We start from the raw sequence: 144179 nt of genomic DNA, 5'->3' as shown, positions 1-144179 counted from the left end.
GTGTGGGCCCCAAAATTGGACACAGTATTCTAAATGGGGTCTAACTAGAACTTTATAAAGCCTCAGAAGCACATCGCTGCTTTTATATTCCAACCCTCTTGAGATAAGAGACAACATTACATTCGCTTTCTTAATCACAGACTCAACATGCAAGTTGACCTTTCGACAATCCTGGACTAGCACTCCCAGATCCCTTTGTAGTTCTGCTTTATGAATTTTCTCACCGTTTAGAAAATAGTCCATGCCTGTATTCTTTTTTCCAAAGTGCAAGACCTCGCATTTGCTCACATTGAATTTCATCAGCCATTTCCTGAAACACTCTCCTAAACTGTCTAAATCTTTCTGCAGCTTCCCCACCTCCTCAGTACTACCTGCCTGTTCACCTAACTTCATATCATTGGCAAACTTTGCCAGACTGCCCCCAGTCCCTTCATCCAGATCACTAATATATAAAGTGAACAGCTGCAGCCCCAACACTGTACCCACTTGTCACCGGTTGCCATTTCAAAGAAGAGGCTTTTATCCCAACTCTCTGCCTTCTGTCAGACAGCCAATCCTCAATCCATGCCAGTAGCTCACCTCGAACACCATGGGCCCTCACCTTACTCAGCAGCCTCCTTTGAGGCACCTTACCTGTATGAATCTCCGCTGGACATGCTCCAGTGCCAGTATATCCTTCCTGAGGTGTGGGGCCCAAAATTGGACACAGCTTTCTAAATGTGGCCTAACTAGAGCTTTATAAAGTCTCAGAAGCACATTGCTGCTTTTATATTCCAACCCTCTTGAGATAAGTGGAATTCTAGATAGATAACATCCACTGGGTTTCCCTGGTCTAACCTACTTGTTGCCTCTTCAAAGAATTCTAACAGGTTTGTCAGGCACAACCTCCCCTTACTAAATCCATGCTAACTTGTTCTACTCCAACCCTGCACTTCCAAGAATTTAGAAATCTCATCCTTAACGATGGATTCTGGAATTTTTACCAACAACCGAGGTTAGGCTAATCGGCCTATAATTTTCCATCTTTTGTCTTGGTCTTTTCTTAAGCAAGGGGGTTACAACAGTACCTTTTCAATCATCTGGGACTTTCCTGACTCCAGTGACTTTTGAAAGACTTTCTTCCCCCTCCCCATTTCTGAAGAAGGGTCCCGACCTGAAACGTCAACTTTCGTGCTCCTCTGAAGCTGCCTGGCCTGCTGTGTTCCTCCAGCTCTGCACTGTGTTATCTCTGATTCCAGCACTGGTAGTTCTTGCTATCTCATCTTTCTGTGATGACGTCACGGATCATTGAATTGTTACAGTGCAGAAGGAGCCCATTCAGCCCACGGTGTCTGCACATGCTCTTAGAGCATTTAGTAATAATCTCTTACTTTTTTCCCGTGGCCCTGCACATTGTCTCTGTTTAAGTAATCATCTAATAATGTCTTCAGTGCCTCAATTGACCCTGCCTCCACCAGATATCTAAGAAGTGCATTCTGGACATTTACCTTTGCTGCGTACATGCATTTTCTCTCCACACATTTGCTTACCAAGCATCATCCAGACAAAATAAACTACCACCCCCACCCCTCAATCTGCACCTCTCCATCCATTTTCTGAAGAAGGGTCTTGACAGGAAACATCAACTTTCCTGCTCCTCTGATGCTGCCTGGCCTGCTGTGTTCCTCCAGCTCCACACTGTGTTAACTCTGACTCCAGCATCTGCAGTGCTTGCTATCGCGCAGTTTTCTTTAGCCCAGTTTGCCTATCTCCATCGTTCATTCTCACTTCTCCTGGCTGCCAAGGCTTGACCGTGACGCCCAAGTTCTGCCTCTGCTGTTCTTTTCTGGCTCAACAACAATCTTGCTACTGTCTCTCTATTTGGGACATGCTGTCTGGTGTTGGCTCAGTCCCAGCTTCAAAACATTCTCTTTTCTGCCTGCCAATTCACAGGAATAAACAAAGAACTGTTAACTCTTATGCCATTTTATCATGATCATCCACCCATCTCCACCCAGTAATTAAAGAAATCTAGAAAACAAAGGGACACAGAAACATAGAAAACTTACAGCACAAAAAAAAGAGTTTGTTTGACACAATTTGAGGGTGCAAGGTAAAAAAGAGCCAGCTATCCTAATCCCATTTTTGAACTCTCGGCCTGTAGCCTTTGGAACGTGCACCCAAACATGTTTTACTCGTTATGAGAGCTTCTGCCTCTCACACTTTTTCAGACAGTGGGTTTCAGAACCCCTAAACACAAAGAAGAGGAACATTCTCTTCAGAGATAGTAAGAACTGCAGATGCTAGAGAATCTGAGATAACACGGTGCAGAGCTGGATGAACACAGCAGGCCAAGCAACATCACAGGAGCAGGAAGGCTGAAGTTTCGGGTCTGGACCCTTCTTCAGAAAACAACGGTATGTAGCAACATAGAAAACTTCAGTACAAAAGGAGATTGTTTGATGCATTGTGCGTGTGCAAAGGGTCCAAACCTGAAACGTCAGCTTCCCTACTCCTCTGATGTTGCTTTGCCTGCTGTGTTCATCCAGCTCTACACCTTGTTATCTCAACATTCTCTTCAACTTTGCTTTGTTTCTCCTGCCAATTACTTTAAATCTTTGCCCCTCGTTCTTATGCTAAGAGAGATAGGTCTTCTGTATCCACTCTCTGTAAGACCCTATTAATTTTATACACTTCCATTAAATCTCCCCTCAATCTCCTCTGCTCCAAAAAAATCTACTCATTAAATGAACTATCCACATCGACAGTCTTTGGCTTCTCCTCTAAAAGCTTCAATCTCGTCATATAAATAGCGAGAAAGCCCAGAAGACACAAATGAAGAAGGGTCCAGACCTAAAATGTCTGCTTTTCTGCTCCTCTGATGCTGCCTGGCCTGCTGTGTTCCTCCAGCTCCACACTGCATTATCGTTATTGACAAAAGAAGTGAAGAAATAGAAAGACAACAACCAATGAACAGAGAAGATTGAATCACAAGTTAAATAAGATAGACACAGAGAAAACTGATAATAAATGAAATAGCGAAAGCAAAAAATCTGTTGGCATTGGCATATCATGAGCAAAACTATGATTTGCTGGTATGTTATTCGCCTTCAAACGTCTGAAGACAATTTGTGTATTTATATCCATCCTTACGATATCATGCAAATTCAGGTTTCACAATTTACCAGGTAGCAATGAAACAAACAGAATTTTCAAACGATATAAGAAAGTGTGGAGCTGGATGAACACAGCAGGCCAAGCAGCATCTTAGGACCACAAAAGCTGATGAAGCTTGACCCTTGATCAGAAAAAGGTCTAGGCCTGAAAAGCTTTTCTGATGAAGGGTCTAGGCCTGAAACGTCAGCTTTTGTGCTCCTAAGATGCTGCTTGGCCTGCTGTGTTCATCCAGCTCCACAGTTTGTTATCTTGGATTCTCCAGCATCTGCAGTTCCCATTATCTCTTTTCAAACGATATGCCTTCTGCTAATGTCATTTTATACACAGAGATAATTCTATTGAAGACAAAACATAACATTTATCTCAGTTACTAAACTGATGCTGAAACAAACACTAATTAAAAAAGATAGTCTTGGATTAAAACAGCTATTTTCCTAGTGTACTTTTACACAAATGTGATAGCTCTCTCACAATATTATTCAATTGAAAGGATGAAGTATTTTTGGGATTACTTCACAGGATGTGGGCGTCACTGGCTAGAATCAACTGTAGTCACAAGTAGGCCCAGACCAGGTAAAAATGACAGTTTTCTTCCCTCAAGGACATTGGTGAACCCAATAGGTTTTTACCAACAATTGACAATGGCCATCATTAGACTCCTGATTCCAGATCTTTATTGAATTCAAATTCCATCATCCACCATAGCAGGATTTGAACCTGGGTACCCAGATGTTTTGGATTTCAGGACTGAAGAAGAGTAACACCCGAAATGTCGACTGTTCCTTTCCTCCAGATGCTGCCTGGCTTGCTGTGTTCTTCCAGCCTCCTGTTTTCTACCTTGGATTCCAGCTTCTGCAGTCTTCTTGTCTCTCCCCAGAACATTACCTGGGTTTCTGGATTAAAGCCACTTGGTCATCACCTCCCTCTATTAAGATCGCTCCACTATGCTGTAGAAATGCTTCAGTTTAATTTTATCATGAATTACAGTGACTGGTAAAGAATGTTACAGTTGTATTCATAATGTTCATAATTGTCTTCATCATTTATTTGTAATATTCAACCATTTGTTGTCATTACGAAATTACTTTTAATTTCAAGCTATGCAGGAGAAACAAAAACAATGAAAGAATTAGAATTTACCAAATGTATCTTCAGTATAGTATTTGCTAATTGACATTGTCTTATACAAGAGAAGCAACCCTTTCGAAGTTATACAATGGAACAATAGTCCTGAAGCTTAACAGAGGCTTGAAAGTCTTTGGCGGTTTATTTAATAAGCACATTTTTTTGTGCTTGCTTTAACTTCAGACTTTCCAATAAGTTGCACATTCTGTTTGTTTACGTATCACATGGGCACTAAGAAACACAATGAATCATTGCTAACTATATATCTTCAACAGTAAAACACCACTTTGTATTGTATTCAAGCAGAAGTGTTGGCTTGCCATTACTAAAATGTGGAACAATGACAAACCCCAGACAGATTTAATCAAAGTCTTATTTTTGGCTTTATTGGTTTTCTTGTGTGAACGGATATGTCTACATTTACAGGGTTCCAAAATGAGGTACGTTCACTTCTGAACGTTATGTACGAATAGGCAAGTACCAACTGGTAGCTAGAGAAGACTTTACATGCAGCCTGGCCTGCCTCATAGCTCTCTGATGTCATTCATTCTTATACATAACAGTGTTTGGAGCAACAGAAAAGTTAGAACAAAGACTCAGTTGAACTTAATTGCAAGCAGAAAAGATCCTAGGAAAACTAGACATACATGGTGTGAAATATGTGAAATCCATTTTGTATTTTTTTTAAAAACTTACTTATATTTGTGTTTTCCCTTCTTAGAACCCAGTTTATACTGTCATGATTTACTTGTGGTATAAACTTGACATTAAGACTGAGGAAAATCTATGAGGATTGCTAATACATCATTCCCACTATTTAAATGAACACAAGCCTGATTCAGACCAAATTGTCCCTAATGTCACAGGGAAATTTTGCGCAGGCCTGGCTTCAAGGATGTCCATTCCCTTTTCTCTGCCACAAAAACAGTGAAATGTTTAACATAGGAGTCTAGACTTTAGAGTGTACAACATTAATTTCCAAGATAAAGCTGGGCACTGACAGCCCAAATGCCACTTGGCAAGTGCACTCATTCTGCATTCAGTACATGTTCTATACATGTTTGGTTTGCCAGGCCATTACTTGTACGAGATACTCATCTGAAACTACCAAAAGGCCCTTTCTGAATCCAAATCAGCAATCTACCGCATATTCTTATTCTTTATTCTTACTTAAGAAAGGATGTACTGGCACTGGACAGGGTGCAGAGAGGGTTCACTAGGTTGCTTCTGGAATTGTGAGGATTGGTTTACGAGGAGAGACTATGTAGTTTGGGACTATCCTTGCTGGAAATTAGAAGAATAGAGGGGGTGGGGGTGTGAATTTTACAGAAAGATATAAAATTATGAAAGGAGTAGATAAGATAGAAGCAGAGAGGTTGTTTCTACTAGCAGGTGAAACTAGAGCTGGGGGGTATAGCCTCAAAATCAGGGGGAGCAGATTTAGGGATAATAGGAACTGCAGATGCCGGAGAATCTGAGATAACAAGCTGTAGAGTTGGATGAACATCACAGGCCAAGCAGCATCTTAGGAGCAGGAAAGCTGACATTTTGGGCCTAGACCTTTCATCAGAAATGGGGGAGGGGAAGAGGGTTCTGAAATAAATAGGGAGAGAGGGGGAGGCGGATCTCCCCTCCTACTACCAAATCCCAAAACCAGCCCAGCTTGTCCCCACCTCCTTAACCTGTTCTTCCTCTCACCTATTCCCTCCTCCCACTTCAAGCCACACCCCCATTTCCTACCCACTAACCTCCTCCCACCCCTTTGCCCTGTCTGTCCTCCCTGGACTGACCTATCTCATCCCTAGATCCCCACCTACACTCACCTTTACTGGCTCCATCCCCGCCTCTTTAACTTGTCTGTCTCCTCTCCACCTATCTTCTCCTCTTTTCATCTTCGATCCACCTCCCCCTTTCTTCCTATTTATTTCAGAACCCTCTTCCCCTCCCCTATTCCTGATGAAGGGTCTAGACCCGAAACGTCAGCTTTCCTGCGGAGCAGATTTAGGACTGAGATGCAAAGGAACTTCTTCACCCAAAATGTGTGGATCTGGTGAGGCAACCTCATTTAAGACAAAGATAGGTAGATTTTTGAACAGTAAAGAAGGGTTACAGTGAGTCAGCCATGATCTTATTCAATGGCAGAACAGGCACAATAGCTCAGATGTCCTACTCCTGCTCCTATTTCTAACATTCTTACATTCTTGTATTCTGTCCCTTAATTAAGTGCTAATAGCTGGCTGCTAGCAAAATGATGCATAAGTAATTTTTTGATTTGAACGCAGAGCCAAGAGGGGCATGGGTGTTCCGCCTAGCTCCAAATTAACTCTGTAGGCCACGATCAGCCACCATTCAGCACACCCTCACCCCAAATCTAAATCTTGTCTAGCCCGCAACTCGTCGCCAGCAATGAAGAAGTGTGGTAACTGCCACCATCTCCAACAGCCTTTCTCTTTTACAACTGCTTCAGTTCCTCATGGGTCATCCCTAACACAAAAAGGCCAATGTGGCGTAGCCCCGTTTTGTATGAATTTTTGACACCTAATTCATGATGGCCTTCAGTTTGTGCTGAAAGTCAGATACAAATAAATTTGAAGTCAAGTGATTTATTGGGAAAAGGAACGTCAAATCAGTCTTCAAAACCCTTTAGAGTGAATTCAATAATTTCTTAACACATTTAAAACTCCTTTTGCTAACCATTCAGAATCTACGTCAGGAAGGAATGATTATGCAAGAGCACAAGTTCAAGGAGAGTTTTTCTCCTTCACTTCTTGTCCACAGTGTTGAGACAGACATACCCGTAATGTGAATTCTCAATACTTGAACTTGTTTTCACATCAGTGAGCTGATAATTCACTCAGCAGGGATCAGCTGCAATATACCACTAGGTGGCAATTAGGAACCTTCATTGTGAAATTCAAGAAGTATTTATCAACAGAAAGATTTAATGCACTAAATAATAGACTACTGCAATAAAGGGAGTGTTCTAAGATCCTACCAGATGGTTCGAGGATATTGCAATTTACTTCCAAATAGGCATGATGTAAAAGATTGAAGCACTATTTATTTTGGCCAATGTCACAAACTGTAAATTCAACTTACACTCTTTCTCAGGCTGTGCTTTAATTTTGACTTTGAAGGTCTGATAATTTTTGCAAAAAAGAAAATCTAAACATGTTTGACGCAAACAAGTTAACTCCCTACAAACAGCACTTTTTTCCACACTGCACTGCCAATTTCCCAGTTGTATCTAATAAAGTTGTGTACCAACTAAATGACTTTATTCTATTAATAAATCATAAATTAAAGCTGACTTATCCAAAGTGTGCCTAACATTCATTTCTAATTAACATGGAGGCGCAGTCCCTCATTGTGTAAGATTTCTTTGTTGCCTCAAGGTCTGCAGATTGTTGAACTGAACTAATGGCAGATGATAATTGTATGAAAACAATGCTGGAGCCCCTTAAAAGACAAATATGAGCTGTAGGTGTTTGAATGGAAGGAGAAGAAAGGATTGGCTGGACCTGCCAGGTTTTAAATGGAGCTCCATGCCAAGATCTGGCATATGTTAGCACTTGAATAAACAAATTAGCATTTCTGAGAACACAATTGCCTCTTGCCTGGATGCAAGTTTATTTTTAGGGAATTCAGAATGCAAGCAGAAAATGGATATATTAAAAATAACACTAAAGATTGATACTTAACCATTTTATTGTGAGGGTAAATTACATGTGATGCAATTGATAAATAGTAAAAGAAAATTTATTTCCAACAGGGACTTGCTCAGCCATTGTCCTAAATATCCAAAGTGTGTGATCCTGGAGGTTACCCTGGATCATCAGATCTTGTCCACTTTTACCTTTCAACATCAAGCTTGTTGAAATTTGCAGGTCAATGGGAGGCCACCTGATTTTGTTGGGTAGGTGGGTGAAAGCAATACTGTGGATACATCTTCAGTAGCCATCTCATCTCAGGTTCAATCAGTACTTACCATTTTGGTGAAAGAACCTTGGTCCTGGGGCACATCCACATATCTCTGATGTTTCCTGTGAAGACCTCCGGCTGAAGGGAAGGCGAATAAAAATTGAATTAGAGAAAGGTCATAGCAGTTCCATTGCCACAACTGGCATAAGTCTTTGCATTGCAATAAGAAAATCTGCAATACAACTATGTAGACAACATTGTCAAAAATGTTGATAGAATCCCAAACTAACGTGTATTAGCAGTGTATAGTTAAACCATTCTGTCAAAGTAAGGACTGTTTATCAGCAAGCTGAAAGAAGAACATAAACATGGAAAAGTCCAGAGGACAGACATCACAGCCAATTGATTCTATTATTTTGAACTAATGCTTTCGAGGCTGTACAAGGCAAGTGAGGTACTGGCGTGGATTAGGATTAGGATCAGACTGAAAAAACTAACAATAACGAGCCCATAATTTGTGACAGATGCATCCCAGGTGAGGTTTCCCATTTGTTAATGGGTCAGACAGTGAGGCTTCATTTCCTTATTCATCCAACCCCTCAGTTAGTTGTAACAAGGTTAACCTAAAAACTATCCCTTCCCTCGTGGGTACTGTGGTGATTGGACAAAATCAGCCAGGTGGACCTCATAGAATGTTGGTTCGCGGATTGGGCCTTTTAAGTTGGTCCAATCAGGAATCTGGCTGACAGATATAAACAGGAGTGTCTGGGGTTCTGTTCACTGTACGAACTAGCTCTGAGCTAACTGGACCAGTGTCATGCATTATACATGTCTAAATAAAGGGTGATGAGGTGATATGATACTGGCCTGCACCGAGTTATTTCAGTAGCGATGAAAGGAAAACATGCCCCTGAAGAGATTCACTTGCAACAGTCGTCCTTTGAGTCGGGGTAAACATTTCTGGCATAGTGCTGTGATTTGGGAAGCTCGACTTGTTCAATGCTACCTTCGAAGACTGGGCCTGGTGTATGGAAAGAATGTGTTATTTTTTCCAGACAAATGACATTGGGGTAGATGAAAAGCAATGAGTAATTCTCCTGACAGCTCGTGGACCGACAGCTTTTTTTGGTTATTAGGAGACTAATGTTCCCTCAGGCACCAGATACTAAAGCCTTTTAAGCGTCAACAGATTTAGCTAAGGAATATTATAATCCTAAGCCTCTATTAATTCTTGGACACTACTGGTTTCACTCGTCAATTCAAGAACTTGGGCAACATCCCAACACCAGTTTAATCAGCTCTGAGGAAGGGTCACCGGACCCGAAATGTTAACTCTGTTTTGTCCTTCACAGATGCTGTCAGAGCTGCTGAGCTTTTCCAGCAACTTTGTTTTTGTTCCTGATTTAGAGCATCCACAGTTCTTTCATTTTTTTTTTAACCAGGTTAAACATGATCATCCTGGACCTGAGGTACCAGGAATGCTAACCCTGGATGCGAAACTTCCTCTCTCACTTAAAGGAATCTTTTGTTCAGCATTGGTGTTCCTGATGCAGTTTTACCCTCCTTCCCCCACTAAGCCTGGGAAGATAAGTTTTAACTTGTGCAGATTCTTCTCATCTTTACCTGCTGGATCTGTCCCTGTGGTTGGGTGAGGAATGGTGCTATAGTCAAATAGAAACCAGTACAGTTTGCAGAATGGGCAGTGCAAGTCATTCCAATTGTGAAGCTCAATGGGTCAGTTCGTCTTTGTGGGGATTTCAAACGGTAAACCAGTTTTTGCAAGTGGATATTTAGCCAATCCTTTACATAGAGGAATTATTTGCAAAACTGGCAGGGCCACTGCCCTTCATGAAGCTGGACAGGAGGTATGTGCACCTATAATTGCCATTAGATGAGGATTCCCAGAAGTATTCTACAATTAATATAGAAAAGGGTTTGAACCAATATACACAGCTGCCTTTTGGGGTATCATCAGCCTGGGCTCTTTTCTAGCGGATGATGGAGAACATTTTACAAGGTCTACACCATGTTGCCATTTATCTGGATGATGTGCAAATGACCAGAAAGGGCCTTTAGAGAACTTGGACATAATGCTTAAACATTTCACCAAGGCAAGTGTGTGACTTAGAAGGGAAAAATAGATGTCCCAGGCACCCCATGACTTTCATGGGCCACAGCTTCAACAAGACCAATTTACACCCATTGGAAGATAAAATGAGGGCGATCAAAGGTGCCCCAGCTCCCACATCTGTGCTGGAGCTTAGGTCTTTCCTTGGGTTGGTGAATTATTACAGAAAATTCATATGTAACACGGTCTCCATCCTGGCACTCTTACACCTGCTATTGAGAAAGGGTTGGCCTTGGAAATGGTCTCAAAGCCAAGAAGAAGCCTTTAGGGAAGTGAAGAAGCAGTTATTGTCATCTGCGTTGTTGGCACACTACAATCCCAAGCAAGAAGTGGTACTGACATACAATGCCTCCCCGATTGATATCAGGGTAGTGTTGGTCACCAGTGTCCCAATGGAGAGGAACGCTTACTAGCATATGCCGCCCGGGCTTTGGCTGATGCCAAACAAAAATATGCCCAAATGGAGAAGGAAGGTTTCGTGGGCATCTTTTGTGTGAGAAAGCTCCACCTGTAACTTTATGGACGTATATTTGTAATAGTAATGGACCACAAACCCCTGCTAGAGTTACTTAAAAAGAACAGGGCCGTGCTGCCCATAGTTTTAGGTTGAATTTAGTGCTGGGCTCTTATTCTGAGTGCTTACAATTGCAAGTTGGAACACCATCCAGGAGGTCAATTGGTAAACACGGATGCCATGAGCTGCCTCCGCCTGGCAGATACATCACTATAAGAATCTGTTCTGGTTTTAAACTTCCTGGACAGTCTTCCAGTCACCGATATCTGACTGTGGACGCAAAAAGTTCCCATCCTTGCAAAACTGAAAGACCTGATGGTGATGTGGAAAGTGAAAAAGGCCATCAGAACTAGAATTGAAACCTTTCCAGGCCCGACGAGACCAGATCACCATAGAGGACAGTGTTTTATTATGGAGAGTAAGAGTGATCACCTTGAGCAAAGATCAGCGCCAGGTACTTGCTGCACTCCATCAGAGTCATCCAGAGGTTTCCAAAATGAAGGTGTTGGTGAACGGTTTTGTTTGGTGGCCAGGATTGGATGCAAACACAGCCATGTTGGTGGGGCAGTGCCCAGAGACTGAACAAGAACAATCATTACTGCCAGCAGCTCCCCCCGCCCATATTTGTGGGAATGGCCAAGTAAACCTTGGACTAGATTGGCTATGTAGGTCCTTTTGTGGGTTCAATGTCTTTAGTCATTGTGGATGCCAATTCAAAGTGGTTGGACATGCATTTAATTCATTCGTCAAACACAGTGGCAATGATTGAAAAGCTGCAAGCATTTTTGCAATACTTAGACTCCCAAAGATGTTGGTCAGAGACAATGGGCTATCATTTACCAGCAGAGAATTCAAGTATTTCCTAAAGTCAAATAGCATTTTGCATGTAAGCTCTGTATCATCCATCATCCAATGGTCTGGCAGAAAGAGCAGTCCAAACTTTGGACGCAGACTTAAAGAAACACCCTCCAGCTTCACTCGATACCAAAATGCCCCAGGAGAAGCTATGGGAAAAATATTGGGCCTATTTTCCGAGGACTTTGAGGGAAAGGAATGCAGTGATTGTAACGAGGTCAGCCAGGTGGGCCTCATAGAATATGACTTTACTGAAAGGACTTTACTGAGTGGGCCTCATAGAATATGACTTTACAATCAGGGACCCCTGGCTGACAGACATCAAAAGCAGTGTCAGAGGTTCTGTTCACTCTGACAGTGGGTTCCAAGCTACCTGGTCAGTGTTAGTACTATACATGTGTAAATAAAGGGTGAGGACATGAAATGATACCAGCTTTCGTGGAGTTACTTTAGATACCTTTCTCACAGACCCATACAAACTTATGCTTTATAATGAAGCCAATTTAACCAGGCTTCAGTGAGCTGGCAAAGAGTGAGCTTATTAATTACTATACTTGACTAGAACTAGAAACGCAATATATACACACAAATTAAAAGTACGAGGTGCACCCAAAAAGTTAGGAGTTAAAACAAGGTATTAGGGATCAGACTTGAATTGTTTGCGACAATTCGATAGTTAAACATTGTAGCTGTTGCTGTAGAAATGATGCTGGGCATTGAACAATCAATTTCAAATGTCTTAGGTTTGCAGGTTGATTGAAATTCCGTTCTTCTGATTCCTTTCAACGGTGGCTGAATTCCAATATTCAGGATGAGACAATCCTTTTGTTGTCCTGTTTCCTTTCTCCTGTCTTATTAGCAAGCTGGCTGCTCATACTCAGAGTGTGAAAGTCCCTTTTATCTGCAACATAGAGATAAATGGGGAATAAAACTTTTGATTGTGTCCTTCACATCATGCTAATATTCAAACTCAAACCAGTACACAAGAGTATCTTCATTCACTGGCTCACATGAGAATTTCAGTACTATTAGCTCTCTCCAATCAATCTGAATCTGACCTTTAACTTCTATCCTCGTTTATTCTTCAAATGGAAGAACATAAAACGTGTTGACAGTTTGGAAAATAATCCACATGAACTAGTTTGCCGTTCACCAGAGGATTGTGAGCCATTATTATTTTTGTAGTCATAAGAGATTAGTGAGTCTGTTATGGCTTGCTCTTCCCCACTCTCCAACCCACTCTGAAGGGTTGTTGTTTAACATTCTCTCTTCATCTTTCCTTGTGCCATTCCGTGGGTCCCTCCCTCTCTCCAGACAGCTACTTAATCTATAACTGCAGCCATTTTTGGCTGGATCAGCCTTCTTTTTTTAAAAAAAAAGTATATTTCAAATTACAGTTTAAAATTATCCACAACACTTCATGATTCTGAACCATGGTCATTAAATCATTTTTGGTCTCTCCCACCAAGAGAAATATCCTCTCAGTCTCCAACCCATCAGGTCACCTCAGAATCTTTAAATACGGTGTCATCTCATTCTCCTGTACGCTGACAGACGCAGGTCCAAATTGTTCAACTGTGCTTCACAAGTGAACACCTGCAGAGCATCCCATCCCAGGAATCAGACAAGTAAAACTTCCGGGAAACAAAATTAATACAGACACTTTAGATGCGGACTCACTAACCCGCAGTGCAATTGTTGCCAATCATAGAATCCCTAGTGGGGAAGCCGAGCGTTCGGCCGGTCAGGTCCAGACTGACTCTCTGAAGAGCATCCCACACAGACCATACCCCCACCCTATCCTGGTAATCCTGCATTTCCCATGGCTTATCCACTCTGCCGGAACATAGCTGGACACAATGGGCAATTTAACATAGCCAATCCACCTAACCTGCACATCTTTGGACTAATCTATTTTAATGAGTAGCAATATTGCCACTTGTCTTCCTAAAAATTTGATGCACTTGCATACTAACTTTCATGGCTGAAATATCCATTTGGTAGATCAGAACTTGAGTTTTACTAAAAAAAATGGGGGCAAGATAAAAGGTTTCAACAGCATGTCTCTATTTCTGGCACTATCCTTTGTGATTCACGTCCCAGGAATCCAGAAATCCAGATCCCTCTGTACTCAAAGTTCTGCAATCTCTCCCTTGGATAATGCGCTGTTAATCAAACTTCACTATTCCAGAAGTCATTACAAATGCAAAAATTTGACTATTTAAGTTGATTTGATTTGATTTATTGTAGTCACGAGTAGCTAACTACAGTGAAAAGCTTTGTTTGTGAGCAGTATAGGCAGATCATGGTAAGCAAGAATATACAAATCATAGGGCGCTTAGTCAGAGCAAGGGATACAGGTTACACTGTACAGAAGGTGCGCCAAGCGAGATCCACCTAAACAAGATGAACATTATTTGAAGTTAGACAGTCCATTCATCAGTTGAATAATGACAAGGAAGGAGTTGTTCTTGAACATTTTGGTGCATGTGTTCAAGCTTCTGTATCTTCTGGCTGATGGAAAAAGTTGTAGGAGAGCATGACTGGGATAAAAGGGGCCTTTGATGATTTTAGCAGCCTTTCCACAGCAACAAGAAGCATAAATGCAGTCCATGAATGGGAATTTGGCTTCTATAATGGCCTGGACTAGGCACACAACCTTCTGTAGTTTCTTGCAATCCTGTGCAGAGCAATTGCTGTACAAGGCTATCATGCACCCAGGCAGAATGCTGTCTTTTTTTTCCCCCCCCTTTATTCATTCACAGGATGAGGGCATGGCTGACCAGGCAGCATTTATTGCCCAGAGTCAACCACATTGCTGTGGGCCCGGAAGTCACATATAGGTCAGACCAGGTAAGGATGGCAGATTTCCTTCCCTAAAGGACATTAGTGAACCAGATGGGTTTTTCCTGACAATTGATAATGGATTCACGATCATCATTAGGCTCTTAATTCCAGATATTTATTGAATTCAAATTCCACCATCTGCCACGGTGGGATTCAAACCTGGGTCCCCAGAACACTACCTGAGTCTCAGGATTGTCAGCCCAGCCTAACCACTAGGCCATTGCCTCCCCATGGTTCATCTGTAAAAGTTGGTGTGGGACCTTATGGACATGGCAAATTTGCCTAAGCCACTTGATGAAGAAGAGGCATTGCTGTGCTTTCTTGACCATCGCATCTACCTGGTAAGTCCAGAACAGGTCGTCAGTTATCGTCACTCCAAGGAACTTGACGCTCTAAACCTCCACTTTGTTGATGTAGATGGGGGCGTGTTCTCTTCCTTTCTTTCCAAAGTCAATGATTGGTTCTTTTGTTTCGCTGAGATTCAGTGAGAAGTTGTTATCATTGCACCACAATACCAAGCCCTCTATCTCCTTTCTGTATTCTGACTCATCACTGTGTGATATCCATTCTTCCACGATGATGTCATCAGCAACCTGTTAATGGCATTCATTCAGAATTTGGTTATATGGATCCAAGATGGCACCGACACTGGGTGACTCATTGTGAGCTCCCTACAGCAGATCTTATTTGATCATTTCAAATAACGTTTAACACTTTTAAACCTAAATTCTAAGACTGTAAAATTTACAATTAATGCTCTTTTAAATCTACTTACAGGTCTGAGAATCCTATGGACTTTCAGACCTAAGTACTATTGATGCTGGATTCACAGGCCCAATGGGCTTCCTGCAGAACTGATAAGGACACCTGGAACCAAGATCCAACCCCTGACACTGCAGCATCCCAACCCTGACCCGGAACGGACCTAGTCCTGACAGTCACTCAACCCTGAGAAGGCCCGACCAGCCCAGGCATTGTCCCTGATCCTGTGACTTTCCAACCCCAGGGAGGCCCAGACCAACCAGACCTGATTCAGTTACTTTCTGGAGCAGAACTCGCACACCACCAGGGGCCACTGAGGATTGAAAATACTACCACAGTGACCTGTCCCCAAGGAAACCAGAGCAGTCCAGGCCCAAACTATAATCTCACAGCGATCCACCCACAGAAGAAGCCCAGCCCGACCGGTCCTGTCTCACATATCTCATGAAGCAGCAGGCTCTTACCACAGACTCCTGGGACCGTCCAGATGCAAGAAACCCACATGAAAATGGGGGAGATGTTGGCCTGCTGGCCTGCAGATGAGGCTAAACCAACATTGTATGCTGCCAGCATTCTAGCAAATGTCCAGGCTATTGAAAACAAAATGGATGAATTCAGATTTAGACTTACCTTCACCATCCGTAAATCTTTGATGAACCAGGAACTCCATTGCCTTCTGAAGACCAGGAGTGCAGCATTCAAATTGGACAAAAATACAGAAAATGCAGATACGACCTCCACAAAACAGAGATACCAGCAGATAGTACCGGACAAAGCTAGAGGCCCAAACCAACCATACAGACACCTGCTATTCACTGACATCTTCAGCCTCTCCCTCCTACAAGCAAAAGTCCCTACTAGCTTCAGGAAGACCACCGTCATCCCAGTACCAAAGAAAGCACATGCAATGTGCCTTTTGAATTCCATCCAGTGGCTCTGACCTCAATAATCATGAAGTGCTTCGAGCGGCTGGTCATGGCCCACATCAACTCTTGTCTCCCAGCCTGTCTTAAACCCCTACAACTGACATAACAGGTCCACAGAGGACATCATTTCCCAGCCCTACACTCATCCCTGGTACATCTGGACAAGAAGGTCACCTATGTCAGACTCCTACTCATCAACTACAGCTCCACCTTCACCACCATTACCCCCTCCAGACTGATCTCAAAGCTCCGAGACAATGGTCTTGATTCCAGCCTCTATAACTGGATTCTCAGCTTTCTGACCCATAGACTGCAATCAGTGAGGATAGGTAACTGCACCTACTCCATAATAACCCTCAAAGCTAGAGCCCCCCAAGGATATGTTCTCAGCAAAATACAATGCATCCGGTGCTCTGGTTTCCTCTCACAGTCCAATGATGTGCAGGATAGGTGAATTGGCCATGCTAAATTGCCCATAGTGTTTCAGGGATGTGTTGATTGGGTTGGTTATAGGGAGATGGGTCTGGATGGGATGCTGTGAGAGTCAGTGTGGACTTATTGGGCAGAAGGGCCTGTTTCTACACTGTACGGATTGTAAGATTATTTCTACGATTTACCCTAGAAAGCATAAGAAATGGCTCTATCTTGGCGTTCAGCAATAAATGACATTTCTTTCCCAGTCGAGTTCTCCGAGTTATGGCAACATACAAAACAACATGCAAAGAAATAATGTGGGGAAGGAGCCAAAACATCGGTGAAGGGCGATTCTGGTCCCAGTCTGGATTTCAGGATTATATATGTCTGATTCTTTGCAAATTCTTGATGAGGACACAAGGTTGTGAACACACTCAGTCTTAACCTTTCACTCAATGAAATGAAAATTTGCCTCATCAATTTGTCTGAAGGTGGTTTTCCCACTTTTACTTTCAAGTTGGGAATTTGAAGAGTCAGAGGGAGACAGAGAGAGAAAGAGAGAGTTAGCAAGCTGCTCGGAATTTTCTTCCAGCTTGTCACTCACACAAGACAGAAACACATTGAGATGGTTTCTTTTTCACAAGTTGGATGTTTCTATTGCATTGTCCAAACACAAAGCTGTAACCACTTGCCCAGGAATCAATCAAGAAATTGTTATAATCCTGATCACTTCCAGAGACATGAAAGAGACCTTGTTTGATAAATCAATCAAAAATCCGTCATGGGCCAAAATTGCCCTGAACACACATCCATGGAGCTGAAATGCTTAGTATTCTTCCACACTGCTTGAATAAGACAACATTGCAGAGACAAATTACAATGAGATTCAGAAACTTCAGAAATTGCAACCACTTCCTATCTCTGGGTTTAAATCAATATCTTTCCCTGTATTTCAGTCCACAGTCCAAAAATTAAAGCTGCTCTTTACACTAATCACTTTAAATATGTTTTTCTAGTCTTCCTGCCAAAGAGATCAAGTTTACATTTCCTCACTTCATACTTAGTTTGTCAATGTTTTGTTCACTCACCTGTCTATAGCCTTTGCAGACTTCCAATGGCCACTTTAAAACTTAGTTTTCTATCTATCTTTGCGTCATCAGCAAATTTAGCAACTTGATATTCCATTCTGTCATCCAGTCATTGGATTGTAAATACTTGAGGTCCCAGCACTGATCTCAGTGGCATTCTACTTGTTACATACTGCCAACCTGAAAGTGATCTGCTTACACTTACTCCCCGTTGACTGGTAGTTAACCAATCTTCTATACATGTTAATTCAACTCATTCACTCAACAATGACAGGATGCACTGTTAACCCCTCCAACCCCATTCTATAGACTACAAGCAGTACATCATATTGGAGTCCATCATATTTCTCTTTGGGTAAGTTCTACACAATCATTTGGCGATCTCTACAAAGCTCTACTCAAACCTCGACAGCTCCACTGTACATCCATAGCATGTGTTCTAAAATTGCACCTTCCCTTTTATTCTGGTAGCATGGATTAATTGTGTTTCTCCTAAACCCAGCTGAGGCTTGGGCCTGGCCCTGTCAGGCATTCTTCTCAGTTCGCATCTCTACAAGATTGAGGCTCCCATCTCCTTCTCTCACTTTCGGTCTCTTCTCCTCAGCATTAGAGACAATGCCCAACAACTAGTCTCCTGTATGGCGACAGCAGGACTGGCCAGAATAGCTACCCCAATCGTGGGTTCTGTCTCTCCCAGCTTTGCAGTTTCTCCAGTCACCATTCAGAAGATCAGCCAGCAAGGGTGATACAGAAACTGAAAGAGGAGTGGGGTAGTTGGTAGAATTGTTTCTGATTGTTCACCCTAATGATTAAAGTCTCCAATTAGTTTTGTTGATTTCAGCAGCAAATTCATCTGGCATCCCTGCATATTTTGAGTAGGGGTACATTCTTTGTGAATATATGGAAAGAAAATGATTCAATCCACAGAAAAGAACCTCTCAGTGAAAATTAAATCTCTTCTAATTGACTTCAGGACTTGTGTTATCTTTTAAAGAGATTTAACTGAGACTTTAAGATGTTATAACTCAAAGGGACATTTCAAACTTATACATAACTACACCTTAGCAATAGAATAATATACCTGTTTTATGTGCAAAATTGTGGAAAAGTGATATGAGAAAATATATGTGGTCGATTAGGTTGAAATGACAGCATGCAATAATGGGTGAATTTAACAAAACAAAGAAAAAGAGTTACTATATGATGTCCAAGATTCTTTCTGTGTAAGGATTACAGGGACAAGCTAGAAGATTTAGAAATAGAGATTTAGCTGAGGCAGTGGCACGAGGGAATTTTGGAGTGGTGATCTGTTATACCTAATACCTGGTAATTAGTGCTATTGACTGAACTGAATGTCAAGGCCAACTTAAAGCTGGCAGCCTTTACAATAATCCCCATTTTACACCACTCTCCCAGGCACTTTCCTATCATTGATGTACCCAGATACTTGCTGGAATGAGGAGTGTCCTGCAAGAAACAATGGTGAAAGAAAATTCATATCAACATTGTAAATAGAGAAATCCCTGAAAAACAAGTAAAATATGAAGATATGAGTGGAAGAATGGGACATTACGTTTAGCTGTCTTAAGAGCATCTTTGCAGGGACTATAAATTTTGTTTCGGACAGACAGATTAAGTAGTCCCTTTAAGATTCCTTGACTTGTAATAGACAATCTTCAGGGAAAAGCTGCAGAAGTCATACTGAGAATGAAGAGTCTAGAGCTGCATCAAAAAAGTTCACCCAGAATCAATTTCAGCAGGGTGTTTGACTTTGAATTTTTCTAAAATATTACAGACGCTGGGCGAGACTGAATAATGACAGACAACACATCTCCTCTAAAAAGAGAAGCAGAAACAATATTGTAAGCACTTATAAAAGCCAAAAGATCTGTGGATGCTGTAAATCAGGAACCAAAACAGAAGTTGCTGGAAAAGCTCAGCAGGTCTGGCAGCATCTGTGAAGAAAAATCAGAGTTAATGTTTCAGGTCTGGTTACCCTTCCTCAGAACAGTTCCAGCAACTTCTGTTTTTGTAAACACTTATCTTGAATAAGTTAATTCTTTGCTAGAACTAAGCAAAAGGCATGTAAGGGCAATTAATAACTTGTTCAACTTTATGCATTTTTGATGCTTTACATGTGAACATATATGTTTTCTTCTATTCCAAAAATTGTTCCAGAATGGCGAGAAATGGTAAACTAGAAAAGTATATTCATACAAATGCATTGGTCTTCCCCGTTTTCCTGTTTTGTGTTCTGCCATCACATACAATGGCTGCTCAACAGGATTACAAATCCAGACAACAGCACGACATTGTTAGAAATAAGTTAGCAATAATATCTGTTCAATGAGATTGAATTTACTTTTTGTAAAAATTCTATCTGGCTTTCTGCTTATGTGAAGCTTGTGAGAATTTGACTGAATGGCTAGAATCCCTCTTTTGCTATAACATAAACTCCACATGATGGATGTTTGTGTTTATCTTATAATCCTACGTGCAATGTTTACTTCAATAATTCTTCAAATAACTTTTAGTTGATTTGTATTTATTGGGAGAACTTGCTTTTATCACTGTTGTGTTTTTTTAAATGATGGCTGTCGTGAATAGAGTAGTGCACAGGATTCGTTAGGCTTCAGTCACTGTGCTGACTGAGATTACAGAGAGAGCCAAGGGGCTCTCATCCTAAGAGAGGACCATGGCTTATTCCTTTAACAACCTCAATAGATTCAATTAGTGCAAATGGCAATTATATTTTAATAAAGCACACGAACTGAACTGAGGTCTAAAACCTCACAAACATTAAAAAAGTTGACTTTTGAAATGCTTGATGTTTGAAAGTAATGTAACATTTTTCAACGGATACATGAGTTAACTCAGGCAATTTTGCCAATTAGCAAATAGGGAATTTCAGACTTGATGTATGCATAAAGAAATATCAATAAACTCTTACTCATTCTGTAGTGGGAAGACTTCATCATAACTTAAGGGAAGAATTTTCTGCCCCTGAACGTAGTGAGAAGGAGAAACCATTGAACGAGTTATCTCTAGAGCAATATTCTCCCACTTCTTTCGACTTTATCAATTAAGTTCTAGGCAAGAAGGACCACCAATTAAGGCCCTTAAGTGGTTAATTAATAGGGCCTCAATTCACCACCTTCCTGATTGCATACCTTTGTGGCAGATGAAAAAGGTGGCTAGATTTCTGACTGGATTACCAGAGACACTTGGCTACCGGGTTAGGGAGAACCCCTCAATTGCTCCAATCTGGTGCAAAACGAAGTATGGATGGCAGACATAGGCAAGCCACACCCAACCCCAACTGCTACACCAGCATCTAACTTCTCTGACCATTGTTTGCTCTTATTGTCACTCTCACTTGACAAAAGAACACTTACCTGCACACTGTTGCATCCCGTGAGAGATAGGCTTCAAAATATAACCTTTAGGACCCAGGAGAAGACACATTATCTCAGAGGTGAGCATCATATGTTAGTCATTACGTGACACACTCACCTCTATACTTTGACTAAAAATGGGAAAACTGCAACCTTCAATGTTTAAGAGGTTTCGCAAAGGAGATCTGAAACCCACCAAAATAATGAGGCGTCACTTTGTCTGCTTACACACAAGAACTTTTTTGAAGATTAGCATGTGAATGATTTGCATGAATGAAGTTCCTTTGCTCAATATATTCATGATGCATTTTCTTGTTCAGAAATGCCAGGAATTTCCAAGAGTTTTCCATCAGAACTGAGGGAGTGCTTTTGGCTGCCGGATAGCTAGAAAGAGAAAGGAAGGAAAGGGGTTCCTAAATTAGTGGGGAACTGCTATTTGCAATTTGTGAATGACAAGACTGTATCGTTGTCTCATCTGAATAAGATCTCATCAATACTGGATACTGCTTTTCACATCCAGCCCCGAACTAATGCATGTGTAATCTTGATACAAGCAAGTTCCTGTCAACCTCTTCAATTGCCATTATCAAATTTTCATCCAGATTCTGTAGTTAGACTATTCCATGGCAATTAAACCATATGGAATCTTTTCTTCCTTCGCCCTGGTCTGTTGTGTAACTACGATATTTATCCCACTAAAACTTTCAATTCTTTGTAAGTTTTAGACTTCAATCAATGTGTTACAATAATGACTTGTAAAGGAAAATAATAGGTCAGTGCTAATTTGATAAATATAAGAACTGTTGTCTCATCTCATTTTGTCTTGAAATGGTGAAATTCCACTGATCCCTATTAAACAAGGGCAACATATCCATTTTCAGCTACGTGCCTTCAGAGTTGTCTGCAAAAGCCCATTTGAAAAAGCAGATCATTTACAAAAAACCCTCTTGGAAAAGCTGGACCATCTGGAATTCATTATATAAATACTTCACAGTGACTGTCAGTACTTCCTAAACTGCAGGGAAAGAAAACAATCCATGGAACGTAACTGGTAAAAGTAGTATCTGTCACAGGACAAGATTCCAAAACAACTGATTGCCACAGAACTAAGTCTAGAAACATTAAATATTCAATCAGATCAGGTCCAATAGCGTTGGGCAAGTTAAATGAATTAGTCCAGATTTCCTGATGGCTGATGTGATACTGACAATCCAGACCAAAAAGGCTCCAGCTTGAAGTCTATGCTGGATGATTGGAATGATTTGATATGCAGAGTGTACATACAATTGTCATTAGTGCCCATAAAGAAAGGGAAAAGGATAGCCAAAATTCCTCTTCATTATACTTTTGTTAAATCAGCTGAGCAGAGGTAGAATGATTCCTATTTTTTCCCACTGCTTGTTTGACTGTGCAGCTTTGGTTTTAAGGATATGCTTACCAATTCAATGAGTGTTTAACTGTTTATATGCTATGGCTGTAAATGATATAAAACAGAAAGATTTTCTCATTTTTCTTTGTAAAGCAGAGGACTATTATACTACAACTGATCTAAGTGCAATAATAAAAACACTTCAAATTTCACGCATACACACACTCAGTTTACGAAGCAGGAGGATAGATTAAAGGTAATTTTAAAGCCGACTCAAAATTAAATGATGTGCTCCTCATGAGTTGATAATGTGGGTGGTTCTAGATTGGATTCAGCGGTCCCTCTGGTTTTGACATCAAGGAGGTTTAAAGATCTAAGGGGATGATTTACATGTTCTTCAAGAGGCAGTAGTTGCTAGGTTGAGTTCTGTCAAAATATCTCTGCCTGCAGCACATGGATATGTGAGACAATCAATCAAATCAGGCTGATGTAAAGTTAAATGACAGTGAGGTGCAAAAAGATGCAACACAAACACTCTAAAGGAGACAAGCCTCAGATTGGCACTCAGCAACCTCTTGAAATCAAATATGAAAAAATGCCTGAATCCAGTACATGGATTATAGAACTGAGCAATGAAGGGTTAATACTTGAGAATGTGACATAGCCCAACAAACAAGTCAGATTCCTAGTACAAAACCAAGTTAGCACAAAGCAAGTGAAGATGGAATGTGTGTACGTTGTCACTTTTGCTTACATTGTTCTTACATATTGACCTTATAATGGAATCATTATCATAAATGAAATGGCAAAATAGTGGTCATATTCATTCTTCATGGTAAACAGATGCCATGATTATGGAGAATGTGATCACTACTCAACTATTGTCATTGGGATTTTAATACCTGGCACTTCAATTGCCTAAAAATAGATTTCAAAAGGATAAATACTGGCTGCTATAATCTCCTAACTATGTTGAGCCAAGATCTTGAAGCCATCAACAAACAAGCAAAATCTGAGTCAAAATTCGCAATGTTATAAAAGAGCATTGAAATGTAGATCTGTATCTCCTGGTTGATTCAGACATTTCTGAAAGTCACAAATGAGATGAAAGACTGTTTGCACATATTCAGCTTGGAAATGCAATGACAGATGGAGGAATACACAAATGAACCTTTAAGAATAAGAACTTCTAAACAGAAGAGAAAACAGCAAGGAGGAGTGACTTTCTGAACACCAACTGGAAGACACTGTCTCTGCCTATCTCTCTCAATCTCCTAGAAACTCAAATACTAGCCAATGGATTGTTACTTGCAAAAACAGTTCCAATTCACTAGGAACTCTAGGACCAAATGCTGCTTCACATTACAGAGAGAACAAGACAGCAGGCAAACAGTTAGAATCAATTGTTTTCATTCTTGAAACTCCAAGTCAATAATCAATCATTGTATTTTTCTTTGTCTGCACCACATACCCATCACCTCTACTTCCTTTATTGGCTGCCCTTCACTGTTGATCTGTTTCACCAAGTTTAAATGAAGTGTGGTAGCTACGTGCTAAAGAAAAACTAAAAGTAATTGTTGTCAATGACTGAAACAGTGTTATTAAAAAAGGGAGCAGTGACCCCAAATCACCTGGTTGTAACAATATTTGCTGCCTAGTCTCACACATAGTAAAAGGTAAGTTGGGCAACGATCCAAATACATACTAACAACTGCAGAAAAAGTCAAAATTTCAAAACAGCTGGGAGAGAAGAAAGGAGAGAAGAATATTTGTGCAAATATGTTCAAAATGTGTAATTTTATGTTTAACCTTGATGACATATTTCCACAAATGCACTATGTTGGTGATCTGTTTGTTGCAGCATTCATTTATGCTATTTACTTTTATTGCTCATAGCAGCATCATGAAGCACCACAATGTCACTATCTATTATTGAGGTGCTACAGCACGTCCAGGTTTTCCATTGTTCGGAATACCCAACAGCTGAAGGAAAGTAGGAATGCTTGAATCCAGCCTGTAAATGAATTTCTTGAGGTCTAGGAGGAAGAACTGTGCTTTGTCAACCAATTCCTTAGGTTCCAAATTTAACCTGCTGGAATCCCCATAAGGACAACTTTTGTTGATATCAGCAATGCAATTCATGGCCTGATGTTGGGCTCCGATTCTCATCTTTATGTTGAAAGTCAGAAACTTTGCACATTATACCCCTATGAAGTGCAGCTAGGATATTCTGTTCCTGAATGCTTGGATTCCGTATCCTTTGGCCTCCTGCAGTGGAATGTTTTTACTGCATTCCTTGCTGCTGCTTTTCCTCCTGAATTGGGAGCAGCAAACCCTACATGATTCCCAACCCCGTTCATTAACTTGGAACATAAATTTTACAAAGTAGCTTGTGATCTCCGCTAACTTTGTCAACAGACGTATTTGAATAAATATTTTACACTATTTTACTTTCTTCTCTCCAGCCTTTTTTGAAATTTTGTCTTTTTTGGGGTTGTTTCTACACATTTGCTTTGTCACCCAAGTCAACTTTTGTTACATGAGAAACTGGACAGCAAATGTTGTTACAACCAGGTGAGAATGGGGTCATTGCTGCCGTCTTTTAAACTCAATCTTCTAAATTAAAGTTTTAAGAAACAGAGGGCCTGAAACGGAGGAGCTGAAACCCAGAGATAGAATTGGGTCTCTGATCAATCATTATCATTTCAACAGAGCAATAGAAACAGCAACATAATATGACACGTTTGTAATCCTATCTATTTCACTTAAACATAGTATTTAAACTGCATAGTCTTATTCATTGCATCAAATCACACTACTGGATGCACTACATGTTAGATTATTCTAAAAGTAAACCTTGCACTGTTCTTCACTGTAAGTTAGTAATTATATTATCAACAAATACTTCATAATTCTTTGCACTGTAATGATTCAATAGTCCTTTGATTCTGTAAAATCTTGTCATTATACAATCAGGACCTCTTAGTCTTGTCAAATAATGCTTAGCACAACAAATGCTTTAACTAATTCTTTCAAGGTTGATCAAATAATGTGTGTTTGTTGGCTGAACAAGGGAATACATTTCATATTGAGTTGTGAAAGGGAAGAATACCCCAGTTCAACACAAATTGGGAGGATGTATAGATTGTAATTCATGCAGTAAAAACATCTTCAAGTTTTATTCTCTTATTTGGCTTGATATCATGTGCTCATGCATTCCTTTTTAGTTTATATTTTGCTTCTTTTTTCCAACTTTATAAAGCAACTAAGTCCCTAGGGATTCAAAGTATGTGAACTCAGAATATTGAAACAGTAAAAGAGACTGAGAAGAAAATTTGCAGGCACTGACATATTATGAGGTTCACTGGCTAGGTACCAGCAGATTGGAAACAGGTGACTGTGTTGCCAATGCTAGAAAAATGGTGGCAATGTAATACAAGCAAGATCAAGCCCATTAATCTCACTTCCATTTCACGTTATAATGACAATACTTCTTCAAATTTATGAAAGGGCAACATGCTTGGGAACACTACGGCTTGCAAGTTCCCCTCCACATTACACATTATCCTGATTTGGAATTGTATCACTGTTTCTTGATTGTCTGTGGGTCAAAATCTTGTATTTCCCTCTCCAACAGCATTGTAGTTGAAAGCACACCACGTGGATGGCAACAGTTCAAGAAGGTGGCTCACCACTATTTTCTCAAGGGTAACTAGGGATGAGCAATAAATGTTTGCAATAAATGTCCACATCCTGCAAAAGATCATTTAAAAAATTTATTTATACAACTATAACCAAGACCACATTAATTCAAAAGTGGAGCATCCTACCTGAAAATATCCATAGGTTCTCTGAAAATGTTCCAGTTGATTTAGTAATATCTGTGCCTTTGTGGAAGGAGATTGCAGTATATGGCATGGTCGGGTGTAAATTGGGGAATGCCTGTCCATTCTGTGAGTGTAGGGTTGAGCCATTCCCACGTTGGGAGCAAGCATGCCTCACAGTGTACTGCTGCAGTTCATTCATTCCAGGCTGATACCGTGTTAGGTAAGCCTGTCACTATTTTCTGGTACAGAAAACATTCAATACAAATCCCACTGGCGATAAAATGTGAGACAATATCCATAAAAAGACCCTGTGCAATGGCTCTCATGTAAGACCCATATGTCCCATGTACCAGTGAAATGTGTCTTGGAAACAATAAGCCTTTGACACATTATTCCAGAAAATTTGCTGCTTATTGTCCGGTTAACCTTACATGAATTATCATTGTTTATAATCAGATGAAAATGTTTGATTCTTAAAGTTGTGCATAAGGGGTAAAAGAAACAGTTCACCTCATGATGCCACTAAAATTTCTGCATGTCACATAATAGTTTAAGGGCTGATTCAACCTGAGTTTGTGGCCTGGGAAAGGGGTAGAGTTGGTGACTACGACTGGTTGGATTATAATGGAACCAGGTGAGTACAATTCTATACAGTTAGATATCAATGAAGGAATGAAAGATATTTGAACTGGACTGTAATTTATGTAGAAGGATAAGAATGAGCTCAATCTGGCATCCATACTATATACAAGAAAAATGTAAATTTTGATACTTCAGAGTAGACATTTTGATTGGCAAAGTTCACATATTCCTGTTTAAAACATTTGTACACATTCCTGTGTTTGCTATTTTTATAAAGAGTCCATTCGCTTTTGAAATTATGTCCAAGAGGAAACAGCACATAGTGGAATGTAATGTGAGCATGTGAATGAAGTTTGTAAATAAACTTCAACCAGTAGGAATTTCTACCCTGTACTTTCCAACAGAATCATGTATTTGAGTATTCCTTAACTCTGTGTATTCAGATAAAAAGTAGCAAAAAATTGCCATGAGTAGTTTAACAATCCTGAGGACTTCTTCTTTCATTACAAACTGAAAAGGCTATTCACAGTCTTCAGATCACGTGTGGCCCAAAAATAAGTTTCTAAATGCATATTCAGGCCCTTGAAAAGAGTATGTATTTACAATTCCGTAGCATTGTCCAACTCCATCCTCTCTCAGCTCACCTAATGCTGAAACTCTCATCCACATCTTTGTTACCCTTTGGTTTGACAATTCCATTAAACTCCGGCTTGACCTCCTGAATTTACTCTCCATAAATCTGAGATCACCAAACCTGTACTGCCCCTGTCTTAACTTGCAGCAAATCCATCAACCCATGATCACTTCTGCTTTCTCAAACCAAAAACAAAAGAAATTTCCAGAAAAACTCAGTAGGTCTGGCAGCATCTGTGGAAAGAAATCAGAGTTAGCATTTTGGGTCCAATGACCGTTCCTCAGAACTTCGATTTCTCATCCTTGTTTTCAAAACTCTTTATGTGTTTGTTGCTCCATATCTCTGTAATTTCCTTCACCCCCACTTCAAGAAAACTGTACTCCTCTAATTCTGACCTCTTCAGAAATCCTGATGATAAGCACTTCCATTGACACCCATTGCTGCAGCAAGCAAAGCTCTGGGCTTCCTTCTCTCACACGTCTTGATTCTCTTTCATGGTTTGAGAAGCTCCTTAAAATCTAACTCTTTAACTATTTGTTCTAATGTCTCTTTGTGTGACATAGCATCAAATGTTCTTGGGGCACTTTGCTATGTTTAAGGCATCAGTATAATGTGAGTCTGGCCAGTTTGATGTTCCCTGTTCATCATTTTCTTATATTTATACAGCAGTTCCCAGCCTGTTCTGAGGAAGTGTCACTGGGCCCAAAACATTAACTCTGTTTTTCCCTTCACAGATGCTGCCTGATCTGCTGAGCTTCTCCAGCAACTTTGTTTTTGTTTTTGTTCCTGATTTACAGCATCCGCAGATCTTTCAGTTTTTATTTACAATTATGCCATGATTGGTAGACCACAGTCAAGAAATAAGTTCTATGTACGAAGGGAGCTTTTAAATCTGTCTTGATCCTGAAACCGGAAAGTATCTTTCCCATTCTGCCAATAATTTGGGAGCTGTGTAACTGTACTAGCTCAGCAGGTGACTTTGATTCATGCAGCCCATCCTCCTTTGTCTACCTCCTTAAGCAGAGCTTCCAATTCTCTGCATCCAAGCACGCAATGTTGCCTACAGAGCTCTAAATGTTTGGTCCACTATTCTGGCACGAGCACAGCCTTCCTATTTATGTCAGGCTTCAATGTTTTAAGGGCTTTCTAACTTTCTAACAGGATTTATTGCCAATCAATTTGCAAATGAATGGGCATTTAAATTGAGTCAGACTCTGGTGTGAATATTGTAATGTACCTCATAATCTAGGACCTCTATTAAGCAAATAGTTAACTGGAAGAAACTTAGCAACATAGGTATATAGGAGCAGGGAAAGGCCATTCAGCCCCTCAAGTTTGCCCCTCCTTTCTGGGCTATTGCTGATCATCCACCCCAGCACCATTGTCCTGCATTATCACCCATTCCTTGATGACATTAGTACCTAGACACTCAATAACTGAACTTGCACAGCTTTTTGGGGTAGAGAAGTCCAGAGCTCACTATGCTTTAAGTGGAGAAATTACTTTATATGTCAATTCTAAATGGCTCGCCCTTTATTCTGAGGATGTGTTTGTTGGCTGCAGTCCCTTACCCCTTCGCCCTTCCCCCTACCCCAGCCAGTAGAGATATCATTTCTACATCCATCCAGTCCAGCCCTTAATGAACTTTGTAAGTTTAAGGAGATCACTTCTCATTCTTCCAAGCTCTAGAGAATATGGCCCCAGTACCTTCCATTATTCCTCATAGATTTTGGCATCCCAGGAATCAGTCTACAGTCTGCTGTAGTACCTTAGGGCAAGTATACCCTTCCTTCTGTAAGGGGACCAAAACTGCACGTACTCTTGCAGATATGATTTCATCGAGGTTGATACAATTGAAGCAAGAAATCTATACTCCTGTATTCAAATCTTCTGGCGATAGATGCCAACATTCTTTCTAACTGCTCGCTGCACTTGTATGTTGGTTTTCAGTGACATAAGAATGCAGATAAGCAGATTCCATTTGGGCATTAACATTTTCCAATCTTTTACAACTTAAAAAATACTCTAAACCTCTGATCCTCCTAACAAACTGAATAACCTCATACTTATGCATATTATAAAAACATTTGTAGAACACTGAAAACTTATGAATACTTTCCACATGACCAATTGCCCGAACTGCAAAATTTGACACAGTTGTATATTGCCAAAACTGATTTACAAACTTAGATGAACAAAAAAAATTGAAACCTGTTCAGTGAAATGAGCTCCATGCCATCAATATGTGATTTTTATGTTTATTCCTGAAATTAACAGCTTTTTGTTTTAAACTGTGCAAATTACTAAAAGCAGATTTTGGTTTTGTACTGAATCTCTATTTTTCATAAATAAATTATTTTATAAGAAATATATTCCAGTTAACTTGTATCAGTGCACTATCATAATTTAAGGACTTTAAATTATCAATTTATGAACAAGGAGCACAGGCCCCACATTTATAAGATCATTCCTGATCTGAACATGACCTCAAATCCCCTTATTACTTGTCACTCCTTGGCTTATCAACAATCTGCCCATTTTGACCTTAAAAATATTTAAAAATTCTGCTTTCACTCCCACTTTAGGAGTGGGCTTCAAAGACTTAGAACTCTGTGAGGAAAAATAATTCACCTCATCTCTGTTTTAAATGAGTGACCCTTAATTTTAAACAGTGACACCCAGAAATGGATGCTCTCAGAAGAGGGTACATACTCGCCATAACAACCCTGTTAAGAACGTAGAACATAGAACAGTACAGGCCCTTCGGCCCACGGTGTTGTGCCGAACTTTTACCCTAAACCTAAGGTCTATCTAACCTCCGCCCCTACCTTATACTATCATTCATATGCCTATCTAATAGCCGCTTAAATGCCCCAAATAAAGCCGACTCCATTACCCTCTCTGGCAACACATTCCACGTCCCTCCCACTCTCTGCCTAAAGAACCTATCCCTGGCGTCTCTCCTATATCTACCTCCACTCATTTTAAAACTATGCCCCCCTCGTAATAACTACCTCCACCTTAGGAAAAACTCTCTAGAAAAAAAAAGAGAAAAGCCCTAGCTCTCTTAACCTTTCCTTGTAAGATCATCCCTCCATTCCAGGCAACATTCTGGTAAATCTCCTTTTCCAACACTTCCACATATTTGCTATAATGAGCTGACCAAAACTGGACACAATACTCCAGATGTGGCTGAACTAGACCTTTGTATAGCTGGAGCCTACCTTTATGGCTCTTGAACTCAAGCCCTCTATTAATGAAAGCTAACAAACCATATGCCTTCTTAACAACTCTATCTACCCAGGTGGCAGCTTTCAGGGAACTGTGGACATGAACCCCAAGATCCCTCTGCTCCTCCACACTATCAAGAATCTTTCCATTAACCCCATATTCTGCTTTCAAGTTTTTTCCTTCCAAAATGAATCACCTTACACTTTTCAGGGTTAGACTCCATCTGCCACTTCTCAGCCCAGCTCTGCGTTCTATCAATGTCCCTTTGTAACCTAGGCCATCCCCCACGCTATCCATGACTCGACACGTCTTCGTATCATCTGTGAATTTACTCATCCACCCTGCCATTCCTACATCCAAATCATTTACAAAAATCACAAATAGAAGAGGACCCAGAACAGATCCTTGTGGTACATCACTCGTAACTGAGCATCGTGTTGAATACTTTCCATCTACTACCACCCTTTGACCTCTAAGGGTCAGCCAATTCTGAACTCAATCCGTCACATTTCCCCCTTTCCCATATCTCCTTACTTCCTGCATAAGCCTACTATGGAGAATCTAATCAAACATCTTACTTAAATCCATGTATACCACATCTACTACTCCACCTTCATCCACGTGTTTGGTGACCTCTTCAAAGAATTCCACAAGGTTTGTGAGGCATGATCTACCCCTCACAAATCTATGCTGACTATCACAAATCAAACTATGATTATCTAAGTGATCATAAATCCTATCTCTCAGAACCCTTCCAATTATTTGCCCACCACTGGAGTAAGACTGTAATTTCCAGGGTTATCCCCATTCCTGTTTCTGAACAAGTGAATGACTTTTGCCACTCTCCAATCTTCCGGCACTATACTTGTGCACAGTTAGGATGAAAAGATTACCACCAAAGGCTTTGCGATCTCTTCCCTCGCTTCCCATAAGTCCTTGGATAAATCCCATCAGGCCCACGGGCATTTATCTATCTTCAAGTTCTTCAAAATTCGTAGTACATCTTCCTTACTAACATCCACCTCCTCTAACCTACCATTCTGTTTCACACTGTTCTCCGTTATAATTAGTTCCCTCTCAGTTGTGGATACCGAATAAAAGTACTCATTAAAAACTTCTATCTCTTTAGGCACTGTGCACAAATTCCCTTTACAATCCTTGATTGGCCCTACCCTTTCTCTGGTCATTCTCTTATTCCTCATGTACATGTAAAAAAAGCCTTTTTCTTGATCCTATATGCCAAGGTTTTCTCATGCCCCCTTATATCTCTCCTAAGCCCTTTCTTCAGCTCTTTCCTGGCTAACTTGTATCCCTCTAGAGCCTTTTCTGATCCTTGTTTCCTTAACCTTATTTCAGCATCCTTCTTCTTCTGAACGAGTCGTTCGACCTCTTTCAACAACCAAGGATCCCTCACTCAGCTGCATCTTCACTGCCTGCTGGGGGCAAACATATCAAGGACATGCAGTATGCATTCCTGAAACAGCCTCCACATTTCTATAGTGCTCTTCTCTGACAGCATCTGCTCCCATATTATTTTACCCAATTCTTGCCTAACAGAATTATAATTCCCCTTCCCCCAATTATAAACCTTACCCTGCTGTATGTACCTATCCTTTTCCATGGCTATTGTAAAAGTAACAGAGTAATGATCGCTACAGCCAAAATGCTCTCCTACCAACAGGTCTAACACTTGGCCTGTTTCAATGCCAAGCAGCAAATCCAAACTGGCCTCTCCTTGTGTTGGTCTATCTATATACTGTGTCAGGAATTCTTCCTGAATACACTGGGCAAAATCCGCTCCATCTAAACTATTAAAACTGAAAAATTTCCAATCAATATTTGGAAAGTTGAAGTCACCCATGACTACAATCCTGTGACTTCTGCACCTTTCCAGTATCTGCCTCCTAATCTGCTCCTCCACTTCTCTGCAACTGTTAGGGAGTCTGTAAAAAAACACCAACAAAGTGACCGCTCCTTTCTTGTTCCTGATCTCAACCCAAACTGACTCTGTAGGCATGTCATTCTTGAACTGCCTTTCAGTAGCTGCTGTACTAGCCCTGACTAACAATGCCACTCCCCTGCCTCTTTTACCACCCTTTCTATTTCTTTTAAAGCATCTAAATCCTGGAAATTCCAACAACCATTCCTGTCCCTGAGTTATCCCAGTTTATGTAATGGCCATAACATCATAGTTCCAAGTACTGACCCATGCTCTAAGTTCATCTGCCTCATTTCTGACACTTCTAGCATTGAAGTATACACACTTCAAACCATCCCTGTGTCCACAGTTACGCTCCATTGACCGCATTTCTTTATTAACAACTCACTCCCTGTAAGGCTGAATACCTCATCCTCTGAATTACAAATCCGGTTCCCCACCCCCTGCCAATCTAGCTTAAACCATCCCATATAGCTCGAGCAAACCTCCCCCCCAGGGTATTTGTGCCCTTCCAGTTAAGGTGCAACCTGTCCTTCCTGTACAGGTCCCACCCTCCCCAGAGTGTGCTCCAATTATCCACATAATGGAAGCCCTTCCTCCTACACCAGCCCTGTAGCCATGTGTTTAGCTGCACTCTCTCCCTATTTCTTACCTCGTTATCACATGGCACTGGTAGTAATCCAGAGATAACTGCCCTGTTTGCCCTGGACTTCAGCTTCCAGCCTAACTCCCTGTACTTGTTTTTCGCATTCTCAGTCCTTTTTCTACCGATGTCATAGGTACCGACATGTACCATGGCAGCTGGTTGCTCAGCCTCCCCCTTAAGGACCTTGAAGATGGGACCCGAGGCATTACGGACCCTGGCACCCAGGAGGCAACGTACCATCCGCTCGTCTCATTCGTGTCCACAGAACTGCCTGTCTGTGCCTCTTACTATTGAATCGTCCACTAAAATTGCTTTCCTATTCTCCCCCTTCCCTTCTTTGCCACAGGGCCAGGCTCAGTGCCAGAGACCTGTTCACTATGGCCTTCCCCTGGTAGGTCCCCCCCACCAACAGTATCCAGAACAGTATACTTATTATTGAGGGGAACGGCCACAGGGGATCCCTGCGCTGTCTGCCAGTTCCCTTTCCCCTTTCTGACAGTCACCCAGCTATCTTTTTCCTGTACCTTGGGTGTGACCACCTCCTTATAACTCCTCTCTATCACCCCCTGAGCAACCTGGAGTTTATCCAGCTCCAGTTCCCTAACATGATTTGCGAGGAGTTGGAGTTGGGTGCACTTCTCGCAGGTGAAGTCAGAGGGGACACCAGCAGTGACCCTTACCTCAAACATCCGGCAAGGGGAGCATGCCACTGCCCTAGCTTCCATTCCCGCTGCTCTAGATTTCCAGAAGAATTTAAAAAATCCTTACCTTACCAACCCTCCATGCAGTGTTTTTCTTTGGTTGGAGGAGGACGATGGGTGGGAGACACAACACGTGTAGTGTTTTGGGTTTGGCCAATGCCCAAATATATTAATTCGCTCCCTGGCTTGCGCTCTCTCCACTCTTGCCACTGAAAGCAACAAGGCTGCTGCTGCACTGGCTAAGTTTTTATAATGTCCTTCAGAATCATATATGTTTCAATTAAATTGTCTCTTAGACTTCTGAACCCTGGTGGATGCAAGCCAAGCCTGCCTAACCTTTCTCCACAAGACAATCAACCCATTCTAGCTATTGGCCTGATAAATTTTATTTTAACTATTTGCAATGCATTTAAATTCTTTCTTAAATAAGATGACCAATGCTGTACACAGTAATCAATCAGTCAATCAAATCACCTTGGTCTTACCTTACACCTTGTGCTGCTCACTCATCAGAAAGAGATGATTGGTGGTGATTTAACCTGAGGGCCACCATACCGCAGGCCAGGGGAAGAGAATGAGAAGGAGAGTCCTTCACAGTAATGTTAGGTGACACAGGGATTGAATCCACAGCATTCGCATCATACTGCTTCACAAACCAACACTCTAGCCAACTGAGCTAAACTGATCCTCAGTACACAGTAATACAGATGTGGTTTTACTAGTGCCCTGTATAGTTGAAGCATAATTTCCCCACTTCTGTATAAAATTTCCCTCGCAATAAATAACAACAACTTATGAGCTTTCTTGATCACTTGCTGTAGCTGTATAGCAACCTTTTGCAATTCATGCTGTAGGACAACCAGATCCCTTGTGTCTCAGAGTTCTGCAATCTTTCACCAAGAGGATATTGATTTCCTTAATATTGAGTAGTGAATAGTTTTTCAGACATCTACTTCTCAGTGGATATCTATTCTGAGTTAATAGGCTGGAATATCAAGTAACAGTTAAGAATACAAAATATAAATTTCAGAACTGTCACATTTGCAAACCATTCACTTCAAGAAAAAGAGGGGTAGTGGGTTTTCTTTATGATTCTGAAAATAAGTTTAATTGACATTGGGCTACAAAACTTCAATTTTAAGAAAATCAAGAGTTGGATTTGGTATGTAAGTAAATTGATGACAATGAAAGGAATGGCTCACTTTGCCAAGTTTTGTGCACTTTTCCATTTAACTGGGGTCTCTGGAGTCTGGCTAACAACATTTTTTGGCAATTGTGAGTTGGCAGGAGGCCAGTGAGGCAATTTTATTTACTTCTTAAGCAATCTCCCGGGATTGCAGAAGACTTCATTCCAATTTAATTCAGTGAGCTCTGAGATGGCTGATAAGTCACATGCATGATCTACAGACTCTGCCATACATCCAGCAGCTGGTGCTTGAAAAGTTGAATGAGTTGCTGAGAGATCTGTGCGCTACCTTGAATACCCCAACTTCACCTGCACATGTCTGTGTGTTTGGTGCCTTCTCAGATGACTTTCTTCATTTTGATCAGTCACAGACTGGGGACTCCCATGAGTCAGTGGGTATGTTTGGCCTCTTCAGGGATGCTTTGAGGACATCACTGAAGTGTTTCCCTGCCCTCTAGGGAAACTCCCAGCACATCCAAATTTCAAGTAGAGCTGTTGCTTCAGAAGTCTGGTATCAGGCTCACAAACTGCATGATTTTAGTGATCATTGCTGGGAGCACTGACTTGAGAAGTGGATTTCCAGAAAAAAACAATAAAAGATGGTAGCCCCCTTTGGAGGACAAGTTCACCTTCTTGCTGTTACTGAGTTCAGAGCTGTTTAATTGGAAATAGAAGACGAGGATGATAGTTTCAGGCTGCTGGCACCAAAGAACAAACAAGAAATTGGTTTTATAGTAAAGGTGTCAACATGTGACTTAGCCTTAGAATCCCTACAGTGTGGAAACATTTCCTTCAGCCCAACAGGGCCAAACCAACTCTCAGAACATCCCACCCAGACCCTTTCCCCTATAACCCACACATGCTTGAACACTATGGGCAATTTAGTATAGCAAATCCATCTAACCTACACACCTATGGACAGAGCACCCAAAGGAAACCCACACAGACACAGGGAGAATGTGCAAACTCCACACAGGCAGTCGCCAGAGAGTGGAATTGAATCTGGTTCCCTGCTCCTGTGAGGCAACAGTGCTAATCACTGAGCCACTGTGCTCACGTTTTCATACATTGCTTGACATTACTTTATGAATTGCATGAGTCAAAACAGAATCAAGGACTCCGAGACCTCCAAGTGAGGTAATTTGAAAGTGTGAAAAAAGCATTTTTAAAACAAATGTTTATTGCACAGAAATTTGAGGCTGTAATTTTATTGGACACATAAACACTTTTCACTGAGACTGATAATCAACAATACTCTGGAACTGAAATGTACGATGCATTACTCATGCAATGAAAGAATTGACTGCTGGGATGATTGAGTGTGCCATGGTAAATTTGTTATTCTGGCTGTTTTGTGCATGTCTTTTCAGGGGGCAGTTACACATGATCACAGAGTGGATGTGCCTTGACAGAAATTTCCCTGATATGGGAAACACTTCCATCTTTGCTGCAGTCAGCCTAAGTATCCAATTGATAGAAATCTGTCACTACAAGAATTGACTGCCTCGGACATCAGTTTCAGGCAATCATGAAAGCAAACGTTATACTCATTATTGGTGATTGCGGCCTGCTTTCATACAGATAGCTGGCTATTTTACAGAAATGTGGGCCATAGGATGAGGTCACTTCTTTTCCAGATATATGGTAACCATATGATTAACAAGCAGCCAAGACATAATCCACGGCATCCAAGGATTTCATATTAGTTCCACAACTAGAGTGAGAGAAACAGCTTTCATCCAGTTGGTAACTCTGTCATATAATAAATATTCCTGCTAATATCACTTCTCTACTGGGAAAATGATGGAGTTGTTATTCTTGTGGGTATAAAGGGGAGAATTTTCATCTGGCCTCAAAGCACAAGAGAGTACAGACTTAAGAATTGCCCAGGTTTAATATTTAATTCTAATTTTAATTCTTGTTGAATTGACTGATTTTAAAATTGGGCCATTTTTATAATTGGCAGCTAATCCAGCATAACAGTTTTATGCCTGAGTGATAAGTAACATGAAAGCTTCATGCTAAGGCAATCCGTACAAGGGGATTAATAACCTACAGAGCAGCCTTAAGCAGCTAGACAGAGTTTTGCTGACATCCTCCCTGGTGACACCCTCAGTGGTGAATTTACAGCAATGAAGACAATTGATCCCTACCACGAAAGGGAAGGGTATTTCAAGTCAAAATCCAAGGATCCTGGGCTATCAATGAGTATGGAAAGAAAATCTCATGTCTCAATGCAGCTGAACCTAATTTATACATCCAAATTATAGTCTAAATTATGGAATTTAGATGCATTTCCACACTTGCTACTTTGTTTACTTCAGTTTCAATTAAGCAATATTTCTAGGAAACACAAATCTTAAAAATGGCATACAATAAAGTATGCTGCAGATAAGCAGACATTATTGGCTGACCAGTATATCTAAACAATTTGAAAATACAATGCAAGCCCATTATCAAGTTATGCTGAAGAAACTTAGATTAGAGAGACAAATTTAATTGGAGAATCAGGCTAGCAATTTGATCATGTAGCAATCTAGTATGGGCTAATTGATACTAGAGAGAGGAAATTTTAAAAGAATGTGAAATTTAGTATGGAGGTTTGGAAGATCAAATTTTAAAGGACTTGTTTTGGTAGAATTTGATGGCAAAATTCCAGGATAGCCTTCTTAGGAAATGAACTTTGGCACATCATGGTACTTTTGTAATGCACTTTAATTTTGTTCTGATCTTTTTTATAATTCATACTCTTTCTGGTTTAATAGTTGTTACTAGATTTTAAACATTTCCAACTTTGAGTGGGAAGGGGCAGAAGGAATAAGGTCAGATAGAATGTGCTGGTAGAAATCCTTAGAATGTCCAGACAGTGTAACACAGCACTGTGTTTGCCTGTGACCTAGAATAATCAGACTGAAGAAGCATTTGGGTGGCACAGTAGCTCAATTGTTAGCACTGCTGCCTCATAGCGCCAGGGACCTGGGTTCAATCCTCAGTCTTGGGTGGGTGTCTGTGTGAACTCTGCACATTCTTCTTGTGGCTTTCTGTTTGGTGCTCTGGTGTCCTCTCAATCTTCAAAGATACACAGGGTAGGTGGAATAGCCATGGTAAATGTGAAGTTAAGGGGATAGGGTCTGTGTAGGATATCTTTCGGAGGGATGGCACAGACCTGATGAGACAAATGGCCGTCTTTTTGCACTGTAGGGATTCTATGATTTGTTTGATTTCACCTATTTCAAAAGGCCATATAGGGAGCGTAGCTTGCTGAATCAGGTCTGATTAAGATATCCTCACAGAGAGTATACTAAATTAGCAACATGGTACGCGACTGAACTCTCTCGAATAACGTTTTTCCTGTGTTGCTATTATGGTATAATTTTGAAGTTTTATCTGGCTACGGCTTGAACTTGGTAAGAGGAGACATCTAGCATTTTGCTTACTCTGGAGTGATGTACAACGTAAAAGCAGAACTAGTTACGTTGTGATTAAAAATTAGATAATTGTTCAATTGATTTTTGTGAAGTAGCATAAAACAGTAGCACCTGTTTGCATTTAGACTTAAGAGCAATGACTTCACTTCAGAAGTGTTTCATTCATTGTCAAATTCTGTGGGGTGTTCTAAGAAGGTAATTAAGCTATATAAATAAAGACATAGTCTATTAATAATCTAACTAGGTTTGGAAAGATGAGTAATGAGTCAAGAATGATGAACTAGAATACTGAAAATAGCAGAGATCTCTGGGATGAGTGTCCTGGCATCTCCAGCTTCTGATGAATGGTTCCATTTAAAATATTAATGTCGTGTTTCCTCCCATACAATGCTTTTGTACTGACATACCCGTGTCACTTTACCTCCTCATTTCAACTTGTATTCCCATTTACTTAACAAGAGACTTTATGAATTTCCCAACCATATAAGGTCGAAAGCAATTTATAAACCAATTATAATCATAGTCATAGCGTCATACAGCACAGAAACAGACCCTTCAATCCAATTCATCCACACTGCCAAATTAAAGACATTGCCCAATGAGTATCTGCGTGCCTCATTGAGTGAAATGGTTTACATATTTTCCATGGCATGTTTGAATGACAGTGTGACTTACAACAGGAAAGAAGTGTCTGGTCTTTAAATAATTTGTTCTACCATATTTTCTTCATGGTTTTAAACAGGATAGGAAGACAGATATAAATATATAATTATTGAACACAATAAATTAGATGATGCTTTGAATATTCATGTTAGAAAATCCTAACTGCAAAGTGTCAGCAAAAGTGTTATTTTTGGACAGATATACTCAAACATTGGCCAAGGAAGCAGATAAAAACTCAAGAAGGGATAGTGAGAAAATCTACCCAAACAATATCTTGTCTTTGTCTAAAAGTAAGAGTTTAAATTATATCAGTAGCCTCATAAGCTCTGGAAAATCAATGGCTTAGTTCATTCATTTACATGTATGTTTCTTGCAAGCTGTTTATTTCTTCTGGTGTGAGCCTGGACATTTGCAATAAGTTATCCTTAGTACAGCCTAATTTGAAAATAAAACCTAGGAGATTGAGAGGTGACATGATAGAAGTTTATAAAATAATGAGGGTATAGATAGAGTTAATGGTAGTTGTCTTTTCCCTAAGGTGGGGAATTTCAAAACTAAGGGGCACATTTTGAAGGTGAGATGAATGAGATTTAAAAAAGACATGGTGGCAAATTTTTTGTACAGAGGGTGGTTTGCGTGTGGAATGAACTTCCTGAGGAAATGGTGGATGCGGGTACAATTACAACATTTAAAAGACATTTGGGTAAGTACGTGAATAGGAAAGGTTTGGATGGACATGGGCTAGGAGTAAGCAGGTGGGATTATCTTGGTTTGGATTATATTCGGCATGGGCTGGTTAGACCGAAGAATCTTTTTCCATGATGTATGACTCTATGATTCTGTGACCAAGCCATGTCTCTGTAAAATTGAGCACACAGCAGTCTCTCAATTCTTTTTGCTAGCCGAATCTAGCTTTAAGTTCATCCAGCTTGTTTTCAACGGCTTGTACATTGCCAGGTGTATGATGGGGAGGGGGGACTTGAAACCACAGGTAAGTGGCTGCTTCTGGTTGGGCCTGACAGTCTATGTAGTGGTCTGCCATTCCAGAAAGTACATATGTGCATCTGGTGAGGATCTGGACACTAGTCGTGGGTTCGGAAACACCAGAGGGTCTTGTTCTCGATCTGGTCCGGCCTCATGCTGGGTCTTCATGCGGTCAGGTTGGGCCGTGGAATCAAGTCACTGATTGACATCTGGGTCGGTCCTTTGAGAAGCCGGTCAGTGGCTGGTCATTCTGTTGTCATGGTCACAGTTCTCACGTTGGCAGTCCAGTATGAAAATAGATTTAAGAGAACGTTGTTAGTAATCCTGACAGACTTAAAATTGAGATTTGAAAGAGTAGAACAATTATAATAGACATAAGGAGAGGGTCTGCTAGGGACAGCATGCAAAGAGTTGCTATACTCTAGCACCATCATAACAGGGGTGACAAATTTTGTCCGAGTTGCCCATCATACACAACTCAATTCTGTTTCCTGGCAGATTGCCCAAGGGGAGGCATTGTTGACATCAGTGGAGCAATGTCTATGAATTGAAATCTCTATCTTCAAATGATGAGTATTTTTGTTTTGGGAGATTAATTGGGATTGCGTGAAAACTGTATATAAAAAATCAAATAAAATATAATGAAACTGCTTAATTGAGGACTTGTGATGTTAATGAAAAATTCTCAAAATCCTTTTCATTCTCATTACCCTAAGATGAGGTTTGCTCATGGTCTTTGAAAAATGGATTTAGCTTTAATTAATTTAATCAAACTTCATCAACTTCCCAATTGTAGGTATATAAAAGAAAACTTCCTTCAAAACCCGAAATATTCATTTCATTTTAAGATTAATTTCACTTAGATAGACCAAATTAAAGGCAATTACGATATTTATTTTATCAAAACATTTCAGTTGTCTAACTGAACGGAAATCATTCCTCTATTTCAAGGGTTTGTGTAGCTAAGCTTGATTGTATAAAAATGTTACAGGCTGGTTTTGCAGTTACAAAAATATTGTTTCCCAAAAATGCTATTAATATTTTGTCCTGTGATGGGATATGAGTAAGGAAGGAATCTTGACTGGGAGCTTTATTCAATTTTTGTTCCAAACATCGATCTTAATAATGAAAGAAAGGCTATGTAGAACTATTTCTGTACAAAGTATCCAAAGCCAGTCTGAAGACATGGTTTATGGTGTCATTTTATGAACCTTGGAGTAGATTCATTATTCAGTTGGGAGTCAATATTTCAGAGCAGCAAGGAGGCCAACAGGGAGGGACAGAAGAAAGAATAACTAGTTAATAGCTCGTTACACACTACTAAAAAAAAATGCACACATATTTCATTTCACAAACTGCAGAAATGGTTTTAACATGGCAACTAAATTTTACTTCATTTAAAACGAGTTCCGCTGCGGAAGAAATCTTACAGAAATCTGAGACATACCGGTGATGATGGCTTCGAGTTGTAGACCTGCCAAGTCCACCTGTCTCCATGAGTTTTGTCAGTCCTTGGCAAAGGAACTAAATGGTTCGGTGCTGGGAGCCAAGCTGTTCCTTACTGGTATGGGGATTAACTTTGTCAAACCCAATATAAATGAATTTTATTTTCAGGTCACTAATCCTTAAGAGCTACCGATAATAATCTGAATTTCTTTGTTCAACAACACAATAAGATTGAGTCTTATTACAATATCTTATAGAAAGGCATTTCTCAGGAAAAAATGGAAATGTTTCACATTTTGACATGCCAGGTTACAATTTCCAATCAGCTGCATGAAGGTCTATTCAAGCAATATCATTCTTATACTCCATGGGAGGAACACTGTCATTCCGGAGATGAAATTGACTAAAACCTGGGGTTTGTATATAATTTCATGACAGCAAACTCCAACAAATTCACCCTCTATCATCTTGGAGTTGTTAATTAATCATCGCAATAATTTTCTATGAATCAGCTCACAAAAAAAATTAGCATGAATTGATTAAATATTCTAACTGGTGGTGAGTTTTGTCCAACAAATCCAAGTCAGCATTTCCCTCCTACACATTCTTACGATGTCTTGTTCTCAAATCACTCTTACGTTATATCTTAATCTTTTGGCACATGCTCCTGAACTAACTATCTTGAGTTGGGTATAGAAATAGAATAAAACACAGTTGGAGGTTTTTTGATGGTGTGGTAGTATCCTTACCTTCTGTCTTAGAAGCTATCATTTCAAGTTTCACACCAGGACTTGTTGGCCATGAAAGGAACATTCATAACATGGCCAGACAGATTACGCATCAGCCTATAAATTTGTCCAATACAACTGATGGCAGATGGTTAGAGCTCGAAAATCTCCATGTCAAACACCCAGCAGAAGGAAACGGTAGCCACTGAAGTACACTGCCCATAAAAAGAACAGACAAAACACAACAACTTTGAGTTTATAGTCAATAACAAGAACTTGTTTTCTACTGTATTGCAGTAGTATTTCAGCTGAATGCAGTCTTTTACACTGGCAATCACAAGTGGGATAAATAAAAGAGATAATGGGAACTGCAGATGCTGGAGAATTCCAAGATAATAAAATGTGAGGCTGGATGAACACAGCAGGCCAAGCAGCATCTCAGGAGCACAAAAGCTGACGTTTCGGGCCTAGACCCTTCATCAGAGGGTCTCTGATGAAGGGTCTAGGCCCGAAACGTCAGCTTTTGTGCTCCTGAGATGCTGCTTGGCCTGCTGTGTTCATCCAGCCTCACATTTTATTATCTTGGGATAAATAAAAAGTTGCCATGGCCCCATTCTCTCTTTAGAGAATGATGATTTTAACTAAAGGGCCATTTTGCCTCAGACAACGGTGAGATTGAGAAGGTAGTACCTTCACAGTGAGCTCAATTGCTATGGGAATGGAAACAACACTTTTGGCATCATTCTGCATTGCAAATGAGCCATCTAACTCCAACCCCGAGATTGCACTGATGTTCTGTCCGAACGCCCATCACATGAAAGGATTTCACATGCATCCAACCAGGAAAGGAAAAACAGTAAAGTAAAGCCAATTCTGAAAAAAAAATTCAGAGAGCAAGTTAGAGATTGGGCCATACATGTGGGGAAATATTAGAAGCTAAACTATTCTGAGTAAATTCAAATAAATGTTAAAATTAGTTTTCAAAAAATCTACCAATTAATCATAACAGAAGCATTTAACATATTCTACAAATATGCAACAATTTTTTCAGGGTCTGTTCTGTTATACATCAATAGTTTCTACTCACATCACTGTAAAGTCCCTGTTATATCTGATTGAACAAGGTACACATCTTTCACGGAGTTTCTAAACGTGACGTGAGAGTGGGAAATGCGAAGTTCTCCCTGATTTCAATGACTACTGGTTACTTAGATGTATGGATTTCCTTGGCTCATCCGATGATGGAGCACTGCGTGACAGACTTCAACTTGGGGATTTCTGAGCTAACTTACACATGTGCTACATCCTGAAGTTGTGGTCAGTTCCAGAAGGGGAATAAGTGTGACGCAGATGTTCATCATTACCACTTTCTGCAAAAATCTGAGCCATTATTATTGTTTGGGTTTCCAGTAGAAGTATCAATAGATTGGCAATTGGATCTTGCTTGACAGGGGTTACATGTAGCTGCAGTGCCAGTCACCAGCCTCTATTAGAGGATGCAATAATTAAAATGCTTTGATGAACGGTCCAGAGAAAATCATGATATCGCTGACCAAGACATCAACAATTTCACAATGTTAGCTCTGATTCATGTTATAGAGGCATAGAGATACACAGCACAGAAACTGACCCTTTAGTCCAACTCGTCCATGCTGACCAGATATCCTAAATTAATCTAGTCCCATTTGCCAGCATTTGGCCCATATCCTGCTAAGCCGTTCTTATTCATATACCGATCTAGATACCTTTTCAATGTTGTAATTCTATCAGCCTCCACAACTTCTTCTGGCAGTTTATTCCATACACTCATCACCCTCTGGGTGAAAAAGTTGCCCCTGAGGCCCCTTTAAATCTTTCCCCTCTCACCTTAAAACTATGCCCTCTAGTTTTGGACTCACCCACCCTGGGGAAAAGACCTTGGCTATTTACACTATCCATGTCCCTCATGATCTTACAAGCCTCTAGAAAGTCACCCCCCCAGCCTCCAATGGTCCAGGCAAAATAGTTCCAGACCACTCTGTTCCTCCCTATAGCTCAAGCCTTCCAACCTTGGCAGCATCCTTGCAATTCTTTTCTGAACTCTTTCAAGTTTCACAACATCCTTTGTATTACAGGATGAAGGCTTAATAAAAAAAAACACTTCCGTATGCAATTTCAGCATGTGATCTAATGCGACAAGCTATGAAATATCCAAATATTAGCCCAGGTGCTCAAACTGATGAAGACAACAGCAATTGCTTAAACAGTTAAAGAAATTAAAAAGACTAATGTTAACTTCATATGGAACCATAGTTTGAAAAATCTTCTAAAATCAACTACTGAAATTTGGACATTTTCAAGTTATAAATTGAAGTGCTCATTTTTGTCCATCTATTTGAAATCATTGTATCTTTCGACATATAACAAATGCTGGAAATGCATGGCAGCTCTATGAAGTATCATAAACAGGAAAGCAGGTTAATATAAACTGAAATATAATTTGTTCCTTTTATAGAACAACTAACAACTTCATGCATGATTCATTCAACATTGTACAAGTATGACTGCACTTCTCAAACGAAAGAAAGACTAGAACATTATTGTAATTTCCAAGAGGGAGCTATAGGTAAAAGACATATATTTTGAAGAGCTTTATGAAAATAGATTAAAGGATTTCCAAATTAAAGAGTGTACAACATAAACATGCATTTTTGAATGTCTTCAACATTAAAAAATATGCCAAAGACTACTCTTGGAACCATTGTCGGTGAATTAGAAAGGGCTGAGTGCTTGTATCAATAAATTAAGGAACCTGAATTAATGTAGCAACTTCAGAATATTTCAATTTATGTTGGACATGCTTAGAGGTACATGAAAGGTATTTCTGAGGTGATTTTCTGAATGTGTACTCGTGTTTAGTAATTCCATTCGCAAAACTATATGTGCAATCCCTTGAAACTTTCTTCATTATAATTAATGAACAAAAATTATGGCAAGGACAGCTGAAATTTTGTGACATGCATTTCCAGTGGTAAGGCTTTTTGTTGGAACTTTATACTCAGGACAATGGACAATTTGGAAATTTTGCCTTTTGTTTCAATAGCCTCAGATTTCAGTTCAAATTATGGCTGAGACTTAGTCTATAAACTAGTATAATTTTCAATTTTGTTCCACTGTGGGAATAAAGCTGATTTACATTTACCTTGAATCTTGTACTTTTATATCTCCATCAATCGATCATGAATGCATTTAACTCAAATGCCTACTTTTCTTAACCATTGATTGAATATTTGAAATATTTTGAATCTTTGAGGACCACAGCAATATTTCTACAAATAGAAACAAACATGACCAAACAGATAATGCTAAGAATATTCAATTGTGCAGTCGATATCTGAAGAGAGCAACAGAGTTGACATTTTGGGCAGTTTCAGAGCATCTAGTAAAACATCATTGAGATGAAGCTTCATTCTCTTTCACTTACCACAGATGTAATCTGCTGCATATTGTGCACACTATCCCACTTTTGGATCTTCAGAATTGGAGAAGCTTCTAGAGAGAATTATTCAAGACAGATTTAGTAATTGAGTGGAAAAGGAGGATAATTAGAAAGTGTCAGCATGAATTTCTACAGGAGAAATCGTCCTTAACTGATTTGTGGGAGCTTTTGATGAGGTAACTGAAAGACTCGATGAGAGTAAAGATTTAGAGATGGTGTTCCAGAACATGTATGATAGCGTGCCACACAGTAGACTAGCGAGAAAGGTTATAGGTCATGCAATAAAAGGGCCAGTAGCAATATGGATATAACTTTGATTGCTGCCACTGGTTAACGATAGTAAAGACTTAATGATGATAATGTTTTCACAAGGGAAGCTTGGGAGAGAGAATGACAAACCAACCCGGCATCAAATTTGTCTTAGATAACAAGGTGTAGAGCTGGATGAATACAGCAGGCCAAGCAGCATCAGAGGAGCAGGAAAGCTGACGAAGAAGGGTCCGGACCCAAAACATCAGCTCTCCTGCTCTTCTGATGCTGCTTAGTCTGCTCTGCTCATCCAGCTCTACACAGTGTTGTCTCAGATTTCCCAGCACCTGCAGTTCCGACTATCTCTGAATCAAATTTGTCTTAGGGCTTTGTACAGCTGAAAACCCATTCTTCCCACTTCCTTTAAACATACTTTTGGAGTCAACTAAAATGCAGCATCTGTTGGTTAATGTCTCGGCTTTGATTAACACCAGCAGCCACTAGTGTCTGAGAGTTTTAATAAAAGTTCAAACTGTGGCCCTCGAGTCTCTGGATGCCAACGTGCAGAGGGTTCTCAGGAATCAAAAGCAGATCAAACTGTTCTGTACTTTTGGCTCTCATTTAAGCATGTTATAATTTTAAGATTCTTATCCTTGTTTACAAATCTCTTTGAGGGCTTTGCCCATCCTGATGTTAGTAATCTCATTCAATCTTACAACCCACTTGTGAACTCTGAATTCCACCAATTCTAGCTGTTTGAGCATTCCTAATTTTAACTGCTCAGACATTGAGTACTATGCCTTCACTTTCCAAGGCCGTGGGATCCAAAATTTACATTTCAGCACCTCGCAACCTCTCTTCCTTCTCTCTAGACATCCCTTAGAAACTCAGCCCCTCATTAATTCAGCTGTTCTTTAAAGGCCTAATACCTCCTTTGTGGCTGGGTGTTAAATTTGTTGTCAGTCAGCCAGCATGGCTTGCTGCCACCCATGCCACACTTGTGTTTTTGGGAGCCAAGCCAAATATAGCCAGAGGAGGTTGACATCATCATCCGTGGCTATTCCTACTGTGTCACACCAAAAATGTTGCTGCCACTGGAATTGTATGGGAGCATTAAATCAGACATGGGTGCACAGAAGGGGCATTAAGGGATTTTTGTGTACAGTTTGTATTTTATACTTGTTATTTTATATTTTGCATCCATTTGACATGATCTATTTCATAAACTTGCACTGGAATGGTCGCAGTGATAATGGGAACTGCAGATGCTGGAGAATCCAAGATAATAAAGTGTGAAGCTGGATGAACACAGCAGGCCCAGTAGCATCTCAGGAGCACAAAAGCTGACGTTTCGGGCCTAGATCCTTCATCAGAGAGGGGGCTGGGGTGAGGGTTCTGGAATAAATAGGGAGAGAGGGGGAGGCGGACCGAAGATGGAGAGAAAAGAAGATAGGTGGAGAGGAGAGTATAGGTGGGGAGGTAGGGAGGGGATAGGTCAGTCCAGGGAAGACGGACAGGTCAAGGAGGTGGGATGAGGTTAGTAGGTAGGAAATGGAGGTGCGGCTTGGGGTGGGAGGAAGGGATGGGTGAGAGGAAGAACAGGTTAGGGAGGCAGAGACAGACTGGGCCGGTTTTGGGATGCAATGGGGGAAGGGAAGATTTTGAAGCTTATGAAGTCCACGTTGATTCCATTGGGCTGCAGGGTTCCAAAGCGGAATATGAGTTGCTATTCCTGCAACCTTCGGGTGGCATCATTGTGGCACTGCAGGAGGCCCATGATGGACGTGTCATCTAAAGAATGGGAGGGGGAGTTGAAATGGTTCGTGACTGGGACGTGCAGTTGTTTATTGCGAATCAAGCGAAGGTGTTCTGCAAAGCGGTCCCCAAGCCTCCGCTTGGTTTCCCCAATGTCGAGGTAGCCACAACGGGTACAATGGATACAGTATACCACATTGGCAGATGTGCAGGTGAACCTCTGCTTAATATGGAAAGTCATCTTGGGGCCTGGGATAGGGGTGAGGGAGGACGTGTGGGGGCAAGTGTAGCATTTCCTGCGGTTGCAGGGGAAGGTGCCGGGTGTGGTGGCGTTGGAGGGCAATGTGTACCGAACAAGAGAGTCACGGAGAGAGTGTTCTTTCCGGAAAGCAGACAAGGGTGGGGATGGAAAAATGTCTTGGGTGGTGGAGTCGGATTGTAGATAGCGGAAGTGTCAGAGGATGATGCGTTGTATCCTGAGGTTGGTGGGGTGGTGTGTGAGAACGAGGGGGATCCTCTTTGGGCGGTTGTGGCGGGGGCGGGGTGTGAGGGATGTGTTGCGGGAAATGCGGGAGACACAGTCAAGGGCATCCTCGACCACTGTGGGGGGAAACTGCGGTCCTTGAAGAACTTGGACATCTGGGATGTGCGGGAGTGGAATGCCTCATCGTGGGAGCAGATGCGGCGGAGGCGAAGGAGTTGGGAATAGGGGATGGAATTTTTGCAGGAGGGTGGGTGGGAGGAGGTGTATTCTAGGTAGCTGTGCGAGTCGGTGGGCTTGAAATGGATATCAGTTACAAGCTGCTTGCCTGAGATGGAGACTGAGAGGTCCAGGAAGGTGAGGGATGTGCTGGAGATGGCCCAGGTGAACTGAAGGTTGGGGTGGAAGGTGTTGGTGAAGTGGATGAACTGTTCGAGCTCCTCTGGGGAGCAAGAGGCAGCGCCGATACAGTCATCAATGTAACGGAGGAAGATTTGGGGTTTGGGGCCTGTGTAGGTGCGGAAGAGGGACTGTTCCACGTAACCTACAAAGAGGCAGGCATAGCTGGGGCCCATGCGGGTGCCCATGGCCACCCCCTTAGTCTGTAGGAAGTGGGAGGAATTGAAACAGAAGATGATGTGACAGCGGCAAGATAAAGACAGCGGAACTGCCAGTGAACAGGGAAATTAGGGTTAAGGTTACCAGCATTGACTTGACTCATTTTTTAGCTGTTTCCTCATGATAGCAAGAGGGTGCAGCATTCAGGAGAGCACCACACATCTTTCAATCAGCTAAGCTAAGCATTGCAGTGCTCTTCCAAGTAGGGAAGTGATTGCTTTAAGCTGTGAATGGTGTACTCCATCAGATTTCTCTTGGCAGTATGGTTCTCATAGAGTCCCCACTGCTCACATGTCTTTATGCTGCAGACAGTATACAGCTTCCACATTGTTATCTAGTAAGCAATTTTGTTCTCTTGTGGAAGTTGAAATTTGGCTGACACAGAGAACTACAGAAGGAATGCATCGTGACTACTGCCACATACTGGGCATTAACCAGCATGAAGTTCTGCCTGTAGTCATACATCAACTACACATTGCAGGGGTAGAATCTGAAATAACTCCACAAAGGCCAGTATCCTGTTAACAAGTCACCATTTATTTGCACATGCATTGTACGTGACACTAACACATCTAGTTCAAAGCCAGCTCCTAGACTGAACAGATGCCCCAACACTCCTGTTTATGTCTGTCAGCCAGGACTCCCTGATATGATGAGATTAATAACCTCAATCAGGGAGCTTATTTTCTATGAATTGCACCTGGCTAACCTTGCTAAAATGACTCCAGAATCTCCCCCAGTTCAGCTTGTAGCAGACGAAGCTTAAAGTATGCACATAGGAATGTGCATACAGTCAATTCCACCCTGCACCATCAGGTGGCCTGCAACCCTTTCAACCCCTCATGCACCCTCCTCTGCTTTTCTACAAAGAGGGAATTAGGTAAAACTGTCTTGTTTCTCAGAGAGAGGTTTAAGGTTATCCTGTTTTATGTGGCAGCGCACTGCAACCTCTGAGATGAAAACTACAGTATCAGCCTGAAGCAATCCACAGGCCTCAAGCTTCATAACCATGGTCACCTTCGGATTCATTGATCAGGTGACCTGTGCCCCACCTCCCTCCCTCCCCTAAATCTATAGCAGTCGGCAGAATTTAGTATGGATCTCCTGATCGAAGTACAGATACCTCAAGTGGTATCAAAATTGTGCCCTAAACACCCTTTGAAGATATAGCCTCCTGTTGAGATTGTTTTCCTGACTCTATTTCTCCCACATAAAACAACTTGTTCTGCTTTGCACCTCTGTTCTTTCTCCCAATTATGCTCAGTGTTGAGAGGAATGCCTGATTAGCATCTGCCAGTTCACTCCAAGTAAACTTTTGTAACTTTAATGAATAGAAAGCAGTCAAAACACACAAAATTTCAGAAAAAAAGTTGCAAGCAATCAACAAAGAAGTAACATGAAAACAATTCATGATTCTATGCACTGTTTTGAAGGGAGTGAGCCTTCATGCTGTTCAATGCAAGCTGTGTAAAATTCAGAGATGGTACAAACTGGAATGGGGAGCTCCAAAAAGGTAGCATTGTCATCACAACTGTGTCACTTGATGGTGGGTGCCACAATCAGTCTGCTGTGCATTTGTTCATAGAATCATAAAATTCCCAAAGTGAGGAATTAGGCCATTCAGCCCATCGATTCCACACCAACCCTCTGAAGAGTATCCCATTCAGACCTACCTCCCTACCCTATCCCTGTAACCCAACATTTCCCATGGCCAATCCACCTAACCTACACATCTTTGGGCTGTGGAAGGGAATCCATACAAACTGAAGAAGAATGTGTAAACTCCACACAGTCACCTAAGGCTGTAGTTGAACCCGGGTCTCTGGCACTATGAGGCAACAGTTGTACCATTAAGCTACCGTGGGCTGAGCCACTATTTTTTGGTGGGCCTTAAATGTGTGTGTGCATTCACCCTGGCATACGATGCACTTGGAGGTGTGTGTGTGTGTGTGTGTGTGTGTGTGTGTGTGTGTGTGTGTGTGTGCGCGTTACAAATGCAAATGTGAAATCTCAAGGGACCTGATATTACCCACTAACGGGAGTTTATGCACAACCAGGCCCTGGCATGGGACCTTTCTGGCAGGTTTGTTGGAATTCCGTTTGAAATCTTTTGACAGCTATCCACTGATCCATTTTTTTTAATGGAGTTCTTCAGGCTTGATGTGCCACTTTGTCTCATTTGAATAAGGTAGGGAGTGGGTTTATTGGTTTGCCAGATTTAGAAGCTTGTAAGGTAGAACAATAGGAGCTTATGAAAGAAACTACTGATCAGGCAAGATTCCAAGCTAAACATTACAGAAAAGATTTACCTTCCCTCATAGTAGGCTTTTCCAGTATTCATTATTTCATCTTATTCCTCTTTAGGGGAAAAAGAAACTAAGCTTTTTTTTTAAATTAAATTTTCTGGTTGATAGTATTGCACTAGAACCAGTTTAATGAAAGGGCATTTACATGAGTAGGTGCTGCAAAGATGGGATCAGATGATGAGGCTGGTGAACGGGTAGGTGAAGCAGCTACAGTTGGATAAACCCATTCAAAATCCTGAGGGGGAAGCATTAAAAATGGAAATAGTAATCATTTGAAATTGAAGGCTGATGGAATGGAAGGTAAGGATAAGGGTCATCCCAAATCTTGGCTTTCAAATAGAAGGAAAGGACAATGGCAGAATTGTGCATAAAGGGATTACGCAAAGGGGAAAGGTTATCAGAACTTATTAGTGGACTGCCTATCCCTGGAAATGGAAATAGAAAAGTTGAGAATGGGAAAGATTTTTTTGAATTTTACTGAAATGGGCAACTATTAGAGTCCAAGAGAAACATGAAGGCATAACTTACATATCTTGAAGCAACAATAATAAAAGAAAATATTTATTTAGAGAGCAGCACAAATATTTGGCAGAACGGAGAACCTACATTTTAGGTTTGGAACACATGACGAATAACTGACCTTCATGGGTTGAAGATAGATATTTGGCAGCAAATGCTCTTCAAAACAAATCATCAGCAACATCTTGCAGGATTAATTGTAGTATAAAATAGGATTATTAATGAAGTCTTGGATAAAACATTGATGGTATGTTTCTAAACAGTTATTGCACAATGGAATTTAATATCACTGATTAATGTTTGAAAGATAAATCAATAAACTTTTCTTTTGGGTCAACTAATGCACATGATGCAATTACAGTACAAACATAATGTGCATTTGCCTCATTTGTAAAACTAGTGTATAGCATTCTTTGGTCTTTTATGCTGTAACAAGTCAAAATATAAATCAATCTTTCAGACTAAGTTTCCTATTGCAATCGGTGCATTAACTGGCTGAAGCTGGCAGGTCTCACACTAATTTTATTAAGATAAATGTCAGCTGAAAGCAGCTGTAGGCTGAGACTAAAGTGGCAAATTTTAACAAAACTATTAATCAGCCTAATTACCAGTGTAGAAACCATTATTGCAGCACACTTGGTGTTCTGGTATGTTGACCAGTTGCGTTTGTTTGTATTCAACATAATAAAAGAGTTAAAACGTCCCTGTTTTTAACTAGGGGGCAGCACCAAACACTTCCAATTCAGTTAATACCTGTGTCAGACCTATTACAGTTTTGTTTTACAATGACCTGACACATATTTAGCTTTCTGCTTTGGGAGAGCAACAGTATGCTCTGTTACATCATTCCCTACCGATGCAATCTGGGAAATAATTATAGCAAGGCGAGTGGTAACTGCTGCCAAATTTGTGCTGTATGCGTGTCGGTTAAGAAGTCACTTTACTGTCAAACATATTCAATTTATGACCCTTAGCAATCGCCAGACAGAAGAGACATTAATCAACTGCGTCTGCTCTGGATTTAGATTTGAATCCAGAATTGAAAGACGAATATCATTGTACACTAGGAACCTTTTAATGGGAACACCTTAGTAGCAGACGTATCCATTTCTATTAAACAAACATTAATAACAGAGTTTAATGATTCCGATTGACAATGACATCCCTGTCAGCAGCTTATATATCATTGTCCCCTATTAATAGGAGGTTTGAATTGGGAGCAAAGACAATGAATATTGTCTCACCTTTCAAAGTTTATTTAACCACAAGCTATATTTAATGTGTTTTAGCCTGTGTTATATCAGGGGTCTAATTATAATTACATGGCAGATTTGTCAATAGCATTTTTGCTCCTGAGTCGGCAGGTTATGTGTTCAAGTCCTACCCCAGGCCTTAAACATATTCCACACTGACACATAATAGTCTTGCATAGTTGCAAGTGCTATCTTTTGGATGAGTCCTTAAATCAGGCACATGTGTCTGGTTTTGGTGGGTTTTAAAACTCCTTCTTTAAAAAAGAAGAGATTGTCCTGAACAATTATCTTGCCTCAACACTCCCCTCCAACCCCATCACACCTGGCACCTTCCCCCGCAACCGCAGGAAGTGCTACACTTGCCCCCACACCTCCTCCCTCACCCCGATCCCAGGCCCCAAGATGACTTTCCATATCAAGCAGATGTTCACCTGCACATCTGCCAATGTGGTATACTGCATCCATTGTACCCGTTGTGGCTTCCTCTACATTGGGGAAACCAAGCAGAGGCTTGGGGACCGCTTTGCAGAACACCTCCGCTCGGTTCGCAATAAACAACTGCACCTCACAGTCGCGAACCATTTTAATTCCCTCTCCCATTCCTTAGACGACATGTCCATCCTGGGCCTCCTGCAGTGCCACAATGATGCCACCCAAAGGTTGCAGGAACAGCAACTCATATTCCGCTTGGGAACCCTGCAGCCCAATGGTGTCAATGTGGACTTCACAAGCTTCAAAATCTCCCATTCCCAAAACCAGAGAAACTCATATAATCATTTTCATTCAACATCCCAACTCCATAAATCATCTCTGAGTATCACCTGTCCACCTGAAGGATATGCCTACAAGAGATAGTGGCCCAATGACATATAGTCGGGAGGGAAGTGTCCTGAGAAAAATATAACTGATATCTACTACTTTTCCTCTTAAAGCAAGAAACAATCCTAGGGTGGCATATGGTGGTTCAGTGGCAATGCTGTCTCACAGTGCCAGGGTCCTGGGTTTAATTCCAGCCTCAGCTCACTGTGTCTGTTTGAAGTTTGTGAATTGTCCCAGTCTGTGTGAGTTTCCTCCCACAGTCCAAAGACATGCAGTTTAGGCGGATTAGCCATGCTAAATTGCTGATAATATCCATGGATGTCTAAGTTAGGTGGATTAGCCATGGGAATTATAGGGTTACAGGGATAAAATAGAGGGATGAGTCTGGGTGGGATGCTCTTTGAAGAGTTGATGCGGACTTGTTGGGAGGAATGGCCTGTCTCCACACTGTAGGGATTCTACAATTGTATCTTCAACCTACAGCAGTCAGCAAATCTTCAAGTCTTTGTAGAATTAACTATCCGATAAATGTGCAAGAAACTTAAATGCTTGCTATTCAGTTCTCATCCGCCCCTGCATAATTTTTGCACTTAACTCTGCATTGCACATCTCTCTGGCTGGGTACTATTCACCCACAGCTCTCTAAACCTACATAATCTGAATAAATAATTCAGTTTTGATAATTAGTATTTGCGATATTTGACTTCAGTTTAAAATGGACAATAGTTCTGATAATTATTCCTTTTTCTATTCCAACATCCCAGGAAGAAAGTAAAACATTGAATTCATCATTTAGAAGCACACAGTCCTGTACTGAAATATTAACAAGTCAGTAATTACCATCCAACATGAACCCCAAATCTGGCAAGAAACATTGGAATAAAATGTTCTGGAGATAAGAAGTTGGTTACAACTATAAAAAAAATTTCCCTAGGCATAATGACTCACTTGTACATGTAGTTAGATCTCTAACCTGACAAGATTCACAGATCTACAAAATAATGGCTGTTTGCAATTGTGTTGCATAGTGTAATTTATAGGGGTATTATCACTAGACTATTAATCCAGAAACCCAGCTGATATTCTAGGGACCCAGGTTCGAATCCCACCACAGCAGATGGTGGAATTGGAATTCAAAAAAATGTCTAGAGGTAAGAATCTACTGATCGCCATAAAATCATTGCTGATTGTCAGAAAAACCCATCTGGTTCACTAATGGCCTGCAGGAGAGGAAATCTGCCACCCTCACCTGGTCTGGTTTACATGTGACTCCAGACCCACAGCAATGTGGTTGACCCTGCAAATTCCTCTTCATAACATCTGGGGGTTAGTGCCAAAATTGGGAGACCTGCCTCACAGACTAGTTAAGCAACAGCCTGACATAGTCACACTCACAGAATCATAACTTACAGACAATGTCCCAGACACCACTATCACCATCCCTGGTTATGTCCTGTCCCAATGGCAGCACAGACTCTGCAGAGGTAGTGGCACAGTGGTATACAGTTGGGAGAATGTTGCTCTGGGAGTCCTCAGCATCGACTCCAGAGCCCATGAAGTCTCATGGCTTCAGGTTAAACATGGGCTAGGAAACCTCCTGTTGATTGCCACATACCATCCTCCCTCAGCTGATGAATCAGTACTCACCAATGTTGAACAACCATTCGAGGAAACTCTGAGGATGGCAAGGGCACAAAACATACTCTGGGAGGGGGATTTCAATGTCCGCCACCAAGAATGGCTTGGCAGCAGTACTACTGATTGAGCCGGTCGCGTCCAAAAGGACAAAGCTGCTAGACTGGGTCTGCGGCAGTTGGTGAGGGAACCAAAAGGGAAGAACATACTTAACGTCATCCTTACTAATCTGCCAGCTGCAGCTGTATCCGTCCATGACAGTATCAGTAAGAGTGACCATCACACAGTCCTTGTGGAGGCGAAGACCCGCCTTCACATTGAGAACAACATCCAGTGTGTTGTGTAGCACAAACACCATGCTAAATGGGATTGACTTCACACAGATCTAGCTACTCGAGACTTGGCATCCATGAGGCGCTGTGGGCCACAGCAGAATTGTACTCCAGCACAATCTGCAACCTCATAGCCTGGCATATCTTCCATTCAACCATTACCATAAAGCCTGGTTCAATGGAGAGTGCAGGAGGGCATGCCAGGATCAGTACCAGGCATACCTGAAAATGAGAGATCAACCTGGTGAAGCCACCAAACAGTGTTATTTGCACGCCAAAAAGCGAAAGCAGCAAGTGATAGACAGAGCTAAGTGATCCCATAACCAACAGATCAGGTCTAATCTCTGCAGTCCTGCAACATCCAGTTGTGAATTGCAGTGGACGATTAAACAACTCACTGGAGAGGATGCTCCACAAATATCCCCATCCTCAATGATGGGAGAGCCGAGCACATCAGTGCAAAAGGTTGAAGCATTCACAGCTTTCTTCAGCCAGAAGTGCTGAATGGATGATGCACCTCAACCTCCTCTAGTGGTCCCCAGCATTACATTTAACAGTCTTCAACCAATTTGCTTCACTCCACGTGATATCAAGAAACGGTTGATGACACTGGATATTACAAAGGCTATGGGCCCTGACAACATTCAGGCAATAGTAATGAAGACTTGTGCTCCAGAACTTGCCATTCCCCTGGCCAGGCTGTTCCAGTACAGTTACAACACTGATACCTACCTGGTAATGTGGAAAATTGCCCAAGTATTTCCTGAACACAACAAGCAGGACAAATCCGACCCAGCCAATTACCGCCCCATCAGTCTCCTCTCGATCATCAGTAAAGTGATGGAAGGTGTCAGTAACAGTGCTATCAAGCAGCACCTGCTCAGAAGTAACCTGCTCAGTGACGCCCAGTTTGGGTTCAGCTAGGACCACACAGCTCCTGATCTCATTACAGCCTTGGTTCAAACGTGGGCAAAAGAGCTGAATTCCAGAGGTGAGGTGAGAGTGCCAGCCCTTGATTTCAAGGCTGCATTTGACTGAGTGTGGCATCGAGGAGCCCTGGCAAAACTGGAATCAATGTGTATCAGGGGGCAAACTCCGGTGGTTGGAGTCATACCTGACACATAGGAAGATGGTTAAGGAGGTCAATCATCTCACTTCCAGGACATCACTGCAAAAATTCCTCAGCGTAGTGCCTAAGGCCCAACCATCTTCAGCTGCTTCATCAATGGCCTCCCTCCATCATAAGGTCAGAGGTGGGGATGTTTGCCGATGATTGCAATGTTCAGCACCATTCATGACTTTTCAGATCCTGAAGCAGTCCATGTTCACATACAACAAAATCTGGACAATATCGGATTGGTCTGACAAGTGGCAAGTGACATTCACGCCACACAAATGCCGGGCGATGACCATCACCAATCAGAGACAGAGACAATCCAGCCACTGTCCCTTGGCATTCAATGGTGTTACCATCACTGAATCACCCACTATCAAAATCCTGGGGGTTACCATTGACCAGAAACTCAACTGGACTCACCACATTAACAGATTGGCTACAAGAGCAGGTCAGAAATGAGGAATACTGCAGCAAGTAACTCACCTCCTGATTCCCCAAAGTCTGTCCACAATCTCCAAGGCACAAGTCAGGAGTGTGATGGAATGCTCCCCACTTGCCTGGATGACTGCAGCCTCAACAACATTCAAGAAGCCTGACACCATCCAGGACAATACAGCCCACTTGACTGGCACTACATCCACAAACATTCACTCCCTCTACCACCAACGCTCAGTAGCAGCAGTGCGTACTATCTACAAGATGCACTGCAGAAATTCACCAAAGATCCTCAGGCTGCACCTTCCAAACCCACAACCACTTCGATCTAGCTGGGCAAGGGCAGTAGACATATGGGAACACCACCGCCTCAAAGTTTCCCTCCAAGCCATTCACCACCCTGACTTGGAAATATATCACCGTTTACTTCACTGTCACTGGGTCAAAATCCTGGATTCCCTCGCTAATAGCATTGTGGGTCAAGCCACAGCAGGAGGGGACAGCACTGTTCAAGAAGCCAGCTCACCACCACCTACTCAAGGGCAATTAGGAATGGGCAAAAAATGCTGGCCAGCCAGCAATGACTACATCCCACAAATGAATAGAACAAAAACAGTTGTCCTCAAAAGAAAGGAAATAAAATGTAAGGAAATGCCTGAAATGTCACATTTTTTGTGAATCTGAAATGAAGTTCGTACAAAGTCAATAAAATAGTTAGGTACATTAATGGCACAATAATTTGTTCCTTTCCATCAGCACATTTATTCACTTTTAAATTACACTACGTTTCTAAATTAGAAAATGCTCATTTGGAATGAGTTGTTGAAAGATTTCTTCTCATTTGGAAAGCTTGGACCAAAATAAATATGTATAATCTTAAGCAAGGCTTTTCAAGTTAATATCTGGAAAATGGTGAATTGTGATAGAGAGGCTAAATGATGTAATGGAAATGGTAGGACCGACATCAGGAACTGGTATAATCCAACAAGAATTGGGATCAAGCTCAAGGAAGAGGTTTTCAGATGAGTGACTAAACATTGAATATACACATTTCAGTGACTGCCTTAAAAAAATGAAATAGATTTTAAAACAGCAAATAAGCTGAAGCGGCGGAAGCAGTTAATGTTAAGAGCTGGAAGTAGAAAGTTGTCATGATGAACAGCACATCTGATCAGAATTAAGGTGTAGAGCTGGATGAACACAGCAGGCAGGCAGCGTCAGAGGAGCAGGAAGGCTGACGTTTCAGGCCTAGGCCCTTCTTCAGGCCCGAAACATCAGCTTTCCTGATCTTCTGATGCTGCTTGGCCTGCTGTGTTCATCCAGCTCTACACCTTGTTATCTCAGATTCTCCAGCATCTGCAGTTCCTACTATGTCTGATCAGAATCTCAGTTTAGAGTTAAGCATGAATCTGAGATTATAAGCAACTTGCTTCAGCCCAAGTTAGTGGGCAGATGAAAGGCTGGAACCAATGTTAGGGAAATCAAGCACAAATCTGACCGCTTTTCACTTTTTAATTTGCAAAAATAGAAAGTTATCCATGACTGGATATGGACAAGTAGAGTCACAGAGCCATATAGCGTGGAAACAGACCTTCAAATTGTCCTTGCCAACCATGTTTCCCAAACTAAACCAGTGCTGGAGAAGGGTCACCAGACCCGAAACATTAACTCTGTTTTCTCCTTCACAGATGCTGCCATACCTGCTGAGCTTTTCCAGGAACTTTGTTTTAGTCCTGCTTGCCTGCATTTAGCCTATATCCCTCTCAATGTTTCCTATTCATGCACCTGTCCAAATGTTGTTTAAATGTTGTAACTGTACCTGCTTCTACCACTTCTTCTGGCAGTTCATTCCACGTATGAACCACTCCGTATGTGGAAAAAGTTGCCTGTCCCAGGCCCTTTTAAATCTTCCTACTCTCACCTTAAAATTATCCCCTCTAGTTTTGAATTTGTCTATTCTAGGGACAAAAGTCTTTGCTATACACCTTATGCATGTCCTGATCATTTTTATAAGCCTCTATAACATCACCCCTCATCCTCCTCTACTCCAGTAAAAAGACACCCAGCATTTCCAGCCTCTCCTTATAACTCAAATCCTCCTATCATGGCAACATCCTAGTAAATCTTTTCTAAACCCTCTCCAATTTAATGATAACTTTCCTATAGTAGGATAAACAGATCTCTACACAGTACTTTGGCAATTCAACGTGGATGTTTGACAGAGGTAGTGGTGAAGTAGGACCATTGGTTTTGACCTTAATTTTCAAATAAGTAGAATCCAGCATCTTGTCTGTTGATAATATGAAGTATGCAGAAATGGAAGATGGCAAAAGAACAGACTATCGATGGTCAGTGGATGCAATGGCACAGAATTGGGAAAACATTGATAGAAATGGTCTGGTCATAACTGAACAGATAAGAGTGGAACAGGGATATGCTATGTGTTCGTTTGTTGTATAAAAGACATACAAAACATAGATGTTACATAATTCAGCTTTTCTACAAGACACCCTTACTGTAGCCTTGGACATATTATAAAGTGGTTTTACTGCATAATATATTGAAATCTACTTTTATTACGATTTCTTAAATATTACCTTCACAAATCAGTCTTTGGCAGACATCAGCCCAACTATAATTGAGATAAAATCTTGAATGACATCAGGTGTGCATAAAATTAATTTGAAAAGTTCCAATGGTAGTCATTGTAATTCACTATCCTGTGTAGTAGTGTTTGATTTTTTTTCTCTTCATGTTTCAAGTTTTACATCACTATGGTTGCGCAGATGGAAAATAACTAGGTCAACAAGTCTGATGTTTTTCTTCCATATCTCATTGTACCAGATGTTAAATTTATTCCAACACTCAAGGAAGGCTTCCCAGTGCCAAGATGACAAGTTTTTTTTTTCCCTTGCAGCTGTGTTACAATCAAGATTCACAAGATGATTGTGTTTTGGACTGTGTCTTTAAAGTTATGGTAAAATGAAAGGGGTCATGTGATCTGAAGTCTGTCTTACACTAGGTCTGGGTGGTTTGCTTGTAGGAATCAACAGAGGCAGACTATTCTTATGGAAAGAGTGCAAGTCTCTTATGATAACGGATAGAGGCAGCAGCCTTTGTCTTGACAACTAGTAGGCTCTGACATTCCAAAAGTCCCAGAAAGGTGATATACCAACTGTGTCATTAACATTTGTGCAGTAGTTAACTCTAAGATGAAAGGAAATTTGGGGCAAAATTAGCTACTTATTATTCCTCTTCATAAGCAATGTCAAGACATTTCACATTGCCACAAGGAAGGAAACAAACAAAGCCACTTTTGAAACCAGGTTACAGGCTTTCCTGGAAACTAAGGAATTTCACAAAAAGACTGCAGTTCTGTGTGGTCAGCAAAGCAGAAAGCTGGCTTGATTCTGCAAGCTACCACAGTCAAATTCAGAAAGTACACAGACTCCGGTCAGAGACATATTCTGGAGCCATCGAAGGATTTGGGAAGATTTGCCCTGCCATGGCCAGGGTGAAGAAACAGGCTTTACTGCTGGTGATATGTTCAGAAATTCTCCAGATATTGAGAAAAACCCCTGGAGATATTCTCAGTATTATCAGCGAAAAGGGGTTGGGTATCCATTGGAATCTGAGAGCAATTGTTGGCTTTTTTCTATAATTCTGTGAGGAACGCAGGGTGTGACAGCTGCAGCAGGGGAAAGCTGGTCACATCTCATTAGGATAGTGCTCTGGAAATCAAGTCCTCTTTTTCTGAGTTGGCACAAATGTGAAAAGTTTTCAAACTTTCCAAAGACTTCTGATTGATGAACTCGGGTTAAAAATCAACATTCATCAGGTTTCTGTACTTACAAGAAAGTAACTGTTGATTATGAACAATCTCCTTTAATCAATGACAACTAGAATTAAGTTTTATTGACACGTACTCAAATACAAAAATAGACGAGTACTGTGAAAAGTGTATAAGGTTGCGACACATAGCACCTTCCGAGATACTAAAATAGATTAGGTAAAAAATAGAGAAATAAAGAAAAGAGCTACAACTTCCAGTTCTTCACAGTATTCATTAGAAAATAAACAAATAAAGTTATAAGAAAAACATTAGAGTCCTTCCATAAGCTCTACACTGGGGGCTTTCTCCTGCACTTGGCCGACCCTAACATGGCTTGCAGGCCGCTGGCCACCAATCAGTGGCAAGCTGATCACCCAGACTTCAGTCTGCTGACCGCCCGGATTCCCAGCATATTCACCACCAGCTGTTCTTCTCTGGGCCTGCCAACCACTGGCCATGCCACTCAGCACTGCCCCAACCAACTAGGAAATATGAGTTACTCTACAACCCAAACACTATCGCTTAAATGTCCTATTTCAGAAATCATTTTGCAAAGACAGACAACACGTGGATATCAAGGGTGGCAAAAGTAAAAAAAAACAGATTTTGATAATGCTAGACTAGAGATGTTTTCTTTCTCTTCCTTTTTAATTCTTTGCAGTTGATGCACTCTTTCATTCACTGATTGAAAAATTGTCTTTTCGCTGTCTTTGAACATGTTTTATTTTCTCCTTCAAAAGTGATTTTTCACAGAAAGGATGATGGAAGACAACTATGTATTATTAGAGAGTCTCTAGCACCTCTACATTCATTCTCTTGCTGTCACTGGACTCATTGTCCACCAAGGCATATGCTCTACCACTCTCAATGCCTGCAACACCCTCCCTCACTCATTGTCACCCACGCTAACCCCTGACATCACTAACTCTGCTTGCCCTCTCTGCTGCCTACTCACTCACTCGAGACACCTCCCCACCTGCACCAAAAGTAACAGCTGTTCCACCCACTTTCATCTTCGTCATACCTACCTCTCTCTAATTACAGGAGAAAGGACATCCACAATAACACAAAGAATCCAGATGGGTGGTGGGGGCCCCAACTTTCAGCTCGCCACCATTATGCGGAGAGGATTCCGACTCTGGCCACCCCAACTGGATATGTTTTCAAACCCTCAGGGCTTTCCCTTGACTTACTATGCTGGAACCCTCTCAGCAAAGCCTATTCCTCTTGACAACTGAGGACTGCTGGCAACCATGACAAGTTTCCTCTCTTTGAGTTGGCGCTAAACAGCAAGACAAAATAGAAGTAATATGAGGCTCAACTTCCTGACTGAGGGTGCAAAATATAAAATTGAAGAGTAAGGCAATTATGCTGTGAGCATCCAGATAGGCTCAGACTGAGTGTGTAGTATGATAATGAATGAAGAGAACAGACATGCAGCCTTCTTCAATGCATGAGCTGGGTGTATGTCTCTGAGTGCACAGTGCCCCTGCAGCAGCCAACGTAGCACTGAAGTGCAAAAGCATCCAGTGCGTGGGTCAGAGATACAGGCTGGCACATATTGGATGTCAAGGTCCCTGGCCACGGCATGCGTGAGGCTAATGCTCATGGAACATGGCTGAGATATTCATCAATCCATTGAGATCCTTTGGAGCAAGCAGAAAGCTCAAGTCGCCAAAGCGGGGCTCCAACTTCCATGACGTTGGTCACATTTGGTGAATTTGGTAAGTTAGAAAGCTGAGTACTAGTGAGGCAACTTGGACAATGAGCATGACATTTAACAAGCAACAATCCCCTCATTTGGCCACTAGGCACTGTATACTGAGAAACTTGCAACACCCCTTGTGAGAATCATAAAAGATGGTACGAGTTACTCCTAACTTCTCAGTGAGCTGAGCTGATTTCTCGTCTAGTTCTGCCATAAATCTTGCTATAGCTCATGTTATTCAACCCCCTAAACATTCTGCTTGTGGTCTTAATGCTTTCTAGTTCAAATTACAAGCTGCTTCCAGAAAAGTGAAGTGTTTAGTCAACGTTTTTGTAATTGGTTACAGATATCAACTGGAAATCGAAATCTCTTTTTTAAAAGTTATTAGTCCCTTTGGAAATTGTTAATAGTTTATAAATATAATTTATTTTCTTACATAACAGAAATCAAAAGTGCTGACCAAGCAATGTGTACAATATTGAGTTCCCTATGATGCAGTAATGTCAATTGATCAGTACCTGACATCAAGATAACAAAGGGTGGAGCTGGATGAACACAGCAGGCCAAGCAGCATCTTAGGTGCACAAAAGCTGACGTTTCATCAGAAAAGGGGGATGGTGAGAGGGCTCCAAAATAAATAAGGAGAGAGGGGGAGCCGGATCGAAGATGGAAAGAAGAAAAGATAGATGGAAAGGAGACAAACAAGTTAAAGGGGTGGGGATGGAGCCTACAGAGGTTCGTGTAGGTAGGGAGGTAGGGAGGGGATATGTCAGTCCGGGGAGGACGGACAGGCCAAGGTGGCAGGATGAGGTTAGTAGGTAGGAAATGGAGGTGCGGCTTGAGATGGGAGGAGGGGATAGGTGAGATGAAAAACAGGTTAGGGAGACAGGGACAAGCTGGGCTGGTTTTGGGATGCAGTGGGGGAAGGGGAGAGTTTGAACCTTGTGAAATCCACATTTACACCTTTGGGCTGCAGGGTTCCCAAACAGAATATGAGTTGCTGTTCCTACAACCATCCCATGGCATCGTTGTGGCACTGCGGGAGGCGCAGGTTGGACATGTCATCTAAGGAATGCAAGTGGAAGTTGAAATGGTTCACGACTGGGAGGTGCAGTAGTTTATTGCGAACCGAGCATTGGTGTTCTGCAAAGAGGTCCCAAAGCCTCCGTGTGGTTTCCCCAATGTAGAGGAGGCCACAATGGGCTCATCCCTGCCTCCCTAACCCGTTTTTCCTCTCACCTATCTCCTCCACCCACCTCAAGCCACACCTCCATTTCGTACCTACTAACCTCATCCCGGCCCCTTGACCTGTTCATCCTCCCCAGACTGACCTATCCCCTCCCTACCTCCCCACCTATACTCACCTCTACAGGCTCCATCCCCGACCCTTTAACTTGCCTGTCTCCTCTCCACCTATCTTCTCCTTTATCCATCTTCGATCCACCTCCCGCTCTCTCCCTATTTATTTCGGAACCCTCTCCCCATCCCCTTTTCCAATGATGGGTCTAGGCCCGAAACGTCAGCTTTTGTGCTCCTAAGATGCTGCTTGGCCTGCAGTGTTCATCCAGCTCCACACTTTGTTATCTCGGATTCTCCAGCATCTGCAGTTCCCATTATCTCCAGTACCTGTACATCTCTTGTTTCTACACACAAATGGTCAATGAGGGGATGAAAAGTACTAGCATTTGTTAGGCAATTTTGTTTGGAAATGGAGAGATTGGAAATGTATTTATTTTCCACTATGAACTTTTAACTTTGTGTAAAATGACCTGAAGACAGCTAATATTTCAGTCCACAGGAACATCTTGTTACATTTGACAATCATCACAATTTCACATCTGTGTAAGATTTGTGTAATTATAAAATAGATTAAAACTTAATGAGAAAGTAAAATGGAATTCTACATGATAATATATTGTACTGAGTTTTTCTAATTCATTCACAGGATATGAGCACTGCTGGCTTAGCCAACATTTATTGTCCATCGCTTTTCCTACACCACATTGAAAAATTAAACTAGAAGTATTTTGACTAATTTGTTTCTAAGTGTTGTTCTACTTCCACTGCTGAACAGAAGATATTTTTACCAATAATTTTAGGTTATCTGCCTTCGCTTAAAGGTTAAAGAATCTCATGATTCATAAACACAGTAAGCGCAGAACACTCATGATGACCCAAGTGTGTAAATCATTATCTAATCTGAAATGTCCAGTTCATTCAGTAACAATTAATGATGTCCATAATCTGACTGTCTGTAAAATAATTCTGTAAGAGTCTTGGTGACTCCACAACATATTGTGATTGGAAGTCCACTGGAATGACCAAATACAAACAAGACTAATAAAAACTGAAAATAGCAAGTCAGGCAGCATCTGTGGATACAGTGTAGCTTTGAAGTCTGATGACCTGCTTAATAATATCAGCATGTTCTACTTTTAATTATGACTTCAGCATCCACAGTATTTTGCTGTTTAAACACACTAATTGTGATTTTGAAAGCAATGTTAGAAGGACTGATACTGGTACTAAAGTTTAATTCTGATAAACAGCTGAGTAGTTATGATAATCAATGAGATATGAAACATTTACACTGAATGGAAAACACATGATTAATTAATTATCAGCCTAACATCAAACTTGATGGCTCAATTATTGCAATAATATTGTTTTTAAAGAGGGGAGGTGGTAATGTCATTGGGTTAGCAAACTTAGGCTAATAATATCTTCAAAAATAAATTGTGCAGCTAGCTCAGTTGGTCAAGCATGCAACCCTTAATGTCAGGGTTGTGGGTTTCAGCCTCACATTGGATGAATGCTAACTTTTGTGGTTTTTGTGGTGCATTGGTAATACTCCTACATCTAAGCCAAGAGATGTGGGTTCAAATCCCATAATTGCAAGCCATAGTAGCATTTTTTAAAAAAAAACTATAGTCTTCTTCAAAACGTGCAAAAGTTCTTTAAAAAAATGGGAAAGAAAATAACCAGTTCAGAATTTCTCTAACACCACTGCAGACATATGGATCGTGTGTCTTCCTTCTGCTCGGTAAGAATTCTATGATTTTGAAGAAGTCATATTTGCTTGAAGAGATAGCAAGAACTGCTGATGCTAAAGTCAGAGATAACACATTGTGGAGCTGGAGAAGCTCAGCAGACCAAACAGCATCAGAGGAGCAGGAAAGTTGACATTTTGGGTCAGGACTCTTTTTCAGAAATGGGGAAGGGGAAGGGAGCACAGAAATAAATAAAGGAGGGGTGGGACTGGAATGATAGGTGGGATGGTGATAGGTGAATGCAGGTAGGGAGTGGTGGGGATTGGTCAGTGGGATGGCTAGTGCAGATGAGTAGGAGAGTAGATGGACAGGTTGTGTTGGGTCAAGAAGGTGGGGATGAGAGGGAGGGTTGGACATGGGATGAGGCCAGGTGTGGTGAGATTTTGAAACTGGTGAATACCATGTTTAGGCCATTAGGCTGTAGGCTCCCAGGATGGAATACGAAGGGTTGCTCCTCCAGTTTGCGGGCGGTGTCAATGTGATACAGGAGGAGGCCCAGGATGGACACCCAAAGAATGGAAGGTGTTGTGTATAGAAAGAGTGCAGATGTTCTACAAAACAGTCTATGAGTCTACACTTGGTTTTATTGATACAGAGGAGGCCATATCAGGAGCAGCGGATGCAGTAGACCGAGCTGACAGGTGTGCAGGTGAACCCTGTCTGATATGAAAAGTCTGCTTCATTTGCATCCGTACTGTTCTTGAATGCTGTTGTTTTAAAGGAAATATAACTAACAATGTAAAAAATTGATAGGGTGATAAACAATAAAGTAGGCTGAGGGGGTGAAAGTTAACTTTCAATTCAAATTTCATTAATAGATGACAGTGTGTGTGCGCGAGTGAGTGCGCACGAGTGAGATTCATCTCCACCAGACCTTGGTGTTTTAGCACAAGTCTTCCAGTGATCTCATTGGATTGAAACAAATTGCTGTGAAGCAGCTGCAACAACGCTTTTGTTCCGAATATAAATAGGTTTGGCTTGTGTTCTAGCAAATTTTGTGGTGTTCTGTAGGCCAGAGGTACCATGTGGTGAATAGGTACCTTTACTCTTCTTATTGGAGTAATAACTTAAAACAAGCTCATGGCCCTGAAATGGAAAGTATACTTTCAAGGGATTATATTCAAAATGTTATTATTTTTAATAGGATTCAGCTCTTCAGGTTATTAGCACTTAAATAACCCTTTCCACAGAAGACTGTGAACTCTTATCTGGCTATAAGAAAAGTGCTTTTAACTTTATTGAAGATATTAGCCAGACTGCATCAGTACCAATTACAGACCAGCCAAACAAGCTTAAGTTCTTTTAGTGATAACAAGGTGTACAGCTGGATGAACACAGCAGGCCAAGCAGCATCAGTGGAGCAGGAAGGCTGATGCTTCAGGCCTAGATCCTTCTTCAGTTTCTACTATCTCAAGTTCTTTTGAACCAGCTGCACGAGCTACGCATAGCCACTTCCCATAGCTGACTACAGAAATAATGGAAGAGCTAGAATGGAAGACGACATTGCTCCGCTAAGTGTGTATTATGAGAAGTGAATCTCTGAAGACTGTCGGATAATTCACAAGTCTACAACAATACATAGATCAATAATGTTCACAGAGTTCACTCAAATAAATGGAAATTTACCGACTATTATACATTAGTAACAATTGAGGTAGGGCTGTTTCCTTGGTATTTTATGACCATTAAAATAGACCGGTGAGAAACTATGCCTACATTCTTTAAAAGGGTGGAATTTCCCAAGTTTGGGTTTAGTGTTCTGATCAGAATTTCCTTTATGCTGAAGGTCTAATTCCACAGAAGGAAAGAATGTTTTCTTTCCGTCCCAACAGAATTCCACTCTGAATTTACGACACCAGATTAACTTAACATCTTATCAAGCAGAGTGATATTGCAGATCAGAATAAAGGCAGGAGAACCTCTTACAGCTGGCTAAGTATTGCAAGGGACGAGGTTTGGGGAGGTGGTGCAAATTGGGCTAGATGGCTGATGGGTAATCACAGATATGCCAATTTGGGATGGTGTGAGGAGGCGGTATTATAGGCATGAGAGGTAGCCTCAAATACTGAGGGTGTGGGATTCAATTCCCAGTGTTGGAAAGGCTATTTGCAAGGCAAGTAGAAAGTTAACATGAAAAATGAGAAATATGTTTGATCCTCTAGGTCCAAAAATGGTGTTGGAAATAGAGTTACTTTCGACTTTGCAATAGTCCTTGCATTTCTTTAACTGCCACATTAAAAATTTTAAATGGAGCTTAAAAAAAAGAGACTTACAGACTCCTTTAGTCATTAATTACCGCCTAGGAATGGGTCAACTTGCTACCTTATCTACTTTCATTAATACTAGAGGCAGATATGTTGAAGACATCCTGCATTTGAATCTAAATTTAAAAACTTTTCTTGATTCATTCCTCTGAACCCAAAACTATCTTATGAAAGTTAAAGATTTCCCACAATATCGTATGTAGGTTGATTTTGGATCTTACAAAACTGAGATTTAATTCAGAAATGTCTAAGCATATTAAAAAGCTGTAATTAAACTTGGACTTCTGGTCTGAACTCTTAAAATGAATAATAACGTTAGCCATATATTCTACTTATGCATAGATAGATTATTAGATAAGGGGGAAAATGTGTTATCTAAAAGTTATATTTGCATGATTTATTCAGGTCATGAGCTTGAATAACTGTCTTCCACACTTAGTTCTGTATTAATTTTCTGAAAACATCATGTTTTAATAACTCTCAGCCAATCTAAATCTTTACATACATTGGCACAGCAAAAATAAATATCATTTGAAACAACTCTTTAAAAGTGCATTACTGTACTAGGCTGAGCCACTTGAAAATTACTCATTCTACTTGGGCAAAAGTTGTGCTAGTTTTCAAGCAATTTTTCTTACACTTGACACTGGAGGCCAAGAGAGAGAAAAAAAAAATTCCATTCTCTCACACAAACAATAACCACAATGAACACAAGATTCCATTTGCTTATCTTTCTTTCTACCAAGAAGAGTTTTTTAAAAATCTATTTTGTACATTACTAATTTCAGAACAATGCCGAGGTTTATTTGACACTGAAGAGTTGATAGGGCACAGCTGTTTAATATGGAAAGTGTTAATTCATTACTAATTCATAGGGTGGAATCTGCCTAACCCTGAAACGATGTGGGTAAAGGACAATCTGTTGGGAAAACATGGCAAGATCAGCAGAAATAAGATTCTCTGCGACAAGACCAAAAATGATTCTGCATTCAACTTTTGGGAGGTGAGAAGAGAATCCTGATAGGGTGCAGCAAGAGGCTTATTTGCATGGCCTTACGTACCTCTAGTCACTAATCTGATCTCATTAATATGCATTTTCCTATACTCCCACATGCTGGATAGAAACTATACACTGCAAATTACTGACATGAATATCAAAAGGAGGTACTTGGCAACTCTAGCTCACTCCTTGCTCCTCTAGGCTTCCAACTTGGACAGCAATATCACAAGGCACATTCCATAAGCTGCAAATGCCTGTGCTCCCTGTACACAGATACTGGCATCAGATACATACTCAACCATTCCGTACCCTCATGGTATATCTCCAACCTACTTGCAATACATCTTGCCAATTCAATGCCTTGCTTTAGAGTGCACTTGCACCTTTTATTACAATACTGCTGCCAGGGGTAAGCATCATCTCTACGATGATCAGTGTTCCTCACAGGTCCTCTCTTGCTCTTTTAGCAGTCACAATCTTGGATGCTTTGCCTTGACTTTTTGGGCTTTGCTTTTGGATTCAGGCTTACAAGTTCAGTTTTTCTGTCTGGCCTTGCCTTTTAGCATAAACTCAAACCCAGTCAGCTGGGCATAGTTGTCAGTAGTGATCAGTCATGGGGGTGGGCATCTGCTATTTCAATGTTCCACCTACGCCATATGCCAGTGGTTTAAACAGCAAGCACGCCGCATGTCCTTCAAACAAACCAGCATGTCTCAAAGCCTAAAGTGAGTGGTCATCAGCTAGGTTAAAGGAGACGGCCATCAGTCACAGAGTGCAGACAAAATAAGTCAAAGACACCACCCAAGGGCTTGGACACAGTCAATTAGCCACTTGGGGTATTTAGGGTAAAGCAGTCCACACCTCTATAGCCCAGGGAGTGGACCTCTGTCAATCCCAATGATCCCGTTCAACCAGTTCAAGAAGTCATGCTCAGTCAGTCAGAGAGCTACAGAGAGATCAATCAAAAGCTTGTTCATTCACCAGCCAGGGATACCTCTCAAGGTTGGTCAGAGGACAGGCTGTGGTAAGTCTAGGATTAACCTGAACACAAAATCAAGGTTGGATAATCAGGGGCCACTGGTAGGAAACCTGAAGAATGCAATCTTGGCAACTGGTCACAACATGTTACAATGCAGAGGGGTCATAAAGATTGTAAAGAGCATCAATGCATAATATAAAAAGAAGAGACAACAGAACATGGAAGGGCAATTGATATTGCGTGAGACATGGGTGGTCATCAACAGTCTGTTGGGGAGAAAGTGCACGACTATGTCTGGCATGACCACGCGGCACGCCTGGGTCTCAGAGTAAAGTGAGATGAACAAATAATAGTGTCAACATAGAGCTGGCTTCATCCACCCTATGTTCTCTTGTAGCAGCCAGTGTAATTGAGATCTGTGAAAGCACCGCTCCAAAATCACCATGACCTATCCTATGCTGTATAAAATCTCACCATTCTATCTTGAATTACTCCTTTCACCGCAATCATTCCCTTAGAGATCTAGTTCAATGAAGCACGTGCAAGGATTTTGATTTCCCACTTCCTCTAGGACTTGAAGGACCGCCCCCAAGCCTCAAAGACCAACCATGTACCCTCCCAGAAGAACTGACTTCGTCCGACAGCTCCAGCTAATCACAGTCCAGTCCCTGGAATGAGGTCTCCACAGCTTTCCAGCTGACTGGTCAGCCTCAGAATGGTTACAAATGACCTGCAGGATTGACAGTGGCCCAATTCCTCAGGCTTCAGAAACAATGATCCATGGAATCTGGCAGGGCCAAGTGACCGACTAGCCCTATACACATTCCTGGGCTGGAATCAGAGAAGTCACTTGACTGACTGTGACAGCACCAAATGACTCAATATAGTGCCTTTGACTTGCTAAGGACTTTGTCTGAAAACTCATGTACGTGCTTCAAGCAAATGGCCATGTTTGCCTTCTCGCTACTAGCGCATGCCACAGATGGACTGACTCATGGCCAACAGGCAGTCCATGAGTCATCAGATTCTATTGCAGGGGTTGGAATCCCTGCACCATCCGATAAGTGTCTCCTACAGGCATAGTGGTAAAATAACCTTATATTCTGAACCCAAAAGTGTCTCCCACCTCCCTCAAAAGATAAAGCAAACAAGCACAGAGAGACCTCCAAAGTACAGGCCCATCACGTAACCCAACTTAAATGCCAACCTTCCTCATTTCTCTATTCCCTGTCTCTCTCACTCACCCTTTATTTCTTCTCTCTGCCTGTGTCATTCTTTCTCTACAAATTGGTCTCACTTTCTCCATCGCTCCATGTTTCCATCTGTTTTTCTGCTAGTTTCTCTCCTTCTGTTGTACCTTACATCTCACTCCTTTACTTTCCCCTTCAAATGCTGCCTCTTACCCCTTTGGTCTCACTTACTCTTTTGTTTTGGCCCTAACCTCTCAAATCGCTCCCTCCTATTTAATAGATCTGAGCACGTATGCAGGACCCGGACTTCACAGAGCCTCTTCATGTTTCAGCAACATTGTTAAATTTAAGCCGGATATGAGTGCAGAGGTCACCACCCTCTCAGATCACTTAGCTTCTGTTGCTTCAGCCGTGCTATGGCTGATAGAGATAAGACTATGTGGTCCCTCTGGAATAACTGTAGAGGGCAGACGAGATTGCTACATAACTGAAAATGTGTACAATTCAAAATCAACCCCTGCTCACTTTCAAATCAGCACATGTTCAGATCTCACCCTCATTAATAATCCAGGATGGGCCCTGATGGTTCCAAGATGGTAGGGTCCCTGCAGTGTCTTGTTGACAGAGGGACCTAAGGGTGCAGGTACACAGTTTCTTGAAAGTTGTATTGGAGGTAGACAGGATGGTGAAGGTTGCATTTGGCACACATGCCTTTATTGGTCTGAGCACTAAGTGTATGAGTTGGAACATCATGTTGTTGCTGAACAAGACATTGGCGAGGCCACTTTTAGAATATTGCACATAATTTTCGTCACACTGCTATAGGAATGATGTTGATAAGCTAGATAGGGTGCAGAAAAATAATTTACAAGGATGTTGCCAGGACGAGACAGTGAGTTATAAGGAAAGGTTGGATAGGCTGGAAGTTTTCTCCCCAGGAATTGAGGCTGAGACCTTATAAAAGTTTATGAAAATCTCAAGGAACATAGATAACAAGATGTAGAGCTGGATGAACACAGCAGGCCAAGCAGCATCAGAGGAACAGGAAGGCTGACGTTTCAGGCCTAGACCCATTTTTCAGAAAAGGGTCTAGGCCTGAAAGGTCAGCCTTCCTGCTCCTCTGATGCTGCTTGGCCTGCTGTGTTCAACCAGCTCTACACCTTGTTATCTCAGATTCTCCAGCATTTGCAGTTCCTACTATCTCAGGGACATAGAGAAGTTGAATAGCTAAGGTATTTTCCCCAGAGTAGGGAAATCTAAAACTAGAAGGCAAAGATTTAAGCTGAGGGGGCAAATATTTAAAAGGGACCAGAGGGGAGCTTTTCTCACACAGAGGGTAAAATGTGTATAGAATAAGCTGCCAGAGAAATTGGTAGAGGTGGGTACAATTATATTTAAAAGACACTTGTACAGTTATATGGATAGGAAAGGTTGGGAGAGATATGGACCAGATGGGACTAGTTCAGTTTAGGATGACTTGGTCAGCACAAATGAAATTGACGGAAGGGTCTGTTCCCATGTTGTATGATTCAATGTCTCTAACTCTGACATTAACATAGGTCCTGTCCATTGACTGTTTAGTACTCCAAAATATAATTACTGCATCTCCCACCGCACTCAAAGGCTCTGCAAGCCTGAGACTGGCAGCCTGCAACTTGACACTGAACAGCTTATATTCTAAAAAAGCAACGGAAGCAAGAAAAGCTAGCAGCCACAAAGTGAGCAAAATGCGTGACGAGGCGTAAAATGCATCGTGTCAATGTAGGAGTGGCCCCCATGCCCAAAGTGACCTGGCCAAAACACGAAAATGATACATATCTCTGAATTTCAAAGTCCTGAGGAATTGTAGTAATTCAATAGCTGGGCCAAGAACAAGAATGACAATGAGATGAGGCTGGTGGTTTACCAATGCAAAGTAGCATTATTGAAAAGGTGGCGAAAGACTGTGCCAGTGGAGAATGATGTGTTGTTCAGACGAAGGCAGAATTGGATGCAGGCCAACAATACAAAGAGTTAACTGCTGCCACCAGATACTTTCTCAGACTTTCATGTTGGTGCCATTTAGTTTCCCAAGAATGAGAGAAGTAGAAACTGCAGAGCGAGACAACCAAAGTGACTAAGGAGATGCAAATGTATTCAAATAAGATAGTTGCCATTTATTAGCGAGATTCTGAACTTACCATTTATACCTCTGCAGAAAAATCAGAAGCTTTTCTCAACGATAATGGGAACTGCAGATGCTGGAGAATCTGAGATAGCAAAGTGTGGAGCTGGATGAATACAGCAGACGAAGCAGCATCTTAGGACCACAAAAGTTGACATTTTGGGCCTAGACACTTTTTCAGAAAAATGAAGAGTCTAGGCCCGAAATGTCAGCTTTTGTGCTCGTAAGATGCTGCTGCGCCTGCTGTGTTCATCCAGCTCCACACGGTGTTATCTCAGCTTTGCTCAACTTACAGGTTTGATTCTTCTCACAATACCCACATTGACCCATGCAGCTCAACACAACAGAAGATTACACCCCCGATTCACATACTATAAATAGAGCTGATCAGGGTATTGCAATAATAAGTAACATTTAAAATTCTGGGAACCAGTTTCTGATATTCCACCCGTGATAAGTCTGGAATAATTGAGAATCTTTTCCACAGCAGAAATCAGGCCAGTAGTCCAGAGATGTTCTTGTATAATGTCTTCAGTGCCCAGTGTGTTTTTTTTAAAATTAGAATGACTCTGTGCTGCTTTACAAACAAATATAGATATACCATAACTACTGTCAGCTAATTCTTTCTGGACATTCTCACATAACGCAGCACACATTTACAGACTGATTCATAACAAAAAACTACATGCTGAAATATTCTGCCAAACTCTGATAGGTTTGATTTGAGATAATTGATTTAGAGAAAACCGTGCAGGGCAAAATGTTGAGCTTGATAATTATGACAACAAAAAATTCCCCCACCTAGCAAAGTGACAGAAAAAATTTAATCAGCACATTACATGAACAGATATTATTTTCGGGCGGCACGATGGCTCAGTGGTTAGCACCGCAGCCTCAATGCCAGGGACCCGGGTTCGATTCCCGCCTCAGGCGACTGTCTGTGTGGAGTTTGCACATTCTCCCCGTGTCTGCGTGGGTTTCCTCCGGGTGCTCCGGTTTCCTCCCACAGTCCAAAGATGTGCAGGTTAGGTAGATTGGCCATGCTAAATTGCCCTCTAGTGTTCAGGGGTGTGTGGGTTTTGGGGGCATGGGTCTGGGTAGGATGCTTCAAGGGGCGGAGTGGACTTGCTGGGCCGAAGGGCCTGTTTCCATACCGTAGGGAATCTAATCTAATAAATGCATCAGCATGTGACAATATACAACTTGAGCCATCCATTGCTGCACTGAATAGTGGTGAAATGTCCTTGTGTTTCAACATTTCAAATACTGTATCAGGATGCACTGGAAATGAACAACAGCATAAATGGGGCACTGATTACATTGCATTTCACTTAGTTATTGAATCCATGGGCGAGAACTTGAGATTGTCCTGAGCAGAACAGCTCAGCATGTGACTTCAGTTGAGCCATGGAGGCTTCACCAATTTGTTTCCTGAAACCAGGCTTTACAAAATGTAAACATTTAAAAGTGGATTGTACTCATTGTTTTAAAATTTAGCACCTGCTCTGGAATGAGGCTTATCACTGTGCATTTATAGATAAGTCACTCGAGTTCTGTAACCAAGTGCATTTGTTTAAAATTCAGTTGTCACTTCAGAATAGGTCAACTGTGTCTTATATCCTCCTAAAAGGCAATGCTCACGCGGAGAGTGATAACTGGAATTCTGCAGCAGGGACATATTGTGATGCCTGTAATGTTGATAAATCATTAACAAACAGAGCCGTCCATAGTTTTAGAATGGAAGGGCAAAATATGTCGGCACAGGCTTAGAGAGCTGAAGGGCCCGTTCCTGTGCTGTATTGTTCTTTGGGCCTCTATAGGAGCTGTCTGGCAACTAAAAAGGTTGCAGAGACTTTGATGCCAAAATTGGAGTGGCACAGTCGTTAGCACTGCTGCCTCACAGCTCTAGGGAGCCAAGTTCGATTCCACTCTCAGGTGACTGTCTGTGAGGAGTCTGCACATTCTCCCCATGTCTGCGTGGGTTTTCTCCAGGTGCTCCGATTTCCTCCGACAGTCCAAAGATGCGCAGTTTAGGTGGACTGACCATGCTAAATTACCCATAGTGTTCAGGGAGGTGTAGATTTGGTGGGTTAAATTGGATGGATCTGGGTGGGACGCTCTGAGGTTCAGTGTGGACATGTAGGGCCAAAGGGCCTGTTTCCACATTGTAGGGATTCTATGATGCAGCTGAGCTAAAAGTTTACTTTCTCATATTTCCCCATAAAATTTAAGTACTTTATGCTTATGATTAAATATCACATGGCTGAGGCTTCATTCAAAAGTGCTCGAATAATTAACAAGCAAGCTGTTGTCTAAAAAACAAGCACTTCTACTTGTATGAGGCACAATGTGTTTGACAACGTCTTCAGTGAGGTCAAGAAGTCAACGAAATGTGCCACTTAAGCCAAAATCATAGCCTCAATAGTGAGGAAGACATTTGTCAATGTTTGTAAAGTTCATGCAGTCAGCCCTTTGATGACTACCTGTATGAAGCTTAGTTCCAGGGCCTCTAGCCAATTGTAAATAGGTGACAGCTCTCCCATCCTCCGGGACCAAGGTCTCAAACAGAGAAAGTCTTGGAGCCAGTTCTTTGATCACGTTGTGGCATTCTTGTGATATCAAACGAAAGGTCACTTTTAGAATGACTTTTGACCAATGCAGACACAGTGGGCTGAAGGATTTTTTCCATGCTGTAGATCTCAATTACTCTATAAATGTCTTGTTCCATACAGAATCTTGAGAGTACAGAAGAAAATTACTGCAGATGCTGGAGTCTGTACAGAAAATAGAAACAGCCAAAGAAAAGAAAGATTATCCGAGGTGGGATTAGACAGCCATGGCTGACAAAGGAAGTCAGGAAATATATCAAAGAAAAAGAGACAGCCTATAAAGTGGCCAAGAGCACTGGAAAATCAGAAGATTGGGAAGGCTACAAAAACAAACAGAGGATAACAGAGAGCAATAAGGAAGGAGAGGATCAAATATGAAGGTAGGCTAGCTAGTAATATTAGAAGTGATAGTAAAAGCTTCTTTCAATACATAAAGAAACAAATGAGAGACAGAAGTAGATATTGGGCCGCTCCAAATTGATGCTGGAAGGCTAGTGATGGGAGATAAGGAAATAGCTGAAGAACTTAAGCACTTTGCGTCAGTCTTCACAGTGGAAGACATGAGTAGTATGCCAACAACTAGGGAGAGCCAGGGGGCACAGCTGAGTATGGTAGACATTACAAAAGATAAAGTGCTAGAAAAGCTAAAAGGTCTAAAAATTGATAAATTTCGTGGCCCCGATGGGCTACATCCTAGAGTTCTGAGGGAGGCGGCTGAGGAAATAGCGGAGGCTTTGGTTGTGATCTTTCAAAAGTCACTGGAGTCAAAGAAAGTCCCAGATGATTGGAAAATCGCTGTTGTAACCCTCTTGTTTAAGAAAGGATCAAGGCAAAAGGTGGAAAATTATAGGCCGATTAGCCTAACCTCGGTAGTTAGTAAAATTCTTGAATCCATTGTCAAGGATGAGATTTCTAAATTCCTGGAAGTGCAGGGTCAGATTAGAACAAGTCAGCATGGATTTAGGAAGGGGAGGTTGTGCCTGACAAACCTGTTCGAATTCTTTGGGGAGGTGATAAGTATGTTAGACCAGGGAAACCCAGTAGATGTTATCTATCTAGACTTCCAAAAAGGCCTTTGATACAGTGCCTCACGGGAGGCTACTGAGCAAGGTGAGGGCCCATGGTGTTCGAGGTGAGCTACTGGCTTGGATTGAGGTTTGGCTGTCTCACAGAAGGCAGAGAGTTGGGATAAAAGGCTCTTTTTCGGAATGGCAACCGGTGACGAGTGGTGTCCCGCAGGGTTCAGTGTTGGGGCCACAGCTGTTCACCTTATATATTAATGGTCTGGATGAAGGAATTGGGGGCATTCTGGCGAAGTTTGCCGATGATACAAAGATAGGTGGACAGGCAGGTAGTACCAAGGAGGTGGGGAAGCTGCAGAAAGATTTAGACAGTTTAGGAGTGTGGTCCAGGAAATGGCTGATGAAATTCAATATGAGTAAATGTGGGGTTTTGCACTTTGGAAAAGAAGAATACAGGCATGGACTATTTTCTAAATGGTGAGAAAATTCACAAAGCAGAAGTACAAAGGGATCTGGGAGTGTTGGTCCAGGATTCTCTACAGGTTAACTTGCAGGTAGAGTCCGTAATTAAGAAAGCGAATGTAATGTTGTCGTTTATCTCAAGAAGGCTGGAATATAAAAACAGCGATGTGCTTCTGAGGCTTTATAAAGCTCTAGTTAGGCCCCATTTAGAATACTGTGTCAAATTTTGGGCCCCACACCTCAGGAAGGACATACTAGCCCTGGAGTGTGTCCAGCGGAGAATCACACAGATAATCCCTGGAATGATAGGTTTAACGTATGATGAATGACTAAGGATCCTAGGATTGTTCTCATTAGAGTTTAGAAGGAAGATCTAATAGAAACTTACAAGATCATACATTGGTTTAGAAGGGGTGGACGCTAGGAAGTTGTTTCCGTTAGGCGTGGAGACTAGGACCCGTGGGCACAGCCTTAGAATTAGAGGGGGTAAATTTAAAACTGAAATGAGACGACATTTCTTCAGCCAGAGTGGTGGGCTTGTGGAATTCATTGCCACGGAGTGCAGTGGAGGCCGGGGCGTTGGATGCCTTCAAGGCAGAGATCAACAAATTCTTGATCTCAGAAGGAATCAAGGGCTATGGGGAGAGTGCAGGGAAGTGGAGTTGAAATGCCCATCAACCATGATTTAAATGGCGGAGTGGACTTGATGGGCATGATGGCCTTATTTCCACTCCTATGTCTTATGTTCTAAATCACAGTGGGTTAGGCAACATCCATTAAGAGCATGCTAATATTTCTGGACACTGCTGAAATGTTAATTCTCTTTCCCTCCACAGATGCTGCCTGATCATGCAGCATTGATTTATTTCAGATTGCCAGCATCACAAAACTGATACCTTAATAATCATAAAATACTTGTGTAGCATATCAAAAGTCACAAGTAATCTGATGAACTCAATTCATAAAATTCTTGTTACCTTTAAGATTCATTTTGATTTAATAAATTAACAATTAAAATTTTAAATTAATTGTCTCATTCACAGGGAAATTTATCAGGCATTCAATAGCAGACAAATCAGAAGCTGTGATAGCAGATAATATCTTCAAAATTAAGGACAACAGAAGTATGAATACAGAATCCAAAATGATACTAAAAAATTTGCTAAGATAATCACTGGAAATGAAAGTAAACCATTAAAGAAGTGTTAACGCAAGTCAATTTCATGGAAGAAGTGGGTTTTAAAGTATTAAAGTGAATGAAATTAGGGTAAAAAACACACACTGCAATATAACCCTTTCGTTTATCAATTGCACAACAATGCAGGAAACATCCAGATGCTATAAGTTTGACCTTCACTTTATTTGGGTTAATTGTTAAAAACAATTACACTGACCTGGATTTCTACAGTTACGCAATTTCAATATAAATATAATAGACTGAAGTTTTTTTTTAAAAAACGTATTGGACTTCGGTAAGAATACTTTTATTTTGATAAAAACATGCACACCACAGTATGCAGTACATAATGGTAAAGAGTTTTATTTATAATTTCCACACAGATTATCAACTGCAGTATTATTTTATCAAACTTTATACAGTGCTACTTGCCTCTTGTGACCAAATGAGCATGAAAATAGAATATGTGAACTTTTCCCTATATACACACACACACACACACACACACACACACACGCGCCCACCCCACAACAGGATGAACATAGTGAAACCATAGCCAGAACAGAAAGCTTCTTACAATTATCATTCAAACACATTAAAATTGGACTTTTTTTTATTATCAATGTTGGCTATGATTTAAAATACTAGCCTGCCAGGGAATCAAGCTGGTGAAAACTAGGTTTTCAAGCCAAAAAGTATCCAATTTACTGACAATCATACTATCAAAAATTCCATCTGAATCCTTGCTCAACAGGTTAGCAATAGTTCCACATCATTAGGCTATACAGTATATACAAGTAAGTGACCACAACAGGGACACTGTAGGCTCAACTTTATGAATGTCCTTAAAACAGTTTATGGCAGTGATGGGTATATGAGTTTAAGATCACCATAATGTACAGTGACAAAGTGCTGGGCTTTCCAAGAATGCAAAGTATATAAACGCAATTAAAAGAAACTACTTCAGCATCTACCACTTTAGATACACAAATGTTTAATTTTAATCATGCCCATGAAAACAAACTGGACAATTACTGTAGTATCAGTGACTGTACCTACAAATTTCTTTTAGTTTTGAATAGTGATCATCATGATCAGTTGATTACCATTCACCCCTCTGGTACACTAGAACCTTTTAGTAATGGAAAACAATTAAAAACATGACACATTAATAAATGTAACAAGATAAGCAACATTGTTTTTTAAAAAACATCCATTGTTGCTAATATTTTCCTGTTTAGGCATCCAACTACCTTGCGTTGACTTTCAAAGGTGTTTCTTTGAAATAAAAGTGGCATTTACATATACATTGCAACGAAAACCTCAGTAAGGGAAAAGGTTTTCTGTTTAGAAATCTTTGCACACTGCACAGAAATAACAAAATTATCCTGGCTGCAACTTTCACTGAATGAATAAAAAGGGTATATACCTTGACTGCTGTAAGATTGGATTGAAGAACCAATATAGAAGTGATATCAAGGATCATTTATATTTTGAAATTACGATAAAATTAAATCATGAGCTGCAATGTTGGTTACTCAGATTTTACAAAAAGATAATCACTGCAGTACAGCCCACTCTATAATTAACATGCATATGTTTTAAAAGATAAACGATATATGTTCCAAGGTTTGATTCACATGACAAATAGGCCAAAATTAAACTAAAGCAGCAAGGTAGTGTTATTGGAATTACTTTAAACATCTTTGATCGTAACATTTAAGAACACCAAAGATTTTCATCAAAAAAAAATCACTGCAACAAATCAGTGAATTCTTTTTGGATGATGAGCAATTCGATCGTCATATCAACTAGTACATTCCCAGAATACAAGTCAACATGGCTGAGGGAATACAGAATCCTTAACACCACAGAACTACCCAGAAAGTTAGATTGTCAAACATCTTTATGATAAACACCCAATTTGATGCATGGTTAGTGTTACATTTATCCACATTCCTCACATGTAAAACTAACATGAAGGTTTTCAATCTGCTTCCAGTATACCTGCAGCTTCTACTTCTCCACAAGGTACTCTGGCTACCCAGACAGGAATCTTTCAGTATTGCTGGTAAGGTTAACATATAACTGAATATATTTATTAGAACAAAGCCCAAACAATGTTATCTGTGCTTTACTCTCAGGAGTGCTACTTCCTAAATATTTTCAATAGCAAGACTACAGAAGTTACTAAAAAATAAAGAAAAACACACATGCTTTAATCAATCACAGCATGCCTTCAGATTGTCAAAATATTACATGATCCTATGCACATATTAACAAATGAATCAACAATTGTAATTTACACCTTCAAAAAGGTGAACACTTCACAAAACAGCAAATTGTGTAGACGGTTTAAAAAAAGTTTTAACAGCTGTAGAAATCTAACTTTGAACATTTAAGCTTAAAACCAGTTATCTGTGAGCACAAAAAAAACTTCAGTTTTAGAAAAGTTTGCAATAAACCACTGATTCAACAACAGCCAAGGCAAACAAGCTCCCTGAAAATACTCTTCACTAACGTGCCACCAACCGTGGTGTCAATGTTAACGCACATCCACAAGTTACAAGAGACTAAAAAGTAGCTAAACACTTCTGAAGGGAATATGCATTCACCATTAGTTCAGATTTATAATGAAATATGCACTGGAAACATCAAAATATTTCCAGCTTTAAATCACAGATGAAAAAAGGTCATATTTTGGTGGCACTAGGTCAGAGCCAAACATTTAAAAGCTCTGGAAGCAAATCTTGATAGATCCCTCAAGGTTCTTCACCCAGTTGGCCAGGAAACTAATTATCATTATTCTTTCCTCTCAAAAGACATTAATTTTATCACTTACGCTGAACAAATTTTTTTTTCCCTTTCTTGAACTGGAAAAAACTGCAATTGGAACATTAATCTTTTCAGTCAGGAATGTAATGGTTAAATGACTCTTCAAAAGGCCAGGTGGCTGACTGAAAGGTGCTTGTGGCTTTTCAACAACTCTTCCCTTCCGCTACTCCCATCATTAGGTGGTACTTTAAACAAGTAACTAAAAACCATCTGATTGTACAGATGGGAATACGGCACAATTTGGAGTGCATTAAAAGCAGCAACTATTCAGGAATAGATAGCCAGACTAGCATTTGCATTCAAAATGCCAACCTCAAATTATTTTTGATAAAAAGATTAGTATTGTACAAGTGTACTTTTTTGCTGGAAAAACATCCACTCCCTGATGGATATTTTGAATTTTCATACCCTGTGAACATCACTTAGTTTTATTAGAGTATTTAACATAGCTGTCAAAATTGTTTCAGGCAGATAACATTTTTGTAGTATTTAAACATTTGTTATGTTTCCAGTGACTTGATGCAGGTAAAAATCAGATGAGTTTTTCCTGTCCATCAATGCAGCATTTCAAACTTTGATCCTAGTATGTGTCCCTTGATGCCAATTTGACATGGAAAGTACTACTGGCAACTTTATGAAAGTACAATGCAAAACATCTTTAAAAAGGTGCTGCTTGCTGTACATTGTTCAAGAGCTATACAGCTGCTTCTTCCAAGGTCGAGGCCTGCTGTGTGAATTAAGAATGTGTGGTTTAATGTGCTTTTAAATAAGTGAAGGCCCATTGACATGTCTGAAACCGCTGACGATCAAATAATGCAACTTTGACCTATTTTAAGTCATAGTTCAGAGTCTGGAAGAAAAGCTCTGAGAATCATTTGATCTTGGTTCAGGCACTTTCTCCAAAAAGTGGAACTATAAGGGCTAATTTAGTTGTAAAGGATATGAGGTCCTTCCTCTGGAGAGCCTCTCTTATGTAGATCTTCTCTTGCACTAAGGATTCCATTTACATCTGAGCCATTTGTCTTCTGCTCTTCCGTTATTTCATCATCCTTGTTCATAAGTCCAGCCAAGTGACCAAGAGGAAATCCGGTGTCACAGTTCTGTGTGGACGACACTTGAGAAATAACTGGCATTTGCACTGCCGAGTTGTTATCAAAACCATTGTCTCCGATATCATACTGACCCAGGGCCTCCTCTTGCTCCTGTTTCAGGTAGTCTGGCACAATGAAGTCACTGGAAAACAAGTAATTTTAATGATAACTCAACCTTAAAACACAATTTACCACAAAATTTCATATTTTGAGTACTTAGATCAGGATATTTAAAAAGTAGTATTGAACAATAATATGCATATGTCTATCATAAAGCCATTGTTAATCCACAGAAACAAAAATATACATCTTAAATCAAAATTTAAGATGTTTGAAATAAAGTAAATAATGGATTGCATTTAATGCACAGCATCAGAACCAAAACTATCCAATACTCTGTCTGCAAGATTGTACCACATGCCTTCATCGAGTCATAACAAATACAATTCCCACTTCACAATAAAACTTTAATTTTTTTAATCAACCTGTTCAGCAATGTTATTACACACCACGGGAGTAGATGGGATTTGAACCTGGGCCTCCTGATCCAGGGGTAGGGATCCTCCCTCTGTGCCACAACCATAATTTGGTTCAATGCACTGCAATATTACATGAGGAGAATGTCAACAAACTAATAGCATCTAATAACGGAAAAGTGTATAAAATCTGTTTCTGACTACGAGTGGTCGAAGTCTTTGAAAATTCAATTTTGTTCTAGAGTTCACACATTCAATAATTCAATCAAATCCACAAACTCGATCTTAAAAAAATTATACAATATTGAGGAGTGTAGTAAGAATGCTACTAGGCTAATTATTCAGAGAATAAGAGTTAGCAGTCCGAGAATTTTAAAAGTAAAAGAGCATCAGCAAAAGTGATGAACAAACTGCTGGACTGCCAATAAAAATCCAGTGGGTTGAGGAAACCCACCTCCCACACTCAAACTAGCCCATATATGATTCCCCTCTCATTATACAAGGAAGGGCTTTAAGTGTTCCCCAAAAATCATATCGAAAGCTACTCTGTTGTATCAAAAATGCAATTAACAGTTCAAGAAGGTCACCCACACAGGAAAATCGGGAACAAACATTAAGCGACAGCAATATCTATTTGACATGAATATATATAATTTACTTTGAATCCACAGAATTCAAAATCAGAAAGTGACATATCTGAACAAGGCTTCATGAATACAGTCAAACCTCATTGGCAAAAATCATATGAAGTCCAGAAGGTGGTACTCAGACATTAGAGGCAATGCAGAAAAGAGACACCCAGAGACATCAGAGTTACTAAAGGTGATTTTAGGAACAAATTCCAAACTAAAACATACCCAGGAATGTTATTCAAATATTTAGAAATAAAGGAATAGGAAACTGAATCCAGATAAAGGTTCAGATTTTGACACAATTGTATGGCACCAACTATATTAATAATTCTGCTAATGGACTCTTAAATCTTCTTGGTGTTAGAGTTATGAGGGCATTGTTGGAAAATTGAACGCAGCAACTTAATAATGCCCTTATGCCAGGATTGGGGCTTAGCTCCTCACATCAATTTCGTACTTATAAATTTGTGAGAGGGGGCTAAAGATAAAACAGATGATGATGAGTTGCTCTGTGTGCCCTATTTGACAGTGGTTTATATGGGCAAACTGGTGTCTTATGCAATAACTTTAATCTGAAAGTCAACGCAACATTAGGTTCATTTGGACATCTGCATACTGCATTATAAACGCACAGTGTCTGCAGTTGGTGCAGCACTTTGGATTCCAGAGGAGCTAGAGTGCTTATCTTGAGTGGCCACTGTATTCTGGCTGGTGGTGTGTTATACACAAACGGCAGCATTGATCTGTACAAAACGTCTGAAAACATGGTAAATCCTGGAACACTGTGATGGCTGTTTCATTACGATGACATTGACGTGACATAGAGCCATAGGAGGCCACCACTTCTGTTTAGTTTCAGCAGATTTTGCATATCTCACCTAAGGGTTCAGGTACTTGGTTGTTTAAAAGTTGTGTTACAGGTAGACAAGGTAGTTAAGAAGACATTAAGCACACCTGCCTTCGTCGTTCAAACCACTGAGTATAAGAGTTGGGATGTCGTGTTGCGGTTGCATAAGATGTTGGGAAGGCCATTTTTTGAATACTACGTACAGTTCTGATTGCTAGACTCTTAGAAGATTATTAAATTGGACAGGGCTTAGAAAACGATGTTGCCAGGACTAGAGGGTTTAAGTTATAAGGAAAGGTTGGATAGGCTGGGCCTTTTTTCACTAGAGTATGAGGCTGAGGTATACGGTCATAAATTCAAAGAGGTTTATAAAATCATGAGGGGCAGGCACAGATAAGGTGAATAGCAAAGATCTTTTCCCCAGGTAGGGCGAATTCAAAACTAGGAGGCAGATTTTTTAAGAGGAGAGGAGAAAGATTTAAATATGGATCTGAGGGGCAACATTTTCCACACACAAGATAGTTCGTACGTGGAAAGAACTGTCAGAGCAAGTGGTCGATGTTGAGCTGGATGAACACAGCAGGCCAAGCAACAGAGGAGCAAGAAAGCTGACGTTTCGGGCTTAGAAGCATCTGCAGTTCCTACTATCTCTAGTCGATATAGACACAGTTACAACATTTAAAAGACATTTGGATTAGTACATGAATAGAAAAAGATTTAGAGGGATGCAGGGTAACCGCAGGAAAGTGAGACCAATTTAGTTTGTGAAACTTGGTTGGCATAGACAAGTTGAACCAAAGTGCTTGTTTCTGTGCTGTATGACTGACTCCACTGCAACTATACAGACATTCTACAGAGTTTTGCACTGATGTATGCAATGGTTCAAAATCCATTGCAGCACAGTGACCTGTGCAAACCAACAGAGAAAGCAATTGTGTAGCTCAAGGGCTAAACTGAAGAATCCCAACTAAGGTATCCAAAGTTTGAACCAGGAATGGTAAAGTAGATAATGTGGTTCAATGCCAAAACACAAATTGAATACAAAACAAGACAGGACAGGGAGAAACAAGAGGTTTAAGAGGCAGAGTAAAATATTTTGTTAAATCTCAAAAATTAAAATCTGAATAAAGTATATGCTACATTATAAGATTTAATTTTCATGCAGGAACAGATTCAAAGAGTTTACAATCCATTATGTCCACAACTAGTTATCAAACATCCACCTATTCTAATCACATTTTCAAGCACTCCATAGTTATGGTGTTTCAGGTACTCATCGATATAATTTACAAATATCTGGAGGATTGCTGATCCTATCAGTTTTCAAGCCACAAGTTTCAGATGCCCACAACCTAATTTTCTGAAAAGAAAATTCCTCAAATCTTCTCTAAACCCCCTGCTCCTTGTCTTAAAATTGTGCCCCTCGTTACTGACTTCTCTATTAAGAGGACTCCTTTTCTTACTCCGCTTACGCCCCCCAGACTCTGTAAAATTCACTGAGTCTTCACTTCACAGCAGAATTGAGACAACATCCAGCCCAGACAACATCTTAGTGAGTGCCTTCTGCACCCATCCCTGGGTAATCACATCCTTCCTAAAGTGAGGCTACCAGAATTCCACAGTCAGTGCCAGTTTTTTTTTTAAAAACTACCTACATTTTTAAATGGTCTTATCGTGGAATGGACAAGTCCAACATTTTCTTGCAAATTTAGTTTCATCTGTTATCCAAATACAGAAACCTCAAGCTGCTCCAAGTGTTTAAATATCAAGATATTAGCAAGATACCAAATCAGTGAAATTTCTGAAATAGGCAAATCATGCACTTATAGATGCATGTTCAGTTGTGCATGCATAGGACACTGGAGTTGCTATCCAATTTATTCTGATGTGGTAAGCATAGATAGCCTCACTATCTGTGAGATTACAGATCATAATCATCACACCACTTTGGTGATGGTGTTACATAACGTTATCACAAACCTTCTGACTACAAGATACAGGCTCAAGATTGGAAGGTGTACACAGTTTAGAATTAACTACCCAGAAAGGAAATAATAACTGAATGGAAAATTATAAAAGGAAGCTCAGTTACTCAAAAGAGCAGACAAGAGGCTTTGCTGCCAGATGGATCAGTATGTTCAATTTTGGTATTTTCCAGTCTAACATGCATTCAGCAAATACAAACATTTTCACATTTAAAAAAAATCAAACCACTGTATGTAATAGGCAGACAAAATAACTGACACCATACACCGTAATTTAAACAATGTACAAATCTGCCTTACAGCTACAAAACCTAACAAAAAAAGCCCTCTACGTGATACATTGAGGCAGCATGGTGGCACAGTGGTTAGCACTGCTGCCACACAGCACCAGGGACCTGGGTTCGATTCCAGCCTCGGGTGACTGTCTGTGTGGATTTCCTCCGGGTGCTCCAGTTTCCTCCCACAGTCCAGAGATGTGCAGGTTAGGTGGATTAGGCTAAATTGCCCATAGTGTTCAGGGAGATGTGGGTTAGGTGGATTATAGGGGAATGCTGAGGTTTGGTGTGGACTTATTGGGCTGAAGGACCTGTTTCCACACTGCAGGGATTCTGTGGTCTATATAATCATATTGCTAATAATGATCCTCAAAATCAAAATTTAAAGGGGTGTTTCACATTGCTAAGTTATTAGAAACCTTGCTGAGCATTGAGAGATTTGTCACAGTGCCATGAACATTACATTACTGGACCCAATTGGTGCCATTATTTCCCTTTCTCAGATTCGAGGCCCATTCCCAACTTTTCAACATGCAGCCTCTCCTGGTGCTATGGCCCTTAGATCTACAGCAGGGAACTGCACCTAACAAGTGACAGGTCCACCACCTGCTCCACACTCTGCACAGGAATGGCCCATGTCTGGCAGAGCAATGCAGAAGACCTGCCATATAGCATCCAGACCAGAGGTACCAATGTCATCTGCGTCCCCAGCTAGACAAAATCAACAAGTCACAATATACCGCAGGAACGCTGCAGGCTAGTCCACATCACAGAGAGAAAATTGAAGAGGAAATGCCAGTGAGCTCATTCACCACCGAAACCTCACTAGCTAGCAGAAGTGGGAGGAAGGTCAAGGCTATGCTGTCAGCCACAAGGAGTGGCCCCACTAAGCTGGGGCCAAGCAGATCCCAAGAAGACGTCTTTGCTCTCTCCTCCCCGCCACCCCCCCCAAAAAAAAACACCAGACGGCAGCTATGATACTGCATGAAACAAGCACAAGACCAAACAGATGTTTCACTGCTCAATGAAAATAAGCCCTCCAGCCCAGAGTCAACGCTACAACTCCCTTGGCTCTACAATTGGGAAATCCACTACAGGAGACATTGTAAATAAAATGTTACATTTTTCTTTCACTCAAGTATTTTTACATTTATTTTAAAACTTATTTAATTTACCAATGTAGCAATTCAGTAATCTGAAGTACTGTATTGTATCTTTACAGTACAGGCACACTGTTTTAAAACCGTTTCTACTAAAGGAAGTCCTAGGAAACAAACCTTCAGTTCTAACAGTCATTCCTAATCAATGTTTCACTTAAAATCTCTGTATCAGAGGTCACAATTGTCAGGATTGGAACCATGACTTTACGAGAAACAGTTAGCACTTGATTAGTAACACTTGCTTTACTCTTCAGATCCTGCACTTGCAACAGAAAATTTGAGCTTTTTCTGCATTAGACTGCAATGCTTTTAAATGCAGCTCATTTCAAACTGAACTTAATGCAATCCCAACAAGTACCAGGGTAGTAAAGCAATCCAATCTTGTTGGCCATTATCAGATAGTACAAATGGAACTAACTGCGTCATGAGGAGGAGGAGGAATTTTGATACCTGGGACACTGGCACCACTATTGCAGAAAGATGAAACTTTCTAACCTAATCTCAACTGGTTTGTCTTTCTCCAGCACCTGTTGTCTATTGTCTAATCTAAGATGACTAGCAAAAACCATAATGCATGAAAGATTCAGATATATTATACTGTAGAAGTGATCTCACCAATGCTTTGTATTTTCAAAGCAAAAGGTCCCTACTTTTGTACTCAATGTGCCTTACAATAAACAATAGCATTCTATTAGTTTTCCTTCTTACTGGCTATATCTGCATATTAACCTTTTGCAATTCATGCACTAGGACACCCTGGTCACTCTTCACCTCTTCTTTTTTATTCTTCCTTACAAAATGGACAATTTCATATTTTCCCATATTATATCAAATATGCGACATCTTTGTCCATTCACTTAATGTATCCATGCCACTTTGTAGCTTCCTGAAGCCTTCACAAAGTAATTTGCTAACTGCGTTTTATCTATAAATTTAGCACCCATACTTTTGGTCCTTCATCCAAGTAATTGATACAAATTTTAAAAATTTGAACATGCATCACTAATCCCTGGGTCACACAACTTGTTACATCAGAAAGCTATAGAGATAGCTGATGCACTGATTCTAATTTTCTAAAAACTTTTGAGACTAACTGGATACTAGCGAACTGGAGACCAAATGTAATGCTGCAAGTTAAGAAAGGAGAAAAAGTGAGAAAGAAAGTAACTCACCACATTTAGCCTAATATCAGTCACAGGGAAATGTTGAAATCTAATCAAGATGTCTTCACAACGTACTTTGAAAACCACATATTAACAGAGTCAATATGAAAGAGAAACTTTTTTTGACAAATTTGTTCTTGACTTGAGGCAATAATTAGTAGGATGGAGAAAGACAAACTAGTTGATGATCTTCTCAAAGCATACAACAATCTGAAGGGGTTTGCTAGGAGACAAGCTTTATTCATACAGTAACAGAATCTAGAACATAGTGCACAATAAGTAGTGGTGGCTGTGGTTGGGCGAGGGGGCCCACAGTCACGGGATGGGAGTCTGATTGCTTAAGATTGATATGAGAGTTATGAATCTTTGAAGCAACAAGGGATTGAATATATCACTGTTGAGCTGTACAGATTTCCTGTCTCTCATGGAATGGCAGGAAGACAGGTAAAAGAATGGAGATGATATAGATATTCAGCCTTACCTTAGTGAATTATGGAGCAGACTAATGAGGTTATATAGACTGTTCTAGTTTTTTATATGATTAGAGAGAATGGATTAAATACATCTAAGCAAATACGGGAAAGGAAATAAAGAAAGGGAGAGAAAAGATTGCATTCAGGGCTTCCAGGGCACTTTTAAAATCTCCTAGAATAATTTAACCATTACGTGAAGGAATGTAACTCCACAATTTAAACTGGGGCAGACGGTATTGACTGGCACGACAACAAATATCACACAGTTAAACAGTACTCATTGCTTTAATTTCTAGACTCATCTTTCTATGGCATGTTTTACAGCCGACAAATTTGTCAATGTAGCAAAGATAATAAGGTGTAGAGCTGGATGAACACAGCAGGCCAAGCAGCATCAGAGCAGGAAAGCTGACGTTTCAGGTCTGGACCCTTTATAAAATTAAATCACTTTCTGAAGTAGAGTCCAGACCCGAAATGTCAGCTTTCCTTCTCTTCTGACGCTGGTTAGTCTGCTGTGTTCATCCAGCTCTACACCTTACCTCAGATTCTTCAGCATCGGCAGTTCCTACCATCAGTCAATGTAGCAAGTCTTTCAAACTAGTGTGAGAAGTTAAGGGCAAGATATTGTTTGTGCAAAACAGGCATGTTCACCTGAAAATTCTGGAAATTCACAATGCCAAGCTGGCCAATTTGCATATTAATAATAGCCTGCATTATGAAAATGCTATTTTATAGCAAGATCCATTCCAATGGTACTAAATAGATACACAGAATTTAAATATAAGCCCAAATACATGAATTTAAAGATTCGTCAAGATTTCTATTGCTAATTATTAACATTGGAAGTGCAAAATATTTTTCCCCCACAAGTTTTGTTAAAAGCAAAATGGTAATCAAGTAATTTTTTGATAGTGGATAATATGAGCCGCAAGATCTATGGAACTGCTCCATGCACAATGCCAGTCTAAACACTCAGGAGGATTACTTTTTTGACATCTTGAAAATATCATGAGCACTGAAAAACCTTTTCAAAGTACTTTGGCTGACGGACCACATACATAAAACTTAAGTGACAGAGAAGAAACTGTTTAGAGTTTAGTTTCACCCTAATATTTATTCATTTTCCACAGCAGAAACCACAGGTGTACCTACGTGATATAAATCGAAACACAATGCATCTTTTGGCAACATGAATAGATAGTATTTCTTCAGTTACGCAATAGAGATTTGTACAAGATGCCAAATGTAGTCACCTGATTGAGAACATTGGCAGGTATAATATTTCCAGTCAAACAATATTTGTTTATTGTGAAGGCATAAAATCTTATACAGAACAAAAATAAACAACTGAGAAAAACTATATGGCAATTAGATTTCACTTCTGCTTTAAAATTTCTGAAACCAAAGCAGAATTCCTCAGATTTCTTGAACTCGGACATGATTGATTATAGCAAGGATATCCAAAACTAGAGTTCTGTCTCTGTGTTTCGTCATTCTGCAGAAAGCTAAAAATATGGCTAAACCCCCTGCTCTATTTAACCTAGTGTAATGGCTGCAGAGCTAAAAGACACAATGATAGATAATGCTCATATTCCTTATTATTACAATCTAATAATTGCAGCGCCCAGGAAATGCATCACCTGGTGGAAAAAGTTTATACTTGATCCTCAGCCCCAAGAAATTACAGCAAGGGTTAAACTTGACATTTTTGATTCTTGTTGAACGGGAATATAATCACCATTCCCCTTCAGGTGTTTCATAATTTGGCCATCTACAGTTTCAAATTTACTACTGCATTCAATCTTTTTCTTGCAATTTCACATGCAGCAGCTTGAGACAATTCAACAAGGAAAAATCAGAAACAGCAATGGATGTAACTTTAAAAATCAAATTTCATTAGAGTGGCAGAGCTGTACAACATGGAAACAGACCCTTCAGCCTAACTCCATGCCAACTAGATATCCTAAATTAATGTAATCCCATTTGCCAGCATTTGGCCAACATCCTTCTAACCCTTCCTGTTCATATACCAATCAGATGCTTTTTAAATGTAACTGTCTTCACCACTTCCTCTGTTAGCTCATTCCATACCTGCACCACCTTCTGCATGAAAAGACTGTCCCTTTTCACCTTAAGCCTGTTCCCTCTAGTTTTTCATTCCCCCAACTTGGAGAAAAGACCTTGTCTATTTATCCTCATGCTCTTCATGATTTTATAAACCTCTACAAGGTCACCCCTCAGCCTCCTTCCAGGGAAAACAGCCCCAATGTATTCAGCCTCTTCTTACAGCTTAAACCCTCCAACCCTGGCAACATCCTTGTTAACCTTTTCTGAACCCTTTCAAGTTTCATAACATCCATCCTATAGCAGGGACCAGAACTGAACAGTATTACAAAAGTGGCCTAGCCAATATCCTGTAAGGCTACAACATGACCTCCCAACTTCTATACTCAATGCAGTGACCAATAAAGGCAAGCACACCAAATGCCTTCTACACTATCCTGTCTACCTGGGACTCTACTTTCAAGGAACTATGAACCTGCACTCCACAACCTCTCTGCTCCACAACAGGACTTTACCATTAAGTGTACAAGTCCGGCCCCGATTTACCTTCAGAAACGTTGTGTCACAATTCACGGGAAACCAACTGAATATTCTGAATAAATCATAAATCGAATGACCGTCAAGTGATTTTGTTTTGCTGTCACCAACAAGTGAATGTTGTTTCTTTTCATTTTCTCCCCTTCTCTCTTTTTAACAGGTTTGTGAAAGCTTTTTGAACAAGACTTTGTGACCTGTTCTGATGATTCATTATGTGGCTTGGTGCCAGTTTCTGTCAGTGCAGCTTGTCATGATGTTCGCCACTACTCAGTAATGGGATCTCTCTGTGGGCAGTTGAACTGAGACAAGAAGTAAAGAAAGGAGGAGTAGGCCAATTGGCCGGTCTGCAGTGCTCCGCCATTCAATAAGATTGTTACTAATGTCAAAAAAGAACAAACTTTCATTTATCTTAGGCTATATTCAACTTTAAGATATCTCAAAGGACACTGTGTTGTAGTAGTCACTGGTGAAGAGAAATCATGCAGCCAATTTGCACTTAAAGCACCTCAAAAAGCAACAATGACCACAATCTGTTTTGACTATATGTTGGATGGACAAACATTGGACAGAACTGCAGGAAAACACCGTAGTAATCTTAACAATACCAAAAGATGTTTTATGTCTATCTCACAAGGTAGACAGCAACTCAATTTAACAGCACCTCCAAAAAAGAATACACTTTCCTGTGTAGTTTCCATTTTGTATCACAAAGGTATCAAACTTAACTACATGCTCTCTGGGGTGCCGACATGAATGCATTATCGTTTGACTCAGGGTTAAGAAATAAATGAAAATTGACCTGTGAAAATACATATAAGTGCATTTTATAGCTGTACTGTGTACTTCCAGGGATCAATAGTGATTAGAAGAATTTCTAATCTTGTGAATAACACGACATTTGTCTTTAAATTGCCAAAAGTAGGTTTTAAAACTTCTCATAAATAAATATCGATTTACTGGAGTCCAACAAAGACCACAGAGAACAATGTGTTTTCCACAAAAGACCTTTTTCTTCATCATGAACATAAATCAACTTTCAGGATTGAATTGAAATCATTTTCTTTCAATGGTGAAAAATCGTTGAAAGTATATTTGCTGAAAATTTAAGCAATGAGAAAAAAGTTAGGGCAGGTTTTAATTTTCCTGGCTTTTTCCGACTAATTACAAGCGTCCCAGTTGTTGTAGGCAGCTATCTAGGATTTCTGCATGATCCTGACACAATTCCAGTCTATACTTCAGCAATGACCGTCTTCTTGCAATTTCTTTTTGGAAGAATAAGGCAGGAAAACATCAAGCAAGTGTCAGTACTCTTGTTATACGAACTATGCATAAAGCTACCCTGCACTTGAAGAAACAGGTTTTCCTATTTTCCTCCAAAATATAAATAATGCATTTCACAACAAAAAATATCACTTTACATGAAATGGCACAGACAATGTTCCCACTGGATTCAAATAATACCATTTACTGTTATGACTGAACTGGCCAAAATACATGATTAATATTGTTAAATTCAATGAACTAAAATAGAAGGCTACATTTTAAAATCAAAAGGTGAAAGACATTATTTGGCACCTTGATTTGAAAGATCAAATCACACTTGCCCTTCACATCTGCAGTTGGCAAAAAGATGGTGTTTATATTGCTAAATTGATGCTGCAGCTCCTCTCAGTATGTTTTTGATCCCCAAAAGATTATAAATGTAATCACAGACTTTCACGTCTTTACTTCAATATTACTTCAAAGTTGCATTATCTGATAATTAAAGTTGATACATGAAAAACAAAAAAAATAACCTAAGCTACACCTAGAGCATTCCAAAAATGCACTCAATTTTAAGACAATTTAACACCACTGATTTCTCTCCCAAAAACTCTATAGTAATATGGTAACACCCAAAGAAATCAGAAACGTAATCTACAAAATATGACTTTTTTCCAAACAAAATAGATCTGGGTTCTACCTTCCTACAGTGAAGCACAAGAATATGGTATTTAATATGAAATTTGAGGGTGCATACATGAGGATCAATGGTCGGCACAACACTGTGGGCTGAAGGGCCTGTTCTGTTCTATGTTCTATGGTCATTAAATGCGAACAATGCAGAAAAAAGGAAAAAGTTCAAGTCAACTGTCTACTACCTTTTTTGATGGACCTGAATTTGATGAAAGTAGGGTCATGTATTAGAGACCAGTGTTAGATTTTGTAAAAAACACATCTTTCTAATTTTCTTTATTTCTAATTGTGGACCAAACTAAGAAGACTGCTTTTAAAACAAGAACCGAAGGAACAGTTATAGTTTTAAAAACACATTACTGGAACTCAGTGTTGTGTTTATACTGCTGCTTTGTTCAAGCACAAGTGGAAGATGTTTGACATCTAACTGTATTGTGGCTTTATGTTCTAAACATGCACCGCCTACAGACTGCTGAATTACTTTTCAGTTAGGACCAGTTGTGAAGGCAAGAGTTAACAATAATTGGGTGTCCTCCCACCATATGTCTTCAAAGAAGTGAAAAGACTTGGATATGAAGATCAGAGATCAGACGGACTTGGACAAAAGCAAAATGGGCATCTTAACAAAATGGACAACTGGACTGGTGCTTGAGCTTGTGCTTCCCCATTTTTCCCTCCACCTATAAAATCCATGTTTGCTTATCGCTTTGCCTGGGTACATGCGTATAAGCAGGGTTCAGAGTTTCAATTAGCAGAATTATATGGTGATAATTCACGTCGCTGATTGCCCAGATTAGAATTTATTCATCTGCAATGAATAGTTCATGTTACATACAGAAACGAGGTTAGTAGTTTCTATTAACCAAAGTCAAGCAGAAAGGTGACTTGCAGATTGCAATTAAACTACTCCTAGTTAACTTCTGTAATCTCCCTAGAAGTAGTAAGACTTGAATGTTAGTGCATTTGCCCAAGTGGATCGTGACAACGTACAATTTTAAGAATTCCAAATAAAACTCACATTTACAAACATGGATTCTCTAACTTTTGTTGCATGAGACTAATTTGTTTAAGTTCGTAGGTCCCTTAGTTCTTGGTACCACTACGCTAATGCACAAGAACATGTGAGGTGTGTAAATCAGAGGGAACACTGTTTATAATGTGTACTTTTCAACCAAATAAAAATCTGCATTTTTAAAAATATACTGAATCGTCCAGCAATGTCATAAAAATGAAAATGCTGGTGCTTACAGCAGCGAGACAGGGTCTAAAATCAATCAAAAAATCTTAACTAGAAATAACAGACATGAAAGGCAAGAGGAACAGCCTGAATGAGTACAGCTCTAACAAGACAAGAAGCTCAAGACCATCAAAACAAAACAGCCCCAATGATCAGTATTTCATCTAATCTAAAATATTCACTCCCTCCACCAATGCACAGTAGTAGCAATGTGTACCATCTACAAAATGCACTACAGCAGCTCAACAAGTCTTTTCAATTGCACCTTCCAAACTCATCACCTCCACACTGTCAAAATGGCAGGGCAGCAAACCCTGCAAGTTACTAACCAAAATAAATACAATCCTTATATGGAGGTATACTAGGTCTCCTTCTCTGTCACTAGATGAAATCCCAGAATTGCCTTGCTAACTGCACTATGGGTACAACTGCATTGCTGTAGTTCAAGGCAGTAGATCGCCAACACCTTGCTCTGTGCAAATTAGAAATGTGCAATGAATGTGTTGAGTCAGCAACACCCACATTCCAATCATTTCTTTTAGCCCGATCTTTAAAACGCAGGCAACTGCAACAAATTGTACTTTGAGACCCACATGCTGGAATCCAGCGTATGGTGAGAAACAGAGCACAGTTTTAACATGAAGGCATATACTTTAACAAAAAGTAAAACAAATTTAAGATACTGATACTTAAACACGGGTGAGGTCGCGGAGGACTGGAAAATTGCTAATGTTGTCCCCGTGTTTAAGGCTAACAGGGATAATCCAGGTAATTATCGACCGGTGAGCCTGACGTCAGTGGTAAGGAAGCTGCTGGAGAAGATACTGAGGGATAGGATCTATTCCCATTTGGAAGAAAATGAGCTCATCAGTGATAGACAACGTGGTTTTGTGCAGGGAAGGTCATGTCTTACCAACTTAATAGAATTCTTTGAGGACGTGACAAAGTTGATTGACAAGTGAAAGGCTGTAGATGTCATATACACGGATCTCAGTAAGGCAGTTGATAAGGTTCCCCATGGCAGGCTGATAGAGAATGCGAAGTCGCATGGGGTTCAGAGTGTGCTAGCTAGATGGATAAAAAACTGGCTAGGCAACAGGAGACAGTAGTGGAGGAAGGGGCTTTCTCAAATGGAGACTTGTGACCAGTGGTGTTCTACAGGGATCTGTGCTGGGACCACTGTTGTTTGTGATATATGTAAATGATTTGGAGCAAGATATAGGTAGTCTGATTAGCAAATTTGCAGATGACATGAAGATTGGTGGAATAGCAGGTAGTGAAGGGGACTGTCAGAGATTACAGCAAAATATAGATAGATTGGAGAGTGGGGCAGATAAATGGCAGATGGAGTTCAATCCAGGCAAATGCGAGGTGATGCATTTTGGAAGATCTAACTCAAGAGCGAACTATACAGTAAATGGACAAGTCCTGGGGAAAACTATGTATAGAGAGATATGGGTGTTCAGGTCCATTGTTCCCTGAAGGTGGCAATGCAGGTCAAATAGAGTGGTCAAGGCGGCATACGGTACGCTTTCCTTCATCAGACTGGGTATTGAGTACAAGAGTTGGCAGGTCATGTTACAGTTGTATAAGACTTTGGTTCAGCCACATTTAGAGTACTGAGTACAGTTCTGGTAGCCGCATTACCAAAAGGACGTGGATGCTTTGGAGAGGGTGCAGAGGAGGTTCACCAGGATGTTGTCTGGTATGGCAGGCGCTAGCTATGAAGAAAGATTGAGTAGATTAGGATTATTTTCATTAGAAAGACAGAGATTAAGGGGGGATCTGCCTGAGGTCTACAAAATCATGAGGGGCATAGACAAGGTAGATAGCAAGAAGCTTTATTGCCCCCAAGAGTAGGGGACTCAATTACTAGGGGTCATGAGTTCAAAGTGAGAGGAGATAAGTTTATGGGAGATATGCGTGGAATGTTCTTTACGCAGAGGGTGGTGGGTGCCTGGAACGCGTTGCCAGCGGAGGTGGTAGACACAGGCAGGATAGTGTCTTTTAAGATGTATCTGGGCAGGTATATGGACAGGCAGGGAGCAAAGGGATAGAGACCCTTAGAAAATAGATGACAGGTTTAGACAGAGGATAGTGATCAGCGCCGGCTTGGAGGGCCGAAGGGCCTGTTCCTGCGCTGTAATTTTCTTTGTTCTTTGATATAGAATCGCGATAATAGCACAGGAGGTGGCCATTATACTTTTGCCAGTTTTTGGTACAGAAACCCAAGTCATACAACTCCCCTGCTCTTCTCCTGTTAACATGACTTTTTAAATCCCTTCGGGTACTTATCCAATTCCCTTTTAAAAGATTACTAATTAATCTACTTCCACTATTATTTCAGGCCTTCCAGATCTCAAAACATGTAGAACTTCTGCAAGTTGCCTCTGATTTTTTTTTTGCTGATCACCTAAAATCTACGCCTCTGGTTACTGATCCTCAAGCCATCAAAAACATTTTCTTAATAATTATTTAAATCATTCATGATTTGGAACATATCTGTCCAATTTCCTAACTTTCTCTGCTCTAAGAACAATACCAGATTCTCCAATGCCTCCACAACTGTAGTCCCACATCCCTAGTACCACTGCAGTAAATTTTTTCTACGCACAAGGCCTTGGCATTCTTCATGAAGTGTTGTGCACAGAATCGATCACAAAACTGCTGCTGGGACATGATCTGTGCTCCAAAACAGACTTAACACAGCTTCTCTGCTTTTGTAACATATCTTTAAAATGATAACGCAAAGGATATTTTCCAAATCAACCTGTTCAAAAGAGTTGTTATTGTACACCTCTGGAGCAGGTTGTACTTGAGCTCAGGCCTGTTGGCTCAGAGGTAGGGGCACTAGCACCGAGCCACAAGAACCCACAATGTCAGGGATATCAATCCTTGCAAATAAATTTCTCCTGTCAAAGATCTGTACAATTAAACTTTCAACTTTCTCTGCTCCAGCATTTATGCTCTGTAAAACTGTATTGTCCAGTTTATAATCGCTTTTTTTTGTTAATTTTCCTACACACTAAAATTAATAACCTTGATGTTAAATTGCTGTTTTGAACTCTAATACTGTCATACATACTTAATTTGAGTTTTGTGTTATCTTGTAAGCATTGATATTATCCTGGGTACCTTGGTCATTAAGACAGAAAAGAAGGGTATATCAACAGATCCTTCCACTCTGACAAGCAACTCTTCACCTTTCTGTCCATTAGCCAAATTTATATCCACTCTGATAGCATCTTTTTAATTTCTTGAATTTTTTCCCTAACAAGTTGACATTTTTGCTACAAAAGTCCCAGTTTGTTTCTGGGGTCGGGAAAGAAGTGTGTTTTTAAAAAGGTGGCTATACAGATACTTCTTACTGCACCTCAATCTTTAACTATGCTTTCGTATGCATTTCACTCACTGCAGAGAAACAACTTATTTCCACCAACTTTCTACCTTAATGCTTTGTATGAAACATTCTAAGCCTCAATAAATGTTATAATGGATTATGTTAGCAAAATCATTTCTACTGCTCAGTTTAAAGAAAATCCGTGAGAACAGCATTAAATTTATGCTTAGTTAGCACAAGTCAACACTATAAATTGCACAATTTGCAATAAAATAAGAATCAGATTCTATTCTGCAGCTTTTTTGTTTGGCAACAGGATAAAAGAGGTGAAAGGTAAGCAGTGCACACAAAAGAGGAAGGTTTAAATACAGATATTGGAGCCATCAAGTAAAATTAAGGAATTTCATTTCAAAGTGAAATTCAATTACAAATCTAACTGATTTTAAAGTAATGAATGTCATTCAAAGAATTTGCAAACTTTGTCTACATTAATTTATTTTTCAATTAAATCTGACAACCCAATCTAACAAACAAAATATTTTATTTCTATTCAAAATAAGCTACGTTGTCTAACGTTTGAATGGCTTGATAGCAAACTAGAAGAAAATATTCATCATTTAAAATACTCATCTAGAGCTTGGAACAACACCAACCTGCCTGAGAACAAACACCAAGTCAGTCAAATCTGCTTCCTCAGCACACTTTGTTTAAGTAGTGAAATGTGGACAATATATGGTTGGCAGGTGAAAAAGATTGGAAGGAGAAATATTCTCCTTACCTCATCTCACACCCTCAGCATCTCTTGGCAGAGCAACGTCACTAATTCTGAGGTGTTGGAGCATGCTAATTCCAATATACCACTCATTAAGAATCCAATGCTACCTACACTGATCCGGCAATACTCATCAGATGGGTAGTGACTGTAAACCGTCTGGTGAACTATAACTAGGTTACAAATGCCCGAGTGTTCACACTTTCACTGCAAGGACATTTATAAAAGATAGGTGGTGATGGATAATGACATGGACGACAGGAAGGTTGTCTCTGATGACTGACCCCTGGAAGGTCAAATTTTGGAAGGCCATTGAAAGATATGAAAAGATCAGCTGCCCAAGATGTGGGTGCAGAGGAATCACAGGTCAGTCTTGCTCCCCCCGTCTTCCTCTACACCAAGTGCACTGAGACTGCCATGCCAGAGAGGCTTCCTGAGTCACGCCACTAGGCACAACACTAAGTACCACAGCTGAAACCATCATTTCATCACAAGGAAGGCTGCCAAAAACTTGGTTTTGTAACCTCCAACAACTTAATAGATACTAAAATATAACAACAGAAATCTGTTAAATACAACTTGTGCTTTATTATATCCCTGAAATCTGCTTCCTGATTGCCACCATAAGCTTTCCTCGCATTTGTAGTCCAGAAAAATGAAGAAACTTCAAGACATGATACACCAAAACCTTTTGATAAGTTTCATACAAAAGACTGAGTTAGACTCAAAGTACTAGAGATTTATCGTAAATCATAGCAATGGATAAAGATTTGGTTAAATGACAGGAAATGAATTTCATCAGGGGAGAGGAAATAGCAGTGATTGGTTACAGAGTAGGGAAAACAGACTGGTATATTGCAGGGACAAACGTAAATTAATAACTTTTTACTTCAAACAGTACTAAATTAGCAGAATTAGCAGGCAGGAGGCAATTTGCATATTTTCTGGCATAAAAAGGGTGAGAAGACTAACATGTGAAGTATATGCACAGAAGTCAGTAACATGCACATCAATGAGTGGCGTCAAATAGCTAAAGTTTGAGTTGAAAGAATCCCAAGCCTTAGTAGGATTAATTCTGAAGATGGCCTGCCAACATAACACAATTTAGAATCAATAGAATTTTAAGTCATATTATCAGAACAATCAAGTTCATATTATTCCAAATCCAAAACACACCTACAGTATTATCCCAGTTTCTGCCAAAGACAAAAAGAAAGAGTACCAAGGGCCAGAGACAATGATAAATTAACCCTCAGCATTAAAAAATCTGATTAAAGAGAAAATAGACGACTATGGGCTTTGCAGGCTTGAAGCAGTTACCTTGAGAGTAATCCAAGATCTACACAAGTACAGGAAAGACAAAAACATACCATTTGTTAGAATGGGATGGGTTGAAACATACCAGTGGCCACAGGCTTAAATCAGTAAAACGCAACATCATCCCTCACTCCCATCCCAGGCCCCAAGAAAACCTTCAACATTAAACAGATGTTGACCTGCACATCTGCTAATGTGGTAAATTGTATCTGTTGTTCCCGATGTGACCTACGCTCAGTTTGTGACAAACGATTGCACCTCCCAGCCACGAACCACTTCAACTCCCAAACCCTCCCCCCAACTCCTTGGATGACATGTCCATCTTGGGCCACCTCCACTGCCACATCAATGCCACCTGAAGATAGCAGGAACAGCACCTCATTTTGCTTGGGAAACCTGCAGTCCAATGGTCTCAATGTGGACTTTGCAAGCTTCAAGATCTCCACAATCCTGTCCTCATCCCAAAACTAGCCCAGCAGAGACCCGGCTTTTCTCCCACCTATCCACTCCTCTCACCTCAACCTCAGTCCCCAGCCCCCCATCTCAACCTCCTACCTCCCAGCCTCATCCCCGCCTCCTTGACCTGTGTGTCTTCCCTTGACTAACCAAACACTATCCTAACTCCCCACCTACACTCAACCTTTCCCAGTTCCATCCCCGCCTCCTTGACCTGTCCAACTCCTCTCCACCTATCTGCTCCTTGATCCAACTTCCATCCACCTCCCCCTCTCTACTTATTTCAGAATCCTCCTTCCCCTCCACCATTTCTGAAGGGTCCAGGCCCGCAACGTCAGCTTTCCTGCTCGGCCTGCTGAGTTCATCCAGCTCTGCACCTTGCTATCTCACAATATCGTTACGTTTATTGCACAAAATGATCAAATTATGGGAAGTGTTCCCAACTGAAAGGGTGGTGAAAGTCCTAAAATTTCATAAATAATTAGGAACAAAGGAAATTCAGCACAATAAAAGTCCAGCTAGTTCACCATCTGCCAGTTTAGCAACTGTGCAATATAAACCTGAGACTGATGACTAATTATGGCATGATTTAATATAGTACAAAAATTACATCAGAAAATTCCAGTGGCTACATCAAGGCTCCTGCGCTTACCTCATTTAACATCTTAAATTACTTGTACACAGGTAGGAAGAATATGGACTTCAAAGATAAAATAAGGAGTACAATTTTAAAGGTTGGGGTTAAAACAGATGGATCTGAGTAGATATGTGCATAGATTATTGAAGGTGTCAGGACAGAAAGACAAAGCAATTAATGAAGTCTACAATATCCTTGACTTTATTATCGAGACATGAGAATAGAGGAGTGAGAGGTTATGCTGAACTTGTATGCATCTTTAGACCTCAGCTTAAGTACCATGTACTGTTCTGGATAGACATCATAAGGAGGACATGAACAGATTGAAGAGGGTGCAGATTTACAAAAATATTTCAAGGGATGAGAAAGTTCAGTTGTGAAGATAGATTTGAAAGGTTGGTACCATTCTCCTTGGAAAGATAGAAACTTTTAAAATCATGAGGTGGCTGGAACCAAATAGGGTTAAAAATATTTATTTAAAAATTCATTTGCAGGATGAGTGGGTTGCTGGATAAGCCAGCATTTATTGCCCACCCCAAAGGGAAGTTAACCGGCAACAACATTGCTGTGGGCCTGGAGTCACAGGTAAGGATGGTTTCCGTCCCTCAAGGACATCAGTGATCCAGACGGGTTTTTTTACTTACAATCAACAATGGCTGCACAGTCATCATCATTTTAATAACAAATTTTTATTGCATTTAAATTTTACCATCTGCCTTGATGAGATTCAAACCCCGGTCCTCAGAATATTATCTGGATTTCTGCATTAACGGTCCAGTGATAATATCACTAGGCCATTGCTTCTCTTGCTCAGTAAAGGATCACGAATGAGAGAGTACAGAGTTCAAGCGATTTTCAAAGGCAGCAAATGCAATGTGAGAGAAAAAAATCAATCCAAGTGGTTCAGGTCTAGAATGTCCTGTATGGAAGTCTTTGGAGGCAGTTTCAATTGAGGCATTTGAGGCGACACTATTTATACTAAAATCATCTAATGTGCACGGTCAAGGAAATGGCAAGCAAATAGCACTAAGTCATGACATGTTCATCTGAAGAGCCAGTGCTGATATGATGTGGAGAATGGTTTCTGTTTGTACTGAAAAATTTGTGCAACTGTGGCATGCAGTATCCTAAAATGTTGTTTTCTTCTTCTGGAATTCCATTTAATGTGCACTTGAATGTATTTTAAATCCAGTTTAACATTTAAGCATCAAGTCCGTAGATAGAATAAAATACTGATTTGCAGCTTCATGTTGAATTTCTCTCTCATCCAAACCACTGGGATTTTCTGATGTAATTTCTGTGCTATATTAAATCATGCTATAATTAGTTATCAATCTCAGGTTTATATTATACAGTTGCTAAACTGGCAAATGGATCATGATCTGTCATGATTTTAAAAGTTTCTGTCTTTCCGAGGAGAATGGTCCCAACAGTTGCCCATTAGTTCTTTCATTCTGGATCATGATCTGTCATGGTCTACATGATCCACACACTTTAGAAAGCTAAATGCAACAACTGGATCACTTTTTCATCCCAGACAGAACAAGTTCCTTCTTACTTATAATCCAATCATTCTTTCCCTGCGGCTATTCTGATTGCTCATTTGTGTATCTTTTCAGCAGCCAGAATATTCTTTTCACACAGTGGCAACCAGAAATGTTCATGTTATTCCAAGTGCAACTGCGACAGTCATTTCTAAAATGGCAGAATTATCTCATTATTTTTGGCACAATATTTATCTCTTCTCCAACATCTGATTTACTTTAATCACTGCTGCAGAGACATCCACAATAGCTTCAGTTTATAACCTACTGATCTTCTATATTCCACGAACTCTTTCTTTTAAGCAATAATCCCTTCCTCACATTAAATTCCAACTGCTCATGTGTTTCCAATTCCCAAGTATAATCAAGACATCCAACAGATTTTAAGTCTATAACCTGTATATGGTTTTGTCTTAGTGCAATTTAAACAGCTACGCTGGCGAGTCCTGGATCCTGATTATTGGCAAAAGGTAACAAGCATCTGTGGAACCACAGTGGCATGATGACAATTGCTGCACGACTAACTTTTAGGTTCTACGAGCCAACCAGTTACTTATCCATTTCAAAATATCCCCCGATCCCATCTTGCACTACCTTCAGTTCAACCTTTCCAAAAGAACCGCATCAAATGCTTTGCTGCCCATAATTCAATGTCCTCTTCATTAAAGGTCAAGCTCAGATTTTGTGACCATGTCGCAGACATCTCCATTTGGTCCACAAGCATGACCTGAGTTTCCACAGACTTGAGTTTAATTCACCATCAAGCTCTCTCCTTTACATTCCTGACCTCAGCCTTCTGTAGAGTTCGAGTGGAATTCAAAAGAAGCTCGAAGAACAGTATTTCATCTTCCACTTAACAGCCTTCTGAACTCAGAACCAAATTCACCAACTCCAGTACCCATCTTTATACTACGAATCTTGAATTTTAATGTTACAGCTTTTGGATAATGCTGTTCATTACTTTGTCCTTCACACTTGCATAGGACAAATACTTTGTTTCTTTATGACTCTCTTTACTTTTTGAACCATGCCATCATCATCACCACTGAAGTTTTCTTTCCCTCTACATCATCAACATAATCATCTCTTTTGTTCTTCTTCCCCATCCACAGCTTTCAAAAGCTAAATGCCATCAAGTTCCCACCTCCCTTCGGTCTGAAAGATGAGAGAATTTGAAATATTAACAGTTTTTCTCTCAACATATACTTCAGACCTACATAAAAACTAAACTGAACAATTGGCCATTCAGCTCCTCAATCCATCTCCTTCATTTTATAAGATGATTATTGATTGTGATATCTACTTCTCTAGTATGGTTTCTAATTTCCCAAAATTAATGGGACCCAACATGGGACTTGCTGAACGTTTCCAGCACTTTGCACTTATTTCAGATTTCCTGCATTTGTTATTGTATTTTGCATTTACGTCATGGTTTAAAGGGATTACAAAAATCTAAAACTGCAACATCTACTGGCATATTAGCTGAAGAAAGTTAATTGTCTGTTAAAATGCACCATGATTGAACAGGATACTCTGACACACTCTAGATTGCATGTAATTAAAACCGAACTGGGCTGCAAAAGTTTCAGATTCTACAGTTTTACATGATCAAGGAAATCCATGTCATTCAAACTCAACTCAAACAAAACTGCACGTGAAAACAGGCTTCAAATGCAAAGGACCGGAAGCAACTAGAAGTCACACAAAAATCACAGGCTTGAGGACAGAAGGACAGTTTTTTGAGGGAATAGGGACTCAAACATTGATAAATCAATAGCTCAGTGATACAATGGATTGGAGCATCTATGAGGAGGAATTCCTTCTCTCCGAAGGTAGTAAATTTGTGAAATTCTTTAGCACTGAGGGCTCTGTGGCTAGGCAGTTAAATATACTCAAGGCTGACAGTTTTTTCTTTAAATCAGTAAGGGAATCAAAGTTTGTGGGGAAAAGGCAGGAAAGTGGAGTTCAGGATTATCAGATCAGCCCTGTTCTCACTAAATGGCTGACCAGAATCAATGAGCTGAATGACCCTGCTTCTGCTTCTGTGTCTTATAAGCTGAAACATGCTAACACAATGACAGATTTCTAACAAATCATTGTCAGGAATACATACTATGTGGCCGATAACGAATGGAGTACATATTCTGGTGGATCACCAGGAGAATGCAGGTCATTAGCTTGAAATATGTTTGGATCCCATATAAGCCACAGCTTATATGGCATTAGAACAGAAACAGGTTATCAATACTGTTGATTACGGCAATAAATATTTGCTTATTGTATGTTGGAAGTAAAGAATTAGGTGTCAGGGTTCAAGTCAATCTGTGAAGCTTGAAAAATAAAACCCAAAACAGGGATGAACTTATATGTTAAGCATAAAACATGGACTGTCAATATGGGTGGTCACCATTTTGAAATATGAAACAAATGTAACTCTAGTAATTCATATTAAATTAATGTGGCATGGTTTATTGAGCAATTGCAAAGAATACTCACATTAAAGCTTTTTTAAAAAACTGTCAAATTCATTTCCTCAGTATACTCCAGAGTTAATTATTATTACTTTGCAATCTAGATCACGTGACACTGTTTCAGAGTCACTGCTCTACAGTAAATCATCTTCCTCAATGAGTTGAATAGTCTGCATTTTATGAATAAGCTGATGACAGTCTGTACACCAAATGAAGGCACAATTCAATGAGAAAACACAACACATCAAGGCAGAACACTTCCACTCTATGATGGTCTACATCTCTCGGTCCAAACATGACCTCAAATTGGTTGCTGAGACACACAACCAAAGGTTACTTCCTCACAGATCCGCTTGGTCCTGTGGCTTATATGGGATCCAAACATATTTCAAGCTAATGACCTGTATTCTCCTGGTGGTCCACCAGAATATGTACTCCATCCATCCACATAGTATGTATTCATGACAATGATTTTAAATCTCCAAATGGGAATTTGTCTTTTGGTTTTGTTATGTGAAATTCATTACTGACTTTAAATTTTGTTCTTACAGCCATTGCAACTCTCATGTGCTGTTGTTTTCGCTCAGATCTGCATTTGACCATTATCTTTCCCCAGTTCAGTTATTGCGCATATCAAAATTCATGGGCACTTCTTTCATGTTGCAACTTGTACTTGTAACACTGTTTGATGACAGTGGAATCCCTGGAAACTAGTAAATTTGGCATGGAGGTCTTTTGGCAGTCTAAGTGATCTCGGTCCTCTGCTGAAACACCAAACATTCCACAAAGTAGCTACATCAACCATCTGTTGCTCTGAAGTCACTGCCACATTCAACATTTCATTCGGTCCATTTAAATGTGTATGGAAGCGTGGCATTGTTTATGATGGTGCAACTATACTGACAATTTCCAATGATCCATTCCAATACATGCTTTAAGATCAGGCCAGTGACTGGTCCATGAGCCTGTACGAAATAAGGAGTAGGCTACTCAACCCCAAGCTTGCACCACCACTCAACAGGATCATGACTGATCTGACATTCCTCCCATCCACTTTCCTGCAGTTCCCTCATAACACTTGATTCCCAACTAATCAAGAGTCTATCTTGCCTTAAATATTCAAAAGGGCTGTGCCCACAGCTCTCTGCAGCAATAAGTTCTAAAGACTCACAAAGAAGAAACTCATGCTCATCTCAATCTTTAAAGTGACATACTTTAATTCAGAGACTACGCCCATAAGAGAGAAACATCCCCTCAGCATTTACCCTATCAAACCCCCAAAGAATCATATGTTTCAATGAGATCATTTCTTATTCTCCTAAACTCCAGTCAGTCAAGTCTCAACCTACTTATAAACACAGAAATTGGTGGAAAAACTCAGCAGGTCACGCAGCACCTGTGGGAAGAAATCAGATATGTTTCAATTCTGGTGGCTCTTCATCAGAACATGCTCAGCCTTTCCTCAGAAGACAATCCCTCCATAACAAGGATCATCTTAGTTAACTTGTTCTGAACTGCCTCCAATGAAATGTTATTCCTTCAATAAAAGGGGACCAAAACTGCTCATTGTATTCCAGATGTGGTCTCACCAGCACACTGTATAGTTAGCCAGATCTCGCTATTCTATACTCTAACCCCCTTGAAACAAGGGTCAACAATCCATTAGCCTTTCTGATTACCTGCTGCACCTTTATGCTATTATTTTGTATTTCATATCCAAGTACTCCCAAGTCCCTTTGTGTTGCAGCTTTCCCCCCCACCATTTAAATAATACTCTACTCTTTTGTTCTCTTCTAAACTGAGAAACTTCACATCTTCCCTCAATACACCACATTTGCCAATTTATTGCGTACTTAATTAACCTACCAATATCTCTCTGTATCCCTTTCACAATGTGCCTTTCCTCCTATTTAAGTGTTGTCTTCAAATTTGGCCACAAAACATTTGCTTTCTTCCTCCAAGTCATGCACATATATAGTAAATTATTATGGTCCTAGCACTGATCCCTGAGAACCCCACTAGTTACAGGTTGCCAACCTGAAGAGGAACCCTTATCCCCAACTCACTGTTTCCTGCCAAATAATCAACTCTCTCGCCATGCCAATATAGTACGTCCAACGCTATGAGTTCCTACCTTATGACTTACCTTTTAATAGGTACCTTGTCAAAATGCCTTCTGCAGGCCCAACATAAGTCTACTAGTTCTTTTATCAGTCTGTAGCTTCCTCCTTTATTACTCCCTCCCTTTTCAAATCGGGTGTCACATTGGCAGTTTTTCACTTCTCCTGTACTTCTCCAGAATCCAAGCATTTTGGAAAGTTACAACCAAAACATGAACTCTCTCTGCAGCAAGAACTGCAGATGCTGAAGTCAGAAATAACAAAGTGTGGAGATGGAGGCACACAGCAGGCCAGGCAGCACCAGAGGAATAGGAAAACTTACATTTTGGGTCCGAAGGGCTCTTCTTTAGTGAAAGCTCAGTTTTCCTGTTCCTCTGATGCTGCCTGGCCTGCTGTGTTCCTCCAGCTCCACACTTTGTTAACTCTCTCTGTAGCTACTTCTTTTAGGATTCTAAGATGCAAGCTGTCAGGGGACATATCTGCCTTTAGCTCCATTAATTGTCCAGTGCCACTTCTCTTCTGACGGTGTTGGCACTGGCACTAAATTCCTCCCCATGTTTAGTATTAATGGAACATTCAAAGTATTTTCCAGTGTAAGTGACACAGAACATACGTTTAATAACTCTGCTATTTCGTCTCCCATAGTTATCTCCCACACTCATTTTCTCAGGGGCTTATGTTCACTTTGACCTCTCTTGCCGTTTTCACATATTTAAAAGAAGCTTTAATTGGAAGTTTTTACATGTTTCACTAGTTTGCTCTTGTAATTCATTTCCTCTCTCTTTATTCTCTTTTCAGTCTTCCTTTGCTGGATTCTGACCCTTATCCTCATGGCTCATTTGGTTTTAGCATCTCCTTCACAGCAGATTACTCTTGCTTCCATTCTTGCACCATTCTTCACTAATACCAAATTCCCTTGCTATAACAATTATTTGGCCAGTTAGAAAATTTTACGACCCTTAACTTGAAATGGATAGCACGTTTCCTTTCATTGAAGACTCATTTTGCTTCATCATTTTCCATCTGGGTAGGCTTCTCAAACTTCCACCTATCTTTATAATGCAGACCATAATACTAGATCAATTCTCCGCACCCAGTTTACATAGAGCAAGTAAAATATAATTCTTCATGAAGAATTGAGATTGACGAATAACACAAGGCAGGCATATTGGGCAAAGTAGCAGCAAGGTGGGAGGTTTTTGGGGGAAATCAGTATATGGCCAATTTGCATGCTAATTTTATGCAAAAATGTGACTTTTACAGCCAGAGAAATGGATTTGCTTTATATGCCAAGTTGACTTTTATGTTGTTATTTATGGTACAGATTGTACAGAACAGTCCACATCCATCTTTATGTTGCTCAGAAATATACAATCCTCAACACTGAGCTCTATCCTGCTCTCAGATTTCTTTCTTTTCCATATACTCATCCAGGTCATCCTTAAAGGCATCTATGACACTCACCTCACCTATTCTTTTTGACAGCAACTTTCACATTCTAACCAATCTCAGAGTAAAGAGGTTGTTCCTGAACTTCTCACCGAATTTATTAATAAATCATATTTATTATCTATCGTATTTACAGTCCCTAGTTCTGGTCTCTTCCACAAGAGTGCTCAAGTTTTCCATCATCACACAGACCTCATTAGATTAATAAATATAAGCATCAGACCATTCTTGCACTAACAGCCAGACTGTTCCTTCCTAAGCATAGGTTTTCAACTGTACTGTGGCTTACCTTCCCTGGAAGTAGGACGCTAGTTCAGATGCTTCATGATTCAGGCTCCTCAGGTGTACAATTAAGTTTCCAGAATTAGTAAACATGGCACCACATGTTTTACACTCATAGATTCTTGGTTTTCGAATAATGTGCCTTGAAACACGCATATGGTGTTTATATTCCCCAAATGAAGTAAATGTTGCACTACATATCTGGCATCGGAAACATCGTTTGCCTTCATGCTTGAGACGATGCATCTTTAAGGAGTACGCTCTTGTGAACTTTTTTCCACATCTGTCACACTGGAAGGGTTTTATACCTAAAAAAGGAATGCTTTCAATCAACAATAACCAACTTAATAATTTGGGAAGAAAGCAAAACTTCATTCTCTCAGTTCTTAAAACCAAGTGTTGTCATCAAGCTATATGAACTGCTCATCCTATTCCAAGTATCAGAAAGAAACGATGATTGATTTTTGCTTGAATGGCAGAATTTCTACAGAATGCAATGATAAAGCATTCTGTATGTTAAATGATGAAAAAGTGCAGACCCCAGTATTCAGCAGCAGTTTACCTATTATCAGAAGAAAGATATGGCTATTGTCAATATGGAATTATTTTTCAATGCTTGCTTACAACCATTCAATGCACCTGCAACTAAAAAAAATTCTGCAACCTACGTGCAAGATAATACAAATATTTGAGGAATAAATAATTTTTATAATCCAAAATGGTTTTTAACTAAGTAGAATTGATACGCCACTTTGTCCACTCAATTCTCTCCCCCAAACATGAATCAAATTCATGAAAGCAAACTATGACAAATAAAGAGATGCACCATAGATGGTGCACTGCACAACAATTTATAAACTGAAATATGACTTTGAATAATTTTATACAGCACATTATGTATGACTTCCCCAACTATATATTTATGCATGCACCAGGATCATTTTATTATTTATATAGATTATGTCTACTATTCCACTTAATTTTTTTCTCTGAATTTCAAAGTACAATTCCAATCAAAGGGGAAAATCAGTTGATATCTCCCACTGATTTGCGACATTCAGAAACATAAAACCACTACAGCGTCCAGGCCGAAAACATCAACTTTCCTCCTCCTCTGATACTGTCTGACCTGCTGTGCTCCTCCAGCTCCACATTTTATTGACATTGACAACATCCAGGCTTGGGCTGAAAATTGACAAGTAACAAGTGTCACAGAAGTAACCAAACACTGATCATCTTCAACAAAGCAGAATCTTATTACTCCCGCTGCTCCAAGACACAACAATCAATGAATCCCCACTATTAACATTCTGGTGCTTAAGGTTTAGTAAAAATTGAACAGGAGCAGTCATATTAAAACTGTGGCTACAAGAGTAGGTCAGAAGCTAGAAATTCTCTAAGTAACTCACCTCCAGTCTCCACATTGCCTGTCCAGCATATATCAGGCACAAATCAAGAGTGTCACAGAATATCACCAACTTGCCCGAATGACGAAAGATTCCACTACATTCAAGAAGCTCAATAACAGCCAGGATTAAGCAGGCTGCTTAATTGGTAACCCAACCACAACATTTACTTCCTTCACCACTGACACACAGTGGCAGCAGTGAGACATCTAAAAGATGCATTACAATAACTCAAGGTAACCTGCAGCTTCTGCTTCATAGGACATCAGATGCATAAGAAAACTACCACTTGTAAGCGTCCATGAAAGTCACATCCCGAAATGTGACTATATTGTCATTCCTTCATTGTCACTGGATTAAATTTCTGGAACTCATTTCTAAATAGCCTTGCTGGTGTCCTTACACTCAAGGTCTGCAAAACATCAAAATAATGCCTCATTACATACTCCAGGACAATTAAGAATGGGCACAAAAAAAAATTGTTGACCTAGTCAGTGACACCAACATTCCACAAACAAAGAAAACACTTTCAAACAACATTAAGCAGAGTCAGAATGGCCAACATTCCAAAATGATTTCATCAATTAGGGTTGTTTTACCATAAATTGCTTTAACTTATATGTACAGGAGAAAGATTCAATTCAGTAGGAAATTATTTTGTAGCAGACAGTCAATGTGATTTCACTCAGGTATTGCTTTCTATCATTTTGCTGGGACGACAGGAGCATCGAAGCAGAAGTGAAAACAAATCTGTTATTTCTCTTGAATTAAGTCAATACCACAAAATGACTCCACGATTGTATGTTGGAAGTGGCCCCAAGTGCACACCTGCTCATTCCCATCTTTTATATGACTTACTTTTACACTATTGCTGTGTAACACACTTCAATATCTTCATTCTTTACTATTTCTTCTCAAAGGAAATGAAGTATTAAGAAGGCAGATGAAACTTTAACTTCTCAAATGTTGTAAAACTAGAAAGATATTTAATGAATCTCACAGGAAAACCAATTCCATACAAATCAGGTTTTAGACTTTCTATATTTAAGAAGTCAGAGTCAATGTAATGCAATTGCCATGATCATAAAACATATTTTATAATAGATACTTCTGTGATGTAGAATTTATTCAAATTTTGTCATGAGTCTAACAATTCTTCTTGGCGACCAGAAAACCATGGAATTTTGTTTTGAAATTCTGTAATCAAGTTTAAAAATAGGGTGAAAAAAATATTAAAAGTTTCAAGTTTTTCTCACCGGGTTTTAGACTATAATTCCCTGGTTTTCAGATATCAGTACTAACCATTGCATTAGCCTTGAAGTGTGCAATATTTATAGTTATTATGCATCAATAAGTTCACTATTCCACTTGTTAGACTATAAATCAATGCACAAGGTGCAGGAATAAGTCAATCAACCTCTCAGGCCAATTCTGTCATTCAACAAAATTATGGCTGATCATGCATTTTATTATTTTACATGTGAACGTTTCCTAGTTAAAGGAGTTTAGTTCTCTAACAACAGGTTAAATAAATATTTCCAGAATGAGATATTTGTCATTAAAATTGGAGAATGTAGTCAAAAAAGCCTCAGAAATCAACTAAGAAATAAATTTTCCCATCACCCTAACCCTAACATGAAAGAATCAACACCTTTTCCACAAAGTGCAGGTATTTTGTTCTGTAATGTATCACAATTAACATTGAAAACAAAGTGATATTAACAATAAAAATAGAAAAAGAATATCAGTCACGTTTCAAAAATGAGGAACACCGCATATGCTGTTTCAACTATCTTGTTTCATCTTGGCCCAGATATAAAAGCTTTCCATTCTTCAAATTTTAGCTGCCTTTGCATAACACTGTGCTCCACCCTCAGCAACAGAACCTTCATCCATGGCAAACACATAACTCTGAAATTGTGAAACCCCACTCTTTCCTACCTTATTCCCAACCTTAAAAGCATCCCTTCAAACTGCCTTCAGCACTTAATTCTTTTGTAATTTCTTATGCTCAATCGTAACTGCTGATTATGACATGACCTCAATATTTTACGCACCTACAATGTTTGAAGGATAATTAAAACAAACAAAAACAGTCAAAAAAAAGATATAAATGAAATATTAAGTTTTTGTGAATGCTCCTAATCAAAACTATTCAAGTCAGGAGAATTACAATGTTCTGTGAATTTTAAAATGAAGCTTGACATGCACAAATGCAATGATGAATGTTACAAAGATAATGATAGCAGTTAGTCCCACTTAAAACTCACTGGTCTTCAAACATAATTTGATATCTTCAAAAAGTGCATTGGACAGAAGTTCAAAATCCATGTTGTAAAAGAAAAAGAAACACTGAATGGAGCAGAATGCAACTACCATATTATTTTCCACTGAACTCAAGGGAAATCAGTTTGGTGATCAACAAGTGACATATAACGCCTTTTGGTTTTATTTGTTCACAGGCACCACTGGCTAATCCAGCATTAATTGCCCTCACCCAGAGGACGAATAAGAGTCAATTACATTACTGTGGAGCTGGAGTTCAATAAGCTAGCTCATATGGATGGCAGATTTCCTTCCTTAAAAAGGTCATAAAGTCTACAGCATTGAAACAGACCCTTCGGTTTAACTCGTCCGTGCTGACCAGATATCCCAATCTAACCCAGTCCCATTTGTCTGCATTTGGCCTAAAATTAGTGAACCAGATGCATTTTTACAATAATGGTTAACTGATTGCCATTAGGTTAGCACTTCTATCTGGACTTTTTTTTAAACTGAATTTAGATTTCACCATTTGCCATAGCAGATTCCCAGAACATTAACAAAAATGCCATAATTGCTGGAGAAACTCTGTTTTCTATGCACAGATGCTGCCAGACATGCAGAGTTAATACTTCAAGTCATATGATCCTTCTTTAGAAGGGTACATCTGCTGTTGCTGAATCAAGCAGGTTTTGCCACAATATACTTATTAGTTCCGATTAGGAATCCCTGTATGGCTACAATATAATGAACTTTAGAAGCTAAATTTTGGGTTTCTCTCTCTGACTACTCTCTTGTAATAATCTAGGATTTCTGTTGAATTCCACTGAAATAAATATACACAGTTGTACTTCATGTGTAATTGCTTAAGTTATGGCTCTTGAATAAAGCACATTCAAGTCTTAAATATTTCCAATATTTCAAACTCACGCAAAGAATAATTTTAACAAATCAGTAAATCAAAAGGCAACCGAGTCAAATTAATAGTTGATTCACAACCACAAAGTAAGGAAGGCTTTAATTACTTTTCTTAATAACTCACACACGCATGTTCAAAATGAACAGGTTACTAATGCCACGCACGCACACACACAGATAAAGTAAACAGAACATGAAACCATTCACTTACCTGAGTGAATAAGCATGTGCTGTTTGAGGTTCTGGATACGAGTAAATCTCGCACCACATGTGGGGCACTGAAAAGGTTTATCAGGACCGTTTGGGCTGGGTCTCTCTGTGCCACTTGTGGAAGGGTTGATGTATAGCTGGTAGGAATATTGTCCACTCTCCAATCTAGAAATTTAAAAGTAGAATTAACCAAAGGAGAGCACAATAATTGTTGAAAGAAGAAACAACAATCCAAAATTTTCACCTGGTACCATCAGTACTCCTGTGTATCTGTGCAATATTTGGAAGTTAGTAAATTTTGTGAAAAGTTATACAATATATGAAATAAATATTATTGAGCATACTCATTGGTTATAGATTTATAGAATATAACCAGTCTAGTCTCCATTCCTCAAAACTGGCATACATTTCCAGCGTAAAGTCAGAAAATGACACTAGATGCCAAACAGAAATCAGTTGTTAGCAATTTAAATTTTCAAAATTTACATACCTGGTCCAACTTCCTACTTGTAATTTTCTAAAACAACACATCTGAACACATTGTTTGTGTGTAAAGTACTGCAATTATTGATAAGTCCAATAAGTAAAATAAATTAACTCCAAATAAACAGTCAAATATGCAAAAGAAACATTTCCTGAACCAATGATCAAATTGATGAACTCAGAAGACAATTAGCACAAGCCTGACATCTTATCTTCATTGACCTACTGTGCACATTAAGAAAAACAATTATGGAATTGCCCATCTCTTTCTTCATCATCGATCTTTGGACTCCCAATGCTCAGAGAAGTTCATCTCTAGAATCAGCCTCTAATCTGTTAAAGAAATGACCCAAATACCTATTACATAACTTGCATGCAGCAAGTGCACTTTATTGTCATGGAAGGTTAAAATGTCAGATTATATAGATCGTTCCTTGAAACAAATGTTTTTATGTGTTAAGCAAATCATAACAAGAAATATGAACTGTATTTTTAAACCGTCTCTTAGATCTCCAATATTGTTTACGAAAACTACCTTAAGTAACCATGTTGAGCATCAGCCAATATTAAGAAATGTTCATGATGAATGGGTGTAAGCAAATCGAATTTGCAACAAATTTGTCACCAAAGGACCAAGTCAAAATACAGTACAAATCACAACACAACTTGGATTGGGCACACAAAATCTCCTTGACAATACATATTTCTCATGGAAAATCTTTCACAAGCAGAAGGACCTTTGAACTGCCACAGCCCTCAGTTACCACAAGTATTGAAGTTCAGTACAAATCTTTTCCTATTGTGCATATTTTAAAAACTGATTTAAGACAGAGCTTCACTACATCTGCCAGCTTCATTCTTTCCCCTCAGAAACCTCTAATTGCTACTGCATCTTGTGTTATTAATCAGTAGTCACCATACATTCATTAAATGCAAAACAATGTGAAAACAGACTGTACTTACCTATCATCATCATCTGGGTGATTGTTGGCATTGGAAGCGCCTTGCAGAGATGGTAAACCTTCTGTAACTCCTTCATCTACTGAACCTGTTTAAAGAGAAAGCAAAATGTTACTAAATATTTAGCAAGATAACTTATAATTCAAAGCTCAACTGCTGCACATAAATTCTGCAATGAAAAAACATTTAAATACTATGCTTTGTAATTGGAACATCACACTTTGCCAGTTTCATAAACTCCACGTAGTAAATTTACATCTGTGGTAAACATATTTTTGACTTAGTTAACTAAAATAAAAGCAAAAAATGGAAAGTTACAATAAAAAATTAATGATCTGCTACAGTACAGGTATTAATAATGGATCACTAATTTTCCAAACTGCCGAAGAAGGTGACAATGCAAAGGGAGAACGAAAAGGACAAGCAAACTGAAAAGATTGAATACATTGCCAGATATGCAAAATTTAACAATTATCTAATAAGATAATGATAAAGATGCAATTTAAGTGAAGTAACTGATGTCTCACTTCAGGGCCTTGTTCACAAAATCCTAAGCTCAATAGATTAGCTTTTAAATTGTAAAGTTAAAGATCTTTAAAGAAAATACTTCTTTCAACTGCGGCAAACATTCTTGCTCCCTCAAAAACTATTACTTAAAAATGCGGGCAAGGTGACCAAACTGCACTTGCAGCATGATCCAATTTTTCAAGGCGACTCACAGTATTGTGAAAAAAATGCCTTGCTTGTCATTCCATACGACTTGGAGGAAAACTAGAACAGCTAAACTTTGCAATCTAAGAAATACTAGTCAAGATACAAATTATTTTTGTTTGTTACCAAGCAAATTCAACTGGACTATAATAACAGCAGCGCCTTCTGGAATGCAAATCACCATCCCAATTATATAAACCATGCAAAAATATACGTATGCAATGTTTTAAGACATTTAATTTCATGACAACTTTGTTTCACCTCATTACTGGTGCTTATTAAACTTAATTTAATTAAAAAATTGAAAAGTAAATGTTTTGTCAAACATACCTATAGAGGAAGACTGTGGGCTGATCAATAAATCTTCCTGAACTTGTTCACCTCCTGGTACAGTCTGATGGTCACTAAGTGAACTTTGAGAAGCACTAACAGGTTGGGATACCACTTCATGACCCTCATCATCACTTAACCTTTCAACTTTGATCCGTACATCATCTTCTATTATAGGGGGTGATGTTGCTTTTGTGCTTTCACAAGCAGTAAATTCAGGTAGTCTTCCTGTTACATCTGTATTAACCGTCTGTTCCAAGATTCTAGCATTTTCTGTTTGTTTACTTTTTTCAGTTTGGTGCCGTCGATCACTACCCACTGGATACGTCCACTGAAATGACACAGATGAGTCTACACACTGCTGGGTCCTGTTGCTATCTGAAAAGGTCACTGAAGGATTTAAAACTTGTGAACAGTTGGGCTGAGCAGCAGATTCAGTTGGACTCTCTGGCGATATCATTATGAAGTTCTTTCGTTTTCGGCGAGACTCCCTGGGCTTATTCTTCTCAACTGAGCTACATTCTGACGACACTGGCGATAAGCTGTCATCATGGGACTGAACGACGCAAGCTCCACTATTCTCCTGAGACAGTGGAGGAACAGATCCTGGTGGATTACTACCTGTATTCCACAGAATACTTGATTTCATGAACTCTGAACAGGTATTTGCTACATGAAACATCTGCATATAGCTTGCAGCAGCCAAGACATCAATAATGTTCTCAGTATTAATGGCAAGTGTAGCAGTGTATGCATATTCTAGCAATGGCGAAAACCCACTAACAGTCACATGATTCAAATCTAAAATGCACTCATCCGCATCTGATTGATTTATAAGTTTTGCCCTGAAGAATTCACTGCATGCAGCAAGTACCACCTTGTGGGCTCTGAAGACCTTATCCTGAACTCGAATTGTAACATCACAAAAATGTCCTTCATTCCGGAGTTTGTTTAATTTTCCAAGAAGCTCTTGACCATGGACTGGAGAATTGTGTGTAAAGGTTTTCAGACCCATTATTTGTTCTCCTTGTGTTCAATACGCTTGTTTCTGTAGTACCTGAAGGAAAGAGATTTATCTTTTATTTTGAGCTTGCAGCTTCAATATTAAATCCTTGCCTAGTAATTATAAATCACAGCTTACTACCTTACAGTACAATAATTCCCACTTGCTGGCAGACCATGCATTATCCGAGTTATTGCTATCAGACCAGTCAATTTTGTACTTCTACCAACCAATGCCACTCGTGCATAGTCATTCTTAAAGCACCTAACTGAGCACAGCTAAACTCAAAGTTTACAGGACAGAAATAGACCACCTGCCCCATTATATCTTCTGGAAAACAAGTAACGTACCTTAATCACAAAGTGCAGTTGTCCCTAGAATGACAATTTAAATTTAACCCAGATATAAAGATTGATCTACACAGAAAGCTAACAGCCCAAATTATGCTTATTGCAAGTCAACAGTTCTACTTTGTCACCTAGTACTATTCATTTTCACTATGATTAGTAATCAAAGTTTAGCTCAGAATTTCATGATGAACTATTTATGCTCCTTAACCCTGAGAGTAAACAGCTTGCGCCATTATATATTTCTCTAATCTTAACCTTTTAAAAAATGCAATAAACCTTCACATTCATCAGCAGTGGTTGTTACTTGAACCAGCTACTAAACAGAATATGGAACAAAACAAAGATTCATGTATACTGAAATAATATGGCAGATGAATTCATCATGAAAGCAGTAAGCAATTGCACATTATCAATAAATATTGGAAATAGAAGGAAACCACACTTACGAGCTAAAATAATGATTTACTTGGAAAAGCTTGACACACCTGGTAGCATCTATGGCAATAAAGCAGTTAACATACAGTCTGGTGACTTTGATGAGTTTTTCCAGCAAGTTCTGTTTTTGTTTGAGATTGCCAGCATCCACATTTCTTTGTTTTATTTCATAACAATTTAGAGTTGGAGATGTACAGTATGGAAACAGACTCTTTGGTCCAACTTGTCTATGCCATCCAGATATTCTAAATTAATCTAGTCCCATTTCCCAGCATTTAGCCAATATCCCTCTAAACCCTTCCTATTCATATATTCATCCAGATGTCCTTTAAATGTTGTAACCGTACGAGCCTTCACCATTTCCTCTGGTAGTTCATTTCATACATGTACCACCCTCTGCGTGAAAAGTTGCCCCATGGGGCCCTTGTAAATATGTTTCCCTCATCTTAAAACTATCCTGGGGAAAAGACACTGACTAGTCACCTTATCCATTCCCCTAATGATTTTATGAAATTCTATAAGATACCCCTCACCCTCCGACGCTCCAGGGAAAATACCCTTGCCTATTCAGCCCGTCCTTATGGCTCAAACCCTCCAACCTTGGCAACATCCTTCTAAATTGTTTCTGAACCCTTTCAAGTTTAACATCTTTCCTACTGCAGGGAGACAAGAACTGAATGCAGTATTCCAAAGTTGCCTAACAAATGTCCTGTACAGCTGCAACATGACCTCCCAACTCCTATACTCAATGCATTGACTAATAAAGGCAAGAATACCAAATGTTTCCTTCACTACCCTATCTGAGACTCCACTTAAGGAACGTTTTCTTTGATTTACACACATTGGTGAAACAAATTTAAGAAGTCACAACAGCTTCATGTCTCAGAAATCCTGGTATAAAATCAGTAAGTTTGGCCTAGTTGAATTTTAATCAATCAATGTGTGTTAAATGTTAAATATATTTGAGCTGGACTGCTCAAACCTCTAAAATACAAGGACATAAATCAACCTTTTTATAGGGCAGTCAACTTGGACATTGTTTTGATATGGTTTGAAAAACCAAAAAATGCTCAGTTGCTGGTATCTTATTTAAGCAAACTTATGATTTTATGATGAATTATTTCTTATAATATTCTACAACTTTCAGGCTCCTGAATCAAACATTTAGTTTAGAATCCATGATCAGAGGCTTACCAAATGTCTTTTGTATGCCGAATTATAATCATATAATTACCCACAATAATATTATACAATTCTTCAGTGTGCACCATGATAGATCTATTCCATTAATCATCACACTATGAAGCACAAATCAATTATAATCCAACTCTAAAATTTGATCAATTTTATTGGACAGCACCAAAGCTTTGAACAATTGAGTGGTGACGGATCAAGGAGAAAGATGAGCCAGGGCAAGAGTGAATGATTTAACGCATTTGCAAGTTTGAACTTCATAACAAAGTCTTTAACTTGAGACTTCACTGAACACGGCACACTCATTTCACTATTGTTTAGTATTTCAGGCACGAGCGGGTGTTACGGTTTACTTCTTTGTTGAGTCAATAAGAAGAGTGGACGGCTAGAAATTTTTACAACCCTTACTGTATTTCGGGAGAATCGGGAGAAACAGACTGGTTCATTTGCAGAACTATGCTGAGGTGTGGGTGTCTGAATATGCTACCATTTTGCTTGTGGCGCTGAACATAGGAAAGTGAAACACACTTAGGAATTACCCCTCTTTTTGCTGGAAACAGAAACACATTGCAATGCATTAAAAGTGCATGAATCATGACTTCGGACAGAGGTTTGCATGAGTGCCTATGACGAAGACATGGGGCAGACCGAGGAGTGAATTGCGGCCCTTGGTCGGTGGGGCCGCGCTGGCAGTGATCGCATGCAGACCGAGGCGATATGTCAGCCCAATGGGGCCATTGTTTACGCAGGGCCGTGGTGCTGGGCTGGAGTGAGGGAGGCACCTACCTGTTGGTGCGACTCCTCAGCCCAGCCTTACTTAGGAGGCCCCAATAGTGGAGGGGGTTGGAGAATCACATGGAAGGTTTCCCCTCTCCCCTCCCCTTTACTTGCCCTGCACAGGGAGAGACTCAACCTTCCCGCGGCCTCCCAGGCGGCCGGAGAGCTCGGAGTCTAAAGCGGGGTCAGAGGCCTGAGGGGAGAGGATTGAAGATGACACCCCCTTCATTCGCACTCTCCCCACTCCCCAGATATATACCGTTAAATTACAAGCCCCCGCTGCTTACTGCGCGGCCAGTGTCGCAGCTCCGTCTGTCCGGTCTCGGCTTCGACACCTTCTCGTCACCGCACCCCCCTCCCTCCCAGAACAACCGCCGCCGTCCGCCCGCTCGAGCCGGGGGTTTGTTTTGTTCCCAACCTGCACCGCGCACGCCCCCCTCCCCTCAAAGAGCAACTGTCAATCAGAGGGGGCGTGGGGGCGGGGCCGCCCGACACTAGCTGTCGATCGGCGAAGCGAGGGGCGGGGTCACGCCACCAACTGTCAATCAGAGAGGGCCGCGGGGCCAGCGCGAAGCACAAATTTTCAGTGAAGGCCAAGGGGGCAGAGGCATCTTCTGTCACTCAAAGCTATCTGGGGCGGGGCTCAAGACCAACTGTCAATCAGAGGGCAATGGGGCAAAATTCAGCATCAACTGTCAATAACTATGGTCCAGGGGGCGGGGCTCAGCGCAAGCAGTCAGTGAGCGGGAGCAGGGCCAACACAGTCCAAATGACAATCAAAGAGGGACAGGGGCGGGGCTGAGTACGAACAGTTAACTCAGAGAGTGCCAGGAGGCGCAGCCAACATACATCAACTGTCAATCAGAGACGGAAAGAGGGCGGGAACACAGCACCAACTGCCAATTATAGATAGAGAGGGGTGGGCCAACCAGTCCAAAAAGACATTCAGAGGGTGAGGGGCGCGGCTAACCACCAAATATCAATCAAACCGGACCGGGGCGGAGCCACACTGTACCAACTGTCAATCAAGGTGTGATAGGGACGCGGCTCAGCACCAACTGTCAATCAGAGAGGACCCGGGATTTGTGCAGGTATTGGCACTTTTCTTACACTTACAATGCGCGGGAAATAATATTACGAGGGTCACCGGACCCGAAACGTTAACTCTGTTTTCTCCTCTACAGATGCTGCCAGACCTGCTGAGCTTTTCCAGCAACTTTGTTTTTGTTCCTAAAGAATATTACAAGCCGACTGCAGCCTAAAGGAGCAAAAAAGTCAGATGAAAGCTTAAATGTCACACATTGGATGCCACATCAATGTTACTTATGAATGATATTCAGTATCAGAACTCAAGGGGAGAAGGAGTCTATCGACCACACTGATTTAACTGGATCTTGAGACTTTGGGCAACTGAATGATGACATAAGACACGGGCCTTAGAAAACTTGCATTGAGAGCAAAGCTGTTGGCTGAGGAGAAACATATTCAAGAAAGCTATAAGCAAGTGAAGAAACTTTGAGGTTATCAATCATTAGTCAGTGCATATCAATGGGGAAATAGATCAGGTTTTGCAATATGTTGTGAGACAGACCAAATGAAAACAGCCAGTTGGGGAATAAAAGAAAAACAAATGGTAAGATTAAAGCCAGAGTAGAGGATATAAATAATAGCAAATGTTGTGGATGTTCTTGTACTCCATACTCCTAGAATACTGTATACTTTATTAACAGCTCTCCCTTCTTGTTGTGCCACCTCAAATTATTAATGCACATGTACAATCAGGTCGCTGCCCCAGGGCAAACTTTAAAATAACACCCTTTATTTTATCCTGGAAATTCATGTTCTTTTACCAAAATGCACCATCTCACACATCTTTACATCAAACTTCAACTTCGTCTGCCACTTACCTGTCCGCTCCACTATCTTTTCTATGTCCATCTGAAGTTCTGCATTGTTCTCCTCACATTTATAATGCTTCCAACTTTTGTGTCATCCACAAACATTGAAATTGTCTCCTGCATGCCAAAATATAAACCATTTATATTCTCTACGTTAGAAAACGTAAGAGACCCAATCCAAACTCTCAAGGACTCTGCTATAAAATCTACTCCAGCCTGAAAAATAATCATTGAAAATTACTATCTGTTTCCTATCGCTTAGCTAATGTTGTATCCACGTTGCTATTGACTCTTCTATAAGATATAACCTTTTACGCTTGTCTTCGGTGTGGCACTGAATCAAAAACCTTCTGGAAGTCCATTTATACCGCATCTACAGCATTACCCTCATGAACCCTCTCTGTCACCTCTTCAAAGTACTCTAACAAGTTAGGAGATGTGACATTTCCTTAACAAATTCTTCTGAACGAGCCAACAGTTTCCACATCTCGTCTAAAGACTAATGTCACACTGAATCCAAAGTTCTCTGCTAATGACAAAACGAAACTATTGAAGCTAAAAGTAAGGAGTGACAAAATCAGATGGAATGACAATAGGCCAAATGTCATTTTGATAAATCTGCCAAATCATTTCCAGAGCTGAGTATTGGAGAGTATGCAAAGTGCAACCATTCAACACGCTGAGCAAAAGTAACCCTGTGTAGCTACTTGGGACAACTGTAGAGCAGTTGAACATACACAATGAATGTGAATGACCAAATATATAATAGCAGCCACAGATCTTTATGTAAAATTAGAGAAGCTAAGACTTCACCAGAGGAAGCTGATCGGGAAGAAGTAACTTTAGCACTTGCATGGAGTACTGAATGACCATCAATCATGTAGGCCACTGTTCAATAGCCAGAGCAATGGATTGGCAACAACCGTTACCACAACAACAACATGCATGAGGGAAACATTGCCCTAGGATTGAGCCAGTACCTGAGGAACAGCCAATGACAACATTTATACATGCTGTGAGAAGACCATCACAAGTTAAGAACTATATTTGGAACGCATGTGCGGAGTTGACAAAAGTGACGAGTGCTAATGTCAGTCTGAAACTTGGATAAAGGCTCAAGATGGCTTCTTGGTGCAAGTTAGCACAACAAAAATGGCTTCTAGCTTGGGAACTGTAAATTCTGCGAGAGCTGCTCTGCTAGCCTGGGAACTGTAAACTCTGCTAGAGCTGCATAAATAATGCAGTGATGATAAGATAATGCAGTACTAACCATTCTAACTGACCTTCGGTTGCAAATGTTGTGGTGCTGTGTGGCGAGATAAAAAGTAACCTAAGCGTTGTGACATAAGTTGTTTACCAGTTAATATTATTGGATTAAGTAACTGTCAATGAAGCAATATCATGTATTGATTGGTACTCATTTGAATACACTATGCGATCACGCCATGTACCCTCCTTTAAGAAAAGTATAAAAATGTCTTTGCGTTACATTGTGTGTGCAGTTCCTCCGAGGAATACGGAAGTGCTCAACTTCTGTGTTTCCGGATGATCTGTACCCCGCCGTATGAAGAAATAAAGAGTAAAGTCTTAAACAGCCAGACCGATTGCGAGTGCTCATTGACCGATCGTGGAATCGACAGACCCCGCCAGGGGTCGAGATTTTCACTAACACACTGGCTTGTTAATGAAAATTATTTTCTTTGTGATCACATACATTTGGTAACTTACATAACTTGTAATACGAAGGATTGTAGGTGCATTTTCTTTTACGTAAAGAAGAATGTTTGGAGAAACACAGTTATACCCTTAGTGTACTGGCTTTCCTGTAAGAGTCGAGTGTCCGCTGCCTCTGCTATATGTGTCTTTTTGTGCAGTCTGTGGGAGCCATCAAACACACATCACTTGAAACACTTGTATGCTCCTAACTTTTTTTCATGTCTCCATCCCTGGGAAAGTGTCCTCTTATACCACAAGCTTCAGTCTTCCAGTCCTCTTACTGAAGAGTCATGCAATGAGTGAATATTACATTCTTACTTCCTTGCTCCATTAAAGAGTTCTGTTGCATCAAAAGGTTATGAAAGGAGACATTGACAATCTATGATCTTCAAAGCATAATATGGTAAAAAAAAAGAGCCGATTCAGCCTTGCACAAAGTAATGGTCAATGTCTATTATGAACAGGTTTACATGAACTTTCACAATATGCATTAGTACTTTGGAATGTAGCCCAGATCATAGGTTATGAGGTGTTACGTCTGCCACGTGAGTTAGATTAAGCAAAATGGTTTAAGTCTGCTTTCATTTGAATTTAATTAGCACAGTTGTTAGAATACAGACATAGGTCAGTAAAGAAGCAATACCCCAAAGGATGGTGCCTTCAAGCTTGGTATGGTAAGAAAGATGTAACCACCAACATGTGATCTATATTGTACTAAGCTGCTTTATCAAAGAATTACATCAAAGAGAGATTAGATTCACCCTAAAGGGAAAACAAAAGAACATATACTATTGTGTGGATCAACATTAGCTAGACTCTTGAACATATTTCATCCTAGCTTATGAAATGTTTATGGTGGAAATAGATTGCACTTTTTAAAACCAAAACTTGTTACACTACACTTTGTTAAAATGTACACATTTTTACTCATCTTGTTCAAAAATGCAAACAAACTCCAAATACATTCCTTGGAATTAAAGAGGGGAGAAAATCATCCCAAGACAATTCTTGTGCATTAATTTTAAAGAAAGGAAAAGTGAAAGTTTGGAAATAGGTCATCTGTCTGCCTTCCTGTCTCAAAATTGATCTGGAAAACGAAAAAGGATACGGAAGAAGAGGAAGAGAGCAAGTGAAATAATAATGTGTAGCATAATGGTCATTTTACTTTGGAAATAGTATTTTGCAATGTAAATAAAATGTAATTCTTAAGAGAATTTAAATGATAATAGATAGATAAGAGCATTGGGACAGCCAGACAGACAAAATACTCCAAATGGAAGCATTTATTGGGGGAAATCTTGAAGACGATCTAGCACATACAATAATTAAATAAATTACATAACACAGTAATTTAAAAATAATAAAACACAGGAATAGGCTTGCATAACTTGTGCCAACAAGTAAATTGTATACTCTTCATTAAGAACAAATGTGATTCTATTGTGTGTCTCACTTCATAATTCAGACCTTGAATAACAAAACTTATAATTCGTATTGTTATATATTACTTGACACCATCATATTTAAATCCAAGTTTAAAAAGTCTCACTGATTAATCAAGCAGAAAGAAACATCAAAAATTATTGTTGTAAACATTTTGTAAACAGTGACCAAGTGGCCCTTTAATTACCTTGCTTTCTGTGATCGCAAGCAGTGTATTGATTTGTCCATTCTATCCATCCAAACATCAAGGTAGAGTGAGGTAGGGGACCTTCATTCATTCACAAATATTTCTTAAATGTCCTCTTACAAGTTGGAAGCGAAAGTTCTTTAAGCTTGGTATGGTAAGAAAGATGTAACCACCAACATGTGATCTATATTGCACTAAGCTTCAATATTACAAAGGAAACAAGCTAGCAGTTAAACTGTTGGACCCAGATATTAACATTCTTGCAACTCAAAGATGCAAAAATGCTCCCATAAACTGCAACTTTCTGTCTTTATCAGATGCCCTCCCTTAATTCCTTGTAAGTGCAAACCTGCAGTCATGTGTTTGGGATTACATTTTATTCACTTTTCCAGGTAATAAAACTGTTCTCTTTCACCGAAGAAAACCTTGGAATTTGCTCTCTTCCACTTTTGACCTGGTTATCTAAGTTTAATTGAAGTGTGATAGCTGCATTTAAACAAAGGATAAATTAAAAATAAATTGTCATGGTTGAGCAGGAGGGAGTAAAAACTAAAAGAGGAGAGACACGAATCTTCTCTTCATGTTACAACAGATATGATTTGCACTGTACATGTTCTTGATCTGGTAGAGTTGTTGTAAAATGTTATGTTAAACAGATTCAATTGTGTATATTTTAAAGTGGATGAATCATTGCTGTATAAAGAACTTTCGCTTCCAACTTGTAAGAGGACATTTAAGAAATATTTGTGAATGAATGAAGGTCCCCTACCTCACTCTACCTTGATGTTTGGATGGATAGAATGGACAAATCAATACACTGCTTGCGATCACAGAAAGCAAGGTAATTAAAGGGCCAAGCTTGTTGAAGTTGTCTCATTTAAACTTTTTGCAAATGCCATGTTGCTGATCCAACCTGGTGATGTCCAAGGACAAAGCTTCCTGTGCTTGAGCAAATAATTTTTTTTTTAATTCTGCCCAACATTAAAGACCAAGCTTGTTATATTTTTTTCTCTATTCATAATGCTGGACTTGAGTTGAAGATCAACTGTAATAAATGCAAACTTTATCTTCTAAGAAGATTGCACATGCTCCTAGGCAAAATGATCAGATACAGATGACTAGATCATTCTTTGTGACAATAGGCTGTATCATTTCGTATTTGGCAATATAGTTTTCATTGAGTTTCATGGAGGGTTCCTTTCTGTGAGTTTCCCTGCGCATCATCCCAAACTTTCCTCATTCACTGTCTACCGCATTTTTATGGAGCTCCCTCACCCCCTCTAACCTAATTCTGCCACTTGCCATCACCGTAAGTACTCACCATTGCCTGAATAGGGAACTTCAGGTCCTGAAGGACTAGATGGTGCTGAGACGGGCCATTCTCTTCTCAGAGGGTTACCAAAGGAGGCGACACCACCAGACCCTCATCCAGATCAGCGCAGTCTCCATGATCTGGAGAAATTTCCATCAGACTAGGAAGATGGCCAATGGCCTGCTGTGCTTCACCAAGGTAAGTGCCACTGTCTGCTTTCTGATACTTCACACCTGTTCTTTTTCTGATATTTATGCTATTTGCAAGGACAATTGGCATGATGCAAATCACTTTTGCCTTGCATTTGAACCCTTAAATGGTCCTGGCATGCAGCTGATGTAGATCCCTTACAAATCAAACACTTTGGATGTCCTGACATCCAGCAGATGTAGATGGCTTACTAACCAAACGGACACTGATTTCCCACCCTCGACATTGCCCTAGCTATTTTCCAGTTACAGTTAGTTTGAATGAATGGCAACGTTCACAGCAAATGATGGACACTGTCAATACCAGGCTCCATCTGGCTGTCAGTCACCCCCTACCCCCAGAGCCTACATGACTCCATTTACCTCACATTTCCACCCAATGTGGAGAACCACCACATTAACATCACTTTCAAATGTCCTCACTGACCCCTAAACCGTAACATTAAACCTTAATGATAGAAACCTATTCCCCTATACTGTCTCTATAGAGACCACAAAGGTGTTTACTGCTAATAACATCCCTTCTATTGCTCACCATGTATCCAATGCTGTTCTGCATAACCCCCTATACTTTGTACTTTCCCCCAGTCTGGAGTGATATGGGCCAAATGCAGGCAGGTGGGTCTTGTTTGGTTTGGGAACATGTTTGCCATAGAGTAGTTGGACCGAAGGGCCCGTTTCCACGCTGTATGACTCTGAGTCTATTCTTGTTCCCACTTCAATACATGTCTCTGCTTCATTCCCAGTGTTGATTCTCCTACCAGTTTTTGACAGTAAGGTGTGGACCTCCCTTGCACCATCCTCTATGATTAATGCATTGATGCCTGTACTATATTCATGCCAGTCCTCAAATTGACTTCTTTCTCTGCCCATTATTTTATAGGTGGAAATAATGACCTGAAAGTAACATGTTGAGACCAGAACTAAAATGGCAGGCAAAGAAAATTCATACAAATGTATTATGTATTCATTTACAAATTACATGAACTGAAGCTTCCAGTATAATGTTTCAAAATGCTGCTTCAACCCATTCGGTCAAATCTCTGATTTTGTAATTGCAAACTTGTCAATGGTAAAGCAAGTCTACTTTAATAGACTTTGGAGTTTACTCAACTGGAGTTGCACCCATATCAGAGAATAATTTCCAATATACTAATTAATTAACCAGCTTCACTCATCCTCTCTGTTTTCATTTTGCCAACTAGGCAGTGACAGTATCGAGAGATAATGGGAACTGCAGATGCTGGAGAATCCAAGATAGCAAAGTGTGAAGCTGGATGAACACAGCAGGCCAAGCAGCATCTCAGGAGCAAAAAAGCTGACGTTTTGGGCCTAGACCTTTCATCAGAGCTCTCTGATGAAGGGTCTAGGCCCAAAACGTCAGCTTTTGTACTCCTGAGATGCTGCTTGGCCTGCTGTGTTCATCCAGCTTCACACTTTCTTATCAGTGACAGTATCTAAATAATAAAATGTGAGGCTGGATGAACACAGCAGGCCAAGCAGCATCTCAGGAGCACAAAAGCTGACGTTTCGGGCCTAGACCCTTCATCAGAGAGGGGGATGGGGGGAGGGAACTGGAATAAATAGGGAGAGAGGGGGAGGCGGACCGAAGATGGAGAGTAAAGAAGATAGGTGGAGAAGGTGTGGGTGGGGAGGTAGGGAGGGGATAGGTCAGTCCAGGGAAGACGGACAGGTCAAGCAGGTGGGATGAGGTTAGTAGGTAGCTGGGGGTGCGGCTTGGGGTGGGAGGAAGGGATGGGTGAGAGGAAGAACCGGTTAGGGAGGCAGAGACAGGTTGGACTGGTTTTGGGATGCAGTGGGTGGGGGGGAAGAGCTGGGCTGGTTGTGTGGTGCAGTGGGGGGAGGGGATGAACTGGGCTGGTTTAGGGATGCAGTGGGGGAAGGGGAGATTTTGAAACTGGTGAAGTCCATATTGATACCATATGGCTGCAGGGTTCCCAGGCGGAATATGAGTTGCTGTTCCTGCAACCTTCGGGTGGCATCATTGTGGCAGTGCAGGAGGCCCATGATGGACATGTCATCAAGAGAATGGGAGGGGGAGTGGAAATGGTTTGCGACTGGGAGGTGCAGTTGTTTGTTGCGAACTGAGCGGAGGTGTTCTGCAAAGCGGTCCCCAAGCCTCCGCTTGGTTTCCCCAATGTAGAGAAAGCCGCACCGGGTACAGTGGATGCAGTATACCACATTGGCAGATGTGCAGGTGAACCTCTGCTTAATGTGGAATGTCATCTTGGGGCCTGGGATGGGGGTGAAGGAGGAGGTGTGGGGACAAGTGTAGCATTTCCTGCGGTTGCAGGGGAAGGTGCCGGGTGTGGTGGGGTTGGAGGGCAGTGTGGAGCGAACAAGGGAGTCACGGAGAGAGTGGTCTCTCCGGAAAGCAGACAGGGGTGGGGATGGAAAAATGTCTTGGGTGGTGGGGTCGGATTGTAAATGGCGGAAGTGTCGGAGGATAATGCGTTGTATCCGGAGGTTGGTAGGGTGGTGTGTGAGAACGAGGGGGATCCTCTTGGGGCGGTTGTGGTGGGGGCGGGGTGTGAGGGATGTGTCGCGGGAAATGCGGGAGACGCGGTCAAGGGCGTTAGAGGATCCCCCTCGTTCTCACACACCACCCTACCAACCTCCGGATACAACGCATTATCCTCCGACACTTCCGCCATTTACAATCCGACCCCACCACCCAAGACATTTTTCCATCCCCACCCCTGTCTGCTTTCCGGAGAGACCACTCTCTCCGTGACTCCCTTGTTCGCTCCACACTGCCCTCCAACCCCACCACACCCGGCACCTTCCCCTGCAACCGCAGGAAATGCTACACTTGTCCCCACACCTCCTCCCTCACCCCCATCCCAGGCGCCAAGATGACATTCCACATTAAGCAGAGGTTCACCTGCACATCTGCCAATGTGGTATACTGCATCCACTGTACCCGGTGCGGCTTTCTCTACATTGGGGAAACCAAGCGGAGGCTTGGGGACCGCTTTGCAGAACACCTCCGCTCAGTTCGCAACAAACAACTGCACCTCCCAGTCGCAAACCATTTCCACTCCCCCTCCCATTCTCTTGATGACATGTCCATCATGGGCCTCCTGCACTGCCACAATGATGCCACCCGAAGGTTGCAGGAACAGCAACTCATATTCCGCCTGGGAACCCTGCAGCCATATGGTATCAATGTGGACTTCACCAGTTTCAAAATCTCCCCTTCCCCCACTGCATCCCTAAACCAGCCCAGTTCATCCCCTCCCCCCACTGCACCACACAACCAGCCCAGCTCTTCCCCCCCACCCACTGCATCCCAAAACCAGTCCAACCTGTCTCTGCCTCCCTAACCGGTTCTTCCTCTCACCCATCCCTTCCTCCCACCCCAAGCCGCACCCCCAGCTACCTACTAACCTCATCCCACCTGCTTGACCTGTCCGTCTTCCCTGGACTGACCTATCCCCTCCCTACCTCCCCACCCACACCTTCTCCACCTATCTTCTTTACTCTCCATCTTCGGTCCGCCTCCCCCTCTCTCCCTATTTATTCCAGTTCCCTCCCCCCATCCCCCTCTCTGATGAAGGGTCTAGGCCCGAAACGTCAGCTTTTGTGCTCCTGAGATGCTGCTTGGCCTGCTGTGTTCATCCAGCCTCACATTTTATTATCTTGGAATCTCCAGCATCTGCAGTTCCCATTATCTCTGACAGTATCTAAATATCTTTGATTCCCCATTTTATGGTAAATACACACAGCATTAATTTTAGTGCATTCAATCAATATTTAATAACATTATTTTCTAGGTAAAAGTAGTAGATGTATTTATAGCAAATAAAAGACAGAAGTATGTGATTGAAGGTGACAATTCAATAAGTGACATGCACAATATACTAGAGTTATTTGAAACGGAAAAATCATTTGACTTCTTTATTCACTGCAGATCTCACCTTGGACTGCACCTTCTTCATTATCAAGCTTGCACAGTAGGTCTTCAGGTTGCATTTCTTTTGTTTTATTTTGTTGGAACAGTTTTTATTTTTATCTTCTAATGATATCATTATCTAACAGATTAAACAATTAATCCTCAGGTAAAATGATACTTGGTTGAATTTGCTGCTTGTTTTACTGTTGGGATGTAAACATTCGCAAACCCCATGAATTATCTCAGTGATAAATTTAGCGAAACAGTGTCATTAAATGAATCATTGGTAATAAAACTAAAAATAATTTTGACCCTTAAGTCATTGAAATACATTAATATTAATCTCTTTTTGGAGGAATATGCTCCATCTGCTTAAAGAGAAGCATTGGTGCTCAATCAGATGCAGAAAACTAAACTCCTGTCTGGTGAAGGGGTATTAGTTTCTGTGAACTGGCTCTCATCCCCTATCTGTGGAGTAGAAAGTGGTTGAATAGACTACTGTTCTTGGTGTAGCTGTTGCTCCTCCTTGTATTTTTTTAGAAAAGATTCAGTATCAAGTTGACTAAATGGCTCCCACACTACTAAGAAGGCTGACGGCTTATGGTTGAGGGAAGTGCGTGGGTGTGGTGCAAGTTCAAAGATTAAATAGAAATCAAGACAGCAGGAATAATTTCCCGAGTATTGGAAATCACATCTAAAGCAGTGAAAGCACTCTCTGAGTGTGAACCTTGTGAAAAAAATGACCTTTCACTGAGGCAAGGGAAGTCGTTGACAAATCTCATTATTTAGTGGATTTCTAGCCACTACTCAACCCCATCAATTTATTCTTTCTTCCCTGGTTAATCAATCTGATGAATTCCACAGATGATGAGGAAACTGTCAAAGAAAGTAAAACGCAGTCTTAAAAATGCATTCAATTTCAACATGTTACGAGTAGGCACACCTGATCTATGTTTTAATCCAGGATATTAAGAAAACTAATCTTTATTCAGCCTTACATTTATCCACTTATTTACAGAGTGAATCATTGCAAGCATACTCCTGTGAACTAAACCTCGCTCCAGTTTCATTAAGTGTCTTTTTAAATTGGCTCAAGTGAAACCCCAATTAATGTTCTCCACCTCAAAGAATTACAGACTGTTACAGCTAAGAAACATGCCATTTGGCCATTGTCTGTAATACCTCTCTGAATGAGCAGCTAACTTCTGAATGAGCAATTAACTTAGTGCTAATTCTTCCACCTTCTCCCATAGCCCTGCACCATTATGCCTTTACAGATAACCATCCATTTCCATTTTGAATGCTTCAATTGAACTTGCCTCCACAACACTTTTAGACAGTGCTTTCCATAAGTTAACTACTCACTCTGTGAATAATTCCTTTCTCATACCAGTTTTGCTTCTTTTGCCAATAACCATGCCTTTTCATTATGGATCCTTTCATGAATGGGAACACTTTCACCCATATCTAGTCTATCCAGACCCCTCATGATATGGAATACCTCTATCAAATCTCTTCACCTTCACTTTTTCCAAGCAAACTATCTTAACTTTTCCAAACTACCTTCATAACTGAAAATCCATATCTCTGGAACTATTCTTGTGAACCTTTTCAGCACTTTCTCCAACGTGTTCACATGCTCACCAAGTGTGACACTCAGCACTAAATGTTATACTTCAAATGTACCAAACCTGTGCCCAATTTAAGTTCAACATATGTCCTTGCTCAAATGTTCAATATCTCTGTAAATAAAGCTTAGGATATTCTATATGCTTTGTTAACCACATTTTCAACCTCTCATGCCACCTTCATGACCTATGCACGTACATGCCTAGGGCCTGCTTTTTCTGCAATCCTTTCATAATTTTTCCCATTACTTTATAAACTGTTTCCATGTTCAATCTACAAAAACAAATCACTTCTCATTTATCTGTGTTGAACTTTATCTGCCACCTGTTCTCACATTTCACTGACTTATTAATGACTTATTGTTGAAGTTCTACACCAAACTCCTCAGTGTTGGCCATGTTTCAAGTTTTAATTAAAGGCAGCTGATATGCAGTTAATAACCCATGAGATTGACTTAAGTAAGGAAGCTGACGATTCCTGTAGGTTTCCGAATTTGCTGGCATTTTTGCCATTTCACCTGGCTGCAGGAAATGACACACCTGTCCACCTTGACAGATTTTGTCTTTATCTTTAATTATATCTCTTCGGATGAAAGAAGAGAAATTTTAGAATTCACGCAAATTTGAAAAACTCACCAGAGGATTTCATGGAATCCCAGTGTCTCTAAAGATATGACTTATTTTATAAACTCAGTCACCATGCTAATTTATTGCAATGGGGGAGGTTATACAGGCTCTGTATCTCATTAACAGTTTTTCTGTAAAACATTCCAATGCACTCCATTAGTATGGAAGTAAAAATGATAAACAATCACAAATGTATGCGAATACATGTGGATGAATGTTGTAGACGGTTAGCATAACAATTAGAGCAGAAGATTGCATTGTGGAGAGTATAGCTTAGAATGGATGGAACCACAGATTGGAATTGGTTGGAAAAGCTGGTAATAACTGTCAAGAAAGAGGAAAGAGAGAACAGGTATAATGACTAAATTTAAAAATTCCTAATTTAAATGGGAAGTTGCTTGTAATGGCCCAAAAGCAAGAGCATTTAGCCATTTTCATTAATACCAACTTTAAGCTCCCATCAAAAGCAGCTTAAATATTTAATTTGGCTCAGACAGAACCAACTGTTTTTAAAAACATTTTGTGATATTTTACAAGTGTAATACACATTTTTAAAAAAATTGATGTATATGTTTACATTTATTTTGTGAAAGAAACCACTTCATGCACAATAATCCTGGCATACACAATTTAATTAAGGGTTTGCATTGATTAAGTGGTCATTTGGTGAATGTTAAGATTAGTGTGAGTCTTTTCTCCTCTTGGTGTCTTGCCTTAAGATTTGACATAATTATAATTTGTTTCTCAATGATGACTTCTGTTTTATGCTTCACATCCAACAGCAAATTGATGTTTGTTTCCCACAACTTTATTTCATTGTCCTCTTGTCGACTGGCAAAATTAGAATAATGACATACAAAAAGGCCAATCTCATCTTTCACTAAATAGAATAATGAAAAAGAAAGTTTTTTATAAACACAACTCAATTCTTCTAGTAGGGTGACTCCGAATGCTTTGTGAGTTGCTATGAGATCTAAACTACACAATGCCCAACAAAAAGTCCAACCCCAAAACATTTGGAATTATACAGAAACAAAGATGCTATTTCCTCCCCTTGTCACCCACCATAGCCATGAAATCTCCCACAAACTGCTAGGAATTTCATTCAAACATTCACCGATCTGCAATTGACTGACACCATCAATTATACACATGCACTCAATTCATATGTTCAGCTACCTGCTCAGTGATGTTGCATAAATCTCATCACATCAACATAAAGCTTTCCTAATGCTTGCAAGACTACAAACTATCTGTGTTCTCTGTCAAGGAGGAAAACAGACAATGGCAGTGACATCAAGGGAAGTGAATGAAACAGAGAAATATATCTGAACTGGTGTCTGATCCAGCAGTGAATCTACGCAACTGACTGTTCTGCTGTTTGTTTTCAAGTATCAGAGGTTGGTGCGTGTATGGAATGAGCTGCCAGAGGAAGCGGTACATCTGCAATATTTAAAAGGGATTTGGATGGGCATATGAAGAGGAAGGGTTGAGCAGAATATGGGCCAAATGCTGGCAAATGAGACTAGACCTATTTAGAATATCAGGTCAGCGTGGACAAGTTGAACTGAGGAATTTGTTTCTGTGCGATCTCTATGACTCTATGATACTTAGGGTTTACGTCTGTTGTCTAGCAATCACAGACATAATTCCTCTGGACAAGCTCTCAAACTTGGTCAATTAACACCAACTCATTAATCTATTCTACTGTTACTGTACTGTTCTCCTCTAACATCACAAGAATCAAGTAATTACATTACAGTTAATTTCTTTACATGCCATCTTAATCTTTCCACCTAATGCTTCTGCTATTGTAAAAATAAGAATTGCACATTTAACGTTATATTCTTATGAAACTCAGATTCTACACATGAAAATGCAATTAAATACTTCATACTGTTTGATAGCATTAGTCTGTCTACCCATGTATCAGTTGTGCTGACCTGCTAAAAGTTCAAATATCTGTAAAAATGCCTATCATGTCACTACCACATGAGCAAAGATCCACCAGCTTTGAGATGCTCAGCTAGAATACCATCAAGGTCACAGACTTTTGTTGTTTTTCATCTGTTTGATTGCTTTTTGTGGATCTACCATCATTTTGGACTTACAAACTTGAAGTACCAGAATAAGAATGTAACTGACTCTTCCTTTCATCACTTAAACATGTTTTTTTTCATATTATGAAATCATTGTTGCCTCCTATTTTTGATATTTTGCCTTTTCTCCAACGTCATACCTTAAATCTTCCCCTTAAAATTTTTAATACCTGACTGAAAAGAAAGTTGCTTCTTTTTCTGTTTCCCTCAAACTTGTGCTGCTGCAGCTTTTTATTTGACTCCTTGAATTTATGGTGTTCTCTGTTCCTCCTCGAGCTAGTATTCAGTCTCCTATCATTCTGCTTTCCAATCTGAGCACTTCATGTTGGAAAACTCAAATCATACATAGAACATAGAACATAGAACATTACAGCACAGTACAGGCCCTTCGGACATCGATGTTGTGCCGACCTGTCATACCGATCTGAAGCCTATCTAACCTACACTATTCGATGTACGTCCATATGCTTGTCCAATGATGACTTAAATGTACCTAAAGTTGGCGAATCTACTACCATTGCAGGCAAAGCGTTCCATTCCCTTACTACTCTCTGAGTAAAGAAACTACTCTGACATCTGTCCTATATCTTTCACCCCTCAATTTAAAGCTATGTCCCCTCGTGCTCGCCGTCACCATCCTAGGAAAAAGGCTCTCCCTATCCACCCTATCTAACCCTCTGATTATTTTATATGTTTCAATTAAGTCACCTCTCAACCTTCTTCTCTCTAATTAAAACAGCCTCAAGTCCCTCAGCCTTTCCTCTAAAGACCTTCCCTCCATACCAGGCAACATCCTAGTAAATCTCCTCTGCACCCTTTCCAAAGCTTCCACATCCTTCTTATAATGCGGTGACCAGAACTGTACACAATACTCCAAGTGCAGCCGCACCAGAGTTTTGTACAGCTTCACCATAACCTCTTGGTTCCGGAACTCGATCCCTCTATTAATAAAAGCTAAAACACTGTATGCCTTCTTAACAGCCCTGTCAACCTGGGTGGCAACTTTCAAGGATCTGTGTACATGGACACCGAGATCTCTCTGCTCATCTACACTGCTAAGAATCTTACCATTAGCCCTGTACTTTGCCTTCCGGTTACTCCTACCAAAGTGCATTACCTCACACTTGTCTGCATTAAACTCCATTTGCCACCTCTCAGCCCAGCTCTGCAGCTTATCTATGTCTGTCTGCAACCTCCAGCATCCTTCGTCACTATCCACAACTCCACTGACCTTAGCGTCGTCTGCAAATTTACTAACCCATCCTTCTACGCCGTCATCCAGGTCATTTATAAAAATGACAAACAGCAGTGGACCCAACACCGACCCTTGCGGTACACCACTAGTAACTGGTCTCCAGGATGAACATTTCCCATCAACTACCACCCTCTGTCTTCATTCAGCAAGCCAATTTTCGATCCAAACTGCTATATCTCCCACAATTCCATTCCTCCGTACATCTTGTACTCATTTCAGCAACTGCTATTTAACAATAATTACTCTAACATTTAATGTTAGGATAACTTGTTTCTGGTCTGATATAACGTTCTAACAATGTCAGATGTAGAAAGGCATCCTTGGATAAAATTAGTATTGTTCTTTTATTGAAAGTGATAAACCACTATGTATTCAACGTTAGTTTTAAACAACTTTACAGTAATTTGAACTACAAATAATTATTTTCCCTTCTATTGCTTTACTCCAGCCTATCCTATTCTTTATCACTGCAAGAGATAAGTTGTTTTATCATGTCGGACATCCATTTTGATTTTCTCTTAGAGCAAAGCCAATGGTAGCAGGAAATTCAAGACAAACTGTTGATAATATGGAATGCTTCATGATGATGAATCCATAGCGGCAACTGGTTCTCTCCAGACAATTTCCCAATACCCTGTGGCAGAGTCTAAAGGTGAGCTAGTATATGGATGGTAGAGTTGCAACAGGTAATCAATCAAATGAAATACAACAAAAGTCTGTGACCCTGATGGTATTCCAGCTGAACACCTCAAAGCTTTGCTCATGTCAAGACTCCATCAGCTTACCCAACTGGTTTGGGAGGGAAGTGAAATCCACTAAACTGGAAATGTGACAATAGCAGCTACCTGCAAGAAGGGAGATACGTCATGCTGTGGAAATTATCAAGGTGCTTTCCTCATGTCCATAACAGGAAAAATTCTGAAATATATTTTTCTGAATAACATACTCCCTGTGCCTGAAGAAAGCCTCCATGATGGTTTATCCTTTTATTCATTCATGAAATTACGGATGTTGCTTGCCAGTCCATCCCTAAATGGTCAAATGGCAGTTAAGAGTCAATCACATTGCTGTGGGTGTAAAGTCACATGTAGGATAGGCAGGAGCAGGAGCCCAAAATGACCAATAGTGAGTGCAAAAGCAGGCAGCTCGAGGCGGTGACAGAGAGCCCGTGCCCCTGGAACAATGAGGGAGCCGAGTCCCAGAACAATGGAAGGACCAAGATAGGAATCCCAGGTACATCACAACCTACCTGGTTGCCTCTGAGTGCCGGTGAGGACCCAACTGAAGGCTAGAGAGACACGGGACAATTGCTGGACTTTGGCTCAGCACCACATTCTGAACTGCTGTTATCAGACTATATTGTAAAATCTTTTCACTGTGTTGGAACTACCTCTGTAGGTAATGCTTATGCTTTCCTTTAATCCTCTTTGTGTAAGACTATGACTTTCTTTACTCTGTGAGGTTTGTACCTAGGTACTTGCACCTAAGATGGTGCCATTAAAAGACAACCATTGTAAAAACTTGTCCCTTTACTCTTATAATTCTGTATTGCAGTACAAGTGACAATAAAGAATGTCAATTCTATTCTATTCTATTCATTGTGCTCATTGCCCTGATGAAAGTCTTTGATTCAGTAAATGATGATGCTGTCTGGATTGTATTCTGAAGATTTGGATTTCAAGAAACTTCATCACTGCTGAAAATGCTTTGTGATGATATGACAGTAATTGTAGAGAGTTGGAGGTCTGAAACAGATGCCTTCAAAATCCAGATTCGATTCAAGAAAGGCTGTGTGATAACTCCCATAATATTTACAATCTCTGTGGCAGGGGCTATTGCCCTCAACAGGGAAAGATGTCTCGATGGAAATCTCTTCAATGCCCATGCAAAAACCAATCAGTCCAGTACAGACATATATGCCTTAAATTGGTGGCAGCAGCAGATCTGCAGCCATTTTCGATCTTTGCAATTCTGCATAGAAAAACCTTGACCTGTCCTTGAATGTTGCCAAAAAAATCTGACATACCAACTGAAACCTGGTCAGCCAAATATTCCACTTCCCACATATATTGTAAGAGAGAATCATGCTATTTGTTAAGCAGTTTCCATACCTTGGCAGTCATCCCTCTCAAGAGGCCACTATTTATGAGCAGATCCAACATCAGATCAGCTGCAACAAAACCAGAAATTGCTACAGAAGAGTTCTAAAGAAAGGCCACTGGACTCCAAACATTATTTCTGCTTTCTTTCCATACATGCTGTCACATCTGCTGAGTTCCTCCAGCAATTTCTGTTTTTGTTTCAGATCTTCAGCATCCGTAGCTCTTTGCTTTTTTCCCAGATGAGCTGCGGCAGTCCTGCCTTCTGCAAACCAGGTATTTAACTACAATGACCTCTGCATGTCACCAAAGTATACAGACTAGTTGCTGTCACCACACATCTGTACTGCAGTGAAATTAGACTGTCAGTAATAGACAAGAATCTGGAGAATTTCCAGCTGCAATGCTTTTGGCATCCACCACATTCAATGAGAAGATTGTCAAAGGAACTTCAGTGTTCTTTTTGAAGCTTTCTTGAAGCCTTCAAATGTCATTTATGAAACTATTTCTGCAAATATTCATGCAAAATAATCTTCAATGCACTGCATTAGGATTGGGGTTAGGATAACCCTAACCTTAATGTACACTGTATTTTGAAAGCTGAAAAGCATCTCCCTGCTAGGTCCTGTTTTCTCAATTTTCAAATGGCCAAAATTCCAGCAAACAACGAAGAAAACACTTCAGATGCACTCTGAAGTTCTCCTTGAAGAATGATAGCATTGATATTAATGAATGACAGCAGCCAACTCCTCTAACTGCCTCACGATCTGAGCCAAAATCTCCTACCAATGAAGCTGAATGGCAGCAGGGAGATATAAAAGGAAGCTACTGTAACATTCCAGACCCGACTACCTCTGAGAACATCCTGCCCCATATGGCCAAAGACCTATCCCTTGAGAATCAGCCTGTTCAATCACATGATGACTAATGGCCCAGAAAAATTACAGCTGTATATAGATGTCATCCTCAAATCAAGAGACAACTACCATTGATTGTGAAATATCAATCTGCCAACTGAAATAATTATTTATCTTCTTGCCTTGTTCTGCACAAATTCATTGACTCCAATTAAATTACTAGTGAATTTGTTTCTACCAGTTATTAGATAAGTTACACCTGCTTCTGGATTAATAAATAGTTACTTTTTGGAAACACTTCCTTTTGGAAGTGTACATTATTAACAAATAATTAAGAAGGTTAATGCTCCAAGATTAAATGCATCTTGAGGTATTTGATCATTCCTGTCAACCTAATTTTCAAATACATTCCCAATCTGAAATTTATTGAAATCCTTATTGTCAGTGATACTGTAGCAAAATTGTAGTTGAAGACAGAACAGTGAAAGATACAAAGGGCTGAATCTTATTGAACCAATTTGTCTCCTAAATGACCTACTCCGGCCCAACAGCAGCCCTCATGTATGATTCCAGTCTTTTTTCACCATGTGCCATTCCTGGAATAACTCCCCAATCAACAGAAATGCCAGAATTGACCAATATTAGTTACTCCCGCACTATCTTTAAAAGCTTGTCGTGAGCCCTCTCAATCTGGAGCTGAAATAACAAGTTGTAGAGCTGGATGAACACAGCAGGCCAAGCAGCCTCAGAGGAGCAGGAAGGCTGACTCCCAGATCTTTCATCAGAATAGGCCCGAAACTTCAGCCTTCCTGCTTCTCTGATGCTGCTTGGCCTGCTGTGTTCATCCAGCTCTACACCTTGTTATCTCGGATTCTCCAGCATCTGCAGTTCCAATTATGACTGATACAATCTGGAGCTGTGCTGAATTGTTCTTGACATAGTCTCTGGACCAGGCAGCCAGGGCCCTGGACGTTCTGGCTCGACGGAGAGGTGCAATGTTGGGACTTCCTCTTCCCCAGGACCAGCAGTGGAGGCCACAACACCAGACAATGTCAACCTAGTTTGCAGTTATCGCCCAGATTAAAACAGTCTTAGCCTTCTGGAGGGATGTCTATCACTACAGGAAGAAAGTCAATGGCCTCACTCTCATCCCAGGAGGAACACAGTCCAAAGTAGGGCAGAAAGAGTCAATACGGGTGGCTGGCTGCCCAACATTTGCTTCTTACCCCTTACGTGGAGAATTTCTTGACTCTGATCACCCTGACTGTGATTTTGCTGCTGGGCTGTTATCAGAGCCTGCCTTTAGCCTTCTGAGCAAAAGTTATCCCCTTTCACTGAGTCCTGCAGGCAGCCAGCACAAGCTCCTTTTCTTTGTGTATGTGTTAAACAACATGGTCAGAACAGGCGTAATATGAGCCTGGTATCTCTGGCTGATGGAGTGAAAGCATGAAAAGGCAAGGCAAGGAAAGACAATGCGAAGAAGGAATGCTGTCAGCGCCAAGGTTCAGAGCAAGTGAGCACTGCAATCGAAGAAACCAGACAATGCAGCCTGGCCCAGTCCATGAGCTGGTTGTGTGTCCCTTAATACACAGTGTCCTCGCTGCAGCATTGAAGTGCAGAAGAGACTTGTAAGTGGATCAGAGATGTGCCATAGTGTTTTTAGAGGCTGGTATATATCAGATTGCCAATGGCGGTGTGGTGCGTGTGTGTGTGTGTGTGTGTGTGTGTGCGCGCGCGTGTGTGTGTCCATGAACATTGTTCAGAATATGTGATGATCTGAAGTTGTCAGGCACTCACTGTTTTTCATGTCAGGTTTCCTTGACATCTACTTTGTTTGGCAAGATTGGTAAAATAGAATATTAATGAATCAAAGCTGGGTCATCAGCAAGTTAATAATCTTGCTTGATTTGGCAACTCAGCACTGCTGAGTGCTTAGGAAATATACAGTGTGAGATGTTCCTGACATCCAGATGAGCCTCATGGGATTTCACATCTGGCTCTGTAACATATCTTGCCACAGACCCCTTTTTTCTGATGAAGGGTCTAGGCCCGAAGCGTCAGCTTTTGTGCTCCTGAGATGCTGCTTGGCCTGCTGTGTTCATCCAGCACCACACTTTGTTGTCTCGGATTCTCCAGCATCTGCAGTTCCCATTATCTCTTGCCACAGTCCATGTTGCTCAAACCCTTATAAGATTCCATCCAATGTTACTCAAATCTGAGGATATGGGCTAGATAATAATTGTTTGACTTGTTATTTAAAGTACAAAAGACATGAGTAATATACCTTACCATAACAGAAATTAACTAAGTAGAAATCAACCTACTGATGGGCCGTTAACTTGGAGCATTCATTTCATTTTTCTCCTCGGATACCACCTGAGATGGTGAATATTTCCAGCAATTTCTGATTTTATTTCAGATTTTCAGACTGTACAATATTTTGCTCTTGCATTATTTGCAAAAGGTTCACTTGATTATGAGTGAAATAACAGTCCCACATAGAAGACAGAGCTCAAAATAATTAAATCAGAGAGATATAATGGTGTTCTTCTGAGACTGTTGAGGAAGACAATTGAGGGATTTGTGGAATTGTAATAATTAGGAATTGAATTACTGGTCACTGGAGAAAGGCCAATAGATTCAATGCAAGTTAAGATGCTATCCAAATTCAAAAAGGATTGATGTAACAGAGTTAGGATATTAAATGTAAAGATGAGGATTTATTAGCATGAGAAAAACCTACTGCATAGTGAGTAATTTGGTGCTAGGAGATGAAGATCTGTTGTAATTAAATTTATCGAATTTTTTGAGGAAGATTTTTTCAGATAGCAGCAAACTCTAAAGCTTGGTAATACCCAAAGTTGCAGAAGATGGTTAGGAATATTCTATACAAAAGTTAATTAATTCTGCCCAAATTTGTGGGAATTACATGTTAGTGTTGAGAAAGGCTAAGAAATTGATTTAAGATTAGAGAAAGATGAACACTCGAAAGCTGTGGTGAATTGGGAGAGGGTAGATGAAAAGGGATCATTATTGGGATTGCTAACTTTACAAATGAGAGTTCTATAAAAACACACAAGTTACTCAAAGTTTCAGGTCATATCCAAATGACAAAAGCAGTGGAATCATAAGGACCTGTCTCAGAAAGTATATAGTTTTGAGCTTGTAATTATTTTTTTCTGATTGCAAATGTGAAACTTCAACCCACTAGTGTGTTTCAGAGCTTGTGGACACATTAAACAATTCCTAAGCCAAATAGGCATCTTGTCTATGTTTTGCAGAATCATAGAGTCAAAGAGTCATATGGCACAAAAACAGACCCCTCGGTCCAACCAAATCATGCCAACCATAATCCCAAACTAAACTAGCCCCACTAGCTTGCAATTGGCCCATTTCCCTCCAAACATTTCTTATGCATGTACTTATTTAAATGTCTTATAAATGTTGTAACTGTATCCGCATCCACCACTTTCTCTAGATGTTCATTTCACACATGAACCAGTCTCTGTAAAAAAATTGCCCCCCATATCTTTTTTAAATCGTTCTCCCTCATCTCACCTTAAAAAAGACTCCCTAGTCTTGAAATCCCCCACCCTAGGGGAAAGAGACCTGCCATTCACCTTACCTATACCCTTCAGTATTTTATAAACCTTCATTAGGTTACCTCTCAACCTCCGATGCTAGAGTGAAAGAAGTCCCAGCATATCCAGGCGCCCCTTATAACTTAAACCTTCCATTGTCAGCAACATCTCTTCTGAACCCTCTCTGGCTTAATAATATCCTTCCTATGACAGGGAGACCAGAACTGAACTCAGTATTCTAGAAT

General features: G+C 40.3%; 1 protein-coding gene across 4 annotated transcripts; it reads right to left on the bottom strand.

The window, feature by feature from the left end:
* Positions 1-36323: 36323 nt before the first annotated feature.
* Positions 36324-121538, bottom strand: zbtb44 (zinc finger and BTB domain containing 44). Of its 4 annotated transcripts, XR_007250532.2 has the most exons (8): positions 121395-121538; positions 117349-118405; positions 116311-116395; positions 114866-115029; positions 110076-110376; positions 45959-46026; positions 45677-45803; positions 36324-42710 (listed from the first exon to the last, which is right to left on the bottom strand). XR_007250532.2 is itself a non-coding variant. In XM_048562153.2 (7 exons), the coding sequence occupies exons 2-6, from the start codon at positions 118361-118363 to the stop codon at positions 45990-45992; spliced, it is 1602 nt and encodes a 533-aa protein (XP_048418110.1). In that variant the 5' UTR covers positions 118364-118405; positions 121395-121538; the 3' UTR covers positions 36324-42710; positions 45959-45989. The 4 variants fall into 4 exon arrangements, 3 of the variants coding, with proteins under 3 accessions (XP_048418110.1, XP_048418109.1, XP_048418108.1); XM_048562153.2 differs by lacking the exon at positions 45677-45803; XM_048562152.2 differs by lacking the exons at positions 36324-42710; positions 45677-45803; positions 45959-46026 and adding an exon at positions 79128-83017 and having other exon boundaries at positions 121367-121537.
* Positions 121539-144179: the final 22641 nt, after the last annotated feature.

Source organism: Stegostoma tigrinum, chromosome 32, assembly GCF_030684315.1.
Source record: "Stegostoma tigrinum isolate sSteTig4 chromosome 32, sSteTig4.hap1, whole genome shotgun sequence".
NCBI lineage: Eukaryota > Metazoa > Chordata > Chondrichthyes > Orectolobiformes > Stegostomatidae > Stegostoma > Stegostoma tigrinum.
The sequence above is the reverse complement of the archived record's forward strand: the minus strand, read 5'-3'. Positions and strand labels throughout refer to the sequence as shown.

Coding starts and splice junctions, on each gene's coding strand:
- zbtb44 (XM_048562152.2), bottom strand. CDS start 118,363: ATGGGTCTGAAAACCTTTACACACAATTCTCCAGTCCATGGTCAAGAG. Junction 110,377..114,865: donor GCACATGCTTATTCACTCAG/GTAAGTGAATGG, acceptor TTCCTTTTTTAG/GTATAAAACCCTTCCAGTGT. Junction 83,018..110,075: donor GCGTCCTACTTCCAGGGAAG/GTAAGCCACAGT, acceptor CTTGTTTTCCAG/TGACTTCATTGTGCCAGACT.